Source organism: Cygnus atratus, chromosome 10 (genome assembly GCF_013377495.2).
Source record: "Cygnus atratus isolate AKBS03 ecotype Queensland, Australia chromosome 10, CAtr_DNAZoo_HiC_assembly, whole genome shotgun sequence".
In the NCBI taxonomy this organism is placed as follows: domain Eukaryota; kingdom Metazoa; phylum Chordata; class Aves; order Anseriformes; family Anatidae; genus Cygnus; species Cygnus atratus.
The window spans coordinates 649,315-785,141 of record NC_066371.1 but is presented as its reverse complement, the minus strand read 5'-3'; the positions used below and the strand labels follow the sequence as shown (position 1 = coordinate 785,141).

The 135,827-nt window shown below is 51.6% G+C and overlaps 1 protein-coding gene across 1 annotated transcript; it reads right to left on the bottom strand.

The window, feature by feature from the left end:
* Positions 1-24,059: 24,059 nt before the first annotated feature.
* On the bottom strand, positions 24,060-127,357 carry SRGAP3 (SLIT-ROBO Rho GTPase activating protein 3). Its single transcript, XM_035546670.2, has 22 exons — positions 127,245-127,357; positions 79,302-79,494; positions 73,814-73,976; positions 64,825-64,887; positions 57,287-57,472; positions 56,381-56,509; positions 47,655-47,876; positions 47,068-47,169; positions 46,632-46,829; positions 45,174-45,258; positions 44,061-44,088; positions 40,293-40,395; positions 37,942-38,002; positions 37,440-37,517; positions 35,985-36,119; positions 32,501-32,606; positions 32,004-32,231; positions 31,250-31,329; positions 28,126-28,306; positions 27,598-27,747; positions 26,895-27,222; positions 24,060-24,730 (listed from the first exon to the last, which is right to left on the bottom strand). The coding sequence occupies exons 1-22, from the start codon at positions 127,309-127,311 to the stop codon at positions 24,314-24,316; spliced, it is 3,303 nt and encodes a 1,100-aa protein (XP_035402563.1). The 5' UTR covers positions 127,312-127,357; the 3' UTR covers positions 24,060-24,313.
* Positions 127,358-135,827: the final 8,470 nt, after the last annotated feature.

Sequence of the window (135,827 nt, the reverse complement as noted above, 5' to 3'; positions counted from 1 at the left end):
ACCTCTGAGCACTACTGATGTGCTTTCTGAAGGTGAAATAATTGTCCACGAGTTTGGAAGAACTTAGTACATTGCCAAAGTCACATAAGATAAAATTGCAAAACAAATTGCACTGTCTTGGTGCAATTCAGATCTCTAAGAGCCGCCCTGAGCATGCGGGGATGCTGGCAGCAGAAGTGAGCCGAGGATGCCTACTTGATGACGACAGTAATGGTCCTCCGTGGGAAACCTCCCACTGTTTTATTGGCACTTTAGTGAGCAGAATTAAACTGCTTTATGTTGCTGAACTACCAAGTTACAAGAAATTATTATACTCACAAGACCAAAACAGAGAACACAGAACCTCCTTCCAGCTCCTTGCAATGTTCGCTTGAACTAAAATACCAGTATGTGCCAGCCTGCTTTTCTGTAAGTTTGCAGGCCGAAACGTATAGAAAAAACTTAGGAAGAGGTGGAGTAGCCTGACATTAAGCAAATCTCCAAATGCTACTTAGGTTGATACATACTGTCGAGACAAATATTGGAGTTTTACATAGATCCCAGCTGAACTTACACAGAACTTAAGTATTTTCAAAGTTCTTGTTCCCAAATCATGTTCCCGCATCAAGGCTGCCTGCAGAACTGTTGATTTTCTGTGTCTTCTGATGGACAAACAGCTTGTGTTCAGCTGCCCTTAGCAGATCACTCTTAAAATGAAACACTCCACAAAGATCTGCCTCTCATATGTGTGTGTCACTTCGCGTGCTTTATGATAGTGACACAAATGAACCATGGAGACAAGTCTGGGACACAAGCGTGTAGATTGAATGAAAATCTGAAGAAGAATATGCTGTACTTCAAAAAAAACACCCAAACCATAGAACATTTGCAGCTGACTGTTTTTAAATACTCTCAGAGATTCCTTAACATTTAAAGGAGTGGAAAGTTTCTCATCATGTCATTCCCAACTACAGAGAAGAGCCTGAACACCACGAGTGTGATTGTTCAAAAACATTTAACACTGTCCCAACTCTGCACTTTTGTCAGAGTTGGCAGTAATTTATTGATTTCAACCAGACTGATGTTGAGAATTTTAGAACAAAAAAAATCCCACCATGAAGTACTAACTCTTGAGAGAGCACTATACGATGTCCTCGACAGAGCAATCCTTTCAATAGCAGTCTGAATTAAATATGCACCACACCAAGCAAAATAACAGCATTTCAAATCTATCATCTACCACTGCAGATAGCCTGAACACCTCATCAGACAATGCAAGTTAGCCAAGACAAGGTCTGGCCCAGAAACGTAGCTGAGACCCAGCACTCCTCCGATTTCCCGGACTACACTGAATGCACAGCCTCTATCAAGAGCCCACAGAAACACAGCAAAGACATATAGCCTGTAACAGACCAGTTAGTCATGGGTATATGGGAAGGCTTAGCACCACGGTGTGACCTTAATTTTTAGTCTCAAAAGTGACTTAGGTGATAGCTAGCATGTGAACAAACATCATCTTTTTGTGATAAAAACTTTTAGATAAAAAACAATACAATACCATCTAAACACATCAGTAATTTATATTTGTCCTGTTCTACTCGCAATGTCTTGTAAGCAATTGAGATTATGAGATACAAATCCATGTATATATATTTAATCAATACAAACAACCTTCATCATGTAGCAAGTCACAAACGTTTGAACACAGAAGATTTAAATACAAATGCCATAGTTCAGAAGCACTACTGGAGGTAGAGGGATGTGTTTTCAGTGTCCAACAAGGCATTTCTACCCTACTTTTATGCTTCAAGTAAAACGTAACCTCTCTGTGACATTTATTACATTAGTAACCCATAACACTAAGCATGTTTTTGTCAGGAATCTGCAATCTATTTCCTTCTAAATCAGTCCTTCTAGTACGGGCTCATTTTCCCCTGCTCCATCCATGCTATGTGCAAGCTTTTTAAGCAAAAAAAGAGCACCTACCTACTCACTCTACCATGTCAGAATCAGAAGGAATTAGCAGAGTAACTCCAGTTGTGAGAGCTGCACTTCTGTTTTAGACACCCCCCTTCTGAAGCACAGTACCAGTGCTTCTTAACAGTCTGATGTTTAAAGTTTCATATGGAAAGAAGTGTGTAAAGCTGGGATCCAAAGTCTCTCTGGAGTGTACTCAATTTGGCTGCCTTAATCTTCCACTAATTGTCACTATCACCCAGACCGTCAGTTAAGAACTTCTATTGACTATAAAAAAATGCAGACAGAATTCTCGGGCATGAAGCTGAAGAAAAGAATTTAAGTGAGACACATAAATTACTTTACTAAAAAGTTCATCCTGGAAATATGGTATCATTTTACAAAGCTAAATCTTCATCTATGGTTTTAAATACCACAATAGGGTTCTCAGTGTTAAGACATAAAATTTAGGGCCTGGCCTGTTATGCTTTAAGAACTTAACTCCCACAAAAGCAGAGATGCTGGGCTCTCCATCCACAGTTCTTGGAGGAGTACAAACATCTTTCTGTGACCTCCACAGGATCTGCTCAAGACACAACGTGTTAACATCTGCAAGATTGGGACATAAATATTTGAAGGACTACGTTAATACGATGTGTATATCTTCTTAATATTCCTTAAACAGAGACAGCATTTTCTGTTTTTATAGGCAGGAAATCTGGGACATTCCTATACTCGCTGTCAATATCTAATTCCCAGCAAATGTCTAGTACTTTTGCCAAATTTCTCTTTTTTGAGACAGAATGAGCTATCAGAAGTTGGAAATTTTCTCCTTTGTTGCCTTCTTCCTTCAAGGCGCAGTCTGAAACGGTTCATTAAAAATAAGAGCATTAGTCAAACAAGATTATGCAAAATTGTTTTCTATCATATCCTTTCCAGAGACAGGAGGCACTGAGGAAATTTTAACATTTCTGCTTCAAGGAGTCTTTGCAAGGAGGTGACACTTTTTCAGTACCTGGAGCAGCCTTGGTCAGTCACCCAGCGAAGCCAAGCAGCGCTCAGCGCTTAGCCCCCAGGCAGATCAATGGCAAGAACACGAGTGATGTTGGGCAGCGTGGGCACTGCAGCACCGCCTGGCCTGCCAGCACCGTAAGGACTCGCTGTCCAGCAGGTGTGCCATTTAATTATTGGTATTTTAGCTGAGAACAGCATGTGATGAAGAACAGCATGGAATGAAATGTGTTTCATTCGTTCATTGTTGTAAAAGACCCTGCTCAATCTTTTTAATTTAAGGAAAGCAAAGCCAAAAAAAAAAAAAAAAACATAAATAGCAAAACCCAAGGTTGACGTATCTTACCGTGAACTTGAGATGCTTTGTCCTCAGCACACAGCAAATGAGTTCCCGTAGTGCTTTTCACCCAGGGAAGAATACTGGTTGGTGGCAACACTGGCCGGGTTCAAGGCTGGTGAGAAAGCAGGAGAACGAATTTTGTGGAGGTACAAGCTCATCAGAGAAGAACTCCACACGAAAGAGGCTGGGAACCATTTCTAGTTAACAGCATTAGCAGCAGCAGCAAAGGGCATGAAATGCACGAGCTTAGAAGGGCCTCGAGCTCTGCAGAAAATCCCACACGGGTCATTCCTACGAGAAAAGGGACTTTGCACAATGGCACAGGACGAGCAATTTGCACAGCAGCATGGAGCTGCCACACTAGGGCTTCACTGATGGGGGCTCCCGGGGCAGTCAGCCTTTCTGTCAGCTTCAGGGGTGGCAAAGGGCTCCCAGCCGTCGTGATTTGCCCCCTCACTGGTCGCGCTGCACTCACAGAGGCAGCGGTGCAGGCTGGAAACTGCCACCCTGCCTGCAGCATCCCCGCAGCACACGGGGAAACTCGGGATGCTGCCCCAGGGACGACCTTCCCAGCAGCGATACCGGCTGCCAGACGTCCTGGAAAGGCATCTCCTGCCTGGAGAACAAAGCCTTCAGCTACAGCTGACCGCTGGGGATGCAGCCGGGGAGAGGCGACTGTCCAAAAAGCTGCTCCCGGGCGCACACCCACAGATGAAGCGCAGGCACCTCCACGTGGACCTGCCCTGGCCGCACGCCCATGGGAGGCAGGGATGTGTTCTGGCAGGACACCGCAGGACTTCCGACTTGCCAATGATTTCATTCACTGCTGGCACTCCTTTTTTTCTTTTAACACGGTCATTTCTCAAATGTGGACCTCCTTCATTTAAGCAAGTGCTATATTAAATTCCTTTTGAAATGAATAGAAGGCTTGTAATGAGATAATATATTAGACCAAAAATTACAGGCCTTTTCATGAAATGTTTACAGCCTTTAACCACTGATTAAATAGCTTGATTGTTCCCATATTGCAAGCTTGGCGAAGGGAATATTGACCAAACAAGCTTCCTGGTGTGGCAGAGACAGAGAAGGGGCTGTTCTGCTGGCTAAGCTAATGCTGCAGCCCATTCCTGTGATTGATCCGATGTTGTCTAAATAGTGTAATTAAGCTTTCAATTAATGGGGCAGAATGGAAAGTTAGACTTTGTGAATGCTAATTATTTGCTTCCTTGCAACGCCTGTCAGGGAATAGCGCTGTCCTACACGTTTAGCACTGTTGGGTTGGGTATGGCAGCCTGACCAAAAGTCCCTCTGTTCTGCGGGCTGCGCCCCAGCGATCTGCACAGTGACGCCGGGCAGCCCGGCATCTTTTGGCATTCACAGCAGTGCCGCTCTGCGTCCCGAGCCAGGCAGGGCAGCAGAAGAAAGGTGCTGGCTTGGGCTGCAGCAACCTTTGCCTCGCACCAGGAAGCGAGTAGGACCGCCGGAGGTTAGAGGCGTGATGCTGACACGGGGTGTTCTGCCTCCCCATCATGTCCATGGAGCACTGTGACCTGGGCAGGTTAGAGTACCGCAAGCAAACTGAAGAATCCCAGAAGAGCAGCCATACACAGCCTGGTCTGAAGCACGCAGCGTCAGTGTCGTTTTGCACAATGAGGCACTTTATAAAGGAGATGGCATTGCAAAGCAAGAAGTTTTATGGCTGCTTTTACAAAATCCAATTTAAACTGCAATTCATCTTTCGTGGCAGTTTGCAAATCGATGGGCGACATTTCGAACCGACACTGCATGACACTTATGCACTCCAGCCCCTTTCCCCTTCTCTGCCTTTCCATGCCGCCCTCGCCAGCCAGGAGCCGGAGCTGCAGGCGGTGCGGGCACCTCGGGCATCCCTGCCAGCCCCAGCACCTCCTGCCCCCAACCTGCTGTAATGCCGGATCATTGCTTGGAGAGCAACGGGCAAGTTACACATTTGGGTTATGATCCATACCGCAGGCCGTTCACATCAACCACGAACAAGTGAATCCCTTCTCTGCACGGGACACAAAGGCCTAAACTCTGGGAAAGCTCCTTTTAATCATACCTTGCCTCTTCCTCACAAGAGGAACAAACAAATTAAACCATATGCGATGATGAATTCCCCCTTTCTCAGCCCTTGTTGAGCAGGAACAGCAGCGTGTCCATGCCCAGACCGAGCTAACCGGGTTACCAGGGAGGTGGGGGAGCAGACACCCGGGCAGGGCTCAGGAAAGGTCAGGAGCTGCAGCGATCGATGCGCCTCTCGCAGGGCTCGCTCCTGCACCCAGCGCAGGCTGTCCACGGGCTGCTGTGAGAGAACTCGGGCAGCTTGCTCGGCTGCTGCAGGGACACACAGCGCCCTTCCTTCCCGAGCAACTATGCGGGGACATCCTTTTCACGCGTGGAAGCGAGCATCACGGTAGACCTGTGGGCAGCAGCACACGATGAAGGGGTGAAAGCCGTGTGGCTGGCAGCACGGACACACCGCAGGGGACGCAGACGGGGCCGGAGGCAGGGGCTGTGCTCCCTGCTCGGGTGCCTTTGCTGCTCCCCGAGGGAGAGATCTGGCACAGCTCCACCTCGGCCAGGCTTGATCTTGATTTCACAGTGGGTAGAGTATCAAAGTGTCGTTGAGCAGGGGATGCTTAGTCAGCCTTGAAATGTTTGTTTGCTATTTTTTATGAGCATTTATAAAGCACTTGGCGATTCAAAGACAGTCAAGTCTGATTCAGAGTTGCTATTTTTTTCTTCCTGCTGTTGACTAACAGCCTCGTTTAATGACAATTCCCACCACCATTTCCCTGGCAAGCAAATTGCACCAGCTCGGGTGGAGCAGTGCATAGAGTTTTGGTCAGTGCGTTTCAAGCCCAAAGACATCAGGGGAGCGCCTTTCATTAGTCGCACTGTTCACTGCCCATGTGTCAAAAGATACCTTATCCCCCTCGGCAGAGGTTATACTGGCAGGTAGCACCACGCTGAGCTGCGTTCAGCTCCATTTCACTGCTATTTATCCACGCCACAGGTCCAAGAGTACCTGCTCATTTCACACAGAAATGCCTCGAAAGCATAAACGAAATCCTTTCTTCTTTTATGTAATTGTTCGTCTCCTTCAGTGGGACTGGGCCAATGTAAATCAGTGGAAAAAATGTTACAGCTCTAAAGAGCTGCGTGGAAACTTCCATTGCAAAGCTGTTAGAGTTAGCATCTGGAGCAGCCAGAAATAATATTTAAACTTTCTCTTGAACTGTTAGGAGATAGACACAGTGAGTAAAATCACTCTGGGCATTTCATAATAAACCAGTGCTGATCTAGTTGGATCTGGCCAAAGGGCAGCGTGAAATGCCAGTGACTGTGGAACAGACAGCTCGGGGAGAGAGGCGGCAGCACATTAACCCGTCGCAGCTCTGACCGCAGAGACCGGTGTGAATTCAAATAACAGACCAGCTAGGAACGAGCCCTTGCTGATTTTGGTCTTCGGCCGCAGCAGATGCCTGTTGATGTTAGCGAGCTGTTGTCTGAGCACACACAGTCACCTCCCCTTAGACACTGATTCTGATCCAATAAGTGTTATGAAAATCACAAGTAATCTCACTAGCTCCAAGTTATTGCAGTACAACAACTGTAGAACTGATAAGCTGCGTACAGAGCTAGACCCGTTGGTAGGTCCTTTTTTCATTTTCAGTTGATCATCTCCAGCAGCTCATTGCTTTACCAGCTTTTTGAGAGCATAATTTTGGCTGCTTAGTTCCCAGCCTAGGTGCAAGTCCTTCCCCCCTCCCTCCCCAAAAAAAAAGAGCTGAACAAAATTTAGCTACTTATAGAAAAGCAAGGATTACTGCATGCTTTTGCAAAATAGCACTAGCAGAAAGACCTCACAATTAGCATCCAAACACCAGGAGAGGCAGAGCTAAGACCCTTTGTTTCTCAGCATGAGCTTACTTAACTTTCCGGTACTAAATTTCTTTCAGTGATTTCCTAGGATCTGTTACATGTCTCTGTGTGCGCATAACGCTCAGTGCTCTGTATTCAACCCCAGCAAGAGCTGCAATTAAGGTAACAGACAGTAGCTATCAAACAGGAAAAAACATTTTGCATGCTCATGCAGAGGAAAAATGGGCAAAATAAATAAATAAAATACGAAGATAAAAACATCTATATGTTAATTGAAGTGTTTCTCAGTTGACATTTCAGCTTTCCTGCATAGATTTAGGCTTTTTCAGCTGAAGGACTTGGCATGAGCACAGTTTGGACACAAATTATTCCTTGCCTCTGGTCTCATGCATCTGTTGATTAGCCACTGAAATGCTCACTGGGACTTTCTCCTTTTGCTGAAGACTATGCTTTGTTCATTCTGCCGCTGTCTTTCTTACTGCATCAACACCTTCCTGTTCCTGAATATTAAGCCCTTCTCAGCGTTCGCAGTGCTGGGGCAGCACAGCTCTCTCTGGTCCATCTCCAGTGCCTTGGGGTGAGCACGCCCACCTGGCCATGGGCAAGAACTCCCTGCTCTGGCACCAAGAGCGGGGCCAGACCAGGGAAGCAAAATGTTCAGTGGTGCATTAGGCAGCAACTGGGAGAGGAGAGTGGTGCCAAGGGTCAGGTTTACTGAAATTCATGTAAATTCCTGGGGTAAAATCCATAGAAACCTCTCTCTACCACGCAGCTACATTTTGCCTACTTAGAGCAGACACCAAGCACCCACGCTGCCTTGCAAACGCAGCAGATCTCGTAGCAGAGCAGAGCAGAGGCTCACCTACCTCAGTCTTACGGTAGCCTAAATGCGGTGTTCCAGAGGAAGACAAGAAAATGTCCCAAATGCTGTATCGGATTAACATACCAGAAGGGGAGACCTCCACTTCCAAAATCTTCCCTTCTTGGACAGTTCAAAACTTCTGCAGTTGGGCGTTGATCGTGTCTGAGCAGTGGTTCTACGTACTGAAGGACTTTCTCCAACTTCATTCACATACCTGGAAACAGATGTAGCAGAAGCCAGGAAATTCATTCAAAGCAATTTCAGTGTTTAAAAGAACAATAAAGAAACAGCAGCCACGCACAGCAGCAAGCGGGGGCTGTTGCAGAACAAGCGGCCCAGACACCTTTCCCCTCCCCTGCTCCACAGCAGGGGGAAGCAGGTGGCCATGAGGCCACTTTCCTCGTGAATAAGTCATCATTCCCCAACCTGCTGCTGCTCCATCACACGTTTGATTATTTTCCCACCATTGATTACTAAGAAGTGCAAGACAGTGACTATCTTTTCACTGGGCTCTTACCCCCTGAAGCACTCTCTGACTTTAATTAGGAATACAATTTTCCCCACGAAGAGCACAGCTCATTATGGACTTTCTGCATGGATTTCCCTGAGGACATGAATCCCACGTGCCCCTCCTGACAGCCCACGCTGCCACCAGCAGTGATTTGTCCCCGGCAAGCCCACTAGTTAGTAAAAAGCAGCAGTCCCCAGCGCTTCCAGCATCATCTCGCCAAGATGCTGATGAGTCTCCAGCAGCTACTGAAGATATATTTCCCTGAATCCCAGCTTTGCTTACTGTGCCTCGGCAAAGGCTCTTGCTGCTCCTAATGCAGCTGTATGTGTCATCTACAATGCATTTATCTCTTCATTTTACTGTGTTAACTGCTGCTCATCAAATAAAGGGGTTGTAAAATAGCTAGAACACAAGAACTATGAGCAGGCAATTTTGGCTCCCAGTCAACTTAGCCTTTCTCTGCCCAGATTTATATATTAGCAGTGAAACTGAACACGGAGAAAAAGAGCCATTTATAACCAGAGCACCTGCAGAAAAAACAGCTCAGGCCACTTTGTGGTACTTGCAGTGAACAAGCGAGCTGCTTTCGGGATGACGATAAATCAATGTCAATAACTCAGCCTGCACAGAAAACTTCCTGCACGTGGTAGATCTAAGAGTCCAGGACTGCTTCCAGGTGCCAAGTCAATGGGAATTAAATGTACAATTATGGGGGGAAAGAAAATCTACTATTTGGAGAATTTTTAGAAGGAGTTCAGGCACAAAGAGCAAAGGTGTCCCAGGCACAGGGAGTACAGGAGGAGGAGGAGGAAGAGAAACCCCTCGGCAGGGCTGGGAGCCAAGCGCAGCTGCCAGCACCTGCACAAAGCCTCTCAAACCCTGCACAAGCAGACATCACCTGCATGGATCATTTCTTTTTCCTTCCACCCCCCCTCTTTTCCCCAACCAATGCTGTCTGGGTCATTGAAATGAACTTACAACTACATTTGGGGCTAATAAAAACTGTTTCTGAGTGAATTTATTAGTTGCTAAAAAGAACCAAGCGCAGAAAACCCACATGTATTTTTTTTCAAATACTTCTTCAGTAAGTACCCTAAATGCTGGCTCTAAATTATACCAGGGTCACTGCCAGCGCCAGAGTCCACAGAAACGAGGACAAGATGGGTGGCTTCAACCAGTCCATTAGCTCCAGCTTTGGAGGAGAAGAATTATGACCAACATATGGGAAAATTTCTGCATCGCTTTCTGCGGCAGAGCTCCTCGTGCTGCTGCTGGAGCCTCCACGGGTCCAGCCGAGGCAGCCTGGCGGAGGAGGGCTGCTTGCACCTGGAGAATGCTCAGCTTGATGCACCCCACTGTCAACTCTCACAGCCACAAGCAGGAATTTCCCATTGGAAAAGTAAGACCATCGTCCAGGACAAGTCCCCAGGATATGACACCATTTATATAGTTTCGGCTTTCATATTTGTAATAAAATATAAACAGCTCATGTTTCAGACAGCTTGGTCTTTCACTGTGGCTGATTTGCACATTTTTATTTTGAATGAAATGGTGTCTGGCCATTCTCCTTGGATCAGTAATGAGATTTTCCGCCCATCAGACATCCTGCACTCAGTGGCTGACACATTTTCTAGTTTGCATAATTTGTTGTCATTAATCAGCCTCACCGCTGAAGCTTCTCTTTCCATGGCTCAGCTGACAGCAGTCAGAAACTGAGAAATGCAGGTGAATAACTGCAAAATAGACTAAAAGCCAAACTACTGGAGCCTAGTAAACAATATTGCCTACTGTCCTGCGCTGAAAGAGAAAAGCAATGGGAGTGACTCTAGTTTTTCTACTACTATTTCATTTTGAGTAAAGCACAGTTCTCTGGCAAACATCTAACGGGATAAAAGAAGAGGGATGACAGGTGGTAAGCACTAAAGGAAAATGAAGAAAAGACTAGATTACGTTAACATTGAGGAAATGGGAGAAGACGGAGTCGTTTCACAGGGTGGGTTTACCGCCATGCAGATCTCTGCTGGCAAGAGCTTACATCCCACGGCCCTTCCTTGATGCGGGAGGTCTCTGAGAACTACGCTGCCCATTGTCAGCTGAGGATTTCCAGCTTCCACAAAGGGGCCCTCACTGCTGCCCCAGTCCAGAACCGCCGCCCTCGCCCACTGCCGGTGCCATCCGCCCGCTGGCGTCCGCAAAGGCCTCGCTGAAATCTTTTTTTTTTCTCCTGAAGAAAAATGCTATTTGAGGTAACCAAAGCTCCAAGAACCAGACTCTAAATCTGATCGTGCTTTGTGCAGAGTCTGAACGTTGCAATTTGAAAACATTTTCTCAATTATCTTCAATCTCCTAATCCCCCTGAAAATGTCACTCCCATAAAATTATATTTAGTTTTTATCCAGACAGTTTGGGAATTACTCTACAGCTTTCACTAAAAAATTATAAGACTTAGAACTCTAAAAATGTCAAACCTTCAAGTTTGCCTGTATTTGTCAGCTAATATAGTAAAAACAATTTAAAAGTCTGATTAGGAAGCAACTTGGAAAATATCCCAAGATATAAGGGAGACAAAAAGATCAAAACATCACACAAATCTGTAGAGCAGAAATACATTATAAAGGAAAACGAAGGTTGGATGTAAGATCTGAGGAACTATCTACTGCCAAAGGAGAAAGGCTTTTTAGGGCATTAGCCTAGGATTCTCAAGTTATAACTTTCCACCTCCAGTTTTGCTACAGCTTTGGTAACTCTCTTCAAATGCTGCACTCTTGCTACAGAGAGAGATTGGAGTCGTAAAGAGAACAACACTTGACCAAACCACAGGTGTGCTGCAAAGCCAAACTCTGAGCAGACCTGTCTTAACTTCATGGAGCGATATGAGTCCTCAAGCCTCCGAAATCCAAACTTTTTATGAAGCCACATTGCATAAGAAAAGCTTTACATTAAACTACAGAAGTGCTGCCTTGTTCTGAGGATCAGTATCCCCAGGGATCAATATTCAAGGACATGGAAGAGACAGCTGGAGACAGCTCATGGAAAATAATATTCGGAGACCAAATTGTCAGAAAAAAAAAGTAGGTGTAATTCCATGACATTTATGCAGAAATTTGCCTCCACCCATGCTTTCTCAAAGTCAGCCGCTCCCCAAAACAGACATCCAAGGAGGAGATTCTGCAAAGCCTCCAGCTTCATTCGCTGTGCACAGCTAAACCAGCAGGCGTGTGACCTGGCAGGGGCCAGCCCATCGCAGTGCAGGCACTGGCAGAGTGCTGCCCCGGCACTTCGGGGGCTCTGTGGCACCCCGCTGCCAGCTGTGGCAGCCGGGCACCCTCGGTGCCGTATGGCCTCCTCCCCAGCCTGCGGCGAGCTAGCGATGGACAGAGGAGCAGCTGCAGCTCCCTCGCGCACCGCAGGCCCGGCTGGGTTGCTCTCCATGGGGGGAGAGCAAACCTGACGACAACTAGGATTCTCTGCAACATCTGTTTCTGTTTTTCTCCCTCCATCTGGCCAACAAAACCACGAGGGCCCGTGGCTCGGCTCCGGCGCTGCACGTCCTGTCGAGAACGGGTCGGGGCCATCAGCGGCCTTCGGGCCTGCACCTGCGTGGAAGGCGCTGGGTGGTTCAGACGGCCAGAACCGCACCACGGTGAGCTGTGCCCTGCTGAAGGACAGAACGCTCAGGAGTTAAAGCCCATTCTTCTGAAAGGTCCAGAAGTTGACCCTTCTGCCATCGACACGTGAACTTGCACTAATCTAAACAAAGGTCTGGCCCAGAATGACCATAATTGTGGCATCCGCTCTGGGAAACAAGGAAGAAAGCCCAGCAAGATGCACGCTAACAACCAGCACAGAAGTGATTCGCCCTCCACCCCACGGCACCCAAGAGGGCAGCGGCGGCGCTTGGGCAGGACACGGTGGGGGGCAGGTGGGGCACCAGCACCCAGCACCACAGAGCCCAGCACCCTGCTCCTGGCGCCCTCCTCATCCTCCTCCTGCTCCTCCACCAGCCTGGATGAAATCACGTCTCACGGCCGGTTTAGCAGGCAGTTTTTTAAATTACTTCCTTGCACTTTCCAGAAGGCCAATGAACTGTAGCGGAGCTTTCTGGGCGCTCGCCAGTACACATCCCTGAACTAAAACAACGCAATCCTCAGCTACATCATCTCCCCCCGGCTGGCGGTGCTGGGGCCAGTCCCCACCGCCCTGCACCCCTGAGGCAGCTGGTGAAGGCCCACTGCCTCGGCACCCCGCTCAGAGCACTCAGAGCACAGCCGCAGGGCCCAGAAGCTGCCACTACGGCAGCGAAAGCCCTGCTGGACCTGGTTAACACCAGACTCAGCATCTGCCCCGGGGGTCACAGCAGAGGCGCAGCTCAGCAGGGTGCCCGCACCCCCAGCACAGCACTCCCGTGCCCGCACAGCGCCCGCACAGCGCAGCCCAGCCCTGCCAGCTGCCCGCTGCGTGCCCACAGGCCGTGCTCTGAGAAACGTGTGTTGTCCCAGGTAGGCTGGCTTTGGTGGGAAGAAAAGCAGCCTTGCAGCCGTGCCTGCCCACCTCAGGCAGCAGCAGGGCTTGACTTCGTTCCTTTCACCTCCTGTCAGAAGTGCAGGCTGGGCAGCAGAGTGCATTAATCAGTTCGGTTCAAAGCTATTTGTAAACAATGCAAGCTAATGGACTGTTGAATGTGAGATTTGTCCCCAAAAGACCTATGAACAACGTATAACTTCTTACAGGAAACAGCCATTTATATAATTCCTGTGAACTTGTGTCACCGCGCTGGGGGAGGAGGGGGTGCATTAGTCATGCACTAGCAGATGTTTTGACTTATGTAAGGCTTTAAAAATAAATAAATAAATAAATAATCTTTTACTTAAAAAAAAAAAAAAATAGACTATGTCTCACCCTGGAGGCTCCCTGAGTGACGCCTTGCCCTGGGTTGTTTGTTGTCACAGAGCCTTGGGACTGTGGAGGAAATGGCTGACGTGGGGCTCTGCTCCGTCGCGGCTGCATCACATCACAGCATGCATCGGCCTCGAGACAGCTCGCACCTCGTAAGGTCGCATCTGAAGCCAGCTCACACCCCAGTGCAAAACAATTGGAGAAACCCCGAGACAGCGCATCTCCCTCCTGACAGCCTGCTGCTGTCCCAAAAGCTGAGCACTGTTTGCAAGCCCTGCAGGGTGCCTGTAAGCCACGGAACAAACGCAGGGCTGCTAGCTCCGTTAGCTCCACACGTGCTGTCCTGCTGGCGCTTCCCTCACACCCTTGCCATGCTGCTCCCAAGGCCCCAAGCCTGGTGTCCCCACAAATTTAGCAGTCAGGTGGGTGCCTGGGTCAGAATTAGCAGTCAGGTGGGTACCTGGCCTTTGGGTGCTGACCCAAAGCATTATTAGCTTTAAAGGTCTGGATAAGTTTTGCCCCACTGCTGGTGCTTCAATGCTAGGACACAAACTCCATGGCTTCGGTAGCATCAACGCACTCCGAGCATGGGTCTCAGATTTCTGGGGAGGGAGGAGGTGTCTTTATGGCAGGCAGCAATGCTGTTCTACCTCCAACAGCTACCCTTACCTCGATGTGTGTTTAAATACTTCTGCAAATTCCATATCCTGTGCTTTGCTCCCAGGAAAAACTTAGAGCAGAAAGCTTGGACAGCTGCTGTCTTCCAGCTGGGTAACCAGTGAAGCGATTCCGCGTGCCATCAGCACTGACGAGTCTTTCAGCCCTAGCCGCAATCATAAACACATTTCCAACTCCACAGCTCTGCAGTATTTACAGAAGATGGATAATGCTGCAGTCCCTAAAGCTTGCTAAAATCTGGTTTCCAATGTCTCCACAGATAGTGAGTCTATAGGGGTATATTATTTTTTTGTTTGTTTGTTTTCCTTTTCTCATTTAAACAAAAGTGGGGAAAACTCTTACTTTTCGCTTGCAGTGGGGTGTGCCCTGCAGTGCCCAGCTGAGGAGCAGACAAGTTCCCTGCCGGAGCAGGCAAGCTCCGACCCAACGGCCAGGCAGGCTGGAGGGCAGATGGAAAGGAGGCAGCCTGGGGAGACGCTGTTCTGGTCACGCACCGGAGCGGGAGGGAGACGTTGGAAGAAAAATAAAGCAATTAGAACTCAGAAAAGAACGCGCTGAAACCCAGCACAAACCACAGCAGTGCTAGCTGGTGCCAGGTTTTCCCCACACGGACTAGCTGTCTCCAGGCAAACCCAGGGCAATTTGCCATCTGAAGAGTGCATTACCAGTTTCAAGAGTCGACCTCATCTGTCAGATCCTTTCCCCTCTCCGCAGTGGGGTGAACGTGTGCCCCAGGGAATGTCCCCAGGCCGTGCGGCGCAGAGGACAGCCTCAGCCTCCACCCCGCGATGCCAAGGACTCCGCCGGCTGCCGCTGCTGGGGACCGCAGCACTGCAAGCGAAGCATGCTGCATGTGGAAGGCATCAGGGAGAAACGGGTGAGTCCCCACCACAAGTGATGAGGGTGCAACTAACACGGATCCCTGTCGACACACAGCAAGCCACCTGGCAGCAAAGCCGGGCGGCGTGGGCAGACAGCTCCTGACAGCTCACCACATCCCACCGCCGCGCAGGGGCTGCGCACCCACTGAGCGTGAACACCCCCGGCCACCGCACCACCCTGTGTGCAGTGGCCACCATCAGCAGCACCCACAGAGCTATTTTGGGGCCAACTGGGCTCACGGCTGCATCACCAGCAAGGCCACACAGAGGGCAGGATGCGATGCATGGCCCTGTGCCATGAGATCACTGCAGGCTCTGGACGTGCCACAGCACATTGCTGCATTTTTGCTCTAAACGTAGATGAAAACTTTACATCATTTGCTAAAAGCACTTTGATGTCTTTAAACAGGAGGAAAAAATTAAATATATTACTAATTTGGCTTATTTAATTCAGTCAGCAAGACTGAAAGCACTTGCTGCACTCTGAGTCCAGGTTCAAAGCATTAATCAATCTAATTTCCGCCACCATTTCTTCTCCATTTCACTTCTGTGTCATCTTTTCATTCATTATCTATGAGCATTACAACTGACAGGCTGCCCTTAGGTGCGTCTTTAAAGCACATGCAGTGAATGACCATTGGCTCCACCTAAATATTGAATGATTGGATCCACCTAAATAAAAGGTAAATTACCCTGAGAGCGTTTCTTGGCAATTAATTATCCAAAAGATCATTGGAGGAGGCCAAGATTTCATTCCAGTGCTTCAGAGCGGGCTCATGGTGTATCACAAGCCCTGCAGCGAAGGGAAGTGCGGTGCTGCTGCGGCTCCCCCCCTGCGAGCAGCGGCCGTGTCCGTGCCACAGGGATGTCACAGGGATGTCCCCGCACTGCCTGGTGCTGTCCCGCTGAGACCCCGGCCCCGCAGGGAGCAGCGGCCCTGGCAGCGCGGCTGCTGTTGATGTTTGCTGCTTTGCACTCCGGCAGCCACGGCACCGCCCCGTCCACGCAGACCCCGTTCATCCTCCTGCGCACGACTTGCGTACAGAACCAGAAGAGGCTTCCTCCTCTGCAGCTCCTGCCCCGAGAGCTTTCCTGACCCTGGCTGCTCCAGCTCACCTTTCCTTCACACCTCCATTTCTGCCCCACACTGCCCTTTTTTCTAGATCACTTGTGGCTTGCAAGTCTTGATCACATTAATCCCCGCGGGCCTGAGTCACCACACATGGCCCTGGACAAGCTGCCTCCTGCTGCTTTGGTGCCCGTAGACTCTTTGGGCCCAGATTAATCTCTTGTGTTTGTACAAATGGCAGTAATGGGAGCCACTGAGTGGGTCTACAGTGTGATGCAGATAAAGATGCCCATCTTTCAAAAACAGTTTTAATTCATTTGTGAAGTGCTTTGAAACCTTTATCTAAAGCCTTGCCTCTCTCAGATAAAAGTGTCACCAGCTTCAGTCAAGAGACAGATTGAAGGATTCGTTCCCAAAAATACCATGAGTTCTTCCTCAGTGGTCCCCAGTGATTCAACCAACTTCAAGTCTTGAAATGCCATCTGAAAACGATGCTCTGGTTTCCAGGTGATCACCTCCCACCCATACGAACATCCTTCCCTGTGCCTACAGCACCCTTTCTGTTTTGTGAACTGCCAGGGGGAGAAAAGAAAAAAGGAAAAAAAGAAAAAAGGAAAAAGCTCATCAACAGCATACCTGCAGGAACAGCTTTGCTCCAGGGTCCGCTTTCTCCTGCTCAGCACAGTCAGGAAGCCTGCCAGAAGCTGGCAGATGGAGCCAGGTGGACACAGCGCAGCCCACGCGGGCATTGCTGGCCAGGGACACGGCGATGCTGCGGTACAAGGAGCCAGGCTCCTGCCCCCCGTGGCGGGCACAGCCCCACACAGCCCCTCCGGGAGGCTCAGCTCCTTTCCCCACATGCCCACATCTGCATGTGGCTTTTTTCCAGACAGGACAGGAGCTGCTCTTGCTCGAGACAGAAGGCTATGGGCTTGCACCACGCTCCAGAGGAGAGGGCAAAAATGCACAGGGTGCTGCCTGGCCTGGAGTTACATCCCACTGTTTGGGCGGCCATTCCCACCACCCGAAGCACTGCACAGAGCTGTCCTTTCTTCTGCTTTCGCTTCCCTGTTTTGGCTTCACCTCCCACTGCAGGACTCAAGAGCTCACAGCAGGTGCACTTACACCAATCTAAGCTGCTAAGGCAGAAGGCCCCTTCCCACCCCTCCCTTAATGACTTCCCTTCAAGAGCAGGAACAGATCTCTGCCCAGGTGTGCCGATGGATTTCAGGTGTTTCAGAAGACCAGCACAGGAGACGGCCCTGCCCCGGGGTTTGCTGGAGGCTGTTCTCTGGGAGCGAGGAGCTGTGCTGGCTCCGTGCGTGGGCACTGTCAGTGCTGCCGCAACGCCCAGCCTGTGCCCGCTGCCGCGGCTCCCGGTGCTTCTCTCAGGGAAAGCACGAATCCCGGGGAAGGGAGCTGGGCCGCCACCCACATCCAAATACTGTCCCTGACCTCGGCCACCGATCTTTAATAAATCTTTTCTAGGGCTAACGATCTTCAGCCCAAGGCCGCCGGCCGGCCGCAGCCCGTGGCCGCGCTGCCACCTGCTGGGCGCGGAGCCGCCAGCGCCGGGCCTCGGCGGCCTGCTCGGCCCCGGCCTCGGCCTCGGCGGGGGCTCCGGGCTCGGCGGGGGGCTCCGGGCTCAGCAGGGGGCTCTGGGCTCAACAGGGGGCTCCGGGCTCAACAGGGGGCTCTGGGCTCAACAGGGGGCTCCGGGCTCGGCGGGGGGCTCCGGGCTCAACAGGGGGCTCCGGGCTCAACAGGGGGCTCTGGGCTCAACAGGGGGCTCCGGGCTCGGCGGGGGGCTCCGGGCTCGGCGGGGGGCTCCGGGCTCAGCAGGGGGCTCTGGGCTCAACAGGGGGCTCCGGGCTCGGCGGGGGGCTCCGGGCTCAACAGGGGGCTCCGGCCTCGGCGGGGGGCTCCGGCCTCGGCGGGGGCTCCGGGCTCGGCGGGGGGCTCTGGGCTCAGCAGGGGGCTCTGGGCTCAACGGGGGGCTCCGGGCTCGGCGGGGGGCTCCGGGCTCGGCGGGGGGCTGCACATCGGCACCCGGGGGAGCCAGGCACAGGCAGCGCTGGCACCGGCGGTGCCCGAGCTCACCAAAACAAGGATTTGGGGCACGGAGCGCTGATGAAGTGACCGCCTCGACGGCGGAAACACGGCGGTGGGACGGGCGGCCCGCATGGCCTCAGCTGTACGCGTGCTGAGGGCGGCGGCAGCCCCACGGCCAGCGGCCCACCGACCACCGGCCCCTCACGGAGCTCTGGGTGCCCACCCGGCGCCAGCGAGCCCAGCGGCTGGAGGGGCTCGGGAGCACGTACCGCCGTCCCCCTCTGCCCCTCCGGGGATAATTAGTGCACGCATAATCGGCTTTCAGAAGGAAAGCAAGCCTACTCTGTCAGTGCTTCCCTGCCAAAGCAATTCTCTCCATTTCAAGAGAAATACTAATCTCATACTCCTACACAAGCGAGTGCTAATGCGCTAAACTGCTTAGAGGTGCTTACAGAGTGAAGTGTTTGGGGAAAATGTAGGAGCAGCGACAGGCAATCTAGTCATGATCCCCCCAAAATACATCAGGTGGGAGCAAGGGGAGGCACGGTTGACGCTGAGGATGCAGCAGGGGAGCGCTGCGCGGATGCCGCCATGCACAAAGCCTGCTCACATGGGCAGGGGCAAACGTGTCCCTGACAGGGCTCTGAGCCCAGCACAACAGCACAGCCCTACTCAACTTCATGGTTTGGGACAGGGAACCAGAAAGTGCTCCTTGTGTGTCCCACCTTTGCTTCTCTGCAGCCCGGGTCTCCTCACCCAGGATGCTGTGCCCTGATGGGGACAGTGGCTTGGCCCTGCGCTCCCATGGGACAGGCACAAGGGACATCCCCATCCCCACGTGGGCCGTGCAGGATGCTTTTGAGCATTTACAGGCCACCTAAATATCACCTTCCTCCCCCAAACTTAGAGACTCACCATGTCTTTCAGAATGTATTCAGTGTTTCCATCGGCAGTACAACGGCTTGACTTCAAATCTGGGTTAGGACTGAGGAGGTGACACTCAATGCCGGTGATGAAAACCTCGCCTGGAGGCGAGGAAAGCCCAGCACCAGCAAAACGAGCACTGGCGTTTTTGCCCAGCTGCTCCGGAGCTCATCCCACAGTGCCCACACAAGGGTGGGGAGAAGCCCCCTGCACTGGGGGACGCACCTGGCCCCCAGTCACCCCAGGGGCTGGAGGGGCTTTGGCTGCATTTGAGAGAGAAAAAGCACATCAAAAGCATGACGAGAGCTTGGCCCCTCTGAGAAGCCCTATAGCATCCGCTTGGTTTCAGCCAAGGAGGTCCACGATGGAGCTCAGAGCAAGGTCAGGAGGGGAAGGGGCTGCCCGTGCCTGCCAGCCCCCCCCAAGACACGGCCCTGCGCGTGGGTCTGGCCATGCTGCTACTGGGCGCCCAGAGCTCCGGTGATGGCACGAATGGCTTCGCAGCCCCTGCTCACTGCCCACGGGCACTGACCATCGTGGCGTAACCGCAGCATTTACTGCAGCACACACACGCACACAAACTTAAGAGTTAAGCTGACCTGGCAGGAAGAGATATAAAGATAATATATAAATACACATCTCAGAGGTGCCTTCACCCTGGAAACAGCTACTTTTTTTAGCAGTTTAACTGGCCAGCGCGAGAAGCAGCAGGGGGAATCCCTGCACTCCTTTTGCTGCCAGAACGGCCTCAGCGCTCGGGGAGAAGTCAGCGTCTGGTCCCAGCGCTCAGAGGCTGCTCAGGCCTCAAGCTTGAGCAGGACACGTTCTGCTGCACCATGCTCTGCACATGTTCTTTAGCCTAAACTGCCATAGGTTCAGCGCCTTTTAATTAACAGGTTTATTTCGTTGATCTTTCTCCATTTCTTTCCTTTCCCATCCCAGCCACACGAGCGTGGCAGGTTTCGAGCCAGCCCACACCAGCTCCGGGTCTCAGGGGGCGTGTGGCGGTGCTGGGGGGGGGGGGGGGGGGGCTGGAGGTGCACACCCAGGGCTGAGCTCGGCCTCACGGCATCCCCGGGGCCTCCCCTTCTTTCACCCCAATTCCTGCAGGGAACATCAAGGCAAAGATTGGGTCAAGTAACAGAGGGAGTGTGCCCATTTGGTGGTTTTTGTTTTTTTTTCAGAAATGCACTTTAAATAAAGAAGAAATGAGAGCTCAGGAATGCAGGGTACATCTATAATGGTGTAAATCAGCACAGGTCCTCCCACATCCATGGAAATGTGCGAATTTACACCCACATAGAGTTTGTGGTGTGTTTTTTTTTTTAATTGGCCTACATCTTCTTCACTGTGTATTTTCACCATATGTCCAGAGCTGAAAGGAAAGCGTTCATCTGTGCTCTCAGCGGTTCATCTAAACAAGCACCCCACCGTCAGGTAAGTCACTGTCACCGACAGCGGGCCTGTCTGCAGGACGGGCAGGGGAAGCAGCCGGGAGGCCACGGGGTCCCTGCCCAGCCCCGAGGCCCAGCTCCTGGCACGGGGTCGGGGAGGAGACGCAGAGCTTGGCAGAGCCACCGGCACCAGGCAGGGACACGCCAAGGAGGGACAGGGACACGGCGCCAGCCACACGCGGCTTCTCGGGACGGCAGCGAGGCGGTGAACACTCTGAAACCACAACGGGTGTTTTTGAGAAAAGTTAAGCAGTTTTATTCAACAGGATGAGTCCACATCCGACCAGTGGCTCCATCTACATGGCATCATCAGCATACAGGACAGAGGACCCAATCAGACACTCTAGCTGAACGGCATCTCACCATACGTTACAGAGACAACACCCACGGGGAGGACGACGACCGTTAGGAAGGGCAGCCAACCAGCAGGGTCCTAAGGTTTCCTGGCACAACCAAAAAACCCCTCAGACTACGCAACCCAGCCACTCAGAAGCAGATCAGACTCGGGACACCTAGTGCCGCACCGTGAAAACCACAACACTGCTAGTTAAATAACACAGCCCAGGATTTACAGAAGTGATCTGTCGGGTGTACTTCAGCCTAAGGAAGGAAAGCGCACTGCCGTCACCGCCCGGGGACCGACGTGCTCGCACTCCTCGCCAAAGCCAGCGCAGAGAAGAGAGGGGCCGGGGCACAACGGCCCTGCAGCGGCACTGCCGGGCCCGGGCACCTGGGCCGAGCACGGAGCTGCCTCGGGAGCAGCTCGGCGGGGGCAGCCGCGGTCCCGGGCGACCCGCAGGGACCCCCGGGAGGGTGGCACCGGCTCTGCACAGCAGAGAAACAACCCCGTGGAGCTGCCCTCCTCTTCCTCCTCGGGGCTTGCCCGGCGTCCCCTAACCGCTGCTAGGCTGCAAATTTTCACAGCTTGAGTGAACAGCTCTAGGAACTCTTAAAGCCTACAGTCTTTGAGCCTTTAAAGAGGTATCAAGGATCAGGATAAAGTCACTCATAAAACGTGAGTGGGTTCCAGTTATGATACTCCTACAATGTGTTTAAATTTTGTGCCAAGTTACAGAAAAATACATTTTTCCCCCTTAAATTTACAGTAGTTAAAACTACAATTGGAATACCGTATTAAAAAGGGGTAGTTTATTCTTCAACAAAATGTCTTGGTTTTTCTTTTCTTTAAAAAAAATTTAAAAGGATTTTAAAAGCAATCACCCACAGCACAACGTAACTGTACAAAGGAAATCATGATGTGTACAGCTCCAAGTACATTAATTCCAAGTATTTGTTCTGGTGCTCAAAAAGGCACTTAAAGATAAGAAAACAATTGTATTAAAAACCCACAACAAAACAAAACAAAGGAAAACAAAAGGCAATAATTTAATAGAAAAACACTGGAATTTGTACCGTATCTTTAAAAGAAGGGAAAAAAGAAAAAACAATAAACATGGTTTTGCTGTCAAGTCGTATTTGAAAGTATATAAAAAAAACAGACGACTGGCAAAGTGAATGTTCTCCAAGAACTAAATGGAAAAAAAAAAGAAGTTACTGGCAACGAATACACAACTCTCGTGCCAAGTGGGTTTCTTCCCTCCCCTAAGAGCCCATTTGCTGGTTCATTGCTAGAACAGACTGTGTGAACATCTGCTGCCCATAATGACAGAGGCGTTGACCTCGGGGTTAGTCTAAGTTTAGGAAAGGGGGGGAAAAACTATGAAGAAAAATAAACATCAATATGAACTAATTGTGGTAATTACAAATGTCAACTATGTTAATAGACAAGTACGTAAACACCATTTCCCCTTATAGCATTATACTGAGGAACAATGACAGAACCACTACATACAGTACTTTTTCCCCCACACTGTACACTGAAAGGTTAGGTTTCTGTTTTTTTATTTCTTTAACATTACTTTTTACATTGATCTATCTACTAAGTGCAAAGATTTGGTGAGTGGCATTGGCTTTCATCTAATCTTACCCTATATTTTGTACAGCTTACATTTTAACAGTTACTTTCCAGCATTGAAGCAAGTACAGCGATACATAAACGGACCGGACCAGGCGAGAGACAGCCGGAGAGGCAGGTGTGGCAGGGACACATGCTCGTGCACCGGACACGGAAAGCAGCAGCCCTCCTGCCCGGAGGGGCTGGCGCCGCGCGCCCGCACCGAGGGCGGCCGTGGCTGTGACAGCACAACCCAGCATCGGCCCACCGGCTCGGAGAGAGGAGAGGTTGACGGGAGAAAAAAAGCTGTGGACGGGGGAAGATGACCGCTAGATGAGGCAGGAGGGCTTGCTGAGGGACAGACAGAAGTCAGATACCGAGAGGAGGGGATGGACATGAAGGAGCTGTTAGCGCAGATTTCTGTGCAGCTGAGACTCACGATGGCCTGTTTCACGCTGGGGTTGTGTGTACTCACGTGGAAGGGACCAAATTAAAGCACAGGTCATTGCGTGGAAATCTGTACAAGAAGAAAAAAACTGCAGGAGAAGTACAGAGTGTCTTGATTTCAGCATTACAGAGAGACTTGGTTATCAGACAAAATACCATGCAATCCCCAGCTCTTTCTGCATTTTTTTTTCTCTGGGTTAAATGTTTAGAGGAAAAACAAAATGTAAATTATTTTGCATAAACTCAAACTGTTGTATTATATAGTACAGTACAGAAAGTGCAAAATATCACCCCATCAGATCGGTTACGCATCTGATATGGTCAAATATGGCTCATGCTTTTCATGCAAGAAGACGCAATCTGAATCAAGACCCTCATGTACTGCTGTGCAACTTTAAATAAAGGAACGTTACTGTACCAAAGCCTCCTTGCCTGTTTAGTCCCATTTGTTGAGATATTCATTAGTTTAAAAACAAAACCAAAAACAAAAGTGTATGGGGAAAGTGAAATGAAGCATCTCAGAACTGTATGTTACTCTGTTTATGCTTTACCACAGGTTTGTCACCAGTCCTTGTTCATTTTGAAGTCTTCGAGAACATTGCAGTTCAGAGGACCCCGCTCACCCCCCCAGCGCTGCGCTGTGACTGGGGCAGCAGCGATGCTCCTCGCCCTGCAGAGCATGGGGGGCGCCCGGTCCTGCCGGCCGGGCCGTCACGGTGCGCACAAAGGAGTCTCAGGACTCGGCTTGAGAAGACTCCCAGCCGGCCTGACGAACACTGCTGTCATTTATGTATTTTCAACTCTTCTCCATAGGCCAAGTAGTGAATAAAACCCATTGTATCTTCCTTTTTTTTTCTTTTTAAATGCCAAGAGTTGCAGAATATAACTCTCAGGATCAGCCTTGTATTGCTCGACACACGGTTGCAATGTATTTCCACGCACGCACACGCAAATAGCCTGGGGGGAAAAAAAACAAAGCAACAAAAAAAAAAAAAACACAACCCAGCATCTCTAGCGAGGATGTTTCAGAGCCAGTTTCTGAGGTAAATCTACTTTTTAAAAAAAAAGTCACCAAATTCTGTACACTTTTGTAATATATACTTCTACATATAATGCGTATTCTCCAGTGACAACATGTAGACCTGCCGTCTCCTTCTGCCGCAGGGCTGCAAGCTTGGGAAGAGTTTCCACACGGATGGGGGTGCGCGCGTACACACGTGCGCACACGCACACGTACCTAGGTATGTACCACCAGTCAGGCCGAGGCGATGCACTCGCTCCCCCCCGGGGAGTCTGCTCGGGAGCACGATGCTGACCCGCCCTTCGGCCGAGCGAGGCCGGGCGGAGGCGCCGTCCCCGCTCCCCCCGCCCCGCGGCGCTCCCCGCGCCCAGCCTACATGGTGCCCGATTTATCCGCCGAGCTGCTGGGAAAGAGCTTCTCGGTGGGGGTGACGGCGGGGCTGCCCACCCCCGAGCTGCTGCTGCTGCTGGAGCGGTGCTGCACCACCGGCCGCACCGGCCGCATGGGCGGGGGCCGCAGCTGCGCGCCGGCCAGCCGGGCCAACAGGGCCGGCTTGAACGTGGTCATCATCTCCGTGGTGGAGCTGCTGCTGCGCCGCATGGCGGCATCGGGGTCGCGGATCAGGATGGTGTGGAGGGGGCTGGCGGGCTCCGAGTTGGCGGCGCCCAGCGGGGGGTTCTTCATGGGCTCCAGCGTGTCCAGCACCACGTCGGGAGCCTGCTTGGCCGTGTTCTGCCGCTCCAGCTCCCGCAGCTCGTTCAGCGCTGTGCTCATGGTCTTCTCGATGTCCTGCGAACACCACCGAGAAAGGGAGGTCAGCATCGCGGCCCGCCCCGCAGAGATGCCCCTATCCTAGTGTCTGCGTGTCTGGGGGGTGGCTGGGGGGCTGACCAAAGATGGGGTCCCTCAGGCTGCTGGGCAAAGCAGGAGCTGGTGAAGTAGATACGGAGCCCAAAGTCTGGCAGCACAAAGGCACCCACTGACTCTGAAGTCAATGGCAGTTCGGTCACCAGCTCCAAAAGCGGCAACTCCTGCGTGCCATGACTGATGCTGTGCCACCAGCCCCGATATCCTGCCCACCGGTCCCTGCAGGAACCAGCCCCCCCCGAGTGGCACCTCCCAAACCACCGGGGCCGCGGTCCTGGGGCACAGCATCCCTGGGTTTGGCCAAAGAGATCTGCCAGAAAGGGAGCCCAGTTCAGTGAAAAATGTCAATTTAAAGCAAATTAGGTAAATTGCCTACAACTGTAGTGCTGATCTTTTCATTCAGAAATAAAGAGACCCTAATTTGCCTTCACCTATTTCAGCCTTAACTGAATTAAGGCAACCTTAACTCAGAGAGACCATCTGCAAAGTGATTGAAGTCAACTGAATCGATCATTTAAAAAGTAACTCTAGTTAACTCTGCTCACTGTCCTTGTGTAGACAAGTCCTTCATTTTTCTAACGTATACAGCATACTTGGTAAGCCTCAGGTAATGTTCAGTAGAAGGAAATTAATTATCAAGTTAGCTCCAATTAATTATATTAAACTGTGCAGAAAATGAGTGGAAATAAACTCCCAGAGCTAAGCCTTAGGACTACCAAGTTCAGCAGTCCTACAGGCTTCAAGGTAAATATTTATTTACATCAGCTGAGTGAGAACGCTTCCCGCAGCTCTAAAACAAAAACAAACAAAACCAACAAACAAAACCGAGAAGTGAACAAAACAGGGCATTCGCCCATTCCTCCGGAGGCACCCACCGCCCTGCCCTGCCCCACAGGTGGGAAACGGGGCCCTGGGCAGTCACCAGCACGGGCACCGCTGCAGGGCGGGAGGCCGCTGCCCGTCAGCCGAGCCCCAGGGATCGGTGCACACAGTTACGCTGCCCCAGCCCTGACGTGGTGCCCCCGTTCGAACCCCCCCTTGGGATATGCAATAGGCTACAACCAGAACTTTGTAATTTTGTTCACGCCAAGTGTAAGCTCTTGATGAACAGAGAAGCTGGGTAGCATGCTGCAGAGCAAGCGAACAAGGAGCATGACTGGTGGAAAAGCAGACAGGACAGTAAAAGTTCTTTCTTTCTGCGATTACCATTAATTACCCCACTGAAAACAGCTGATTCTACACATAATAACCTGCCAAACCCCACACAAGCTCCTTCCGTGTGGTGGGCAGTGGTGTCCCCAGCAGCTGCCCTTCTCCACGTGGGCATCACCCCCTGTCCCACCGCCGTCACTCCTGGCTGAGCGCGGCATGAAGCCAACAGCCTGGGAAATGCTGGAACTGGGGACTCTGCACAGCCCCACCCACACTGAGACACTGGAAAATTCGGCAGTCTGCTCCGTGGAGGGACCACACTCCAAAACGTTAATAGGTTTAGTGTAGCCTGGCTGAGGGCCCCCAGCGAGCAGTGAGTAGAGGAGGCCTGCAGGCTATGCTGAGGTAACATGCATGGAACAAGCACTGGGGAACTGATGGCAAATGCTGCTGCTGCTGCTGAATAGCTGGGGGCATCCTGTTGTGATTAGGATAACGTTTTGAGGTCCTAGCTACCAACAGCCAGTAATTAACCTGAAACGTTTTCCTCCATGCACTGAGCACCTACCAAATTCTGATTTGACAGATCCGGTTTTCCCCTTTATGAAGTGCCTGAAGAAGATAATGCACTTCCCTCCCTGGGGGAGCCAGGGGCTGCCAGCGCATTTCAGTGGTGGATCGAACATTGCTGTCTATTGTCTCGAAGCAACAAGGTTTGTGGGAAGAGGCAGTATCTCTTATTAGACACACCAATACAGCTGAAAAAGCAGGAAGGCTGTTGGCTGCTCTTTTTTGTCTTTAAATCATCACAGCTACAACAGCACCATCACTCTGAAGTGCTTTGAGATGAAAGGGGCTCTGCAGTGTTCACCCAGTGACTTTTATTTTACCTCTGGATCCCTGGGCACCGAGAGCTACTTCACAACCCTCTTACCTCAGCAAGCGCTTCTGCTTCTAGAGATTTCTGATCTCCGAGACTACTGTGTCTAGTCGATCCACAGGTCGATCTCAGCGGGTGGCCATCAGACAAGGCCTTCCTGTCTGGGAAATTGATGCTCCCTGCACTGCCGAATGTCGCCATTCTGCGCTTTTCGGGGCTCTCAATCCTGCCTCTGTTTAGAGGTATTTTGTGGGGGCTGCTAGGGCAGGCAGCTGCTCGAGGAGGAGTGTCTATGCCAGGACCCATCCCTCGGGGCGGGCTGTGGGTGTCCCCCCCGCTTCGACGGCGAGGGATAGCTGCGCCGTCAGACCTCAATCTCACTCTGCAAAGAATTCATCACAAGACTAGGTCACCGTCCGTCAGATAGAAGCATCTGGTTGCATGCTGTAAGACAATCTCTCAGCTCTGAAAAGTCAGATCAAACCGAACTCAAGCCCTTCAGCTCCAGAAGACTAAAGCAAGAGGTGAGACAGACATTTTAGCCAGTGCCAAGAAAGAGACAGCATTGACAGCATTGTACCTTTTTTAGTTGTTAAGATCTACATTAGCAATCCACACGAAAACCCCTTCCATGCTCACATTATTCCACAGAACACAGTGGAACTTTCCCTTCTGTCTGGCCCTGCACAACACACTGACTTCTCCCTGCACGTGACCGTGACCGCCTCTGTGTTTGCAGGAAAAAGAGTTTCCCTACCGGCCCATTACTCCGCCGAAGCCGTAGTCCACAATATGATCTGTCGGCGACTGGATGTCGTTCTTTGAGGAGGCTTTGTCATCCAGCAGAGGCCCGCTGCTCGCCTCACTGTCTGCCTTCTGACTCAGGCTGTCGGAGAAAGCATCATCCCTGGGGAAAAAGAGAACCCTCTCAGGCTGGCACGTGCAAAGGACCCTGGAACCTGCCTAGAGGCAGAGCAAGCAGTGAACAATGCCAGGTACATGCACAGGCTAAGACCAATGTTACGTCTGCATCGAGCCGCTTTGAGTAGTCAATGACAGACGGGGTCTAGGCACACGAAGTACAGTATTTAGTCTTTGTCTTTACCAGCCTGAGCTACAAACAATCTACAGCCAATACGTGGAAAGGCATACAGGAACAGATACAGATTTCTCACAGAAGTCATTAAACCTGGGAAAATCTGGCCACCTATTTGGGGAGCTAAAGATGGACCCTGCGTAGGTAGGAGATTTTGACATCCTGAGTCTACACACCGCCTTTACTCACATGTCTTGCACCACAATGTACTGGTGGGGTATGAGACCATCCACACCGTTGTGTCTCCCTTCCCACCAGTCTTCTGAGGCCCGATGGTACAGGAGGAGTGAGGCCCCCTTCTTAAAGGACAGCTCTCGTGGAGATCGTCCAATGTAGTCAAACTTTGCTATGGCTTCAATCTGCTCCACTTCTGCAAAGGAGGGAAGCACAAGCAGAAAAGTTCGGTACAACCATCATGAGGGCACAATAAATCCTAGAAACAGCCACCTCACCTGAACAGCTCTAATCCTGCTGCCCTAGCTTTCCAAAAACATCTTACGTGGAGCACAAACCACCTTATTTTTAGACTGATCAATTCCTTTTGTTCTTCCAGCCTTCTTAGAATTTCTCTCAAACTCACAAACTACCGGCAACCACAAAAAGCTGCAGACCAGATGGGGAGCAGCTGAAATTTCTCTGTGTGCATATGGCATCCTCAACTGCATTCATATTTTCTTCCAACAAAGTAATTTATTTGGTTACAGAATCCCATTATCTTCCGGATTGGGAACTTGTCAAGCTGTGTCAGATACAGCAATCAAAGCCCCATTTACCTTCTCTTCAATTCCCTCCCTTATCCTGGAGACAGTTTGGCCTGAATTATTGATGAATAATGAATCTCCTTTTGGGGATCCCCACAGAAACGATGATACCAGCTCTGGCTGGGCAGCTGCTCAGCACCGCAAACTCATTCACATCTGCAGACCCTTCCCAGCACTCTACCTCACACTTTTTTCTGATTTAAGCTCTACCAAATGCCAAAATTTTACAAATTTGCAGGATTTACAAATTGGGAGCTCAGGGCCTAAATTTCAAGAGGGCTGAGGCAGGAGTTCACTTTAGGAGGTCAGCGAGCACATCGGGAGCTCTGAGCCCCTGGCCCAGGGCGTCACAGCGGGAGCTGCTGGCACACCCCAGCACATGCCTGGTTTGCTTTTAGCTGCCCATGGAGGGGCACAGCTCTTCTGCAGATCTGTTTCCAGCTGGGAGCACTGAACCCTAGAGAAACGGCTGCAGTGACTGACTGCGAGGCAGAAAGCATTTCCCTCTGGATGGGAAGGGAGAGATCTATGCTCACTTCCTTCCAAGACTGAAGTAAAAAAGCAGGCTGCCCCCACCCAGCTAGCTCTAACAGCTAGCATGCAAACAGATAGTCTAACTTCATTGTTTGAGATACCCAATTGGTTTTAACCCTCATGGGGACTTAACGAGACTGGGACACCTGCTAGACAGAGCAAATTAGCCCAGTTCCCTTAGATTTGCCATGCTCTCATTAAAAATAGGGAAAATTGATCTGTTACATCTGCCTCATCGCTGAACCATGGGCTCAGCATCAGGATGCACCCCACCGCTCTGCTCAGCCACAAAATGTGCAGAGGGGGAGCCATTGGAAAAGGACGTGGGAAACACTGGATCTGAACCATACTCCCTTCTCTGTCTGAGGTTGGACAGGTTGCTTCAGCAGACAGGTTTTCCTCAGCTTAAAATATGAGTCTGCACCAATGCAAACCCCACCGTGCTGGGGACTGCCACCGCAGGATCAGTGCAGAATGCTCTCTTGAGGACACACGGTGAAGGGCTTTCAGAGCCCTGATAAGATACTGAGTTTCACAGCAGGGAGGGTGCACGAGGTGAGGAGAAGAAGGAATATGGAAATTCACAAACTAAAGCTCCTCTTCTCCACACTTGCACTACAGTTAATCACCCAGAAACTCCAATCAGAGCTATTAATGTGACCACCCAAGCATAAAATTGGCTAAACAGCAGCTTGCTCTCCCCCCTTCATCTTCTCATCCTCACGGCTCCCGTTTGTTCCTAACATGCAAAAGCGTGGAGGGCGTTTTGTGCCGTGAGCTGTCTGACCCCCTGTGGTAGCTGGCCAGCCAGCCCTCCTGCCACCCCGGCGAGCCTCAGGACAGCGCCAGCGTTTTGTCAAGGGCAGGGGGCGAGGGAACAGCAGCCATCAGGAGAGGCACACAACGAGGTGTCCAGCTCCACAGCACCCTTCCAAGCAGCAAGGCCCCACAACGAAAACGCTGCCATGTGGCTGCACATTTGCCGTCCCTCAGCAGCACCAGCTCAGCTGCTCCCACCCTGCGCCGGAGCTGCAGGTGCCTCCAGGGGCAAGGCAGCCCATCGCTTTCCTCTGCTCCGGGCACCGCGTTTTGTAACGAACACACTTCTTGTCCGACACTGCCAGCGCCCCATTTCCATGCTCACCTTTGTGATCAACATGAGCTTCAAAGCTTACCGAGAGCTATGAAATGGCTCGTTTACACAGAGGTGCGGGCAGACACCAGCTTACAGAAAGCTGGGCAGGAAGCTTCTCCAGAGTGCTGTGAGACACTGATACACCCAGCCGCAGAGGATGCACAGCTGGGTGCAACCAGCCGCATGCTCCCAGCTCGCAACATGTCCTGCTTTGCCCTCCAGAGCCAGCTCCACAGGTCTGACATGAGCAAAAATGAGCACATGGGTGCCAAAGCACCAAAGGAAACAGAATTGACTGGGAACAAAACCAGGGTGCAGCAATCTGAACACAGGTTCTTTTTATTTTTGCCAAGAAGATGGCTGTTTGAAAGGATATGATCCACGGCCTGACAAAGTCAGCAGACTCCCTCTCTTGAACAGACTTTAAATGGGGCTGCTGAGCTGAAGTTCTGTTCCCACAAGGCATCCCAGGGCCTAGAGCAAGCAGAGTTGGTCCCCAGGCACAGGTAACTCCCCTGGCTCCCCCCTGGCTCTCATGAGCCATTTCACACAGCCAGTCCTTACCAGCACACGGCATGTAAGGAAAGATGACAAGGAGAAGGAAAAAAGTCGTATATGGTATTAATGGAATCTCATAGGATAGCTGCATAAAAACAACCCCTGTATCCTCCCACAGAGTCAGACTGCAGGGAAGGTCCATGCACATCCTATGACGAAAACCTGTAAGTAATGTTAGTATGCGTAACCAAACCTACAAGCATCATCCACCACTAACGCTGAGAGACACCAGTCCAGTTTAATGCAATTAAGGGCACGGTGCTTTCCTGCACGCATAGTTTTTCTAACACAGACCCAATTCTCTGCTGCTGATGTCTGTGCTTACCGTCATCACTGGTGTGTGGCTCCGTGCCATTGTCATGGTCAACTTCGTCAATTGTGCCTGGCTCGCTGTGGGGGCTGTCACTGAAATAAAATACACGGTGCTTTAAAAGAAAGAACGAGATTCTGTTCTCAATACAATTAGCAAAATTAAGCTGAGGGAAAATCTGGCCCCAAGAAGTTCTGCTTTTCATTTTTGTAGGACTGAGATACTCATTTTAAATCACAGCAAATCTTTGGACTTGCTTTGAGAACAGCAGACACTTGCACCACAACCTTCAGGCCCAGAACTTCATGTTCTGTTGCTTGTGCATCTTACTCATATTTGGAAAAACAAATCAGCATAAATAAGAAGTAAAATTTTCCACTCACTCATTCACAATGATTTTTAGCATTTTATCCTCAACTTTTGCACATCTAATTCATAATGTTTAACAGAAATAGATGTAAAAAGGCATGCTGCTTCTGCAGAGAGAAAAATTCCTCCCAGTGCTGTGCTCAGCCTGGGCTCAGATGTCCTGAATATCAAGTCTGAACTTCCTCAAAGCCCTCTTCATACACCATCCTCTCAGGGATCCCCAGAACCCTTCTCCTATACTCATGTGAGCTGGAGTGAATTCTCTGTCTACAAGGAATCAAGGCAAAGCCCTGCATTTTGTCACAGCTTCACTCTTAATTTACACTGCAAGATAACCCCAAGGAGGGGAGATGGCTTTGCTAAGTTCTGCAAACAACGAAGTTCTGCCCTCACTCCTTACCAGTACTCCTCCCCTCCAGTCATGCACTTCTCGTAGACAGGTCCCTCCAGCTCTCTGTGGCTGGGGAAGATGCCCTCGTGGTTGATGATGATGGTTTTGATGACCTCATTGACATGGGCTTGGCAGGACACCGGATCCTGCCCATCTGGAATGTGCATCAGAGTGGGCCCAAAGCAGATGGCCAGGTTGTAGGGATCCATCATGTTCTCATCGCTGTACTGTGACAAGCTGCAAGCACAAGTGTTAGGGAAGTGCAGTGCCCACTTTCCCTGTCAGCTCAGAAAAATCTCATGCCAAACTTCCCACCGCCCAAAAATCATCACTGAGTTGCACACCTCCCCTGAACACACTGCCACGGTCAGGCAAGGCTGAGGAAGAAGCAAAATACAATTTTCCATGGCAATACCAAAATGATTCATGCAACAAAGAAAGGGAAGCCCTGAAAAAAGGCAGACATGAACAACTTAGTGAAAGAGAGTAAAAAGAAAGAGACTCACTGGTTGAGGAAAGCAAAAAGATATCTCATGACAACGATGACAGCCCGGGGCAGAGTGATGATGATTTGCTGAATCTGATGCACTCTCTCGGTGGGATTCTCAATTTCTGGAACACACAGATAGAAAGCACTTCTTTAAACCTTCCTAGGACCAGACAGCACAGCACCAGAGGGACTTGTTCCAGATCTAGTAGCCTACTATGCAAGGAAAACAATAGTACTTTTCCCAATTTGATCCACTGGTTTGGCACTAAGAGCAAGTAGAGAATCATACCGCTCTTCCCCAGGTGAATTCATATGTATGTTCAAGATTTAGCTTAAACAGCAAATAAAGACATGTCCACGGTTACATTTTTTAAATGCCTGCTTACATTTAGTTAATTCCTCAACAACTACCCCATCTCTTAAAAGCTTCAGTCAAATATGGCACTGGAAAATGGTGCCCTGTTTGGTGTTCTAGTCCAGATTTTAAAATTAGGTTTTTATTAACTTTACTCCTTCATGGGTTTAACCATCAGGCCCTCCTCAGCTCTTCTGCTTAAGTCTCCCACCGGCTTTAATAGGAATTTAATCTGAGCTGGCACTTTAAGATTCTCTCCTCCCCTCCACAGCAGTGCACAAAGCCCAGAGCTGCTAAAGGAAAACAACTTCCTTCTGCTGGAAGGAGGGTGACGTTAAGCTGTCTTGCTCTCAGTGCCAGATCCCTCGCTCAGAGCCCTCTGCACACACCCCAGCCTCGCACGGAGCACGCCAGCACACGCCGGAGCCGCCACGCAGCAGCCGCCAGCCCCCAGGAGCTGCAAGGGCCCGGCCCCACTTCCCACCACGGGGGGCTCGGCGCTGCTCTTGCAGGTGCTGGCACCACACGGCCCCCAAGGCTACTTTTTTTTGAAGCCCATATCTGCTCAATATGCTATCTAGATACCTAATTCTTTGGCTTCTGTTTTACAAGAAGCAGGCAGAGTACCAAAGCTTTCCTGAGTCCAGCCTCAGATGCGTGGAACAAACCACACCAGTGGAGAGCTGCTTACTGCATCGTGCTGGTTCAAACTCTGACATTTGCTCATCAAAATAAAATTCCCTGACAACATGTAGCTGGGCTGCCATTTCTTTGAAAATTATGAACAAAATTTGGCTTCAGATCAAAAATCTTTATAAGTCCACGCTGGAAATCTTTTCCTTTTGAAGAATGCATTTATCCCCTGTTACTGCTTACTGGGCTCGCTATTTCTTCAGTTTGGTTTTACTTAAGAATACACTTGTTTAAAAAAATCAAATAAACAAACACTGGATAAAAACTACAATAGGTATCTGTTCTGAAACCCAGAGGAACAACTTGTCTTGAAGCACTTGCCTTTTTTCACTCCGCAAAATGTTTCAACTGGCTGTAATTCAGAGGAATTAATGGAGTAACCATCAATCACTTTATAACACAGGCACACCCCTGAGTGAACCTTTGCAAACCAAGTGCCTTTTCTACCCATCTATTTCTCATGTGCATTTGAGGAATGTCTCCATGTAAACTCTCAGTCTCCCATCAAGTGAAAGGAAAAGAACAGTCTTTCATTGTCATCAGCAACGCCGGCTTCCCAGTCCAATAAAACCTCTCAGCTGAGTTTAACCTTTCCCCCAGGAACAGAACAAAAAAGAATATCTTACAGCGTGGAGGGCATTTTACTAAGCAGCAGTTGGGCACCTATCACACAGCCTGTATTTGGGTGACAGAAAACCAGAAGCGGTTAAGCTCAGATGATTAGTGGGAACACAGCACCTTAAAGCATTTTAAAACTATCCTTAATTTAAGGGTAGCAACAGCAGCAGAAAAGGAAAAGAAACATAAGAAAAGTTAAAATAAATTTAAAAAAAGAAAAAAAAAGAAAAAAAAATAAAATGGTAGGAGAAAATACTACCCAGAAAGTAAACTGATTATGTTTGCAATGAAAAGCTTCCAAGAGCTTAGCAAATTGTGCAAATGTTCACTGCCCGGGGATGGCCCCAAAGCACAAGCCTATCTGCGAGCACACAGATAGCCACATCACTGAGGACCGGGCGCACTTCCTGGCTCCGAAGGGGGCCCGTCCTCTCCCGCTGCGGACTGCACCCTCTCAGGCTCCACTCCCTGCTGCTGCAGAGTCCCTCGGGTGGGCAGCCAGAGCCACCTCACCAGCCAGACTGAAACTCCTTGTCTGGGGCTCGCAGCTAGTGCAGAGCGAGCTTCCCTGGCTTGCCGCGTTACAGGTGTGCAGCGCTGTTTTACACATCAAAAGTGAAAGGCAACAGCAAATTTCCTAAAGCTACTATATAAAACAACTGTTCCTGAAAAATAAAAGCACATTCTGCTCCTTCTGGAACAAGCTCATCCTTGCGTCATTCCCCTCCAGATATCATCTGTCTTTTTTGACGTTGCTAAAGTCCCTAGTAATTATGCACATTGACATTAAAAGTGGGAGGGCGCACTGAAAGCCAAACGAAGGACTTAGCACGTGTTCACCAGTCACCTCCCCCCGCAAGCTACCCCCAGAACGACACTCGAACCCCCAAACAGCCCAGCACCTCTCTTGTAACACAGAGTCATCCTGCGGCCAAAGCGCACAACACCCTCTTCCATCATCTCTGAAGCATCGAATTCATTCTGCCTTTTTCCTTTGCCCTAGGGGAGCAATTTCCATGACTTGCCAATAAATAAATGTCATCGCTACAAGGTTCTGAGAGAAATAGAGCCCAGCTGGGATATTTGTTTCTTCAGTTGCAGAGAAATGAGTGGTGCTGGGAGCAGAATTCAGGACAGAACAAGAAGAAACCAGGCTCTCCCCTGAAATCAACCCTAGACATTCCATGATGAAAAAGCTCAACTTCCACCTCTGTTCACATCCCAAAGCAGTTTCTGTTTTTCCTTGGGACAGGAAAACCAAACAGCAAATACTTTGAGAACAGCTGACTGAGCGAGGTTGAAACCAATTTTGCAGACCTCACACCACAGAGAAGCTTTTAGAGTAGCCAATGGCTATTTCACCTCTACTTTGTTTAGCAGAAGACACTGAGCTAAAGCAGCAGAACCCAGCTAGATCCCAGCAAACACAGCTGCATGGCACAGGATGGGAGCACAGGATGGGAGCACAGGATGGGAGCACAGGATGGGAGCACAGCACCAGCTGTTGGACATGCAGAGGGAGCTGTGCAGGAAGCCAGCTGCCCGCTATGTTCAAGCAACTAATGACCCCTCAAGCAACCTAAGCCTGAGAGTGACTCTCGGGTGATCTTCATGGTACGAGGAAGACTTTAGAGGAGCCATAGCAAGATGTTTTACCTCTCGCTCACCTTCACCGCTGCTAGTGCACATCCTTAATGCCTTTTCCTCACAACTTCCATTGAAGTCCTACTGCCCTTCTTACAGCATATGCTGCAAAACACAGTTGTATTTGCCCCCTGTTTCTAGCTTTCCTTGTCCCACCTATTCTTCAAAAAGTCATGTCACGTATACTTACTTATAGTAGATATCAAATCTTGAAACCTTTCCTTAGGAAAGAGGGGGTTTTCCAGTCCTCGGAAATACAGCTTCAAGACTCCAGCCACTGAGTTAATGTCACGTTCATTTTGATCATCAGCAAGGGGATCTTCACCTGCCCAGTAATAAATAAAAACAGTTTTTATTTCCAGCTTTACTGTCAAGCTGGACTAACACAGCAAGGGTTTTTCCTAATTCAGAAGAAAAACAAAATTTCCCACAGCTCAGAAAACCCTCCTGTCCGTAGAATGGTAACTCTGCATTTTCCCAGCAAGAGAAGAGTTTAATAAGGTATTTCATTACACAGCATCATGCTAAGATATGTGATAGCCTTACCTATAAAAAGTCAGGGTATGTAGTTTATTGTGGAGATGTTAAACCTTTCCTGAAGGTGCAGATATTATTCATCAGTTCTATTTCACCACTTCCACCCCAGTGCATTTTTGCACTTAAGACAACAGCTCGGAGAGCTGAATAGATCTAAGTTATGGCAGGTGAGCCTGAGAAGACAGGTTTGCCTAGAGTATGCAGTTGTGCCTCTGGAATAGACCAAAGAGTTCTGGATAGCACTTTATCAACTTAAATCTATAAACGGCTTTCAAAAGTTACGGGATTTGGATACTGATTCCTCTAACTGGATGTGCAAATCCTCTAGTCTTTGGAAATCCCACCACTACCTTTTTCACTGGCCTGGCCACCTTCACTCTGATCCTTCCAAAGCTGCTCAAAGCTCAGCGCCACAGAGGCCATTACCCTCCTCACTCAGACACCCATTTCACAGCTTCAGCTTTCCTCGGTGACAGCAGGATCACTCTGCTCTGACTTGCCAGCCTTACACCTTTGATGCTGTTTTCCCAACAGAATTACTAGGAGTTCTGTAACCAACACTGTCACCAGAGACACGTGGCAATGCTGCTCCTTCTGTGATAAACCACTGCAGGAAGGAGGCAAAATCCACGCAACCCCCATGTGATTACTGTACTCCACCAGCTAGAGCAGTCGATGTCATTATACCACGTGAATATTGTTGGACCATTAAATACACACTCAGAAGCAGAGGAATAATGTTCCTACCTTCTCTGATACTCTTGCTTGAAAATGGATCCTCAACAAACTATTTTACGGCTCTCATCTGAGGCTGCCATGCTTTTAAGTAAAGGCTGGGGAAAGGATTTCTGCACCTCCCTGTTTCTGATGTTCTTTCCCTAGGTGACTCTTTGCTATTGCTGGAGGTACATTGCTAGGGTATCTAGAAGAAGAGACAACCTCCCGGTTTCTCTTCACAGAAAGATCCTTAGCATGGGATTTACAAAACATCCAGTGCTCCAGGTCAGCACACACTGACACCCCCACGACAGTGTCTGCCCCCCAGAGGCACAGGCAGAGGGGTCAGACACGGCCATCCCAGCTGTACCCACACACCCTGCCAACGCACCTCTTTCAAAGGAATTCTTGATGTCGTTGACTTCGACCTGGGAGCCAGGAACTCTAAAAATACCCTGTTGTTGAAGGCCTGGAAAAGAACAATTCGTTTGAAAAGCTTTACCTAACTGCCATACAGTACTTTCTGGTAAAGAACAGCAGAAACTAGAAGTCGATGCTCTCAGAGAGAAAGGCTCCGAGAGCAAGAAGGGGACCGAGCAGGCTACCGAGAGGCATTTCTGCTCGTGTTCTCCAACCAAGGCCACCTGTATCAAAGTGCTGAAGAGCTCCTGTTGGCCTGGGGCCTAAGCAAACAATTTAACCTGAATAAGTACTAACAAGACCTAAATATTTGTCAGTCATCCAATGTTACATCACAGTTAATACCATTGTAATTATAACCTGGGCCCACGTAGCAAGGGCTGAGGGCACCTATTCTGTATTTCACTGCTAACTGCAAGTACCTAATTACCTTTGCAGGACGTTTCTCTGTTGATACTACTGAATTAACTTACCATACAAGTTGATGTAACGAATGCAGCTTTCTACTACAAGTGGAATAGCTTGTCCTGAATCCTTCAGGAAAGAGAAAAAAGTAAAAATTTAAAAATTTACTGGTGGATTGATAACATTGCACTGAAAAAGCATTAAAGATCGCAACAACAGAGATTTGAAAAATCAGTGCCATTGAATTTAGTAAGAGAAAGAGGCAAGAGAAGGAGGCGTTACAAACATCAAGCCATCTAACTGCTGAATACACTTAGTGCGCTCAATTACTCACAACAAAAAGCTTTCACTGAAGTGTATGACAAAGACTTGCTCACTATCTGGTTGAGATAGGGGACTGATGCAACTGGATCACAGCTATTCCATTTCAAAGGCGTAATGCTGAGTCCAAATAAAACTTGCACTGCACCTGTCTGATGAAATACGCTTCCAGTAACAGAGCTCACTATTTCTACCTGAAGAAAGAGCTATTGTCAGCAGATGCTGAAAATAAAAGAAGAAAAAAAAAAACCACCACAGTGTGTGAAATGAACTGCCTGGGTCTGAACCTACAATGGGTTTTGGCTTTTCTTTCAAAGCTGCTTCTCGCAAGGTCCCTCATGGAAGGAGCCAAGGGGAACGTGAGCTGTGCCTGCCTTCATAAGTGCATGTTTATTTTCCTTAGGGCCTTTGTTTGGCTGTTTTTTCCAGTAGAGTACAGTTGCATCTCTCTGGTTAATTTACTCCGTCTCACAGACGGGCCTCCAGTAAATACCTGATTTCTCGTTCGCGCATTCCTCCTTCCTCTGAGAACACAAAAAAGCAGCAGAGCGGGAAGAAAAGAAAAGATTAAGCAAGGATGAGTTCAGTTAGAGGTAAGTATCTGTTCCGGAGGCCATGAACGCTCAAATGCAATGGCAGCTTAGCAAAGTCCAACCCCAGCCTTCGGGCTGCCCGCCCGCCCTCCCTCCCCAGGCCCGTGGGCAACGCGCACTGCACCCAGGCCCGGCGGCGGCCAGGAGCGGCCTCTCGGATTTCCTCCCTGCCTGAGCCGCGCCACGACCAGCGCCGGTGGCACCAGCAGCCGCCCAGCCCCGTGCCGGGACCTGGGGCCGTGCCCCTCGCCGGCGGCTCCCCAGAGCTGGCACAGGGCTTCCTTCCACTGCAGCTAACTCCTCCTCGGTGATACTGAATAGCAGGGACTTTGAGTATGCTTTTTGAGAAATCAGTTCAAATATGGAACCATTGCAAGTGTTAAAGGGATTACTGGCCTGTGTACTACCTGTGACAGGGCACTGCTTATAAATACTGCTTTTAGACTTATGGTTGCACTGAAAGAATAAATCAGAGCCAAGCAATGCCTACGAGTTTACCTAATCCAACATTTTCGTACTGCTGTCTCTTACAGTATTGCTGTTAGAACTTCCCTCACTGCAGGCTTTAAACTGCACACCTGGAATGGCACTGCTTTCTTCAGAAATCCTTCAAGTAACCAGAAAATAGCAAAGTGCAAGAGGACCAATGGTTAGACAACTGGATGCATCCTTTGGGCCAAATCTCTTCATCTTTCTCCCCAAACCTCTCCTTTTGGGTAATTTCCTGGGACAAGCAGGGCCAAAAGCCCCCTTCCCTGGGACCGCGCTGTGATCAGCTGAGTCAGTCTGAGTTCATCCCCACTTAAATACAGAAAACACTCTGGTCAAGAATTACCGGGGCTGCATGGTATCAGAGATGGCTTGGAGGAAGCCACCCGACAGCCATTTTGCTCCAGCACTGGAAGACAACCTTACGCTTCCCTGCCAGCTCTGACCACGCGGGACTGGAGCCAAGCAAGTAATGGGCACATCCCTGGGAAATCCACCTCAAAAAACCTGTTTAATCATCAGTGGTTTCCCAACCTCAGGTCTACGGGATTGTCAGAGGTTAAAAAAGCATTTTTTCTGCACCCTTCCACACTGCCCTCCGTTCCTCAGGTACACAGGCTCGGCAGATCTAAGCGGCGCGGTGCCTTGAGGGCCGGCCGGGTTCCTCTCGCTGTCTGAGCTTCTCCTCCCGCTGCCGACGGTGCCGAGGGGGTGTCGGGCAGAGGCGGCAGCTCTGCTCACCGCCCCCGGGGTCAGACCGCCGCTGCCCCCAGGGGACCCCCTGCCTCCCCGTCCCAGGGTGGGTGTCCGGGACAGGTCGGGTGAGGAGCGTGCCGCGGGCGAGCACGGCTACGGGGAGAAATCGTCACGGAGGCAAAGTGCACGCTGGCCGCGCCGAGTGGGTGCAGGCGGACCGGGAAGCCCCGTCCGAGGAAGGAAGCAGTCAGCAGATAGGACAGGAAAGCCACCATTACATTCACAGCGTTCATAAACTCTTACTGTCAGCCAGCGAGTACCTTAATGAACGTTTCCATATTGCCGTTAAAGAGTTTATGATTATAGACTGAGAGAGGCCTAGGTCTCCTCATTTTCTGTGGCTTAGGGGGAAGACATGGGGGCCTGGGAGAAAATGGAACAAAAGAAATCAACAAAACACCAACATAAATGCAATGAACGGGTGAGATCTCAACGGTTATGACTGAGAACAAAAAATAAACCAAACAGAAAACCCCCGCTGCGAGGACTCGGCACGGGCTCCAGGCACTCTGTGGCCACTCTCCCTTCGGCTGACACCACGAGGAGCTCGGTGTCACCCTGGGGTCGTGCCCTTCGCTTACCCCGAAGCCCTGCCACGGCCCAGGGCAGGCAACTCTGGCACTAACGTTGGACCCACTGCCAGGTGACCTTGCTTTCCAGATCCCGAAGGCCAAGCTGAGCTTGGATGCGGTTGGAAGGTGCCTGAGTGTTCAGTGGAGCTAACGTGTAGGCAGCCCGGAGCAAAGTCAGGGCTGTTCAGTACAAGCTGTGCGTACGTTCAAGTCAAGGTCAGGACTGCATTCAAGAATGCATTCAAATTAATCTCAATAATATAAACAGTTAACAGCAACAAGCCAACCTGCCTGTTACTTTCCATCCCTATAATCTCCTGGTATTTGCCTGTTAGACAGGCACTGACCTCTGTTGCAGTCACACAGCATCTAATTGCCTATTTCTACAGGTGTGCTGAAGGCTCCTAGTTCATGCCACAAAAAAACAATTGTTTCCAGTGACAAAGCAGTAGGCGTACCAGCAACCTCAGCCTGAATGAATGACGAGGGATCAGGAATTTTCTTCGCGCAGAATTGGCTTCATTCAAGCAAGAGAATAACGGAGCTGCTAAACACAGCTGGTCAGCACTGCCCTCGGCACCCACACCCTGCAGGCACAGGTCTCCCTCTCCGAGATGCCAGCTACCACAACTGCTGCTCAGTGTTTGTGCTAGTGCATGGGATGACATTTTAGAAGTAAGATGAAGGCGTTGGTGCTCAGCAGGAATTTTAACACCTGCCTTCTATTTCTACTACTTCAGCGCTCTGTCAGCCTTAAAAAGCACAAAGAGCAGTTACAGTGCTCAACTGCTTCCTTGATATATCCCAAACAAACCACGGTTAGGCCTTGGAAAACCCTGCGACAATCCCACTTATTCCTAAATGGACCTCGTTCTGCTCAGAGATTGTCCAAAAGAGGTCAGCGGGAACACCTCTGTAGCTAACTTGTCTGGGAGACATTCTCAGGAATGTGAATGGTCTTTAGTCCCTCTGGCAGGCGTTCATGAAGTTGCCAGGAATCCAGGACACAAGCAAAACAGTGAGCCCAGACAACACACAACACACAAGAGCAAACCCACCCACACTTGTGTAGGAACAAGAAAGGCAGGCACCCACATGGGGAAGTGGTGTGTCCCCACCCCTACCAGCTAGGGACTACGGGCCTCGGTCTGAGGGAAGAGATCCCGGAGACCCTCCTGACTTCAGCAAGAGTTACGGACACCTACAGCTTCTGGTAACGCAGCCATGGAAATGTGTAACATTTTAGTGCTATGATCAGGAGTCTGGAGGGCTGCTTCCATTAATGATAATTACATTTTGATTTCTTCTTCTGATAACGAAGGACATTAAGACTCAAGTACACAGATCTAGAAGAGGGAGAAAAATAGCATAAATTCTCTAAGCGATTTCTGATCTGTCCTCTATCCCCAGGCTACACGAACATCTGTAGAGGACAGATCATGACTGCAAATGAAAATGAGTGCTAGGAGCCTTCATGCAAAAGTTCTTGCAGAGCTGAATGGACACATACTATTTACACAAAGCTACAATGCAAAGATGGCAATTCCAATCCTCTGGTTCCTTAATCAGATGCCTTTAATTAAAATAAAGGATTTGACTGTACACTCCTATAGCTTATAACCATTCCTTCAACTTTACAACTCTTGATAATTGAGGAGCAGAAATGATGACTGCCCAGTGAAGCGCCCGCATGACTCTCAGCTGAGCAGCCGTGTGCTGCAAACTAAAAGGACCCAGAGCCGTTTGCTGCGGTGTAATCTCCTCTCGCTGGGTGATGCCCTGGAGCCAGGCAGCCAGAGCAGCGCGGCCTTGGGCTGTATGTGGTGGGAAGGTTGTTCTGACCGCGCTTACAGTGCTGCCGCGCACAAGGAGGAGATTGTCTCGTGTTTATTTTCCTTTGTGAAGTAAAAGCAAATACTGAAACAAAAGCAAACAGAAGCAGCAGGGAGTTGTGCCATCATCCCTCATGTAGGAGGCTGTTACTCATTCCTTTGATTGTTTTGGCCTGCTACACACACCACCAGTCCACAGGCACCCGCTCCTGAGAAAGTACTCAAGAGCAAATTCTGTGAGATTTTACCTAGTTGTGTCGGTGTGCTTTCATCTGCCAGCTCTGCAGACAACCCTGCGTGGTGCATCCAGAGGACCAGAGCTCAGCTCACCAGCCAAGCACAGGCAAACACTGGGGCGCTGAAGACGTGAGAGCCCCGCACAGCAGCTCTGCTGGGACCCCCCGGGGAGGCAGCGACAGCAGGGAGGGAGCAGCTGCCGTAACTGCTGATCCGAAGGGGACCTGGGAGCAATGGGCTGGACAAAGCCAGCCGCCCGCCCAGGGCACCCAGCAGTGCCATAGGCAGGCACCTCTCCTAGCACGCTCAAGAGCAGCTCCTTGGAACATATTGCTGCGGCGAGACATGAGGATATCTGGGTTTCTCAGCCTGCGTCCCCACTCTCTTGCCCACTGAAGGCTCGAAAGGCCGCTCTGTCCCAATGGCACCTCCCTACCTTGCGTTGGAGCCCCAGCGGGCTCCAGCTCTGACGCCGCTCCCAGCCTGGCACCGGCAGCACAGCCCCCCTCCAGCCAGAAGGCGGCAGACCAAGGCACCCGCTGGCCTCTGCCCTCTGCCCAGGCAGCCTCTTTCCTGCCTGGAAAGGCAGCCCAGCGATCAAGTCATCACCATCTGCTTCAGCATTTCTCACATGGAATGTCTTTTTTTTTTCTTTCTGGTATTGCAAATTTAATTAAACGCTGAAATAGGATTGTAAAAAGACGACACAAAAAGAGGTTCTGAATGTTCTGGGGAGATTTTTGCAGGCTTTGCTGGCCTATGTCTTACTGTTCGGAAACCAGCACACTCAGAGCAAGCCACTAGAGCTCTGTGGAGATGCTTTATGGACTGGACACAGATCAAAGCCTCCTGCCTGCTGCATTCACCCCTAGCAATATCTCCTGCTGTAGCTGGATGAAAGTCTAAGAATAAAAACACTCTCTGTGCTCCTGGGTAAAGAAGCCAGAGCTGGGAGAGGTTTTCAGGAGACATATCAAAGTCCTTAAGTGAACAGGGATGGCAGGGAGCAGGTGGGCACACTTGTATTGCACTGTCTGAACACAACACAACCTCAGCTGTGCCGAGAAGACACTGCAGCGCACCGCGCTGACAGAGCACTTCCAGGCACTTCCAAGCCAGCCAGCTAGAAATTACACTGCAGCAAAAACAAGGGCCTGTTTGTCATCACCCTAATTACTCCACTTTAGGCCATACAGCTGAGAAGCAGGTCAGCGATCAGGAGAGCCTGGGTTTGCCCGCCCTCCAGCCTGCCAGCACAGGGCAGCTAGAAGATAGCTGACTCTTAACCCCACCAAGCTGTATCAGTAGCAAAGAAAACCACCCTCCTCCTGCCAGCACGAGCTAAAGGTCCTTCCCAAAAGCAGATGAAATAGAAGAAACTTCTCACCTGGTTGTTCCGCATTCTGCTCTTTCACCTACGAAAAAACATAAGTTTCCATCAAGTCTGCACATTAGTCACCAGAAAATCACTGTTAAAACACAGATGCAAAAGCATTCACGCCCCTGCTTCTGGTTCTGTAAGCCCTGAGTTAATTGTTTGTGGCAAAGCTGAATGAGCCTGAAAGCCCTGCAGGTTGCAGGAGATGCCGAGCTGGTTGCCATGCGAACCCTTTCCTCTAAGAGGCACATTGCAAGTCCAAGGCTCAGTCACAAGGGAGGGAAAGCATCTTCTATTCCCACTGACATTAAAGGTTTATTTGCAATATGAAGCTCATCTTTAAAAAAATAACCAAATGCACCACAGGTCCTCTGCAGTAAGTGCTCATTTACACTAGCTGGGGATTGGCCAAATTCAAACAGGAAAGGGGGAGTCTGATAAGGGCTAAAGCCCCCGGGGAGGCTGTGGAGATTATCCAACTGCCTCGTGGAGGACCACTAATAGCATCTGAATACAGCGGAGTAATTCTGCTCCTTGGCTTTTCCTATGAGATAACAGCCCATCTAATCATAATCAGGCAGACGCTCTTCTGGCTGTCAATATTCTCATTCCCTTCGTGTATTTTTAGTGCTTGGATTTCATATAAATGGCAGCATATTACCAGTGATAAGATCTGTTCATTTTTTAAAGTATTTGTCAATCCACCGAAAAAACTAAACTCATTTCACATGCTGTTTATTTCTCCCAAGGCCAAGAAAGCTGATTTATTCTTCCTTTTTATAAGGCACATAAAAGCAAGCATTTGGCTTCACATGCCTCCTTCCTGTTCTCCCTTGGCACCTGCAGAAAGCAAGCTTGCAGCCAATTCCTCGCTGAAAAAGCAAAGAATTCCACACAAGTGTTTTGCAAACCCAGATTTTTTCCTAAGGAGAATCAGCTCATGCTGAAACACAGCATTCTGCATTTCTGGGCTAAGCATTTGCTGAATGTCTACATAGCAGGACAATCCCATGACCTGGAAGAAATTCAGAAAGTTTCCACGTGAAAACGTTCCACAGCTGCTTTTGCACAACTCCCAGAGTTGACGGGACGTTTCTCTCTGAACCTAACTCCACAACTCACCTTCCCCAAGAGTCTGCTTCAGCAAGTCGTGTTTAGCCTGGAGCTTTGTGATAAGATTACTGCCATTCAAATACTCTTTAAATTTCTGGAATTAAGAACAAAACAAACAAGGTGGGTTAAGTCTCTCAGCAAAAATCATCTGTAACTGATGTACACTTTTGCCTGGGGCTTCTGACAGGGACTCCGAGAGGCTGCCAGGCTCTAACAAACGAGGCGTCAGATGCACCGCAGGATGGAGCACACTCTAATCACTTCTCACTGCCCAAGCCCCAGTCCTGATGATCTTATTAGCCCAGTCTCCTTGGTGCTGCACCTCCTGCCTGGGAACGCGAGGAGCTCCAAAGAAAAGAGTTCAAAGCAAGCTTTCTTTTGTCAGGCTTCTGAGAACAGGCTGGAAATTCAAAGAGGTTTTCCCTGCACTGACGGGGGCTTTGCCTTTGTGCACGCAAGCGATGCAGCAGCGAGCACACCCAGTGTGGGAGCCCAGCCCAGCCCAGCCCAGGCAGGCAGACACTGTGAGCTGGGCGACACAAACTGTGCGGCACAGCTTCTCGTGCCATTGTCAGACTGCTGTACGCCCAGTAACACTCCAGAGCAAGTAATTTTATGGACAAGGAGTAAGGGAATCAGACGTAGAAAATGAAAGTCAAAAAAATGGGAAAAATCACAAATTCTTGCAAAATTAATCAAAAACAAGCACAACTCAAAACTGTCAATGATTCCCCCCCACCCCCCCCGTACATTGGAATAACAACACTGTTAGAGAAATTAGAAGCTTTCCTATGCATACATATTTATCACAGGATGCTATTAATGTTAGCCTAGTAACCACATTTAAATGAGGGGTGCTTCTGCTGAGCTGCTGTCTTACTATTTATACTTCAAGTATTATAACAGAGAACCTTAGGACCAGCATGGCTGTGAAGTACTGGACAAGGCTGCAGGGCACACGCAGCACAGCTGCCTCTATGCTGGCACACACACACAGCAGCAAAACAAGGCTATCACAGCTTCCTACAGCACTTGTGTGAGATGCAAACAACTGTTTAGTTCATCCCCAGGGCCAAGGGCAGATTTTAGCTGTGTAGACCAGAAAAGCAAGGTTTGACTAATGGTTCGAAAGAGTGAAGGCCTCCAGGAAAGGCCATCGGCTGGCAACGCACTCTGAGTCTGGCTGGGGGCTGCTGCCCAGTTCTGAGCCACTCCTGCTGACTTCTGTAAGCTTTTGGTCACAACTGGTTGCTCCAGTTGCTCCTTCAAAATCAAGGCAGACACTGAATTGTCATTCCCTATGCATTGCCCTGCCACTGTGAATTGCATTCCAATCCCAAATCAGACAGAAGACAAATACTTGAAGAGACTGAATTGGTTCTTGCTCTTCACTAATGAGCATTTAAAACGGGACTCAGCCCTAGCAATTAATGCTTTGTGTCCTGTATCACATGAGATGAGACTCACTGTAAAATAGAACATCTCAGTTTCCTGTTGGTTGGCTCTCCTCTTGGCGATGTTTATTTTACTCATGTAGGTTTCTGAAGCAGCTGATTTGACCGACTCAGTGGAGCGGCTATGCTGGAAGGCATCTGAAACATCAAAATCTTCCACTGTCAGCATGTCCTGCAAAGTCTGCATTGTGGCATCCAGAGTTTTTCGTACCTATCAGACATAGAAGACAGCATGTTCTTGAAGCAGACTAGAAAACACCACATCTTGAGCCAAAACAACTGGCCAACAAGCAGCTCATACTGGGCTCACTCATGCATGAGCTGCAAAGGGAGCCCTCAGCGCCGCCACCGAAGGATCCCAAACCCGACCCCCACCAGGAAACCCCCTGCATCATGGGCTGAGCAATGCTGCCTGTGAGGCCGCTCACGAGACCCAGACAAGTCCTTACCTCTTCGTTCTCTATCTTGAGGGTGGCCAGTCGTGACTGCAGCTGGTGGTAGCGCATCAGCAACTCGGTCTGCACAGGCTGCTGGGCGCTGACCTGACACACCTGGGGCAGAGCCATGCCAGAGACAGGAGAGGGTTCAGTGGGTCACGCATCCACCAGACGCACACATTTAATACCTAAACGATTCTCTCAGCTCCTCACATCCCCCAGGGCAGCGTGGCCCAGTTTCTAAGCAGCAGTGCCCTGGACCTGGGCCAGCACAAGGCATTTCTACCCAGCAGTTTAAAGCTGTGCTCTAAAGTCTTCCGATTACAGCAGGTAAATCAAAGCCCCACTTTACAAATCTGTTGGGCAGTTCATCTGAGGATCAAGCCACAGGCATTCTAATTGGGAAAGGCAAGAAGCAAGAGGCACACTGAAAGGAGGAGCCCTAATGAGCTAAATGTCTCATTAAGAAAGGAAACATGAATAGCAGCATGAGAAGACAGAACAAAAAGGGAAGGAATAATGTAATGGTGATGGTAGAGAGACCTAGCCCAGGCCAGGCTGCGAGGCAGCCCCACAGCCCTGGGCAGCAAGCACAGTACCTCGTCGCCCATGTGGGGCTGGAACTCGAACTTGAGCGGAGGACAGAAGACCTGGTTGCACATGTCCATGATGGTGTGCTTGTCACTCCGTGCATCCAGGTTGTCCACGGCATTCTCGATGATGTCCAGGCCCTCGTGGCGGGAGGTTTCCAGGTTATACTCTGCAGACAGGTAAGTCCTGAACGTCCGAGCGAGGCTGGCATGGAACCCCAGGTCACAGCACTGAGAAACACCAAGCACAGGTATCACACAAGTACTGCCGTCACTGTTCTGGAGGGTCACGTGCACATTAAACACACAGGAAAGCAGTGTATGGCCCAGGGAAACATCAGCTCTGTTGTACTGGGGTATATTTAATTGCATACTGCGATACTACATGAAAAGGCGAGGAAAAGAAGACTGCAGGAGAACAGGCACCAGGGGCACAAACAGCCAGATGGTGCAACTACCCTGCGTAGGACCTTCGCCGCAGCACTAGGGTTTAATGTCCTTGGCTTTACAGGGAAAGACACGGGTGGTGCTCAGGCAGGAGAGAGTTAAAAATCAGGCGAAAGCACGGTTCTCCTGCGCCCTGCAGAGGTCCCCAGAAAAGAAAGGGCTGGAGGACCCACACCACAAACTGTCCCAGGGCATCCCTTCTCACCTTGGCAACAGCCCTGCAGGTACTTTTTACGCAAAGAAACCATTTCCCAGGTTATCAAACACAGACGGGTGCTCAAGCAAGGTGGCACTGAGAAATGCCCTGCAGTATGTGCAAGCCCTTCCATCCCGGCTAGCCAGCTGCCTTCCTCTCTCACAATGGAGCAGTTTCTCATGCGTAACTGATCACTCTCACGTTCACCTTGGAGAAAATGATAAAACTCTGAGCTAATTGTCTAATGTACAGTATTTTGGCAGCAAAAGCCTGCTTTTAAACTCTCTTCTCAATATAATTGAGTTTGGCATGCTAAGTATAGCAACAGCATGGGGATTTGCTGCTATGAATGCATAATCACAGCTGAGCAAAAACCACCCCTTAGCAGCTCTCCTCCCAGTCCCCAAGGGAGCCATGTGGGAGCCGCGGGGCAGTGAGCCGCCGCGCCGCTGGGTGCGACCACCAGCCCCTGCCCGCCGCACCGCAGCGGGGGCGCGGGCAGGCCCGGCGAAGCGCCCAGGATGTGGATGCCAGCAGCGGCTCTGCAGGGAAAGGAGGGGCAAGGCGAGACAGACAGGAGGGCCGGGAGTAGGAGGAGAGCAACGCATCAGACCGAGCCGTGCGAGAGGGGCTGCAGGGAGACTGCAGCGGAACAACAGGGCTGCGATCCAGAAATGCAGCACATCTATTTCTGGGACGTGAGAGAGGGCTGAAGCTCCTGGGAGAGGACAAAGCTGGACAGTTATGGCTTTATCCATCGCTGGGGGTTTCATAATCAGATATCCCCAGGACGCTTGTTTCTGCCTCCCGGCGCAGCAAGGTCCAGCGGCAGAGCCCAGCGCCGCACTCCCGCGTCAGCGCAGCCAACTGGCAGCTCCCGGCCTGACGTTGTGCACACAGCTGCGAGCTGCAGAGATGCATCCCAATGCAGGAGGGATGCGGGTCACAGACGTCCGCAGGGCCTCGAACCCCACGCTTGCGGGACACTAAATCGCTCTGCTGGCAGGCAAAACATGAGGGTTTTTCAATAAGCGAGGCTGAAGTGGTAGAAAAAATGAAATGCTGTCTAAGTTACCAGTTCACCCATCTCTTTCTCACTGGTTAAAAGATATTTAACCTGCCTGTTGCAAAGCACGAAATCACGTTTTACCAGGATAACATTTGCCCTTGGCCATGATAAGACCGGGTACCACACTAGAGCCTAACCGCACCTGAAAGCATCTTCAGACCCTAGGAGGAGCGTCCAAAGGGAGCACACGCTGCTTCTGTTCTCAGTCACTTCTGTGGAGAACGGTTACTTGTCGGGTATTAAAAATGCAGAGAAGAGAACAGCTGCACCTCTGCAGCCTACAGTCACTGCACTTCCCTCAAAGCAACACAGCACTGAGACGATCTCGGTTACACAGGTATCCTGGTCAAGGCACGACGATAAATGGCTGCACAGAAACACTTGGCCACAGCAAACCGGCTCCGCACGCTGTAAGGTGGATCCGACAGCACTGGAAATTAAACCGCGCCAGGAGAAGGCAGAAAGCAGCGAGACGCACCAGCGGGCACAAATAATTGCTCAGAAGAGATGGGAAGAAGCAAACCCACAGGAGGGCTGCCTGCCTCTGGTGGACGTTTCCCCCACCGTTTGCCGGCCAGCTCGCCGCTGAGCAGAGCCACGTGCCGAGCGCGTCCCCGGGCCCCGCTGCAGCCCTGCGGCACCCGGGCTGCCCGCGGGCGGTGGCCGCCACGGCAAAGCAGCGGCAGGCCTCGAAAGCACCCTGTTCTGAATATAAAGGCAACAGGCCCCAGACTAACCCCATCTTTTAAGCTTTCGCAGTAAGAGGCCTATGCAGCGGGCTGCCTTTCTGCCCCAGCCCACTGACACGTCCTTCTAAAACGCGTCCTGAACTGGGTGATCGTGTCCCCAGTGCGAGCCGTGCCCGGGCTTGCAGTTACCAGCAGTTACTGTAAATCTCTTCCAAAGAACAGTCTTGGTCCATCGAGTGCAGTGCTTTGCCTGAGGCAGCCACGGAGACATGAAACCCCCTGAACACCCCATTCATCCTTAGCCAAATACGAACGGAGTATGTAGAGGGGTGGGGGCAGGGGAAGGACGGGATCCTTCGCGACACACAGTAATCAACTCACACCCTGAAGCGTGAGATTTGATTACTTCTAATCAAAGGTTCCTTAACTACAAATATTACAGAGCCGAACGTTATGTAGTCCTTTTCAAAATTTAGCTATAGTTAATTAACTCTATGCTCCCTGGAGTGGGTTTCTTTCTGAAGGATTTTTAACCTACATTTTATTTTGCTCCTTAATCTCTCTATAGCAACCCCTCTTCTGTGTACATTTTCTTAGGGCTTTTGTGTGTGTGTTGTTTTGTTTCTTTTTCCAAGATGAACTCATCGGTAAATTAATCTTTTACAGGACATTAAAACCTCGAGGCTATTTTTTCAAGCTACTGGGAAAAGCAGCAGCAAAAAGCATTGAGAGGGAATTCTTTTTTCCAAAGGAATGTTGTTACTTTTTTGTACCAAACTGCAAGGTCCATCAGACAAGACTGCTCACTATCTTCAGGCAGTAAAATTGACAGCCTGCATGATACTTCTAAGCCATAAAACAATCAGCACAAGGGCTTAATTAATTTAGCAAGCCAATTTCAATGTCCAGTGTCCACATGAGGAAAAAATTGTTACTAGGTGCAAACGTCTGCAAAAAATGCAGATTTGCCATATTAGTAAAGCCAGGACAGACAAAACGTAGGAGATCTGTATTGGTCGGATTCTGCTAGTTTAATATAGTGCTCTAAGAACAGCTTAGAAAAAAACATTGTTCTTAGAGTACCGCGATTTACGGTTCCCCTAACAAATGGGTAGCTCTGGCAGCTATTATTAATTACCTGCATATAGAATTAGAATGTAAGTTTATTAAAGCAGGGTACTAGTATACAAACAAAAGATGCCAAACTCCTGAAAGAAAATCAAGCAAGCACACCTCTTTCCGCTCCTCTTCATCCACACAAGCCCTGTTTTGAAAGAGATCATACGTACCTAACCATTTATTCTCTTACAATGCATAAAGCCCTTAACAAACCAGTTACTTCCGATTTCATCACCTGCTTCCACTGACAACCTCTGCCCTGGCTGGGCAATCCATGCTCCAGAAATGCTGCCTGGGGCTCTCTGAAAGGCCAGGCATGCTTTGTCACAGCACTAAAGCTCACAGGTTACCTCTGCAACCGCAACAGCTGAGATTTTTGTTCTCGACTCTGACTCACAGCACCACGGGAAATCAGGCACCCCAGAGAGCCCTGCACCCCCGGCACGTGCCCTGGGACGCCCACGTGTGTCACCGAGCGTCACCGCCACTCGCCACAGCCTGCCAGAGCACAGCACTCGCGCTGTGGGGCTGCGTGGCACCCCTACCTCCCCCCAGCCACAGCTCACTGCCACCATACTTAGCGACTGCGCTTCCTAAAAACACGTTTTGTTTCCCATAGCTCCCCCCCTGCAGCAGGGGGAGCTGCCTGGTTCGGGTGCTATGGGCCACCGGCAGCATTCCCAAATGGCCTCCTCTGCAGGGAACCGGGCAGCATGGACACAGCAGTGAAGTGCACCGAGCCTCCTGAGATCGCCAATTCCTCCTGATGACGGCTGTTTATTCTCTTTATTGCTGTGCTGTTGACTATTTCAAAGTGCCCTGAAGCCAGATCTCCCAGCTGCAGGCGTACCGTACATCAAGCTGCAGCACAGGCACTCGCCCCTCGGAGAGGTTTGAGCCACAGAGGCTGCTCCACGCGACGGTGCAGTGGCGGCTGTGCCTCGCGTGGCGCCTGCGTGACAAACCCACCCGGCAGGAGCCCAGCACCTGGCAGAAAGCCTGCTCGAAGGACAGCGTAGGCGGCACTTCTGTACCTCTGTGCAACTGAAAGGCTCTTTATGCTGAAAAAATGGCTTCGAGCACCCCCCCAGAAGAGACCTTCCACTCGTCCAAGCCAGTTGCAGTTGTTAAAGCCAGCGGAGGCGCGTGCAGCCCCCAGGCAGGGGGAGCCGTCCCCGTGCCACCACCTGGGGCGAGCACTGCCCAGCCGAGCTGCTGCCCGCGCTGCGTCTGCAGGCACAGACGTGCCCCAGCAGTTAGCCGATGACGGAAACGACAACAAGGAGAGCTGCAAGAGATGCCTAAAAATAGATCCTAAAGAAATGGCACCCGGCCTCAGCACCCCTGAGCACCCCTTCTCCCCAGGAGGCCAGCCCACGCGCACGAGGGCAGCCGGGTGTCCAGCAGCCCAGCCGTCCTGCCACCCACCCCGTTACTCACGCGGGGACAGCAGCCTTACCCAACCCCTGCAGTCCCCAACAGTAGCTGGAGACAGACAGTCCCCTTCATTTCCTTCTACCCTCTTTCTTTTCAGCACACAGGTATTTTCTGTTCCATTTTCTGGCCTCTACGTTGTTGCACTACCCAAAGCTTTACTGTGATGTAAGTGAACCCAACTGAAGATTCCTGGCGTAACAATTCTGACGGCCGTTTCTGTTTCCTCTCTGGGCTAAACAGCACCTGACCGTAAGAAAAATGGCAACGCCATCACCTAACTTTCCTAGCGTCCAAAAAATTTGGCAGTAATATTAAATTCCTAAGAATTCCTTTCCTTTACTTGCTTGTTTCTCTCAGCTATGGCAAATACACCGATCTACAGGGAGGCAAGCTGCGTTTCAAAGTGATTTAACAGAGCCTGAACTAGCGTGGTGGATTGGCTTGTATTCACACCGATCCTTACGTTGTACCTTCTAAATCCAGCGTTATCTTTTGTGTGAACACTTCAAAATATTTTACAGCTATTTCACACAGAGCCTCAGAGAGATGGGTAACAGCTTTATCTCCACTTTACATACACGACCAAAGAGATTAACTCGGTCATATAGTTAACGGCAGAAATGAGAGAAGAACCCACGTGTTTTGATATAAACGTGCTTCTTCCAAGGGAAGAGGCAAGCAGTGTACTTTAAGTACAAGTCTCATTTGAGCTGTCTCCATATTCTTTTTCTCCTTTCTAAAGGAGGAAACAAAAAGGCCGCTGGAGACAGAAGGAGACAGACACGCCCTGTGCCACTTCACGGTTCCTCTGATCGAGTTTTACATTTCTCATTAAAACCGAAGCCCTGGGAGGACTCTCTGCTCTCCCAGAGCAGCTGGGACCTCGTTTTTCACCAGAGCAGGAGATTAGCAGAAAGGCTTTGTTATAAAAGTCACTATTCTGCGGTGATGTTGAGGGCAGAAGAAATGTCAAGGCTCTGCCTAATAGATGACACCAAGCCATCTGGGATTTGGGGAAAATGCTGCTAAATTAGCTGCTCCACTGTTCTGACGGTTCGGATTTGCGTACAAATCAAAAAACTGCACATGGCAATTTGTGCTTGATGTGAAGGGTGTGCAAGAGCCCCCATCACCCCCCTGTGTCCCAGAACAACAGCCCGTTACATCGTTAATCATCCCTCTTGGCGAGGCAGGCTGGAGGAGCTGGGAGAATTAGCATAACCGCAACGCACCGACCCTGCTAGGATCCCATTAAAGCACGGCCAGCCAGATTGCAATCTGAAACAAAACAATATTCCTACTCTGAAGCACCTTCACAATCACTCTCCTTTTCCAGACTCGCTCCTCCCATCAGGCGAAGCGCCCAGCACCAGGGCTCAGCCCTGCCGAAGCCGCTCTGCTGGCTCCGGGCACGAAGGCCAAGTTCACCTCCCTGCCCTCAGCCCCTCTGCTGCGTCCCACGGAACAACAGGGGGATCCTTCGTGGGGAACATCATCGGGGATCCTTCGTGGGGAACACCACCCCCAAAGGGCGGGTGGCCCACGCCCAGCATACTCCAGTGGTACAGACCTGATGTTTGCAAGCAACACTGGGGTTCCAGAGTGAGAGGCACTATCCTCTTACTGTTAAATGTACTAAGATTAAAATGCTAACTTTAAAATCACAGCTAAAACCACCTCTCTTCTCCACTTCCCTTTACATGCATTACACACCTACAGAAAGCCCAATGTTGCAGGCTCTGACGGCTGTCTTTTCTTTCCATTGCTTTCAGTATTAGTGGAATGCATTAAACGGGATTCCCTTCTTCTGGACCATGCTGAAAACCTTCATGACATGCTCTTGCAAAATATATTGAATTTCTATAAAAGTCTGTTCAAATAAAGCGCTCTCGCTTCGGGGATTTAAAATTAGGACACCCACATACCACTCACACATACAATATTTTGTTTTCATTGGTTACGAGGATATGTAACTGGGGGGAATTTAGTTGCACAGAGTTGAAGATACTTTAGTTAAAGTCCCCTGAAGGGACTGCTGGAGCACGGAAGAAAAGCCATATGCTGACTCCAGTGGAAGTGTCAGCACAAGGAAATAAAGTTGGGAGGAATAATATAAACAGCCAGAACTAAACTGGAACTCATCAACTCTCCAGGAAATATAAGTTTCGAAAACTCCACAAAAATAAAATTAAATAAAACGAAAATGAAGGAGGGAAGGGTGTGTGTGTGGAGGGAGAGAAAATACACAACAAAAACCAGAAACCCCATGAATAAATCAAGGTGTTATCATACCTCGCTGTTCAACTGTTTCCGTGACTGAGTTATTCAGTGTATTTTTTAAGATGGCTGAACACATCTTAAATAAAGCGAATAAGGACATACTAAGAACATATTTTATTGTATCTTAAAATCTTGATATTCCTCAGGGGTTTTGCATCAGACTTATTTTAATTAATGATTGAAAGAATAAATATACATTAATTGGTTAGGAAAAAAAATAAACACTGCAGCACATTTTTAAATTATACATTTAGGTAATGATGAAGCCAGAAGGCTAACCCGGTACTTAAAGATTAGTTATTTATGTGCTCACTGAAGCAACTTCAGAAGGAAGAAGCTGCGTAGTGCAATCTATACCACCATGAAGACACCTATCAAAGGAAGAGATGGAAAACCCTTCTCTTGAATCATTTAAAGGCAGCTTGTAGGAGTCACTGATAAACACACAGGTTCAATTCCTGTCATCACTACAAAACTTGCTTCCAGGAGTCACTGCCTTGAGGCTATGTTGTGCAAGGAACACTTTGGATTCAACTCAGCAAGTGCTGCCCCTAGCTACGAAAGCACTTCCACGTGTGCTTAACTGCCAGCACGTCTTAACTGCCACCAAAGCTAAAGAGTGCTGAGCACCTATTCAAACTGATAAAAACTGCATATATGTGTAACAGAAAGATTATTTTTTTTCAATGTGCTAGGTGGAAACCTCAGGATCACCTGGCTTGCCCCATGGCAAATTCTACTCCAAAGGCTCTGGACTTGGAAAAGCTACAGCTGCAGGAAATCCTTCCCAGTGAAAGCCACAGATATGAAGCTGTCACTTTAATGTAAAGGAAAGCACTGTTTCTACACGGTCCCAAAGCAAGAACCAATACAATATACACTGACAACCAGACCGCAACATGCTTGTGATAATGACATGAAAGATGAAGAAAACATTCAAGCAGTTTCTAGTTTGTAACTGTATATTATAGGTGCCTGAATCACAGAGTTGGACCCAAATCTGGACTCCTTGCTTATGCACTCACAAAGGTGTTGGCATGTATGCCAGTTCATACCATGCAGTTATAACAAAAAAACTCCATCTTTTTTTTTCCAGACACTGATGACAGAAGGTTCTATGTAGCACAAATAAAAATCAATTACTTTGTTGTGTGATCATGTGGCCACCACAAAATTCAGAGAAGGCTGACTCCCATATAATGGCAGCTCCAGTTCTACCCATATATGCCTATATCAGCTGAGGGGGAAGTCAAATGCATGCGTGTAACTGCAAGGGAAAAAAACACAGGGAAAAAAAATCCAAGTTTACAGCACGTTATCAGGCCTCAATTAAGCATATTTTAAAGCCCCGACAAATCCCCCTTCATTACCATCATGTACGTGTGAAAGTGCATTTAAGTGAGAGTGCATTTAAGAACCAAACCACGCCTAAGACTTAGCTGTGCACTTGTCAGGGGAAAAAAACAGTAGGATGCATGCAGAGGGAGGAAGCACTTACATCAATGAGGTCGGAGACATCGTGGATGTAGTATTTACTGACAGCTGCGTTGGTGGCTGCCAGGTTCAGCAGGTAGTCATTCCTGGCTTTTGTACACTTCAGCTTGTTTTCAGAATATTTGGCTTGTCTCTGAAAAAGCAAAACGGAGCATTAGAGCATAAATAGGATGCTCCTTACACAGCTTCTCTTGCTGCAGGGCCCCACAGCATCCCAGAACCTGGGTGCGACACGTTAATTAATAATATTTGGTATCAGGTGTGATAACAGACACCCTTGCCAGGCTGGAGGAGAGCACATCTGAGCATCGCGGATACAATCAGCCAACGCACAAGAAGTGCATCCTGCTCAGACATACCCCGTGCATCCGAAGCACAGCTGTTCTTCCTTATCTGTACGTTCATGGAGGTTTTGGCATCAATCAAAATTAGAGGGCCAAATTTTCCTCCCAGATATGCTGACATGCATCTGGACTTAATCCAGATTTATGCAGCTGTATCAAAGTGGAATCCAGCCCAGAGGCCCAAGCTACAGAATTTAGAACAGGGCCCAGAATTCGAGACTCTGTACAATAGCAGATGCGCTTGGATCTGGGGCGTTCGTTCAGAAAGATCACTAGTCTAAAGGTTTAGCACAGATTAACCCTTCACAGAGGCTTGCTGGGGGACAAAATGCCAGTGCTGGGTCAACACGCATGAGAATGCTTCCCAGCTGAGGAAGCTATTGCTCATTCTCAGAAATTAACACAGGAATTAAACAGTTTTGGAGATTCCAACATCCAGGAGGATTTGCAGAAGCTGGAGTGGTGTTACGTGTAAACGAAATGGGCCGGAGCCAAACTCCCCCCACTGCACAGGGAGCCCCGCAGACAGCCCCCGCCTGGCTCCCCCACCCGTCCCACTCACCCACCTTCTCCTTCATCTTCTCAATCTTCTTGACGGAGCTCCGCCGCTGAGGCCTGTCCTCGTGCCGCAGCAGATTCACACTGATGTCCCCTGACTTGTTGAACTGCTTTTCCTCCTGCTTCTCTGCCTCCTTCAGCTTGCTCTCAGCACTGATGCTTTCTGCATGATACATGTGGTAGGTCTTCATCACCTGAGGAAATGAGACTTTGTGAGTCACCAGTCACCTCCTCCGTGACCAGAAGATGCATCAATGCGCGAGGTGAGGACAACAGCCATGGGCGGCGTGGAGCACAGTCTCTGCTCTGCCAGGGCTGTTTGAGCTCACTTTGGCATTAAGGAACAACAAGGTGAGGAGAAAACTATCACAAAACTACCTCATCGCTATTTTGAAACAGCACAGTGCTGGTGTAAGAACCACCACACCCCGCTCAGTCCCTGCTGCAAGAACAGACTAGGACATGACTCCAGCACACGCCTGCACTCAAAGAGCACTGTTCACCTTCCTGTGGGGAAATGAGAAATCACCTCCAGTGCTTTGCAGCTGGGACAAGAGTCTCCATGACAAGAGACTGTGAAGAGGCAACAATCACCCTGATGCTACTTTTGGCCCAACTCCTCTCTTCCTACACCTGAACTTACTGAGCCAACCCATCAACGTAATAGAGTAAATAAATCCCTGTTCTACCGTTCTGACAACAGACCTCATCTTGAAGGTGGAAGAGCTGCGGTTTTCAAGCAGAAATGGAGTTTGCCTCTTATCATCACTTAATTCCCATCTTACTGCTGCCGGTAAGCACAGTCAGTGCCAGGGTGGATGGCAGCAATGCCTCTTCCCCTAAATTCGAGTTCGCCATCAGTGACCGGATACACGATACTGATCTATTGCCAGGAAAACTCCTGCAAGGCAACTTCTACTACAGAATTTCCTTTCAGATACAGAAGCCCAGAGGGCACATTGTGATCATTTTAATAGAGCTGGCAAGAGGAATGCATCTGCTCTTCTCCACTTATGCCTTTAGTCACATTGTCCCCTTTTATCATCTCCCTTCAGGATCTGGATGTCTTATTTCACACTGCCTTGACAAGGCTCGAGATGCCTGACTTCTCGCTGAAGATCAGTCTCATGCTAAGTGCCTGGGCGCTGACAGCAATGGGCCTGGGGCTGGTCCAGGTGTGGATGCCATGGCTGGACAGGGCAGAGGTGCAGGGCAGCCCACAGCAGCAGCCCCCTGTGCTCCTGCCCTTCCACAAACTCAGCTGTTACTGGTGCTGCTGCTTCCTCGCTGGGGCACGTCATGGCTCTGCCTCCTGCCTTTTGGTGAGCCTCCTGCCCAGCACAGGGGAGCTGTGGCAACAGCCGCGATGAGGGCTCTCCCAGTTATCATGTACAGTCACTGCTGCGGAGAACATGATCACGCACATAAAGGTGTCTTATCCCAGCCCTACTAGCCTGCACAGCAGGGTGTGGGTCATTGCCATCAGGTCTAAAACAGTAATGACGCTGTAATAGGGTTTGATCTACTGAAGACACTCTATCCCCTTCTCCATAGCATCCTATGACTTCATCTTACAAAAGAATTCCCCTGAAATGGCCCAAGATTAAATACAACTTCAGATCAACAAGGTTTATGAACATTTCAGCCCACACGTTAGTCACCGTAGTGAGGAAGGCATCAGAGGGGAGCAAGACCACCAGGCAGTTACCAACTGATGGCGCCCCTCTGAGAGGTTTAAAGAATGGTCCAACGCCTCTCTCAAAGGGACTTAGCCAAACTCAAGCTAGTTAAACAGACCCCCAGACACTGACGGTATTCCAGAGCATGACGTTTACCCCTGCAAACAAGCAGCTAGCAAAGCAAAAATAATTAAAGCCTCCAACTGGGTTTGCTAGAACAGCTTAAGGAAGGTGACTGCAAACGGGACTGAAACCAAAATAACTTCTCTTGCCATGAGGCTTAAGGACAGATTGTAACCCCACAGGCAAACATCCTGATTCCTTCCCCTTTCTGCACCATTACACAAAGGCTTTAAGAACATCAAATTATTCAAACTACTACAGAACTGTATCTTTCATTCTGCCTTTACCGATTACCACGATGCCAACAGGACCCAGACTTTAACACGCTGAAGGCAACCAAGCGCTGCAGGAAGAAGAACCACTGTGGCTGCCGTCAGAGGGGCCGGGACGCTGCCTGTGCCCCCATGGCTGCACGCAGCATCCTTGCACCATGCCCTCTGATGAGCTTTTCCACCTCAACGTTTCTCCTTCTCTGACTGGAATAGGACAACACTGATCCCTTGCAAGAGAAGTGCTGTCACACCGCAAGGAATGCGACTGTGCCTGTCCCGCGGGCAGGGGGCACATCGGCTGGAGGGGAAGAAGGCACGGCGTGGTCACATCACACCCAGCGCCGGCCGGCAGACGGCCGAAGGCAGAGCTGAACTAAAAGGACGCCCTCCTCGCTGAGCAAACGCTCCCCTCAGATGTCGGCTGAGCGTCAGCACCGCAAGGGAAATGTTTCCCTGGGCTCCAGAAAAGCGGCCCAGCACCGAGCCCAGCACTGCACAGCAACGCCACGGGTGCCAGAGCAGCCTTGAAGGGTCAGAGACCCCCGAGTTAAAAAGGAGCACGAACCCACAAATGCAGAGCAACTTCACGCAACCCTGGATGAAGAAAACAGAGTTCTCCTCAGCTGCGGTTGTCAGCATAAACTGCGGTGCTTTCAGCCTGGACAAGCTGAGGCTGAAACATAGGATCGCCTCCCCCGCCAAGCACAGATGTCAGCTACAAATGAGCTCCAAATGCCACACCAAAGACTGCACAAACGTGCCAGCTCTGGGATTTATAATTTTAGGCAACTGCAAGGGATAGCAAGCAAAGGCTTGTGCCTTATTTCTGAGATGGTCAGTTTCAAAATCCTGCAAATGCGAGCCACATATTTCAAACTGCAGTTTTGGCAGTGAACATCAAAGGACACACATCAAACAGGCACTTTCTGGGTTCTTCCTAAGGAGAAGGACTGAAGGGCTTCCCTGAGACCTCCTTATCATCTGCCACCACCTTTTTGTGAAAAACTCGGAGGAAAGCGAAATAGAGAAGCCCCGCACTTCAGCACAGCCTGGCAATAATGAGAAAGGTTTCTCCAGCACCCAGAGAGGCCAGAAAGCAACACAACAGCAAAGCCCAGCGTTTGGGCGACGGACCAATTTGCACAATTTCTGTGAGATCTCAAGGTTACGACCCAGTTACCTAACAAGAAAAGCCTAATTACTTCACCAGCTGCCTGCGCTCACCCCAGGCCACCGCAGCCCCGACCTTCACGCTGTCACAGCCCACTCCTGGCTGCCCCCAACAGGACCGGCTCCCGCACCGGGAGGCAGAGGCCAGGCCGTGCCGCCGGCTCCGAACCCCACAGGACCCCGGCAGCCCCAAGCAGGCCTCTGCGGCTCTGCGATGGCCAGAGGAACTCCACAGAGGCCCTTCCTCCTCCTCCCTGCCTGACCCTGAAGAAGCACCATGGGAGCCACGCTTACAGCTTCCCCGAAGCTCTCTTCAACAAAGTGCGAAGGACGGAACACGGCCGTCGGCTAAACCGCTCTCCTCACACCTCAGAGCTCACATTGCTGCAATGGACACCTTGAACAGCTCGCTGCCAACCGCGCTCCTCGTCTGCTGCCATGTAGCGCAGCTTGTGCTTGGAAATGCAGGGGATATTTTTGATTGTTTTAATATCTGCCTTAATTTTGAATGAGGTCTGCCCACACTGCAGCAATCAGCCCTTTGATCCGCAATTCCCTGATGCCTTCCCAGCGCCTGGAACAAAGTCACGCTGCCCCTGTCCTGTGCTATTGTCTCATAAAGAAAAACTGCCACAGCTGCGTCCCTGGGATCTGTTCTGCAAATAAGTTAATTAGCTGCAGTGGAAGGAGAAAAATAGGTTCCAATATTCATTAGTTATTTAACAACACAAGTTGTTTTCCGATATTAATAACAAGTTCTGAATAAAGGCCGCTGCCAAAATACCAGCCATAAATGGCACTGCTTGCTGTCTGCAGCTGGAAGCGCTTCATCTTTCCCAACAGCTCATCCTTAGGTCCTGACCCACAACTGCAGTCAGACCAGAGGCTGCCTGACCCCTGCTAAGCGCAGGCTTGGGCCCTCCTGAGGTCAAGGGGCCCCAAACGGCAGAGGTGAGCACAGCCGTATGGGAAAGCCAGCCCAAGACCCCTCTCTCCTCTTCTCTGGTCTAAGAAAGGGGCGCATCCACCAGACCAACAGGCGCCGCCTGCCATCCTCCCTGCCCGCGATGCAGCAATTCCACTCTTATGAGAAAGAAAAACAAGGCCTTTTCAGTGGGTTTCTGTGGTGTAACAGAGCACGATGTACCACTGTATTTCTACTGTGTGAGCCAGCCAGTGACTTCTGTAGCACGACCCTTGCAGAAAATATCTGCTCAGCAGGGAGGCATGGCCTGCCACGTCACAGCGCTCGCTGCGGGAAGGGAACACCTCCACCAGCCAGTTCATGCTGGCACACAAAGACTGGTGGCTTATTTTTAACCTGGGTAAGGAATCTGCAGATATTATTCTAATTAATACAATTCATTTCACACTTATTAATCCCCTTCCGTAACACCTTCTGACAAAGAATCACCCCAGTTCGTATCACAGTATGGACATGAACTTGAGTGTGCCGCCTTCAGCTAGAGCCTGTCTGCATTACGGCTAAGTCCCATACATCAAATAGCACGTCGTTACTTCCATACATCAAATTGCACATCATTACACAGAGCTCACAGGAAACACTACTAGAACGTTGCTGTGGGGCCATTTTTTTCTTCTTACCCTAATTTTGGCCTGAATTCTTCAAACGCAAATGCTTCCAATAGGGAAAGCGGCCCCTGAGCAGAGGCATACAAGAACATCAGACCTCTGCAGACTCTAACCTGACAACCTATCTGCAGGAGTCTATAAACAAGAATCAAATTAATGAAACTGGCTTTAATTCAGAGCTTATTTCTGTACAAAACTGCTCACAGGTACTCCTACTTCAGAATGAAAGTCATCTACTTCCTATTTAATTAAAATCAGGGTGGTTTGGGGGGTTTATGTCTTGCCACAGAGAGAGTCGGCAGGGAGACTTGCATCAAAACAGCAACGAGGCTGAACTAAAATGAATTTAGTTATTTTGACTTAAGTTTGAGACAGTGAATGCCTCAGAAGCCTGTAAAAAATTATATTGTTTCCACACACTGCACAGAGTTCTCCTCTCAAAGCCCGAGAAAGTGACCTAACCAGGGCACAAATGTACTATGGATACATGGTTCAGCCATAGGCGAGATAAATGGTTTCCTTGTGCGGCCTACAGATGAATGACATTTTACAAGAATAAGCTTTGCATCTTTGAGCCAGTCGTCCTTATTCTGCACCTGATTTTGTCAGGAGTCACGGTTATTGAACGTGCAGCTCCTGAGTACACAATATGTTGTGATGAACATGCCAGCATCAGTCCAGCCCCAAAGATGTCCCAAAACAACACTACCACAGTGGACCAACCTGCAAGCCAAGTATGCAATTAGGCCTCTTCCACCGGCTATCTCAAGGACAAAAAAACATGGACTAGAGGAAAGCTGGTCTGTACTGAAGAGATTTAAGATGATCTTGGTTGCCTGATAAGGCCTCCTTTCATTCATATTTCACTGTGATTTCTGAAATCAGCTTGTCTCTCCCCACACTCTTTTCCAGCGGGATGACATACACCAGAGGGCTGTGCTGCCATCCAGCACGTGACTGTCCCCCTCTACTCTGCCCTCATGAGGCCCCACCCAGAGTACTGCATCCAGAATATGAGAGGGCACTTCATTACTGGGAGGGTGATAGAGCACTGGGACAGGTGGCCCAGAGAGGCTGTGGAGCCTCCTTCTCTGGAGATGTTCAAAACCCGCCCAGATGCCACCCTGCACAATGTTCTCTAGGTGATCCTGCTTGGCAGGGGGGTTGGACCAGATGATCTTCAGAGGTCCCTTCCAACCTCCGCCGTTCTGTGATTCTGTGACATAACTGCTTTGTTATCTTAGCAGCAAGGTCAGCTCAAAAGAAACACAAAGCTCGTCCACCCATTCCAGTCTGTTTGACCATTCAAACACATTCTGCTCTGCATGCGGGAGCAAAGCAGTAAATGGAGTGAAAATTCAGTTCCTCTGAAGGTGAGTTTTGCCACAGACCCAAGAGGACCAAAATTACACTTTCTGCTTTTCTTTGCAGTTTCCTTTTCCTGCAGTTGAGCCTCCAGTTCACTTCTGATCCTCAGACTGACTGAACTGTGTCCTTCCAGTGATGCTCCTGTCCTACATGCGGGTTACGAGTACACCGGTCCACAGGCACCAAGGTCAGCCCAACCCCTGTTATTCTTTGTTTTGCACCTGCCGTGCTGCTGCTGCAATCAATCTGGATTAGTCACTAGCGCTAACACACCTTGTGACATTCAGCCACCAACGATGCAATCCCAACCTTCCCGCAGGCTTTTTAATCCAACCTGGCTGTCCACCCCCACTGCAGGACTCACAAAAGCCGAGTCCTTCAACAACCAGTGCAGAAAAAAAACTATTAAGAGGAAGATTTGTGGCAGAAATTTCAAGTACGATCACTCATGGTCCATTGTTTAGGCCTATTTTTCAAAACGATGGAATAAAATCATTGTTTAGGAGTAAACCTACTACAATGTAATTTATGTACCAGTAACAGTTACAACTGAAGAAAGCACATGTATCATCTCAGTTTTCCTATATAAGACAGATGTTATATTGCTTCATTAAACCTAAAGTACAAATAAAATAAAACAAAATCCTATGGGGCAAGAGACAGAAGCAACACAAAGATTTTTACTATGAAAACCTACTTGAAGAGCGATGTCCTGAATAACGACATATGATTTCATCTGGAGGCACAGACTGCGTTGCCACCAAAGCGCTCCTCAGAGCAGGGAGATGAAGGGGAGCACATGCTAGTTAGAAGTTCTGTGAATTCATCAGCAGAAGGTATGTTCAGCCAGCATCCACAGGCTACCAGACTCATAAGCGGGTCAAGTTTCAGCCACAAATTAGCACTGACAACTCAGAGCACAACTCAAAAGCCATTAGCACCTGGCAGAAGGCACCAAGCAAGCGAAAATTGAAAGGGGCAACACTGTGTAGAAGGCAGAGCAGGTGAGAACACTGCAGACACCAGGGATCATCCTGGATCATGCCCAAGACATCTCTATTTGTGCTCAAGTGACACAGTTAGATGGCATGATCCACTGCCTGACGAAGACATGGAAGCTCTTCACTGCAGGACAGCTGGGAACTTCTCCTCTGCTTCCATCAAAACCAGCGAAGAGCGAAATGTTTCTAGCAAGCGTGTTGTACTGCATGATGGCACGAGGGTGAGAGAGACTCCTAAAGTACCTGTAATGCTTAACAGACATTTTGTTCTAACAAATTAATTTCCTGGGCTCCCCTCGCTGCACAGGTTAGACGTGAGTAGGATGAGTTCATCCCTTACCGTGTAAAGCTCGTTGGTGACTTTCAAGAGTTCTTCATGCATCTGTAAGCCAATTTCCTTGCTCTGGAAGACAAAAAGAGCAAAGGTTGAGACTCCGTTATGCTCACAACATGCATTTTGGAAAGGAAAACACATTTTGGAGCAGGCAGTAAAACTAGAGGACTTCCAGCCATTCCATGCACCTCTCTCAATCCCGTTCCCCTGGCATGGTTCCCAAGGACCACCCCGCTGTGCCAGCCCGACCCCACCGGCCCACGCCCCGCTCAGGCGCTCGCCAGGCCCCGCGCAGGTCGGGTGCTCTGCGACGGGCTCACGGCCCCAGCACAACGAGGCCTAGGAGGACTTCACTTGAAGGGTGCCACAACAAACTCCGGAGGCAGACGGAAGTCACGTAGAGGAGGAACGGGAACCACACAAGTGTGCGGCTCAGGCTGGGAGGAGGCCAGGTGACAGCCTTTTCTCCTGACGAGCCGAGCAGAGGCGCGCGGGAGGCTCCGAGCACTGGCAGAGCACTGGTTCGGCACATCGTGGCACGCCGCGGCACCGGCAGCGGGCACACAGCCCGCGAACGCTGGCAAGCTGGCCGGGCAGGAGGCGGGGAATTGTTTTCCCCCGACTTTCATAAACCGAGGGCGAAGCCGATCCCTGTGAAGCAAGAAGGGTTTGTTCCAAGCCCAGCCAGCTCCTGCGTCCAAGAGAATCCTGGTAATCCCCAGCCAATGCGTTCACACCCATCCCACAGAGAACAAAAACACAGCAACATATTTATGCCGCCACTATCGAGCTGCATTTTTCACATTGCTTTCATGCCTGTAGGGTTTTTCTTTCCTTCTTTCAGTTTACAATGCAGTGGGTGGACCTTGGCAGCACAACTGGGTTTTGGTAATGCCTGCCTTAAATGCCTTCTGCCCCTCTGAGACCTGCCCTCTCGTGGCTCCCCTGGCAAACACACGACTTCTCTGTTCCTTGTTCTGCACTGGAGTTAACTAAACTATGCACATTTTAATTACAGACTTTTTTTTTTTTTAATGAAACAGCCCCGCAGCATGAGAAATGCCCCAGGGGCCTTATTTACGACACTTCACAAATCCTGTCTAATATCCTTCCTGCTCCAGAAGCTGAAAAGACAGCATCAATAGGGCTGCCAATCCACATCTGGGCTCTGTTTTTTCCATTTCTAAACATTAAAACCAAAATACAGATGGCTTCTTCTTCCAATCTGCCTGTGACAGTGAAGTTTAGAAATAAACCAGCGTTTTGATTTCCTTTAATTTTCTACAAATCCTTTTCAAAATAAAATGCATAATCACAAACACGAATACTGGCAGTACGGCTCGTGCTATTCCCTAAACCCTCGTGCTATTCCAGAATTGCTGCATTTTCACTTGTGGTCTGCGTTTGTCCATGCATCACCCAACCTGGGCTTCCGAGCCCATGATGCAGAACCTCACATACAATTTAATTTATGTATCCTGCAAGCACACAGGGATGAAACTGGAATTACCAGCAATCGTTTTTTTTCCCTTCCATTGGCAAAATTTATTTCCAGTCCACAGTCAGCTCCCCGTGTGGCTCTAGCATGTGTACTCTCCTCCCTTTTGGTGACCTGTTTCACACGAAGACTGGCAGCACGCACGAAAGCAGGGTCTTCTCTACCGCCAGAAGAGTGTGTTACAGCTCGACTTTGCCTATTTCCCAACAAAAACTGCACTACTGAACGTGGTTAAGTGGCTGCTGCATTCTCCTCACAGAGCTGGCTGTGTGTTAGCACTAGATGAACTCTCCTGTATAACTTAAATCGTACCATAAACATCCGTGGGCACATTAATCATCTCTGTTCACAGTCTCCAGCCGTCCAGTATCACCTGTCAATCTATCTTGATTTGATAGGTTTATTAAAGACACCTGCTGCTAGACTTGCAATCTCCCACCAACTTTGGTATTTCAGAATGAAGATTATCAGGGCTTCCTAGCCTGAGTATTTCATTTTACTTTCACCTCGACCATGACCTAACCTCCCTCTTCTATTTGTCTTCAGTAGCTCATTTTCACTAGTCTGACCTGAGCAAACCAAAGCCTCTCTCAGGCAGGACACTATTATGAAATGACCATGCCACGGTTATATAATGAAGCTTCCAACTTCACAACAGCCGAAATTCAGCAAGCTGAGGACAAAGCTCACTGCGAGATTAAAAGCCCATGGCATCCTCCTCCCTCCACCCCCTTTTCTGTCGAAATCCCTTTATCAACCTGCATTTCCACCTTCTCCCAGCAGGATGAAGCAGACCTCGTCGCCTACCTCCTACAGCTCACGGGAGCAACCACAACGGGGGGAGCTGCTGCTCATTTAAGCTTGGCTGCAGATCAAGTCAGCTCCTACTCAGCAATCCAGTGACTGGATGCTGCTGCAGATGTGCATGCACTGCCTTCCCGCCTTCCCTCGTAATTACACCCCAAATCTCTCTGTGGAATTTGCTTGGCAAGGAAACATTAATTGCAACTTGAAGATGTGTTTAAACTAAGTATAGATCCCCACCAAAACACAAAACAAAGTTTAAAAAAAATAGTTTCTTTCAGATTTTTCTCAAATAAGCTCAAACATCTTTGTGCACAGTCAGAAAAGCCAGCCGGCTGGTTTATTGGATGGGTGATGACCCAGAGGTCTGGCCAACCTACACCCATGAAAAGTTTAACCTGAGATTATTAAAAGTTAGAACTTAATGCAAAGAGGGAAGTGAGGAAACCAAAGATCAGAAGCACTCCGCATTCAGCGAATTATGCAGTAATTATAGTTTATCTGTGAATTAGTGTCAGAGTACTTGGAAGAGTCAGATCTTGAGAAGCCAGGACTGATGCATGCTGCTCCCATTCACACTCGCGTGAGGTGCCAAGAAGATGCCAATTAGCAGGAGGTGCTAAGTACCCCCAGCCATCTGGAAACCTCATCTGCTAGGAAACCCCAGCCCCTCTCCCCTCGCACCAAAGCCAGCATTCACTGGCTCATCTCGAGAGTCTCACTTGTGGCTTGCTAATAAGCAACAGCGCTAATGGAAGCATGCATCACCCCCAGATAAAAGGGGACTTCCAGGATACGACTTGTTTAGTTAAGGGTCTGTAGAGCTGGGGCTCTCGGACCCAAAGACCCCACGGCTGTGAGAGATCAGAGCGGTCGCATCTAACCCTTCCACTGACCCCTCTGCACAAACTTAAGCCCCCGGGTCCTGAACCAAGCCCTTCCCCAAGCCGGCGGAGGACAGGCCTGTGGCCAGAGCCAGGGCCCAGAGCCAGCTGCAGCTTTTGCCCCTGCCCCAGGTTTCCTGTGGGGCAGTCCCGTAGGGTTGCGGGGAAGTCCACAAAGCTGTAATTTTCAAACCTAATTTTGGACTCTTAAATAGAGTAACAAAAAATGGCTCTGTTGGCATTCACATGAGTCACATTGCCATTGAGGGACCACAGGTGTGTACTACATTTAAAGACCTGTTTGCTTAGAGACACTGTAAACCAGTCTCTGGAAGCCACTGATGGAGACCACAGCGATCTTCGGCATGGTCAAAAGCCCCCCAGCACCCAGGAGAGCAGCATCCAGCCTCGTAGTGCTGGAGCCTCTCCCGAACTCTGGCAGGTAGAAGCTGAAAGACTCACCTCTCTTCCTAGTTTGCTGTCCACCCTTTTTGTAACAGACAAATTACATTTGTATATTTCTGTGAGACAAAGCCAAAACATCCTGCAGCACATTCAAGCTCCCTGGCACCGTTCACCAAACCCAAACTCTAATTTAGCTGTTTGCTTTATGCCTGCCATTCCCACTAAAAAACATGGCTGCTTAGCGGAGTAGCAATTCCTTCAGTTTAGCAGGTTTATTAAAAGCCCTGCTGCTGCAGACACGGTGACAGGAAGAAGCGACATGACTACGGACAACAAAGAATACTTGTGTTAAAGAAGAAGAAAAGAACTCCCTTCCAGACAGACACCACTTCTTCATTAAATCTCCATCCAGGGCACCGCAGTATGGGACATAATTAAATTCACTGTCATGGCACATAATTAAATCTCACACTGGGGAACGCTGCGGCACAGTTATTTCGGACAGAGCAATGCTCTGCCTCCAATGTGTTTTTTTCTGTCCTGTGCCGGGAAGCAGCAGCCGCAGCAGGAGGCAGGACGGGGGAACGCCTGCCCGGCCCCGCTGCGCGTCCCCTGCCCAGGGCTCGCCAGGAGGACGTGCTGCAAGGCTTCGTGGTGACACGGTGCAGTCCAGCGAGGGATTCAGTCGGATCTCCGCGGTTATGTGCCTTAGCATCTCCACTTATTGCCTGCCTATTGCTACGCTAATGTTTGCCTTAATAATCTTCTCCTGCACCAGAAACGCAACTCGGACTGGAAGCTCCAAGGAAATTTGCCCAAGTGAGCTGCTATTTGCTACGCTTCAGTTTGCAGGGGTTCAGCTGCGTGACATGAGCTCAAAGGACGAGCCAAGCCATACCACGTACCCAGATCACAAAGGACAGGAATTCCTATCCTCCACAACCAGGAGAGGCGGAAGAAAAAAAATCTCTAGATGGGAACAACTGCCTCTTTTGTAACAAAACTAAAGTCCAAATCCAGATCTAAGTCACATTTTGCACATGGTTCCTCTCTTTACCAGTACCAGTTACAGGCATCGCTAAGCTCAGCCCTGAGACCACCTCTGGGTGAATCCCCCAGTTCAGTACATTTTTTCTGCACGTGCACAAGAAGGAGACAAGTTTCCACAGTTAAAAGTAGGATTTCCTCGGATGTGATTCAAAAATACCAGGAAGGCCAATAAAAGGGCTAACGATTGCTCATGTGACATTTATCATTGTGCTTAAACAAAAATGGTGCCAACAGTGCCTATGCAGTCCCTGCAGGCAGGCAGAGTTCTTCCTTGGAGTTCTCCAAGCCTCTGCTCCCAAATCCGCACCTGGGGGGACACAGCACCCCCGCAGACCAAAGTAACCCCAGTGCAGCTCCCGTCCCCAGGGGATGCCTTCTGTGCCCCGACCCAGCTGATGCCAGCCGGACCCCTCACGTACTACCCACGGCGCCGGACTTGCAGGCCTCCGTCCTTGCAAAGCAAACGCGTCGCTGCCGTCTGCCACCACCCAGCCGAGCGTGCCTCACTAAGGACTGGCGCAGGTGTCACATCAATGCCGTGCTCCCTCACTTGATGCCACCGGGCACAGAGCAGAAGGGCAGGGGCTGGGCCTGGGGGACTGCACTCCCACCTCCCCAACAGCAGGGATGAGGAAGAAAGCAGTGCAAACGCATCCTGACAGGGACTGACCCAACACGTCCTCTGCCTCTCGCAATTTACAGTGCAGGTACTGTCTGAATCAAGTGGTGCCTTCATATTTTATCAGCGACTTTTCATGGCGTTCTTCCTTTTTCCCAGTACTCCTTTGTAATACACAAAGACACACAGACACACAAATACATTTATGCACATACCGTACGTGTGCATGTGAAATGAGGGCACTTTTGCACGTATTTTGTACTAGCGCACACTTCTTTTTTAAAAGTTGTTGCTTCTATACTTAACTGTATCTGTCAATTCTAGGAATTCAATCCCCACCTATTTTTCTATTTTCATTAAGCTTTACTTAGCTTTGATGGTTTTCTTTTTGTTTATTTTGTTTTGTTTGTGTGTGTTTGTGTGACTTAGGGCCAGCAGTTTCATTTTTTATTTTCAACTTCAAAAAAATATTTAAATAATAATAAAATTAAAATTAAAATTAAAATTAAAATTAAAATAATAATAATAATAATAATAATAATAATAATAAAAGCTATTTCCACATATCAGGATCACCTTACTAACAACTTTAAAACATAAATGCTTTAAAGCCACAACACTGGATATATATTGCCTGCAGTGCCCATGGACAAAGTGGGTCCATTGATTTCAGTGATGTACACTGATTTACCAACATGACATCTGGTTTTATAATTTCTCTTTGACTCTGTATAAAAATGCTCAGGGAGGAGCAGTTTCAAATTCTGGCTGCAGGAAAACACTCATGTTCCACCCCACCAAACCTCATCAAAACCCTAAACCTCGTCACTGTCCTGAAAAACCAGCCCTTGCTGAGTCCTCCGCGGACTTCTACAACTTGCAGTCTAACTTGATTCCCCAAGGGCTGTAGTCTTTTTTTTTCCCCTCTATTTCACAATGCTCTGTGATATTAAAAAGAAACGAACAATGAGAGGAGGGGTTGCGTTTTTCCCTACAAGGCTTCCTCCTTACTTTCAAAGCTAACAAAGTTGTCACTTATTAAGCCAAGAAGGAAGTGGAAAATATGGAAGGGACGCAGCAGGCAAACTCCCTGATGCCAAGGTCACCAGCCCGAGCTGAACCTCCGCAGAAGAAACCCGCAGCCTTCAGTTCAGAAGGGAAGCTGTGTTCTCTCCAACGCTGAGAGGAGCTCGCAGCTTCCCTTCAGGGCAAAGCCACTGTTGCTGCAACTCGGAGGTGCACCTGCAGCCACACGACCTGCACGGCTGGCCAGACACAGCCACCGCCCGCAAGAAGGGATTTAGCAGTGATCCGAGCACTGTAAGCCATCACCTTCTCCTCTGGCGTTTGATAATCACCTTACACCTTCTGCAGGGCCAGCGGCGGCCGGCACAACCATCACACGGACCGCAGCTGAAGCGAGGTCAGGCCTGTAGACACTCGACTGAGCCAGCCGCAGCTCACACGCTGGAAACCTAACCCCACGAGCTCATACTTCTTCCTCTCTTGGATTTGGGTCATTCCAGAAGGCTTTCTGGCCGCTCACCACAAAACGCGCGTCCAGCCGATGAATGGTGAACGCCAGGATGAGGGGAAGGGAAGGGACCGTACGCTGCAGGTCACTGGGAGGGCACAACACTCGAGTGGAGCTGAACAAAACACGAAGGCCCAATTTACTAATGAACAGCCCACAGCAGCACTGAGCAGACCGGGGGAAATCACAGGGAGAAGCATCTCAGCACTCAGCACCTTTGTTGGCAAATTACCACTACGATGATCGATTGCTTCTCAGTTATGCCCATCCTCAAACCCCAGATATTACGTAGCTGCTGCTTTGCTGCGATTGTTTACATTTACATAATGGAAGCACAATGCACAAAACCTTCCAGTTCCTCCACGTACCCGCAGCATGTCACAACCCATTAATAAATTCTAGATGGGAGGAATTAAGAGTGACATCTCTGGAAAAAAATGTTACCCTAATTTACCATCAAAAAGCAATCTGCAACAAAACCAAACAGCTGAACCACAATGCGGATGCCTTTAACCCTTCTGGTGTTGCTTTATTTGCCTATCAGCCCTGTGCGGCACAGTCTCCCCAGGAGGAGCGCTTGATGAGCTTTAGTCATTATACTCAAAGCCAGACTGGATAAAATACTGAAAGACGCCTGCTCCGAGCAATCTAACACCAGCTGCAAGGCTGGACTGCATACCTAAAACAACCTTTTATCAGGATGCTCTTATTCCCACACGTTTCTCACCAAGCACTGCTGCAAAGTGCTGCCTGATTCCACTTTGGGCGCAGTATGCAATAGGTTAAAAAAATAACCTTCATATCGCCAAAAATGTCAACCTTCCTACCCACATTAAGGGCAAACGATGACACAAAATAAGCCTTTTCAATGATTTAGCTGATCATTATTCCTGGGGACATGTGAGTCCCGCTACAGTTTAAGCCTCAAGGGACAAATGCAAGTGAAATCAGAGATCCCCACTACCCGATTGCAAAGCCTCCCTTTGATTAAAAGCAGGGGCTGGCTTTTGCAGGCTGCAGATGAAGTCGGTTCTACTTCACCTCACTTGGCAGAGGATGGGGGAGGGATGAAAAAGGAGCAACAACTTCCACACGATGTAAGTGTTGTGTCTTAAAATTTAAAATCAAAAAAGAGGAAGAAGGGAGAGGACTGAGGAAAAACAAAGAAATAATCCTGCTGACTGGACAAAATACGTTCATCGTGACATGGGAGAAGACTGTCTTACCACAGTCAAAATACTTCATTTTATGCCCTTGTATTAGCGATGACTGGATTTGTCCTACAGTTTAAAACAATATGTACTATCACAGTCTTATGAAGCGGAAGGATAGTCTTAATATACGTCGCGAAACTGGGTTCAGAGTAAAATGCAAATGGCAGGGAGACTGAGACCAGCTTAGAACTAACCAGGACGGGAAAAGGGATGACATCCCGTATCAGAAGACGAAGTCCAAACCTGCCCTTGCAGTTTAATTGCTAGGTCAGATACATAAACTAGAGGAAACTAGCCACAAAAACATCACATTAAATTTAGTGTCCAGCTGGGCTAAAATTTCAAGATAACCAGTGACTTCAGAGCTCCTCTCCTGTGCAGAGTCAGACATCCCGCAGGGCTCGCCCTGCTCCATCTCTTCAGCAAGTTGCCTCTGAGAATTTTACTTGGCCTGCCTTACTGTGGTTTTCCATTTTCATGTTACAGAGTTCAAACTCCTATCTCAGTGAGAAAACCGGAGGTGACGTACACTTCTTAAAAAGTCTCATTACCCTTCTCTGCTTTTTAACAACGCTGGCTTTCTTACACCCATTTACACCATCGCTGGGCAGAGGGGACAGGCTGTGCCCAGACACCAACACTGCTGGCTGCAGCTTTGGGTGCAACTTTGACTCCATCTCTGTTGACAAATCCCCACTGCCTTGCTGGACCACGATCGAAAAACAGCAATTCTCCAACTGATCTCAAGTCTGGCTTTTCTCTAGGACTTCTCCGAGTGTTTTATAATGTTAAACACTCCCATGCCAAAAATATAGGAAAACGCAGTCTCAAAAATTCAAATGCCCAGTAAGTAAATTCATTTTCCATCTTCAAAAAAAAGTCTCCAACTTGTGTAGAAGTTCACAAAAGACTTCTTTTTTAAAAAAACACTTAAAACATAAGGACATATTCTCCCTGTGCAGGGCTCTCCAACACAGCTGGGGTTACCTTTTTAAAGAGCCTGATGACATCCTCACTGATCTGCGACAGCCGGACGATGACATTGTTCATGAAGATGTCATTCAGGGTGGCATGATCTCTGCTCTCTCGACGGGTCTGTGTCAGAACCAGGTACCAGCAGTTCACAGGGGAAAGCAGGTGCTGATCTTTCCTAGGGAAATTTGAAAAGAAGCAAAAATGTCAAGCAGACAAGTCAAGAAGGCACACGATTTTCAAATGAACGCTGTCAGCATATTAACGTTGCCTTCTTCAACAGCACAGAGCTGCTAGAATTCACCATGCCCCCAGAGAAGAGCGTGAGCTCCTCTCGTCTCCCCACACAGAAACCACTGCAGCAGACGGCCAAGCACTTGACCCTGCAGCAGACACAATGCCAGCCTGCTCCTCCAGCTCTTCTGCATCAGATGCTGATAGTTTGGATCTCTGAGCTCACTACTAGTTATTTTTGTGGTATCGGTATGAGGTCTTCAGCAGCGTGCAGGGGTTTATTGTAACAGCCACAATGTAAATATGTACCGGGGGGAAAAAAGTGGTAACTCTCGTCTCATTGTGTTTATTCAGATTTGCTCAGATCAGAAACGATCCATCCCCACCACCACCACACTGCTGCGTGATAACCCACAGCGTGCTGCCAGCCATCAGTCCTCCTGCAAGTCCCAGGACATCTGGCTTTTCTGCAAGCTCCATCTCCCAGACACAAACGTTGCAGAGAAGCAGTTTTCATTAAAAAACGGCACCACAAGCCTCATGTTCGTCACTGCAGAGAAAGAAACCACGCGGCAAAGCGGAGGCGACACCGGCTGCAAGGCGCAGCCCTGCGCCTCCATCCGAGCCCCCGCGTCCTGGCTGCCACCCCTCGGCTCCCTGCGGCGCAGGCTGCACGGCGCAGCTCCCAGCCACAAAGCCCAACTCAGGGCCTCGCCTCGCAGGCACCAGCTCTCTGCCAGCACCCACCTCGCAGTACTGCAGGACCAAAGCTCCCGAGCAGCCTCCCCAGCTCAGGCGGGACACGGCCCCAGGGACGCGTGCAGGCATTGCCCCACTCTCAGTACAACACGCAAGGGCTTCGATCAAGCCAAGGAATGCACACCTGCTGCCCTAGGCTTCCCTCTCCCACGGCTTCATCCTGACCTACTAGCTTCCCTTGGCTTCCAGGGCAGGACAGAGGCTTTTGTGCAGAGGAGATGGATGCTCTGATGCTCACCATGGGCACAGCCCTGCACTTCACCCCACTCAACAGAAGAAATATGTGCATCTTTGTATGCAATCTGCCCTACCTCAGCAAAGGGGATCCCGCTCACCTGCTGAGCTTTCTGTTCCGCAGCTCCAGAACCGTGCTTTAAAAAGGCACGGTCTGCAAAAGGCTGGCCGGCAACATTACAGCAACACGGTGCGGGTGCTCTGGGCAACAGGTCTGAAGACCTAAAAACCGTGCGAGTCAGCCCCAAATCACACACGCACCGGTCACCCACTCCTCTCGGGCTGGGAGCCAGGACGTGGCACCCTGCTGCGAGAACACCACCGCCGGTCCTGGACCGGAGCGCGGGGCTGGAGCCGACGCTGCCCCTTGCAGGCAGCGCCCCGCGCCCCAGGCAGCCACACCAGCACCCTGCCACCGGCAGCCGCGCAGGGCAGAGGGGCAGCCAGCGCCGGGGCACCCAACCACGCGGATCCTGCGTTCGGGTCTCTTCCCTCTCCCGGTACGTGCACGCAGCCAGCAGCATCTGTTTGCCAGGGAGGCACAACAGCGATGTGTGAACCCTTCCTGAGCTTCACGCTTCACTTGGTTAGTAACAACAAATCCTGAATGAGGCAACTTGAACTGCAGGCTTACGCTGAGAGCGGAAGGGGAAAGGTCTGGTAATATATTAGACAGTACGTTGCATCCTGACTAACTAAACGCATACAGTAAGCTGTGCATTATCCCAGAAGTAAACAGCCTTGAAGTTAAACACACAAGACAATGTGATCATTGTCACTAAACCAGGTGCCTAGATCTTGCCCTAATTGTTTGGGAGAAAGCAAAGTCTTAGAGCAGTTCCACAATTTCCCCAACCTTTGGAATCTCAGACAAGTAAGACTACAGCCACCCGTTTATCTGTAATACTTTGACAAGTTTTATTTTGAACACTGGACTTGTCCCAACCACAATACTGATATGGCACCAGCCACAGGTGAATTAATTACCCTGGCGTGACGACTTGCAGCCTATCAGCTGAACCCCGTAACTGCCTCCAGCCAACCCACCCCTGCCCCAGCGCCAGTGACTCTCGCTGGCCCTCGCTGAAGGGCAATACCTGCTTAAACTCACGTCTCTCGATCACTGCTGCATCTGACTGGGTGAACTCTGACCTGTAGCAATGCACCCACCTTGTAACTCGGCTGCTGAGGCGGGTGTACCTGGAACCGCTCCCAGTTTTGGTACAGGTCCAGAAGAAATGGCCTGGGACGCGCTCTCTGTGTCAGCCCGTGAGCTGCCCTGCACGGCCGACAGCCCCGGAGCTCAGTGCCCAGGGAGAACACGCGTGTGGCCACGCAGCTCCGCGGCCCCGAGCAGCACCCGCTGCGGAGCCTGGCCCCGGGCGTGCCTCTGGCAGGGGCCCGCTCGCAGCAGCTGGGGCAGAGCAGCGAGCCATTTGGTGGCCACTAGGAGAGGGAGGGCTCTTGGAAGGCAACCAAAGCCTGGCAGAGCCAGTTGGTAATTCAGGAGCGCGCCTTTCCTCACCATCCGTTGGTCTGGACGAGATGGGAAACCTTCCTCTTCCCTAAGATAAACCAGTGAAGTCAGGGAGAGAGAGTAATCCCTTCAGCGCTCTGCCAGGGAGGGGAGTTTTGCTGCTTCTTTCCGCTTCGTGCTATTAATACAGCCGTCACTTTCCGGTCAGAACAGAGCCCGTTTGCCACGCAATCTGTTACATCGCATTTAGTCCGCTAAACAGTGCTGGAGAAAATGTTTTAAATCCAATGCTAACATGAAGCGTCTGTGCACAACATGAAAATATTCATGTATGCTGAATATTTACCGCCGCGTTAATCCAGCCCACGCTGCAGACAACAAAGACTTCCATGAACTGCAGCACATGTCGGGTTGGGAAACCCAGAAGTGCCCCGGAGCCAGAGCGCCATGAGAGCGAGCACGTCCACGCCTGGCTCTGCCGGGAGAGAGCATCCGAGGGGCATCCGAGACCCCTACCTGCCTGGAAGCCAGAGGTGGTCAGAAAAACTCTCCTCTGAGGGAAATTTCTGTGAGCGTTTCACGCATAATGAGAGCAAGTAATCTTGACACATTCCATTTCAACAACACTAAAACAAGCCTGCGCTGCTTTCCCACGCATTTTATTTAGTATTAAAGCAAATCAAAATTTCCAAAAATGATACAACCAAAGCAGAACACCCCTGTGCGACAGGGACACGCTGAGACCCTCTAAACAAGGCAGCTGAAACGATTCATTGCCAACACTTCACCTACACCGCTTCCCTCGGTCACACCAACGTGTTGCTACGGGGTGTGCTGTGCTCGGGCTCTGCTCCGAGACAAGTGGGCGCGTGCCGCGGCAGAGCAGTGCCTTCCTCTGCGATGACCACAGCGCGGATGAACCTACTAACAGGTAGATACAAAGAGGTTTGGAAAGAAAATGTTGCTGTCCCTCTCTTGAAACGGAGCGAGGCATCCGAGGACTGGGCAGAAGCGTGCACAAATCCAGCTGACCCTATTAACGCTACCAATACCACTGCAAAGCACTGGGCCCTGGGGCCTGCGTGTTTTATAGAAGTGGAGAATCGCTGTCACCTGCAGATGCTGCACGGTACAGAGCACCTTTCTAGCATCTTACCTAAAATAAGCAACTCCCCCAGCTCTCTCAGAAGTGCCCTGATACGGCTCTCAGCTGTCAGGAGGCACACACACAGGTGGCCTTCGCAGGTGCCCATCTTTCGAAGAACAACTTTGTGAGCCCCAAACCAACAGCTCCTTCCCCAGGATTGTTATCCCTGACATACCAGACAGCAGCACACAGCTGGCAGGCAGCAGGCAGCTGCAAAAAGGACAGACAGAACCTGAACGGCAATTCGTTTTGAGCAGACTTATGCGTAAGACAACAGTAAATCCTTGCTCACTAGAGAGACCGAGTAAACAGATTAAATGGGATTTAGTAATATGGAATAAATAGGATTCGGTAATGTAACAGCAGAAATTGCTGCTGTTGTGGCTGAAATGGGAAAAAATAATCACAGGAGGTTAGAGAGATTGTAAAGTGCCAGGGGCTAGCAAGCTAAGTGCATCCAACAGGCAAAAATCTGTTTTCTAGGAAAGTGGCTGTAGTTGTTGGCCAATGGGTTGAATTACACCAGTTTCATCTTCAGCAAAGGACACACTCCCTGTTGAAAGAATATTTTACAGATGCAGCTGTCAGTGGGGAGACAAAGGCAGGGAATTTCAAAGTGCTGCAGGGGAACCAGCCACAGGGAGCACCAGCCTCCGTGCTGCAGGCGCTGCTGCGTGGTGCTGGCACCCAGACCCCAACAGCCAGGGCACGGGGGCACCGCTCACGCTGCCAGCAGGAGCCCCGTGCCCGCAGAAGAGCCAGGGAAGGCTGGTCCTCGCGAGGAAGGCGGCCAGCTGCTCCGACAAAGAGCTTGGCGGCTGCTAAACTGCACGTGTGTTCACAGAGCCTTGTCCTGCAGACCCCAGCCTGCCGTCCCCGACAGGCCCCGGGGAGCACACCCGTGGGGGAGCAGGAGACCAGGGAGCAGCTCCTCCGAGAGGACCGCGGTGTGGCCGGGAGCCTGGGAGTCCCAGCCACCAGCAGCACAGACTCCAGATCCTCACTGCAAAACCCGCTCACCTCCAGGCTCAGATCCTGCCTCAAGTTTCCTTTTTTTGGATCTCTCGTTTTAGCCAAGCTTTAAAGTGTGGTTACACTGGAGAGAGGCTGCTTTTGAAAACTTGCACACGTTCACACATTCATGGACTTTATAATTTTCATCATCAGTTTGAGTTTCACACTATTCCAGATCCAACTCATACGTCCTATTTCAAAGCTTTGTTTTAAAATATTTACATGGAAAGCATACATATTTCATTTTCAAAAAAACTGTAATAAATTAGATTTCCAGAAGCTGCTTCCAAGTCTGAGCCTGTAAGCAGATCTATGTGCAATGTGAAGCGTTCTGACACTGAAAGATTGGACTGCGCACAGAAACCAGGGTTTATGAAATGGGCCTCCCATTATTCACGCAATCAAATCAGCGACCGAATTCAAGCCTTTAAAAAAAAATACAAGGCCGTGACTCCTTCCAAGCCCCTAATTCATATTTTTTATTCTACTGCTCAAAGAAGTACCTAGCAAGTCCAACTCAAGCAGCACAGGACAGTATTGCTGCAGCGAAAGTCCTGGAAAAACTATCAGACCTAGTGCTTGAACCAGTTCCTGGCCCATCATTTTGCACCCCCCTGCTCCTGCAAACGCCTCCTTACTTGAACTGGTGCTCTCTGGAGCTGCGTATCTTGGAGGAGAACCGCTCAGCCAGCTTCTCCAGGCTCCTGGAGTACTCCAGCTCTATCTCAGCCTTCCTGCGGAAGAACTCCTGCAGGTCCTGCAGCAGCTGCAGGCGCGACTCCGACTGCTGCTCCAGGCATTTGAACTGCTCCACCAGCTGAGTGCGGATTTCTGAATGCACACAAGAGGAAAAGAAAATACAGCGTAAGCAACAAACACCCACAGGAGGATTGTCTGTCTTGTCTTAGAGGAAATCTCACTGGCATTGCTAGAGCAGGCTCCCTCACGCGCCTCAGATTTAATTCAAGGCTTATTAAAGTCAACAGATTTTTTTTCCAAGTGAGAGCTGAAGAATTTCATTCACCAATCTCATATTAAAAACTTGTTCTTTGTCAAAATAAACAGCTGCATAAGTACACAGACCCTCAGAGCTGTTCAACTACCTTTTTGAAACTAGACAATGATGCTTCAATTTATCTATTACTACTTGAAATTCTGAATTCTTCACTTACAAACCAACACACTGTTTGCTGACCGGTCACCTGAACACCTCCAGAGGACCTGACAAGGAACTGCAGAAAGCCGGTGCTATAAAGGCACTCCTCCTCACCCCCTGCCCTGCAGAGCTGGTGGCTGCAGTGGCACATCAGCAATTATTGTTCCATGCTGGATGCTGAATTGACAAAGTTTTACGTAATAACCGTGCAGAGCACTGACTGAAATCATAAACAATTTATGGACAATTCCGAGCTCTTTAAATTTGCAAGGATCCCACGTGGAGGAGGTTAAAACTGCTGTGGTAAGAATGTGTTCTTTTTCAACATCCCTTCACATACCGAACACCAAACCACTCAGAGCCTGGCAGGTGAGCTCAGAGAGCTGCAGGAACAAGGACACCTGCAGCAACCTCATTACTGGTTCATTTAGCAATGGCAGGAACGGGACCGGAGGCTGCAGGCTGCATGAAGGTCACCTAAAAGCAAAAGCTCCTTGGAAATAATGAGTGTGCTGAAAACAGAAAGGTAACTCCAAATTTAATCAGTCACCTGCCGTGGGATCCCCTTGGGCTTCCACACAGAGCCAGTGCTGAGGACACGCCGACCTCTTTGGGATTTGCCCCACGGCCTGGCCCACACGCAGCTTGTGGTGCTGCAGGGTTCCTCTGCAGGAGCAGCACAGGGGCACCCGGAGCGCTTCACTGCTGCTTCTGCTACGTGGGGGGCAAGGGCGCTTTAACACCACGGGGCAATATTAACCCTGGTTTTGCTACAGAGATGGACCGCGACGCCTGGGGAAGCTGGGCTCCACAACGCAGAAGTCAGTCATCACACCTGAAGGCTGGTCCTGTCCTTGGTAGCTGGGACTGCAATTGCTGCTGAAAAACAGCCCAGGCTTTACAGAAAGGTCTCATGTACACAGCACTGCAGCTTTGCTGTCATCAGAAAGCCTGCTCTGAGCTGTGACACCTCACGGCCACCTACGCAGCCATGGCTTCCTACAGCCCCCAGCTTTCCAGCCGAGCAGGGACAGGATGCGAGATGGCAAGCTGGTGCTGTCATCCGCAGAGCTCCTCGGAAATGGCTTCCCTGGATAAGCACGCCTGGTTACACATCGCTGCTCCACGCGCACCTGCCCGCAGCCAAGCCCTGGGCAGCGAGCGGTGCCATTCACTGGAGCTCAGGAGGCAAAGGGTAACTGCCTGTGGATTAAGCCTCCTAAAAATCTCTGCTACGTTCCTCCAGGATACTAAGGTACCAGTTTCGTAACAAAACATTTTTAAAACCTTCACATTCCCCTGCTGACAAGAGTTTCCTTCCCACACAAGGTCAGTGAAAATTTCATTACATCCCATATGGATTTTACATTCCCACTCCTGCTGGTGCCAACGCAGGACTTGCTTTACAGCTCTCTGCTTTGCTGAGCAAGTTTGATATAGATTTTTTTTTTTTAACACAAATTTGGTCTCTAGTTCTCTTGTCATAGAGGATTACAGCCTGAGGTGGTTTCTAGAACAGCTCTTAACAATTGTGGCAATGCACAGAAATACAAAGAATATCAATAACGCTTCTCCACTCTTTTTAGTTCCCTGCCTCTCCCTATTTTTTTTCCCAGATCTGAGCTTCTGCTGCCCATTTGATCTTCGTGTCTGACATGACAATGTCTCCTCGTCTCTGGCAGCGGTCATTCAAGGCAGTTCAGATGACAGCGACAAGCAGCACCTCAGCAAGGCTGCAGCGAGGGTGCTCTTGGTCATCCGGGCATCAGAGAGGCACATTTTGACTGTCTTCAACAGAGTTTTTGCTGTTTCCCCACTCCTGTAAGGCACCGCTGTGACATTTTCAAGCTCCCCTGCACAAGTTCACCCAGGCCAGCGCCATCTCAGGACACAGTGGCAGAGAGCGGCCCCTCCAGACACAGAGAGCCCATTAACTGTGACCCCGCAGCCACTCAGCTCTGAGCTGTCACACAGACAGGTGGAGACGGCCACTGACCCTTAGGACTTGTGGTGCATTTTAAACGGAAAAGGTTTGCAGTAGAAAACAAAATTAAGGGTTACTGGCATCATTAATGCAGAAGACAGCAGCAAAAACACAGAAAACGACATTCTTCAGAGCTCCAGAGGTCTCCATGAGTCAGTCGTTCACGAGCACAGCACCTGACAGAGCCTTCATTGTTGCTCCCCGGCTTCCATAGTTACTTTTCTGCTGCATGCATGAGGCACCCTCGTTTCAATTAAAATGCACTTGCTCTTAAGTAGCCTTTTCAGATAATAATGAAAAATCCAGGCCGGCAGAAACGCCTTTTTCCACCCTTCATGCCTGCTGCCTAGGGAACACGGCACACTTGGAGGACACCCGTTTCCTCCTGCCTCGAGGTGGAGCTGGGGCCCAGCCTCGCCGATGGCGCCCGATGCCCTCCGGCCTCCCTCGGGGCCAGGAGCCGGGCAGGAGGACGAGAGGAGGGCAAAACCCAGCGCCCCGGGTGCGCCGTGACGGGCGCCAGCTGAGCGTGCAGGCCTCAAACCGCCCCGGCTCTACCAGCGCTGCTCGCAAGCGTTTTCTGACCAATACCGCAAGCTGCATCAGTCCCGTCTGCCACAGGGGGATTAATAGCCCTTTAATTATAATTTTCAACCGAGGACCAATTGTATTTTCAGCATCAGACAAATGTCTCTTCGGTGCCTGACCCCAAAGCCTTGAACTCTGGGGGACAGGGCTAGGGAGACAGGGACGCCCCCGGGAAGAGGTGGCTAACTGCGTTCCTGTCACTGGGCAGCAGGCAGCCCTCTTCAGGCACTCGGCTGACTTGCCTCACGGAAGAAATGTTTCTTAGAAGAGATCTGAGCGAGACAAGCCCAAAGGACAGGCAACTGGGAACAGGACAGCTCACGTTCTCTGGAGGCACAGCGAAGGCCACAAACCAGGAGCCGAGCTGCTGGAAGCCCGTCAGGTGCCCACTGCCACTCAGGGACCGTCCCCTCCACCCCGCAGCTCGCCGCGACAGCACCCCTCCTGCCAGTACCCGGGCTGGCCCTCTAAGCATTGCTAAACGTTTCTCAAAGACACAGCCTAAGCTTGGCTTGGACCCTGTCTTGGTTCCAAAAAAATGCATTTATTTATTTAATTTTAAACCCCACGCTTATGGCTTTCACTGCTAGAATGAAAAAAGGCTCCTTGCCATGACGACCAAACCTCACTACAAACACTCTCCAACTCTGGCTTTTATCCAGCACCATTAGGACGTAAACACAAACACCACAAGTCTCCACCAGGAGTATAGCTACCTCACAATTTGTGTTTCTGAACATGAAATTTACAGGAACTTTTGCTTTAGGAAGAGCTAAAAGCGTTTGCCAAAAAGCAGAAAGCAAAGCATTAAGAAAGTCGTGTGGCTGGTCACATTTCCACACCAGTTTGTCTAAAATAATCCCACAATTTGATACATAATATATGAAATCACAAACAGTGCCAAATAAGAAGGCCAAAATGAGCTGTTCTACCAACAAGTGTGCTAGAAAGCCCCCGGAGTTCCCCTGAACTCTGCTGAACAACCAGCTTTCCACGTCTGCTGCTTCTTCTCCCCAGTTTGTTCGGTTCTGGTCATAAGAAAGCAGTTTGCAGTGTGAGCAGTCCTGCTATTTAAAATGCAGAATCAGAGGCAGAAAAAGCAAGACAAATTATTTCCTCAGCTCTTCTGAAATACAATGGCAGGGATATTGGAGAAAACAAAATTCCTTGGCAAACGAAGGCACAGCAACAATGCTTAAGACGAACGGCAGGACTGCTAATCCAGCCGAGACACGGAACATCTGTACTCAGAAGTCCTGGTGATTTGGCTTTGGTAACTATTTTCAAATTAATTACCCCACTCCGCACCCGCTGACTGCTCGTTACTGTTAGGCCACGCACCCGGCCACGGGAGATGCCAGCAGGGATGGGGTTTTCAGAGGAGACGCAGGGCAGCCCCGCAGCCCTCCCCGAGGACAGGCTGCTGCGGGCGCAAAGGGCAGCCAGCAGGAAGGGATGGGATGGGGCAGGACAGGACACCCCACCAGGCAGCACGGAGCACTGGTGTCTTCACACCCAATTTTAGCCTGGCAAAACCTCAGCCTCCAAGACTTTTGAATCTCCCCAGGCAGGAGACTATGGCCCTTGCAGAGCCTGGATGACAGATCGCATGGTCAATCCAAGATTACCGGAAAATCTTATTACAAGAAAAACCTCGGACATCTAAGCTTCAGCGGGTTTATAAATTAATGGCAACAGTAAAAATTGCAACCCAAAAAAAATCTACAACCCAAAAACTTGGAGTTATTCAAAACCTTTCAGAAAACTGACAGCTGAGTGGGTATACAGTTGTAGGGTACAAATATAGCAAGGGGAGTGGAAACAGCCCCAAGAAGGCAGTGATTTAAATCAGAGTACTAGCATGAGATGAACAGACTGGCCATGAAGAAAGTCAGGTTAGAAATCAAAAAATCTTAGTGTCCTGGGTCAGGCAGCTGGAGACGTGGGACACGATGTCGCTGTTCTGAGGATGGCAGCCGATGACACTGTGGTGGGGATGTGAAGCTGCTCGTAGCCAGCAGCTGGGTTGGATGTCTGGGCAGCATGTCCTCGGCGCTCCTACACACGGATGGAAGGAGGCCGGGGGCTCAGGGGAGCTGTATTTTGACATTGTGATTATTATAACCCAGTTACAAAACTGAACCTGGCTGAAATCTTGCGCATGACTTGCAACAAAACACTGTGCTAACACAGACAACTGCAAAGAGCTACACAGAGGAAGCAATCCTTTCTGATACGGCCTTTGTAACATTAGGCGCTGCTCCCACGCTGCCATACAAGGATTTACAGCTGCTCAGACACCTTCTACCAGACATCAGCCTCCGCAATGCCAGCGCGCAGAGGCAGAGCTCAACCAATGTCAACAGAGAGGTCCGTTGCACAAAGTGGGAGAAAGATCTCTGGGGAAAAGTGTTTTTGTCATTGTTTTCCTGACACAGCCCGTCTCAAGAGCGCTCTCTCTGGCTACCAGCGGCCCCAGGCACTGTGGCTCTCTCCACGCCAGCTGCAGACAGCGATGCTCTGCCCAGCCCTGGTGGCTGCGGCTGCTCCCTGTCCCCACGGCGCAGGGGGCCGGCAGCACGACGATGGCTGAGCCCCACTCTTACTGCGGCAGCCCTCGGTGAGGGCAGCTCGCACCAGCAATGCAACAAACTGAACCTGAGGTACTGGTGTTTGACTTCTGACACGGACCTTCAGAAATCCTGGAGCCAGTGTGACTACATCACAGTAAGACCAACCCTCCCATCTTGAGAAAGCTCTGCATTTGGGCTGGAAACTGGTATTCCCAGGCGTGCCAATGAAAAAAGGCACTTTCTCTAGCTTTTTCAAGGCTTCAGAACAGTGCTGCTTGGGTTGATGCTGACATGCTGGCCAGTAGATCAGGTTAAATCTCATTTTTTCCTATCCTAGACTGCTCATCTCATCCCTTCCCCAGTGAGGACAATATTGGCAGGATTTACAGAGCCAGAGTGTGATTACACGCATTCAAATAACATACCTCTGACAACACCGATGATGCAGTGCTTTACAAAGAACAAAATTCTTTGGGACTAACTGTGGCCAATTTGAGCATTCAAATTAGAAGTAGCATGCTTGTGTGGAAAGGTCAAGATGAACACAGTACGCTCAGTTCCAGTTCATTATTAACGTGTTGCTACTTCCACCGGTTCCACCCTCAGTTTACTGAAGGTTATTTTCCTTTTTATTTTTTTTTAATCTAACAATGAAACCCCCAGATGAGTGCTGCTAGTTTAATGCAACTTTTACCAGTGGTATCTGTTATTATTCACTTACTGTGTCCTCATATATTTCATATATTCTCCTGGGCAAGAGAACTCTGAGTTTCAGAAATTCATAAACATGATGTTGAAATCCTGGCCATGGCCGAAACTGTGGCAAAACTCCCACAAACTTCAATGGAGCTAGGATTTCATCCTAGCAAATGCAGTAAACGAGACAACCAAACACATTCTCCAGAAGTTATTCTGCAAGTCTCTCCCTCTTCCAGTAACCCCTGGCTCCAATACTTCTTACCTCAAATGCTGATAAAGGCCAGGCTCCTTAATTGGCATCAACCACAATGGAAACAAACACACATCCACAAAATCCAGGGTGGACTTGATGATGTTATGGGTCTTTTCCAACCTAAATGATGCTATGGTTGTAAGCTGATCAGCACCCTACTTTTCCATGTACATCTACTCTAAAAATTACTTTCTTCATAAACAGTAAAATCTTGGACAAAAAAAATGAAATAAGTTTGAGTGAAACAACTGTAAGCTAAACAGCAGAATTACTGTTGGTAATTGCACTTTTCCTCATCTCACCTTAGGGCAAACAACCAGATAACACGAATAGCAGTGCTTTCTGTTGCTGTACCTTCAACACGAAGCTCGCAACCTGACAACACACCTTTACAACGATCTATGCATTTACCCCAGTGTGACAAATTCAGCCAGATCCCGACAGAGCCTGCTGCCCAAAGAGAGCAGCACGGGCACTGGAGCAGGACCAGCCCCACCAGACAGTGCCCCCTGGAGCTGTCCCTGGCAGGGGCACTCGAGATTGTTCTGACCCATATGAGCTCTCTGTTGTCTAGTAAGGAGTGAGCTCATGGGGGAGATATTCCTGGTGCTGGTTTGTGGAGGAAGTTGAGACATTTTTTTCCTCCCCAGCCATATCTTCTCATGAATATCCCATACATTAGACAGATACAAGAACCCTGGTTTTGGCCACCAAAGCTACTGGCGGGCGTTGCACATGAATGCAGAGAAACGGCCTGTGCTTGGCTTCTTTAGGAATCCAGGGTTAAAAAAAATGGTCTCACGGGGAGATGAGGTAATAAGAAACACAGAAGGAAACACCCCTGAGCAAGGCTTAGAGCATTTGCAAAGGGCAGAACGAGGGAAATTCCAACCAAGGCAACCTTGGTGATGGACTCACCAAGCAGAGAAACACAGCTCCCTCCTCCACAGCGGCTGAGCAACTTTCATCTGCAGAAAAGTGAACTGAAAAAAAAAAAAAAGCAATAATCCCCCCAGACGTGAACTGCTACCGGCATGTGCTGGCAGGTCACCTCACCTTCCAGAAATGCTTTATGTTCTGCAGGAGTTATCATACCTGAATAGTTCTGTCTGTTCTAGAGACCGCTCACTGGCTCAGAAATGTGATAAGAAGGCATTTCTCACAAAGTTTATCTAAGCAAAATTTCTAATGAGGAATTTGACTAAGGTAGTAATTCAGAATTTATCTGAAATAAAACAGACCTGTTACAAAGTCCACAAATGAGCAACATATCACAAGTTTTGGACAGGCTTATTAAGCAAAACCAATCATACACAGGGAAAAGCAGGTAAAAAAATTACAGTGGAAGAAGCCTGAAAGTTAAACCTCCTGAGGGTCGATAGCCTGAACTGAAACTGAGAGGCCACAACAGTTCAGCACAAGCCAGGAGGGAAGCCTGAGGCCAGCGGCCCGGTCCCCGCCATGCAGCGATGCTGCAGCCGACGCGACCTGCCTGTCCTTTGGGGGTTGGACCCGATTGTCTCTTGAGGTCCCTTCCAAGCCCTACAATTCTGTGATTCTGCCTCGCCCTGCGGGGCCTCCCAGCAGAGTCAGCCTCGCCAGCCGGGAGGCCAAGCACGCTCCTTCCCCAGGAGGTCCCATTGTCGGCAGGCCCCCACGGCAGGGCCCCGCCAGCGCCAGGCTCGGCGTCAGGCAGCTGCTCAGATGCCAGAGGACAAAAGCGGGGTTTCTCTAGCAACGGGGTGTGATGAAGGCTGCCAGGCACCTCCTCCTCCTCTGGCGGCAGGACCAAGCTGACGGCACTCAGCGCCGATGGGTTTTCAGGAGCAGGCCTGGGCCTGGCTGCTGGCCCTGTCCCCTGGGCAGGAGCAGAGCAGCGGCAGCACCGGGCCTCTTCTGGCCTGCACCACACCGTCCTCCGCAGCCCAGAGCTGAGACAGCCAGGTTGCTTGCAAAAAAGCTCAGAAATGTATTAAAAAAAGAGATACCTACAATATTATTTTTAAACTCTGTAAAAAGAGAATCGCCTCTAAGGCTCAGAGATCTCCAAGAGCTGCGGCATTTACAATAATGAACAATAAACACAAAGAACATAGGTGATTTTGAAGGAAATTTAGTGCTTGAGAAGATGCTGAACTCTGTCCAGGAGAACAATGTCTTCAGCTGATCTTCAAAATGGACAGTCTAGGAGAGTCGTTCCTGTAACATATGTTTCACCCCACTGATTCGAGACAAGTGAGAAAATATGCTTGGCAACAAAAACCATTATTTTCCTCACAACTGGGATTAGACCCAATAGTTTATTGCAAATATAATATGGCAAGTTGGACTCAAAGGAGAATCCAGTTCTTCTACAAATATGGAATACACTGCAAGGGCTACTTGACTCCAAGCTTCTTTCATTTTCTCCTCCAGATTGCACATGTTTTTCTTTCACTAAACACCCAACCCTCTTCCACACAGAATTGCCTCTTACGTACTACCTAGCGCTTTGCCATCCTGTTTTTCAACCGTATGCACCATTTCCCCCCGCAGAGCCCTTGCATGCACAATCCAACACATCACTAGGCCTGGTTCGGAATTAAAATGCCAGTGGGGCCACTGGAGCTACACAGACAGGAACACCTGGACCAAACCCCTGCCTGCTGCACCTCCTCCTGCAGTGCCCCAGAGCCGGCCGGGAGCACCCCTGGTAGTGAAGGCGCTTGAGAGACTCAGGGAAAGAGCAGAGCAAATGGCTCAAGGCGAGTAAACGTGCCTCCCTCCTCACACGTGCTGCTATTAGCAATCCTGTCTAGAAGCAGACGAGATATTTGGCTCTCAGCAACAGAAAGAGACAAGTCTTTAAAACAAAGCTAGAAGTTTCAGATTTTAAAAAATAATTTAAAAATAGGGAAGAAAAACACTGCTCAAGTCCAAAACCAGCTCCTATAGTATTGACCTTCTTTCGTTCAACTTTTTTCATGCATTTCTTTAATCCCCAGTTTAGGCGGGTGCGGCAGGAGACAGGCCTGCTGGCAGGCGCATCTCCGACGGAGGGCGGCTCCATCACACATCACACAGCCGGTTTGTGCCTTCTTGCCCACGGGGGGCTCTTAGGGCACCATGTGCTGGGCTCTGAGGTAACCTCCTCGCTTGTTACTGCTGAAAAAGGAAGTGAAAACGTGTGAAATTAGATCTTAAATCGAGTAGTTTCCTCCTCAGAAGAAACTCTCTGCCCTCCAGGCCCCGCAGGGCGTGGGGAGGCCGGGGGCAGCGTGTCCCCAGACGAGGCTGCAGCCACGAGAAGCGTGCCTCCCGCGTGGTGCCGCAAGCCTCCGCACCACCGCCGTGCCCTGGGACACGGCTTCCCCGCAGAAGCAATGCGGCTGCGGTTCTCCAGCTACTGCTCATGGCTCGTTTTCCCCCCTGCTCTCCACAGTTACCTACCGGGTTTGTTTCTAATGAGACTCCCCTGCACAGCTAACGCCTCCGCAGAAAAACCAGCCGGTAAATAAACCAGCTCAGCTCTTTTCCACCAGCCACACTTCCTGGAGCAGCAGCCCTGCTGACAGATGCACACAGACATCAGTGTACACGCGTGCATAGCAGGGCCTGCTATTCAGAGTTTCACTGTCCATCGTTAGGCTTTTTCTGTTAACAGCTAACACAGCAGTCAGACGGTCATACCAGTGGCTACACGAACTCCCGCTGCCTGCATCACCTTTGCGAGGTCCAAGCGGAGCATGGGTAAAAGTCGGCATAAAATGGCTTTCCGGCACTTTCCACAGGTGTCGTTCTGTCTGTCGCACTGCACTCCCGAAACGGAGCCCTGGCATAACCCCTGCGGGCCTGGCGTCTCCTGAGGGCATGGCAGGGGCAGGCACTGCTACCATTTTCATGAGATGTTTGCTCCTCCATCCCTGTACAAACAGATTCTGCACACCCACAAGCTGGTCAGAAGGGTGCAGGGAGACGTCCGTGCCTTCCCTGACCGAGATGCCGATGCCTCTACACTGGGGCAGCACGCAGCAGCTTTCTGCGAAGCAACGCAAGCCAAAGGTCTGCCTGTGCAACCCTCCAGCTCCCAGGCAGCGGCACCATAACAGGGAACGCCACGTGCGGAGAAAGCCCTGCCAGCCACGCAGCCTCCTCTTCCTATCCCTTCCCCTCCAGCCTACAGAAACCAGACCAGGCACCCTGAGAGACCAGAGCTGCGATCAGCACGGCGATCTGGAGAAACATCCAGAGCCGAGGAAGCTCCAGAGCAGTTGCCTGCAGCCACCTCGCTTCCCACTCCCCTCCAGGCCACGGGCTCTGCGCCTAACAGCATGCGAGCCCAGGCCATCTGCAGGCACACAGGAAGCCAGACAGGAGTGCTCTACGCCAAAGAAAAGTTGGTGGGAACAGATCTGGGGCAAAAAGTGATTTATTTTGTAAAAGCCACCTGTGATTGTCACTGTTCCTACAGACAAAGCGGCATCATGCTGCTTTGGCAGATCCAGCTTCCAGGAAACTGTGTTCGTTTCTTTCTGGTTAAAAGAAGCTTCACGTTCGCCTTATCTTACTAAAAATATCTCTTTCTCATCATTGTTTCTTCCTTCAAAGAATTTCAGAGCATTTTGCACTAGCACGTCTAACAGCCTTCCTTATAGGCCAGAAAGGAAATAAGCACTACAACAAACGATGAACAAAGAGGAACTTTATTTTTTTATATACAAGCTCAAATGACAAGGGAACGGTAGTGAACCGCAGGGCTGTACTTCTGGCCTCCTGCTCAGAAGCATATTTAAGACCGCCTTGCCTGTAACACCTTCTTGCAACTACCACCAGTGCCCCAGTACAACTGTGTCCTTCCTGCTTCAGAGATGCACTTCGTTAGTCAGCCTCCTAACGAACACTCCCCCGCACACAGCAGATGCGTTGCAGCGTCTGTGTTCTGCAACGTTAGTGTTAGAAAGACAAATGCCAGCCCCGTTTTATGGCATTACTTCAGGAAGGAGAGGTTTGACTGAGCTTGCTGCAAAGGCTGTCAGTGAGAGAAGATCCTGGAGGAAAAATAATCATCCTTTTCCTGCTCTGTACGTGCCAAAAAGCATCACATTTGGTCTGTGGCCACTGGCTGCCTCAAACCAAAGCACTCTTACCAGAGCACAAGAAAACTGCTGGCTTGAAGAAAGCTTTGTAAAATAATTTTTTAAAAAGGGGGCACGGGGTCAGGGCTGGGCAAGTCCTCGTCACTCCAGATGTCTCTGACAAGGCAGAGCTGAAATGAGAGTTGAAGCTCTACACTTTCCCTTCCATAAAGCCCCTGTCAGGACCTAAATACAGTTATGATTTTATGAATTAAAGTACTGATAGAAGACAACTGACAGCAGAACATGCCCAGTTCATGTATCGGAACACTATCACCTGGGATGTAGGAACAGTCCTAAAAAAACATGGTTTTGCTCAAAACAATGTGCTGGGACAGTCACAGCACCCCCAGGGTCGCACTGTTCTGATGAGCCTTTAAACGCCGAGCGGACTTGTCTGAGCCTCTGGAGATGCTCCAGCACACCTCTCCCCCACTCCAGGTAGTAGGGTGAAAGAAATCCTCACGTACAACAGGATTACTCCCAGCAGCCTCCCCTCCCCACCAGGCAGGGCTCTCTACCCCTAACAAGAGCGGTGCTTTGCTGCAGGCCTGCTGAAACAGGCTGGCGGCGTTCAGCCCTTCCGCAGCTGGGGAGATGCTCCCCACAGCACCACCCGTTTCATGTATGGAACAAAGGCAGAGCGGGGCAGCTTCCAGACAGCTCCCGGGGAACACAGATCAAAGCTGAGGTGGCGACAATGGAGGCTTGAAGTAATTAAGCCGGTCAAGCACTTAAACGAGTCAAAACTCTCCCACGGAGAAGGACCACGGCCGAGGATCTCGCAGGCTGCTGCTCACGGCCTGCTCTGCTTGCGAACCACGTACGCGGCAGCGCTTGCTCGGCCGGCGGGGAGGTGGCGTTCGGCAGGGGCTTTGCAGAGCTGCAGAAGTCACCGACAGCATGCTTTCCTCGCACACCGACTGTCAGCTGGAACCAGACTTGCTCGTGCTGGAACGGCACCGTGCAGCAGAAACGCAGGACAAGTTTTGAGCGAAGCAAAGCACCCGGTTTTCTTCCATCAGCATGCAGCATGCCCTAATGCACGCAACTTCACCCTGCTTGGAAAGCCTGCTTTCCTTGGACAGCAACTGGGAAAAAATAGTATTTTATTCTTAACTCCAGCCTAGCCTCAAGACCAAAACTTTCCACGGATCAGGACTGTCTGACAACAAATGTAATGGTGTGTTGCAATTATGTTTGATTTAAAAACAGAAACAGAATTTCAAATTTCAAAACGAATCCAAGCATAGACAAAAAAACACCCAGATAAATCTGTAAGCAAAACTGGTCCTCAAGTGAACGTACTGCAAATTTTTCCACGGGGCGTCAGCAGCTCTCACATACTGAGCGTCTAAATGCCAACCCCTAATGAATTCAATGCGCTGATGACTACACTGTTTTCTAAAGAACTTGGCAAGATGTTCAGCATTATTAGAGAAGAGAGGAAAAACATAAAGTGGAATTTAGTCATTTTATACCCTTTCTTCCAATAACTGAAGAAACATCCATGCTCTGTCAAGGTAACTGCAGACATTTCCATCAGCAGATGAGGCAAGGAGGGCCTGACGCGAAGAGGAGCCAACTCCACAAACCTGACTCCAAACTTCCCACCAGAAGCATTCAGGGATCAGAGCTGTTTTGAGAGACATAGGCAGCATCCCGCAGTTTTCAGAAGTCCCTCAAGAGAGGCTTTTTCTGTCCTCCCCCAGCAGGGAGTCACTCCTCAGTGCTCCATCCCAGCGAGCTCGGTCCCACCTACAAACTGGGGCAGACCAGCAAAACCCCTGCTTCGCGGCCCAGCTGCCCATCAGCTCTCAGAAGCCCAGTTTTCAGTCTGTACAATATCGAGTTTACCTTCGCCATAAAGAAGTTTTCTTTGATTTCAGTCTCCAACAAGGCTTGGCCAAAACTGTGAGCTGTCCAGAAAAGCCAACCGTATGATACCCTCCTTCTTGTAGTCAGTAATTCTTTCTGGAGAGTAATTTTCCTTCTTTCTTAACAATAATTGCCATGTCAGTCAGAAATGACTCAGGATTTTGCAACAGCTTTCTGGCACAGAAAGCACACCTCCAAACCGGGCGGTAATGCAGTAAGCAGGAGAGGAGTCGGTGCACGTGCACGTGTGCATACACACACGGGTGCGCACGTCCTTCTGCTGGCAGCAGCGAGAAGCCCAGACGCCCGATCCCTACAGGGCACGCGGAGCAGAACTCAACGCAAGCACGGAATCGGTAGGCCAGGACAGGGCTCCCGCCAGGAGCACGCCCGGCAGCACACTGGGCACACGGTGGGGAAGGGCGAAGGGAGGGACACGGCGAAGGACGAGGACAGCAGGGAGCACCCAACGACCAGGCCCCCTCCTCCAGAGCAGGAGGGATGCCGGCGGTGCTTTGGGTTCAAAACACACAACCCCCACAGCAGCGGATGAAGCTGGCAATGTATATTTAAAGCCACGAATCTTTACTCTTGCAGGGGAAGGTGCCACCTCGGTGCATCACATCAGCTGCCCGTCCCCGTAGCACCTCCGTGCCCAGGGGGATCGATGCCCTGCCGTCATTCCCTGCACAACCTGGGCACTGCAACCCCTGCTGCTGGCAGGGGCCGAGCCTGTGGGCACCACCAGCGATACTCCAGGAGTACCCCAGGATTGCTGCAGGTGGGGTCTGGCCCAAAAGAACTACAGCAAGAAGGCATTTAAACAGTGCCTCAAAATACAGCTACTTTTTATAGCGGTCCCTGGGCAATATGGGATATACTTCAGTGGCAATGCAACCGTTTAAATGGAAAGGGACAAAAGCGCAAAGGAACCCCCCGAGAAGCCAGCCAGCAGTGACACGCAGCAGCTCCAGGAACCGCCTGGCCTGCGGCCGGACCCCAGCCCCGCCGAGCAGGACGCGCGGGCTGCGCACGCGGCGAGATGGCCGGGAGGCACCGGGCCAGCCCTGGTTTGTGCTCGGAGGGGACCCAGGGCTGGGGAGGCTGCACCGGCCAAAAATAACATCTGCAGCAACAGAGGAGAACCTGTGTGCACTGCGATTTTTCACCAGAGCATTACCCTTTTCACGCTATTAGCATGGCACCGGAGCCAGCTTTCTCAGACCCAGCCTGGGGTAACTCCTGAGACCGCCTGGCATTCAGAGTAGGGTCTGGTTTATTTCACTGCATACCACAGAAAACTAAAAAATTAACCTGAATTGGTTCTTTTCCCTTCCTCTCTGCAGGAAGAGAAATGCGTGCTCAGCCAGAGCCCCTTCAGCAGGTAGTCATCCACGTCCTCGTCGGAGATTCTCAAGGTGTGGCTGACCCTCACTTTCAAGCTGCGGTTTACCACGAGCTGCTTCCGAGACCAGACAAGCTTTAGGGGCTAAATTTAGGCAGCAAAAGCACATATTTTCAAGTTTTCTCCTGCTTTGTAAGGAGACCAGCCAGAAGGATTAGTCTGGTACCTCACAGAGCACAGCCAAAGCTCACGTAAATGTATTGTAAAATGTAAAAATGAGCACAAGGACCTCAGACCCTGACACCAAGCCTAGGAGATGAATGTGGGAGCTCAGTAAAGAACAGGACTTGCAGATTATGTTTTTAAATTATTATTTTTTAAAGAAAGCAGGAGCAAGAACATACGTCTCCCTGAACGTAGAGACAAGCAGTGTTTAGGAAACAGGTCTGCTGTTACACAGCCAGAAGAGTTTAGGTGAGCACGGTTACTGAGGATGAACTCCATCGTTTTCCTTGAAAATGCCATCCCACTCCCACAGCCGATGGTTTCTCCCTTTCGGAGCGTCCCCGGAGGGCAGAGCGGGCCCACTCACACACACACTGCCGGCTGTCTGCCCTCCCCACGCCTGTGGGGCGCCGGGGTCCCAGCAACTGCCCCCACGGCACCCGGCCATGTCCCTGGAAAGGAACACGCCAAGCGGGACCGTGGGGAGGAAACGGAGAACACCTCTGCCCTCCTTTTTCCATTTTCAACCCAAAATTCAAATCTGAACTTAAAATAAGGAAACTCTTTCAGGAAGCAGCCCCCAGCGTGCGAGGGGCCGTGCTCCCCACCAAGCTCTCGTGCCACCCGCCTTGCAGCGGACGGTTACTGCAGGAGGAGGATGGAAACGGTGCGATCGCACGGCAGGAGCCGTGCCGGGAGGAGCCCGAGGGGAAGGACAGTCGGCCGCTCTCACAACAGAGCACCAGCCAAAGCCCAAGCGCCCCAGGACTTCCTTACGGCCACGAGCAGCACCTCACTCCAGGGCAGCCGAGACTCCCACCCTACATCACGCCGAAGCCTTTACAAATCACTCATGTGCTGTGCACGCTCTGCTTGCACGCCCCTGAGCAGACCAGCTGGCCACGAACCAGAAGGCGATTTGTGAGCACGGACAGCAAAGACCAAGCCCCGCTGACACACGGGTACAGGCTTCCACAGCTATGTCACACTTTGAGCACACCAGCACGGTAAGCAAGCGCCCTACTGCTGCCAGCTAGGAGATTGCTGGTGCCCCGTTCCAAACACACCTCTCATCATCCTGCTCGACTCAGACACGTCTTTCCTTTATTTAACCATCCCTGTGACCACCCATTGTCTCCATCTTTCCTTTCCTTCTCCTTCCTAGAGACAGCAGTGAGGACACAGCACAAGAACTTCCTGCGTGAAGGAGAAAAGCGTTCCCTGACAACAAGGGACACTGCGCTGAGAACACAGCTGCACGGCACACATTTGTCCGTGGGCAGCCCAAGTACCCCCGTGAATTACAGCGAAGTTACCCACGGACTGAACTGGCTACAGCTGTCTCCACTTTTGTCTGACCATGAGCAACACGGAGGACGTAAATCTCATTTACTCCCTGGTGCACTTTGTTGTCTGGGCTACGCTGCCCTGCACTGATTACACTGAAATACCGGGAGCTGCAGTTCATGGGACTGGGGATGGAACGAGCCCCAGGAAACACTTAGCAATGCAAGCCATGGCTACTGTTCTGGTTTGTCTTGTTCTCAAACAAGCCGAACTCCTACCAGCCCACGGACACCAGCCCTGGGGAGAGCAGTCACCTCCGAGCCCCCGGCCTGCAGACACTCCTGAGCATCCTCTGTGCTTTCCTCAGAGGACCCCGCCTGCACCAGCACCCTGCGCACCGCAGCGAGTTCGGTCCGAGCGCACCAGCCTGCTTCCTAGGCGGGTTTTATTCTGGGAGCCCAGCTGCAGCTCAACCTTTCGGGGGGGAAAAAGCAGTCCCCGAAGTTTTTAAGTGTGTTGATGTAGCACCAACAACAGCGCCTTAACAGAACGCAAATCTGCACAAACAAAACGAAATAAACACAGCAAAGAAGGCGAGGCAAACACTTCCCAGACTAGGTTAGGCTGATCCCTTACTAAACACAGCCAGAAGACGACAGATCCAGCAGCAGGAATGCTTGAGACATTGATTCAGATCTGGCCTAAGCTACAGGAAAACATTCCTCTGGCCACCTTGGAAAAACTGGTGGAGTTTACAAAGGGGCAGAGGACGAGTCAGAACAGGTCCGGCTGAAAGGTTTTGAACAGATTTGCAAAGATCTTTGCGAAGAACAATCCCCAATCTGTGCTGGGGTCGGTGCATCTAGCATCCAGCCACAGCTTTTCAGCGCACACGTTCCTGTGCTGCTGTGCGAGTCTGACAAAAGAAAGAGAGACAATCACGAGACCCGTCAGTTTTCGGAGGACACGAACAGCTCAGTCTGTTGGACAGGAGCAAGGCCACGTTACAAAGTCAGGCGCTTTCCTGCGTGAGGGATGCGGGAACAGGAACACGAAGGGGAGGTGGAAAGCCGAACAGCCGAGCAGCTGGCTTCTCCACCTCTACTTTTTCTTGGTAGGAATACAAGAAAGAAGCAAGACATCCATAAGAGCCGGTTAAAGCATTAAAAAGAAGGAGCCAAACAGCCTGGTTGTCGTGTTTGTTCAAGATTTAAGAAGAACAAAAGGAAGTGCCACAAAACCAGATGGCGTGCCTTTCCCTGGAGAGAAGGGGCATTCTGGCCGCAAACCTCGCGGGGTGCAGCAGCTCTGAGGCTTCACAGCCCCTTCTTCCCCGCTGAAAAACCAGCGCATTCAGTCCAGGGGCATTGTCCCTGCCAGCTCAGATGGAGGAAGCCTTTCACGGGCTGAATGCCCCCGCTGCCGTCACCAGAACTCTGTGTTTTGGGCTATTAAAATGCAAAAGAGGGTGTATTTAAACTCTGAGAAAGAAAGGGAGCTGCACAGGAACGTGAATCACGCCCTGAGCCACCGAAACGGAATAAAGAAGAAGATCATTAAATGGTTCGTTCGAGCGCCTCGCGCTCCGTAGTCCAGGCAGGGGAAACTTCACAGCCGAGCGCAGCCGCAGGGGCAGGCTGCTGGTGCCAGCCGCGGGCACCCGCGGGCAGGGCGCTGCGAGGCGTCCAGAACAGCCCCAGGTCTGCGCCGGTCACCTGCAGCGCCTGCGGCGGCCGAGAAGTCTGAGCGGCCGCGAATCCACCGAACGATTCTCGTCGAGGCAAGTGCCTTGCCCCTCTGCACCTATACATGAGTAACGTATAATAATTCCTCGGAGAACTTTTCGTCCAGCATCGCAAAGCAACCTGCAAACTGCAGCGATACAAACCTCGCACAGCCTCTGAGGAGGAGGAAGGGGTTACTGCACCAATTTCACAGATCGGTAAAAAATTGTTTCCTCGCACTTTGCCACTGTTCCTGCCCCCAGCTGTGCCATTCTGCCGCGCAAACACGCTCCTGCTTTGCACCAAGGCCAAACGGCTCACAATCTGGGAAGGCCGCAGAAAATGACAAGTAAAAACCAACTGCAGAACAGCAGTCTCCAATTCAGGAGCACGAAGAACTTGGCGCGTCTGACAACAGCCGCTGCCCAAGGCCGCACGGGGAAGCTGCCGACGGGGGGACGGCCGGGCCATCGAGCAGCAAGCGCGGCGGGGCTGCCGCCCGTGCGCCCTACGTGGGAAACGCGATTAAAGCATCCTCCCTGTGAAACCTCCGAGTGAAATGCTGAGTAGGAAGGTTTGTAAGGCAGACTCCTAGGAAATTCAAGAAATGGGCGTATCTTCCAGGAAGAGCATTAAACCAAATCACCAGGAAGCGTAACTGCTGAGCACAGACCCACACGGAGGGGAAGCCAGGCGGCACGGAGTGACCCCTGCAAGATGATCGTGCCCCTGCTCCAAAACATCCTGTGCACCGCCGGGGCTGAGGGTACTTCACTTGAAGCATGTCCTCATCACCTAGAAATGCTCTTCTTTCACGTCCTCTTGGTGAACTATCCCCACTGTGTGATTCTAGCAAAAAACACATCGGACGCTGCCTGTTGCCTGGATCAGCACGCGCCCTTCAGACCTCCCTACGGCACACGCGACCACACGCAGTCATCCGCTGCCGGGGAACCGACGGTGCCTCCTCCTCCTCCTCCTCCTCCTCCTCCTGCTGCCGCCTCAGCCAGACGTCAGGCCGAGGCTGACACTCCTCTGCACTCCTGCTCCTTTCAGGAAAATAGATAACATTGGAATAAGTAAGAGAAAACCATGCCGTGACCAATAAAATAACATTGTCCTCAGGCCCAGCCAGCTTGGAAACTGCAGAAAGGAACCACAAAGATAAGGAGGAATTTCATCCTCGGTGCCTTTCTGTGAGAGGAGAGAACCGGCACAGCCCTTCCCTAGCACCTGCACGTTCAGCTTCAGCCTGTGAGTGCAGACACTGGTCAGGAAAGAATGAGGAGTGAACAGACTTTACTTGCGGCTTTGTAAAACCAAATGAAGCACAGGTTTGGCCTGGGGCCCCCATCTCTTCCAGTCTTCACCTAGGGGTGCCCAGCACAGGCAGCGTGTCCCAGCACACCGCCCAGGGCTTTCCATGCCGGACAGGATCCCAAACACACACTTCACCTTTTCATGATGACTCCATCATCTACCACAGACCTTGAGTACGTTTCAGGCTGCAGACAGCTCAACTGCAGGCTAATCATATGCTCTGCGTTGGGATCGTTGGCTTGCGCAGCTGCCACCCACGAAGCAGAGGGATAATCACCCTCAGCACTTCAGTTCTGTACAAGTCATCAGCTCCCGTGGCACAAAGCGATCGCGTTACTTCCTTCCAACAGGAAGATCAGTGTAAAGCACATTGTCTCCTCTCACCATCTTCCCCAGCATCCCAGGCTTTACTTATTAGTGGGCACAGAACCAGCCGGTGATAGATAAACAATACAAATGAAAACACAGAAATATCCTGTCAGTACAGAGCTCTTCCTCCCCCCAGACAATGCATCCTCGAGAGCAAGAGGAGGAGGGGCCGGCGGAGAGTAGACACCAGCAGGACAGACGCCTCCCCACCCAGGTCAGTTCAGCTCCAGCTGGCCAACGCGCCCCAGCGCTGCAGCGGCCAGGTCAGCCTCGTGCCTGTTTTGTCTGCGCCAGTGAGATGGCACGGATGCACACCGTACTTTCGTCCCCACCACCACGCTGGTTCTTCTGTACTTACTCTTCACCGTTTCCTTTTCCTGGCACCGCCTCGCCGTGCAGAGACCCCCGAGCTACTGCAGGGCACGGGCACGCTCCCGCAGACCCCTCCCCAGGCCAGCAGCGAAAGCAAAGTGTTGAATTCCCACCCAGAAAATAACAAAGGGCATTAAAGCTACAAAGGTAGTAGGGCAGCTCACATGAGGCAGCGAGTCAGCAGGCAAATGCAACCGATGTGCACCAACACGCGCGGGTTTCCCTGAAGAACCATGGAAGCGGGTGTGCTCCCAGCAGCTACAGCTCTGGCTCAAGTCAGCTGGCTCTGCAGGTGTCTGACACTTCTAGAAAATAATCCCTCAAATATTTTACTGTATCCACTTGGTATGCACATAGCCCGAATGTCTGCAGTGCTATCTCTGGAGGGCTCTCCTGCCATGCTGTCCTTTTATCGCACTTGCAGGGAAGACAAGATTTGGATGTAAGCATTCCTTCTGTTGAAGCGCTGTTGAAAAAAAGAAAATACCTTCCTTCTTTTCCGCTCACACTCGGATGTGCAGAATTCTTAGATTCTTTGAATTCATATCCCTTCATGCAAAGCAAAAAAATATGGGGCTTTCAGGTTGACCGAGGTACAAATCAAATAACATCGCCTTTAAAGAGAAAAAAAAAAGAACGTGCCATCCTAGCAGGGTGAAGCAAATAAAGATTTTAATTTGTTTCTTTGAAGCCTTTGTTTCTAACCACCTAGAAGCAGATATAGCCTTCATTCAAACACCCTACACAGTGTCAACCCGAACTTCCACTGCCTGACTCCCCCCGTGAGCTGGCGCCCACCCGAGCTCTGTGCCAGGCAGCGCGGGGGACAAGCACCCCAGCGGCGCCTGAAGCAGCCCGCGCCCTTCAGCTGTTTCTGCAGCCCTGTTTGAACCCCAGGCTGCACACACCTGAGCAGCACTGCTGCCAGAACTCCCTTCTTGTACCTCAGACTGCGAAACTGCACCTTGCAGCTAAAACACACGAGAAAAAAAGCAAGCCCAGGAACTCCCATATCAGTTATTTGCAATTGCTTTGTTTCAGCTGCCGGCTGTCAGCAGAGCCGATAGCAGGTAGATGCCCTTCTGACTTTGGGGGATATGCTGCCTGAAAGTTAGCGAAGAGCCCCGCGCTCTGCATGCGACACAGCTGGCGTCTGCTTTTTATAAATTCCTCCCGAAGCAGATTGCTAATTGCTCCTGATTTCTGCTCTTCTAAAATAAGCTCAGGCTGCAATCTGCATCGATGCTGCGGAAGGACTAATGAATTGCCCGCCCACCTGGAATTCAAGCTTCAGCAAGCCGCAGCGGCAGGCGGGCACGGCTCCCTCCGCCTGCGACCCTCGCAGTCCCGCTGCCACCCGGGGCCAGCCCCGCGCGGACACCACGCAGCGCCACGGTGCAACCACGTTCGGAGGAACCTCGAGGACCCTGCGACGGTCAGGGAGCACAGGGAGTAACCCCACGCCGATGCCGAATCGGCTGCGCCCTGCGTGCGGCAGAACACCCCTGGCTTGTATCAGCCGGTGCCGGGGGGCTCTGAGCACCCGCGGCACTGCCCGCGGCCCTGCTGCCGCCCCGAGCAGCGCCCCCGGTCCCCGTGACGCGCTGGCAGGCTGCAGGGGCACGCGGGCACCGCCCTCTGTAAAGCCACGGGTTTTACCTAGGGTGAAACAGTGCTGGAAATGAAGACTAAAAGGAAGCGCAGGAACCCACATCACTGAAACGAGGTTGGGGAAGCACAGGGAGGCACGTCGGTGGCACAGCCCCGCAGGGAAACCGACCTGCCGGCCGCGGGGCTGCGCCACGCACTCAGGTTACAGCTGCAGACGGCCGCTCCACGCAGCAGAAGCGGCTATGTAAACAAACCTCGCTGCAAACAAACATCTCACACAGCACGTTGTGTGACCGTATCGCCAGATAATCTTCAATAGCCAAAGCACATCAAAACACTGTTTTCCCTTTATCTTCCTGAACTGTCAGCTGCGACTGTGACAACTTCAACGCACACCCACCACTTAGCACGAAGGCACACTGCTCCAAAATCGCTGCCAGCCAGCTCCGCTTCCCAACACAGGAACACCACCGATTCCTCCACGTACCGCCCTGCAGGAGGACCAAAATGTCTTCCAGCCATTAAACGCGACAACCTCCCATCCAGCAGAGAGCTGCCACCGTGTCGAGGCAGGAGAAACTCACGCGTGAAGTCGGGAAGCCCTTCGTTGTCAAATTATCTGCCTCACACAAAACATGCGCGGTCATACCTGCACGCCGCTCCTTCAGCGAGAGCAACTGTGCATGTAAAGCACCCAAACGCCTTCCTGACTGCACACACGGCAAGCACGCGGCGCGTGCGCAGGCGGGCACACGGGTGCCCGTACGCGTGGCTGGGAGGTGACCGACACTCAGGCTGAACTCGGGCCACCGGCGCTCAGCAGGGCAGCGCCACGGCCGGGAGGTGCCGGCCCACCTGAGCTGCGTGCCCTGCCCGTGTGCCTCGCCCCCGCCCGCCCGGGCACCGCGACACCGCGGCACCGCGACACGGCAGCCCTGCTTTCAGCGCTTACATAGGCCAGCGAAAGCACAACGAGGAAAGAATAAGTGATGCAGATGCTTTCACCATAAAGAAAAGCCCTAAAGTAAAGCAGGGGTAACAGAAAAGCAAGTGCTTCCTCTGGACAAGTTCTTAGAAATTCCAACATCCAGCACACAAGGGAGAAAAACGCTCTCTAGGCACGCATTAGCCGCGCCCGCCGCGCCGCTGCCCTCCCCAGCACCGATCTCCCCGGCAGACCGCTTAACGTTTAAAACCACTGCTGCCGCGATCTTGGCAAGTATTGGCACGTCTATAGCCGTTCGGACCCTACGCACTACTGGTTTTAAGACCAGGCAACGCTTTCAAAAAACAAGCCCACATTTCAGCGTTCACGTGCCTCCCCGGCCAGCTACGGCAGGAAATCTGAGCTGTCCCCAAAGGCAGCGCTCCAACCTCCGAGACAGCTGCAAAACACAGCACAGCAGCACCATGCCTTATCCCCAGCCTCCAGCTTCCCTGATGAGTTTTTTCAGGAGAGCAGACAGCTCTCTTCCTTTCTCCCCCGCTCCTTCTTGGTGCGAGCACAAATTCCAAGCCTTGAGGATTAGTCAAAATATTCCCATTTATCTAACGTTCGCTGTACTTCCTTGTTTTGCTCTGTGCTGTACTTTGACGATTGCTTTCAGGGATCTCCCAATCCTCTCCCCAACTTCAGGACTCTTTTTATTATTTAATTTTTTAAGGCTTCTGCTCCCTTTCCATGTGCACGTTTCCCACCCCTGCTGCCCTGGCTGTAGGGCACCGCACAGGCCACGTGCCAGGGGACCACAGGCGGGCACCGAAATGCGGTTCTCACGGGAACCTTGCAGCAATGAGGCAAACGATGGCAACACTCGATCCTGCAACCTTTGCTCGCATGGGCAGCCTCGGGGGCGCTCTCAGTGCAGTGCAACACAAAGGGTCAGTACCAAACCCGTCTGTTCCCCGGTTCTTCCCCGCTGAGCCCACGGGAGGACGGTCAGCCCTCCCAGCTCCCTCCTCAGCACCCCCGTTTGGCATTCCCTCCTGCGTTCTCCTCGGTTTCCCAACGTCCAGCTCTTCTGTTGCAAGCACTGCTGCTCCAGCACACGGGTCAAGCTGAGCACACAGCATTTGCTGGAATTCAGCACAGGCTGCTCTGACATCTATCCCACTTACCTCATCTATTTGTCAGAAATAATTAAAAGATTCCAAATTCCATTTTATTTATTCAGATTAGACTTTCAGTTCCAAACACGTTATCTTTCCTGCGCTAGCTGGTTGTTGTTTTGAAGGCATCAGCCACAACTTTACCCATCCTAAAACTGCACAATTCGGCGCAAGAGCTTCTTTGTGAGCACCCCTCTCCAGGCAGCAAGCAGCTGCTCGCCGGCAGGCTCCATCTCATCTTCCTTCTCCTTCCCGGAGCCCGAGTTCTCTGTGCACATCACTTCATCACCTTTTATTCCGGCGAGCAGCATCACAGCGGGCTTCACCCCGCTTCTCGCAGCAGGCACACCTGCTCGCTCCATAGCACCGTGCCCCTCTGCCCTTGAGAGCCCGATCGCTCCCACCCTGGACCAGCTCTCAGGAGACGGGCATCCTCCAGCTCCCCGCTGGGCCAGCACCTCCTTACTTTGCTCCGCACGTAATTCCGGCTCTTCCATGCATCGACTAGCCCAAACCCGTGTGACTGAGATTTGTGTGGAGCCAGCTCTTCCCCTGACAGCTAGGCCTGCCCGAAGGGCTAAGCCCCGGGCCCACCGCGCGGTTGCTGTGCAGACCCCTCTGCAGCAGCGGGGAGCTGGCCCCAAAGCAGCGCAGTGCCGCCGGGATCGGGCGCGGACCAGGCTCGGTGCCGGCAGGATCGGGACGCAGAGCAGGCTCGCCATCGCAGCGAGTTATTTTAGCACGCGAGCTGGGGACGCTTCCTCCCCGCCCCTGCACCATCTGCTCTCCGTCCCCGCAGCTCCCAGCGCAGGAGCGTGCCCTCCTTCCTCCACCGCAGCGCTCTGCCCGCCGCTCGTGGCACCTTCTGGCACACGCGGCGCAGAGCCCCGCGGCCCCGGCCCCGCGGCCCCTCGGGTGCTGCAGCCCCTCGCGTCCGCTCCCGGGCAGGCAGCCCCGAGCAGCTCGGCGTGACCGGCGAGCCGCCGGCCTGCACGCTGCTGCCGCAGCGGTGAAGAGCTGGGAAGGTGAAGTCTGGAAGGTTCAGGAGACCACTACGGAAACTGAAGAGAAAGCCTTTATGTCAAGGTCACCCAAGGTCCCTCGTATCCTTACGCTGTATACAGATATTTGTTTTTTTTAATGTAAAATTTTGTACCTAGATGAAAACATGCTCTGAGCGCTCCTCACACGAATTCCTAATTTTATGATTACATCCTGCCATCGAGGCTGGGAATAAACAGAAGACTGTAATCGCACAATAACTGTGATTTTCTCTTAACACCAGCCTCTGTGGTGGAACGATCAGCACATCTCCGGATATAGCACACCGTTCCAGACAGCATCCTGATTTGCATGTGACAGCACAAAGATGAGGCAGTGAACCAATACCCCGACGGCACTTACTTAGAGACCAATAATGAACGTGGGACGTGCTACCGCCTGCTAATGAATTGCAGCAGCATGCACTAACCCGGTGCGAGCACAGCCGGCCCCGTCCCGCTGCCACACCACGTTATCTGAGACAAATCAGGCTGACACTCCGCGGCTTCCCAGCACGGCAGGCGTGTAACCGGCGCGCTGACAGAGGCTCCCGGACGGAGATTTCTCCGGAGTTACTACAACTTTGTTAATGTCAGCAAACCAATCCAGGAACCCTCCGCGATACAACTCGCTGGTAGTTGTTTTCTGCACAAGAGCCGTTCCTCTTCCCAGACACTCATAATCAAAGGCAATTTGTGCAGCTACAAACAGCCGATACTGACCAACATCACGGGAAGCTGCCCGGGCGCTCCTGCAGAGCGGCGCCAGCCCATCAAACGCTGACAGCAGCCGTTCACTGGGACAGCGTCAAGCTCTTTGGAGAAACAGGAGGGATTTATCTCACGGAACTGAGAAAAGCTTTTAACTGCTGAAGCGTACTGAGCGCTAAACCAGGACCAGGCCATTATTCTTCGTTTCCAGTACGCATACGAGCACTGAAGCCTCCACCCGTACGCCATTGCTCACTCTGTCCTTTGACCTAGACGTAATCCTGCTGTTTCTGCCCTTCTCTAAGGATTATTCACTCACTTCCTCTGCCTACCACGGCCCTCTTTGCCTCGGTAGTTCATCACATCACATCACGTGTGACTTTCAGAACAGCATCTACCCACTGCAGCTCCGAGCAAAAAGCTTTGTGTTTATTTTCAGGCCACACGTTTCACGTGACACCAGGTTTTTCACGTTCATTGCCCAGTTCAAAGCCAGGAAAGACCAATGACCTAGAGAGGGTACCATCGAACAGCCCCCTAGTGAGGTCTGACCACCCAAAACAAAACGCCCCGATCTGCCTGTCACGCCAAAACCTGCTCATTGTTTGCACCACTACAGACAAACGTACTGATGTGGCAGCGAAGAGGAGACTTCAGCGCCCACCCCTGTGGCCTAAGGCAGGCAAGACCCTGTTGCAGTCCCAAGTTTCAGATGCTCCTGACAACAAAAGCAACCCAGAATTCAAACCTACCTGTTCGGGGACAGGCAAGCAGTGTTTGAATGGCAGAATGACCTATCACATCTTTGTCCGTTTCCATACTGTGGCCCCGTAAGATAACATTTTTCCTTATTGAAGACACACGTGAGATGAAGAGCATGGATGGACTTTTGGAACGGGGAATGCCTTTGACTGGTGGCCTTCAGCACCAACCATCAAACTGAGCTCAAATAATTACAGTTTGAAGGAAAAGGCTAACAGTGACTTGACATGGTCTCTTACATTAAAATGCACCATATTTCCTTTGTGCCATATTCACTTTGATGTATTATCATTCCCTGCTCCTCTTGATTGCTTTTCAGAAGCGCTCTAAATTAATGTGAACTGGTAAAGGGTAATTATCTCTATGAATAATTAGTGCATGCTAATAAATGCAAAATAGGACAAAATGCTAAGTTTTACTGCCACTAACAGCTCCTCCTCATGACACCCTCTCTGCTAAAAGAGCATCTACTGAACACTGGCAAAGGAACGCAGAGGACAGCTGTGTCCTTATTGCAAGCGTGAAGGATTCCTCCAGACGGCAGAGAATGACAGAAGCACAGTCCCTGCTTCCTCGTCTGAAGCATGATCTTACAGTGGCCACAGAAATACTGTTTTTCTCTTAGCAAAATGCTGCAAGAACATGTATTATTAAAAATACATAGCATTACCAAAAAAGAGGAAGAAGGTGTCACCGAGAAAATGAAGCAGACATCCCCAAGAAAAAGAGGATATTTCCAAGCAGAGGACGAAAAGGGAAGGTTGCACTCGTAGACATCCGTCAGTAACTCTCCGTGACCCAAGTGCCACTGGATGCTGTTCAACACAAGGTTGGTGTAACCAAGCGCCACTCGCGGAGCAGAACCACGCGCCCCCCGCAGCATGCCCTCCACCCGAGGAGCGCAGACCAGCCCTGCGGAGCACAGCCACCAACACTTTCTCCCAAATAACCCCACCGGCCCCCATGCCACCCAGCTGCCTCGGTGGCAGCGCACGCCTGCGCCTCCGCCAGCCTTTGCTGGGGACCCCAGTGGCGAAGCGGGCTGCACTTTCCAATCCCTCCGGTTTTACACGGGGTTACTGCTTTGGAGCGCAAACAGCACAGCAGCAAGACAAGACAAGCTCCCGCTGCTGCCGCAGGCCGGGATTTCTGGCCCAGGCCTGCCTTTCCTAAGAGCCAGCCGTAAGCTGCACGAAGCGAGAGGGGGGCCCTGCACCAGCTGGGGGAGAAGGTCTCCGGAGAGCTTCCCTTGTCCAGCCCACGAAGCGCAGCGTGCGGTGTCCGACGGGAGCTGCCTGAAGGAGCTCGAGCCGCAGGCGGAGCCCCGCGCACACACCGGCACGGCACGGCACGGCACGGCACGGCACCGCCACAAGCGAGCGCTGAACGTTTGCAACCTCCGTCCAATTTTGTTACACTGGATAGCTTCACACAGCACTGTTTTAGAGGGACCTGCAGCACACTGGTTGGATTTAATGGCATAAAAGAACAAGAAGAAACATTTCAGCGCCTTCTTAGCAATGGTAGGAAGCTCCACCAGTAAAGATCTCATGCAACCCACAAATGTGGGAATCTTGCTTGGAACTCCCTCCAGACTGCACTTGCTACCTCCCCAAAGTCGTGACACGTGTTCTGGCATCACGACAGGACAAACACTAGTGAATTCTGTAAAGTATTTTAAATCCAGATGGAACCCAGCCCATCACCAGTCTATTAGTGCACATGTTAAAAAGTTTAACGTATAAAGGTATAATGAATCTAAAAGGACTGTTGCCTCTGTCTTTTGAAAAAGGAAAAAAAAAACAAAGCCACACACAACCTTCATATTTGTGCTGCCTAGGCACATCTCCTTGCCAAAGAGAATTATAAATATGGTACAGTAAGTCAACTTGTCAGGAAGCAGGATGGAGAAAGAGACTCAAGTCTGTCTATGCATTTTTATCAGACACTATTCACTAAATTTATTAGAGGCTGAAACACCCTCAGATCATGCTCCCTGCCGTTCTTTCTGTCTGTTACTAAGCATGTAAAACCACCCCCGTTCCCCACACATTGCCCCCACACCTAAAAACCAAGAGCCAGAGCCCACCTCACTCTCTCTAAGCCTAAGGTCTCAGAAGCTGCCTGGAATAGGCACTCACCTACGAAGGTCCAATTCCAAAATCATCTCTTAAAAACACATCCTCGGCTACAAAGCTGCAAGTGACCACGTTACAGTCTGGATCTGAGCAGACTGCTTTGAACTGACAATTTCAATCACGCTTTAAATAAGCAAGCAGGAAACCAATTTCAGTATTGTTTACATTTGTAATCTGTAGTTATTTTTGTAAGGAAAGAACAACTGATTATCAGCGGCAGGCATAAATATAGCTTCCTGCTACACTGGGAGATCCACCTCTAACCATCCGTGCATATTGAACCAATTTTGTGGAGCACACTCACTCTGAGATTTAACGCTTCTGTCTGTGTTATGTTAAAAGGTGCTCTTGGCACATGGCTTCTTTTCAAGCATGAGTTCTCCAAGCTGCATTAAAGTGCTTCAAAACTATTTAGCAACATAATTTTGCCCTATCTCCCCTAGAACAGCGAGGCGGGCCCGAAGCTGCCGACAGCCGCCCAGCGCAGCGCATGCTGGGGGAGAAGGCAAAGGGGCGCGGGGGGGAGGCAGCCAGCAGCGTGCCACGGCTCCTCCACCACGAAGCTTGGTGGTTTTCTGTTTCCAGACGACGATCCGACACTGAAGCGGGCTGCCCAGAGCGAGCCGAGGCTGCCGCTGTGCGAGCTGCACAACACGCGGAGGGAAGGGCCGCGGCGGCCCCCAGCAGCTGATCCCGCGCGCCCTGGCAGCGGCTCAGCGCGGGGAGGCACAGCGCCGGCCCCGCAGGAAACGTGCTCCACATCCGCAGAAGACTGCAGGTGCAGGGGCAGCCGAGCAGCCGCTCAGACCTGTGTCCTCCTGGCTACGTGCAGCCTGACGAGTTCTCGTCTCAGCCAGGAGCACCCACAGACCTCCGGAGTCACCAGAGGGTCCCTGCAGACCCTCCGGGGCAGTCCCCACGGATGGGGACCTGACAACCCCTCTGGGCAGCCACCTTCCTGTTCAGTCATCACCTAAAACCGTGCTGAGCAGGGGGAAAGGACCGCAGCCCCCTCCCTCAGCCTGCCCGACAAGCCCTTCCTAACGCAGCCCAGGGTGAGCCGGCCTGCCAAGTGGCCAAGGCAGACTGCTGGCTCGTGGTCAGCCTCCTGTCTGCCACGACCCCAGGGTCCTTCTCTCGAGAGCTGTTTTCCAGCTGGTCTTCCCCAGCCTGCGCTGATGCCTGGGCTTGTTCCTCCCCACACGCACGACACGGGGCTTCCCTTCGCTCAGCACCACGGGACTCCTGCTGGCCCATTTCTCCAGCGGGTGAGCTCCCTCCGACCGGCAGCACCGGCTGGTCTATCAGCTGCTCCTGCTCGAGAACATAAAGCCTTCAAAGTGTCAGTCAAACATTTCGGGCAGAGGATCACCGTGACTATTTGCTTGCTTCACCTAGGCTATAGCTGGACTCGAATAACAGTTTAATGGCCTCTCTGAAGCGATTTTTGCCTTGGGGCACAGTGCTCCCCTGTGCTGCCCTTTCTCTCCAAGTGCAGGCTTACTCCAAAAGCTGCTCGTGTTTTATTATCATGTAATTTCCAGCCACAGAGGCCAGGCCACATTTCACTTCTTACCAAGTCACCAGAGCACACAGCGCACAACAGCCAATGCAACTAATGATGCTGCTTTAAAGGAGATGATGAATGCACATGCTGATGAATCAAGGCACTCCTGGGTCTCCATTTGTGCACCTCCATGAATGATGAGTTGTGAAAGCATCGCCCATCATCCATCACAGCGAAACCTACTCATCTGGTCCACCAAAATGATTCAAATTTCCCCCTCTCGGCCACAGAATAGTAACGAGTATAAAAGGAGATTTATACCACCTTTTAATTCTTTGAATATCAAAGTAGTAACATTTTAACCCACGTAGCTACCTGCTTTTGTGTGTGTGTGTTGTGTTTCTTTTCCCAAAGGATGTCTGTTCTGTTCAGCACACATCAATCTGAATTACAGGAGAAATAAAACATGCTCGGCTTAGATCCATGTCGTACCTAGCTGGTAAAAGTAGTGTGTGCTAAAAACACAGCTCCGGTGTTCACGGCTTCCTTTCAAGAGGGAAGTTGTGCTCGCCTGGGAAAGGCAGGACAGCAGTAAGGCGCAGCGAAGTGCTGCTGTACAAGGATGGCCAACCAACTGCTCTTCACAAGCACACAGGGAAACGCATGAAGCCAGCTTTTATTTTCAGAAAATACGTTTTAGTTTAAACACTGGGAAAAAAGTGGTCTAATCAGAAAGAGTTAAGAGACTAACCGAGGAGGATGTTAGTTAGATCTCCCATCACGGAAGGTTTTTAATTGATAGATTAGATGAACATCTGACAAAGACGTCTGAGCTGCTGGGAAATTCTGAAGGCAGAGCAGAGAGAGAGTTGCTTGGGGAAACGAGGCACGGTCTGTTAACCGACGGGCAAATACCGGCTGGGACAGTGGAGCTGGGTGGGGAGAAATCTCTGGGCCAAGCACCACCTGCCCCGGAGCTCGGGGCTCCCCAGGCCTGCCTCAGCCCCGCACCCCGGAGCCCCTGCGAGCCGGGGCATAACGCCCGGCACCGGCCGGGCACACGGCCACCAAGGGAGCTTCGCCCCGAGCCGCGGGCTGCTCCCGCACCGGGAATAAAGGCAGGGAGGCAGGAGCCAGGGAGCGCGCATATGTTAATGCAAAACAACAGCCAGAGCAGCCTCAAGGTCTTTATCATTTTGACGGCCTTGTGCTCATTCCCTTTTGGGGAGACATAGCACATAACGGCCTTCGGGGAACTAATTAAGTCGAATATGCTGAAGCCGGGGAAGGCAGCAGGGTAGGGACAGATAAACTCGGGGAGGCAAAGAGCATGAAGGAAAACATCTGAGACCTCTGCAACCAACCGTGTTCTTCTAACACTGGTCAGGTAATTTCGAGATCAAAACAGAGATTTAGACTTTCCTCAAGACTTTTTAAAATTTAAGTTATAAATAAGAATGCTGTCACGTTAGTGAAAAGGAGGAAGGTCCTGCATTAATGTTTCCCTGGAATAACAGAAGTATAAATGTTATGCATCCGTCTTTTTAGGGACTGATTCCAAACCCTTGAATTCAGTCAAAAATCTCCCTTTAACTTCAGAAGCCTTTGACTTGAGTCTTATGACTCAAACACAAGCTGAATATAAACGAGGTAGGGAAACTGTCCAGCCAAGTCATAAGCAAATACAAAAGTAAATTTAGCCATAGATTGTATTAATAGCTATAAGCAAAGTAACTTTTTTCTTAATATCTGGATTTTACCCTAACAATTTTACTGTAAGTGTTAATAGATTATTTTCTCTCCCACCAAAAAATGTCACAAGATCCCTTTACACATAAATTAGTGTCCAAAAAGCTGCCTCCAGCTAGGATATTTAAATAACTACTGGATGAAGAACAGCTGTATTATACAGAGATATAATTATGTTTCAAAGAAAATGGTTTTCTATGTAGATTTAAAACTAGTGAACAAAACTAACCCCCAGTGCTAAAGTGTAGAATCTCTTATTCCGAGTACCTCCACGCTTCTGGCCTGCTTGGAGAAGTTCAAGCAGACACACTCGTCTGCAGGGCTGCAGTGATTCAGCCAAAGCTAACGCATGGTGATCCACTGCAGAGAAACAGGAGGTTAGCCAAAATTTTCATGACCACCTTGTGGTGTCACCCACCCCGTGGGACACAGCCACCTCAGACGGGCAGCTTCCCACGAAGAGAAGGAACAGAAAATGCGGTATTATTCAGCCACAAGAGCTGAGCCCTGGCGCATGCTGAAAGCCGGCCTTGTGAGAGATGCCGGCAAGTTCCCCTTCCCCACCGCTATCCTGCGTCCTCCTCTGCATTTCCCCCCTGCCTTTAGCTGTCTGCCCAGCGGTACGTCCTTATCCGATATAAATTTCCAAAGGATCCGAGAGAGGCCGGGGGCTGCAGCCCACACCCCTGCCAAGAGGCGAGCAGCAAAGCGTCACCCCAAGCAGCGACCCCGGGCAGTGACACGCCCCAGAGCTGACGGTGTCAGGCGGGCACCCGGAGCACCCCGTACCCCCCGAGCACCCCGTACCCCCGAGCACCCCGTACCCCCGGAGCACCCCATACCCCCCGAGCACCCCGTACCCCCCGAGCACCCCGTACCCCCCGAGCACCCCGCCTCAGGCCACCGCCACGGCCCTGCCCTGCGAGGAGGGGCTGCTGCAGAGCTCGCTGGGTTGCTATGGTGATGGAGAAAAACCCAGCTCGTGGAGACCGGGTTCCCAAATGCCGATTTAGCACTGTGTATTGCAGTCCGCACTGGTTTACCAATCTGCAGTTACTCAGCCAGCCGGCAAAAAGGGGGTTATAAGTACGAGCATTAGAGTTCATCCCCAGATGCATCACAAACGAAAATAGGCCCGAGGTTGTCATATCTACGTTGCTCGCAATAACTAACCTCCAACCTCATCACGTTGATTTTCATTACTTAATTTAGGGGGCAACTCTTCCCTCTTTCCCTCCTGCTACATCTGTTTACACACCAGTCTGCCTTCTAGCCCCTGTGGGCAGCGCACAGCAAACAAGGGATAGCCGCTTAGGGATCGCCTCTGAGCTTCGCCGTGTCCAGCCGCGGGCTGCTGGCCCGAGGGTGAGACCCGGGCTGGTTCGCAGCGCCTCGCGTCTCTCTTTAGCTGTAACCGAACGTTCACGGAAAAACTAAAATAGCCTGAAACTGTCTTGGCTACCAGTTGTGATGGTTTTTAAGTTCCAACATCCTGACACCCGCCATCCATTTCTGTCCTTTTTTTGAGCCTTTGCAAAACTGATTTCCAGGAACATGGAGACACACACACAGAGACACACACAGAGACACACATGGAGACACACACACAGAGACACACACGGAGAGACACACAAGGAGAGACACACAAGGAGAGACACACAGACACACACACAGAGACACACACAGAGACACACACAGAGACACACACAGAGACACACACAGAGACACACAAGGAGAGACACAAGGAGAGACACAAGGAGAGACACACACACACAGACACACACGGAGACACACAGACACACACACAGACACACACACAGACACAGAGACACACAGAGACACACAGAGAGACACACACACAGAGACACACACAGAGACACACATGGAGACACACACACAGAGACACACACGGAGAAACACACAAGGAGACACACACACACAGAGACACACACGGAGAGACACACACGGAGACACACAGAGAGACACACACACACAGAGACACACACACACAGAGACACACACACACAGAGACACACAGAGACACACACACAGAGACACACACACAGAGACACACACAGACACACACACACAGACACACACACACAGAGACACACAGAGACACACACACAGAGACACACACACAGACACACACACAGACACACACACACAGACACACACACACAGAGACACACAGAGACACACACACAGACACACACACAGACACACACACACAGACACACACACACAGAGACACACACAGGAGTCTCACTCCTCACACTTCTGCCTGCTTCCCTTGCCCATGTTCTGCTCGAAGCCCGTCAGGAGGCTGCAGCCCGCAAGCAGGATTGCGGCCCTACGTCAATCACCGAGCAGGTTTCTGGAAAACGAGGACCGAACCGAATGTGTCCCACGCAGGCGGCCTGGCTCCAGCAGCAGCCCTCAGCACGGAGCGAAGCCCCGGCCAGCCCGCAGCACACGCTGCTCCGGGGCCAGCAGCCGCCGCCGGCCCCGAGGCGCCGCGCAGGGGACCCACGCCCGGTACCGGCACCCGGAGGAGCCAGGAGCCGCCTTCAGCATCAGCGGCCCCGGCCATAACGCACACACCAGCTGACGATGAGCTCCAGCACTCTAAGTTCTCTCTACTTTCATTTCACACAGAATTTATTATCCATTTAGAAATTAGTTCCCTCTATCCCACAAACCCCACGCACACAAGCCACGGTGCGGCTCTGGGCGGTGCCAGCACCCTCTCCAGCAGCTCAGCAGCGGCCCTGTGTTATCCTGCGCTGTCCTGGCAGCGATAGCAGGCGGTCCACGACCAGATGGATGTATTTGTAAATAAGGCAGATCAGTTTTGTCAGGTTGTAATTGGTTTTAGAACAAGCAATTCCCACGACGACAAACAATGATTAAAGAGCGCCGAGCTCTCCCAACGAGCGTCTGAACGAGTTTTACGGCAAGGCCAGGAGCCGAGGAGGGCACCGGGAGCGGCACTGCCGGCACACGAGCGGTTCCACCCCGGGCGGCCCGGACAGAGCCGTCAGGAGAGAGGGAAGAGCCGGCCGTGCCGTCAGCACGCCCGCGGAGCAGAGTGCGGCCTCTGCCCCCTCGCAGATGCCTCGCGCCCACCCAGGTCGCCACGGGAGCCACAGCAAAGGCGTTGGGCATTCAGAGCCTGCCAAGCGGCTGTCCCTCCGCGGGCAGGTACCGAGTCACCTGGGGGCAGGCTTACGGGGGGCGGTTAGACACTGGGAAGTCTGAGAGGCTGCACACAAGGATGGGGCTGGGGACGAGGAGCTGAGCTCCTTCCCGCGAGTCCTGGGCACGTGCAGTCTGGTAAAGCCCGAAAAAAGCTGAGGAAGTGTTCACTGGAGATTTTCCTTTCTTTCAAAGGCGTATTGCTATCACGAATTTCTGCAGGCTTAGGAGTTAGGTTGGGGGCCATAAATGCCTTTTGTTTTTTTTAATTGTCATCACGAGCTACACCATGCAGAAGGACGCTGCAGCAACCGCTCTCACCAGTGCCGTGACCAGCCTCCAGATAAATCCCTGGCACGCTGGCGAGGCTCAGCGCTCCGGGAACCAACTGGGTGACCAGGCTGGTGCCCTGCTCTCACATGGCGGCAGGACCCGGGGGAAGTCCCATGGCTATTGCCCCGACCAACAGCTGCCCTCGCACGGAGCTCATCTCCGCTGCTTTGTGCAAAGCAGCTGTCAGAGCAACTGGACTACCTCCACAAGAGCTTGCTGTGGCTGAGAAAAGAGCCCTATTTCACCAGCTTTCACCCAAGGAACCAGTTCTGCTGGCGTGCCTCATTGCTAATACGACGCCTTAAGCCCTCAAAGCACTACCTACCCCCTTCGTGAAACCTCTCTTCCGAAGAGACGGCATCACTAACCTCGTCCTCCAGGTGCTCCAGAACAGCACACAAGCGCTCCTATCTAGGAATTTGTGTGAAGTAATCTCCAAGAAGGCCTCTTGAACATTTTTTTTAAATTCCCAATAAAAGTTTATTCCTAAAGACATTATTCTCTGCCTTTGCGACCTGCAAAATTATCTCCTGCCCCCGGTCCTCGGGAGAGACAAGCCGTCTGCGTACGGTCCTCTCCTGCCTGACCCGGAGTCAGCTCACTGCGTTGGAAAGCACCTACAAGGCAGTAACACATATGCCCCTTTCCGCAGCAGCTGTAGGGAACCACATCAACAGCACAGCCCCGAGATGGACGAGAACTTGCCGTGTGATAGCAGAGGCACAGAAGGCGTGTGTGTTTTTCTTCTCCTCGCCCTTAGTTTTGATCTGACCTCTTGTATGAAGCAGAGTACCTCCAACTGCCATCCCACAAGAACAATGGCTATGTAAATACTTTTTTTGTTATGGTTTCACTTTCAGGGGTTTATAAATATGACATTTTCACTTACAGTATGTTTGCTTATTGTCTCTTTAGGGATTTTAGCAAGAGTAGGTCAAGAGCAGAGAAGCGCTGCACAGGAAAAACTGCTTTTATAACATGAATCACTTGGAATGCCATCATGTAAAGAGTGTTAGAAGAAACAAAAAGGCTTTGTAAGAACCTGCTGCTGAGACCGTGATTCCTGATTCACTTGGCGTGCTCTACGTTAAAAATGCTTCAACACTGCTATTTTATTTTTCTTCAGCTTTTACCATACCTCCTCAGGTTTCTCCTTAACTACCCAAAAATACACTTAGAATCTCTGTTGTAATTCCCAGTTTCATTTATTACAGCAGTAGAAGTTCCATTCACTTCAGTAGTAAAACGAACGGGCAATATGAAAGTCCCAACAAAACATGGGCTGTATTCAGTGGAAAGTAAAATAAAGAGTGGTTTAAGGAAAATCTAGCGGAGTAAAAGGTTGCAAGCAAAAACTTGCAGAGTTTCTACATATGACTGCTACAGCCATTTCGAAGAGTTCCCACACACAGAGACGTGAGACTGGGACGACAACAGCCCGAGCTTCTCTGGGCACACTGGAGGTGCTGACACCTGCACAGCACGCTTGGGAGCCACGTGCTGCAGAAAACCGACACGAGCACCCTCTTCTCCGTGTCTCTGGCGGATGTACACAGGCAGCCCCAGCCACAAAACACCCTTCAGTTCCCCCGAGGTGTGAAACGCTCTAGCTTCCAGCAGAGCGAGGCTGGCTGTCCTGAGTTATCGGGGTGTCGGTACGACACCTACAGAACTCACGCCTCCCCGCCCGCGATGGGTCTAAGCCCAGGCTGCAGCTGCGGCAAAGCCGGAGCACAGGCTGACACGTCCCTGGCGCGGCGGGGCTGAGGACCCGTCCCTGCCGCTCGCCCCGGCCCGCACCCTCGCTCGACAACAGGAAGCGGTGGCTGGGAGCGCTCCCCTCGCCGGCGAGGGCAGCGGGGCCGCCGGGAGCCCCATCACCGCCGTCAGCCCGGGCGCTGAGAGACCTCACCAACAGCCGGGCCCCGGCAGCAGGCTGAAGGCAAATCACACAGCGCACACAGCACCCGGCCGCCGGGGCACTACAGAGGACACACCCGATGGAAGCAAACCGCTGGCACCCGAGCAGCCTCCGTCGCTCAGACGCGAGGCAGAGCTCAAGGAGCCGGCTCCTGCTCCTGCCGCCCGGCGCTGCCCTCCTGCCCCAGCCCGCGCCGCCGCCTCGCCCCAGAGCTCAGCGCGGCGCTCCCGCCTGCCTCTCGAAGCAGGGGAACCAAATCTTCGGTGCTCTCGCGTATTTTGAATCAATTACATGGGTATGTACAGAAACGCCGGTGTTATTTAATCCGGCGGCCTCTCTCGGAGCATCACCCTGATGCTGCAGGGGAAGCTATAACGTACCCAGCCAATTGCGTAATGCTCTACACGGGAGCAGAAATTGTTTTCTGATCTCTCCAGCAATGACATTCAACCCTGGAGCACGATGTTTGATTGTGCTGACTTCAGCATGCTTAACTGTACATAATATCGACTGCAAAAGTACTCAGCCCTTTAAAAATGTGCCCGTCTCCAAAAAGAAACAATCATTAGGCTGCACTGCAAGATCACAACACATCACAATACTCCAGCCTACTCTCAGCAGATTTTAACCCCACTGAGCAGCAACGTACAAACAATTTCCCAGCAAGAGATCAGCACTCCTGTACACGGCGCTGTCCCTGGAGCACTGCTCTCCGTGGCAGCCAGCGAGGCCTTCCACCGCAGGAAGAGGAGCGCCCGAGGAGGGGACCCTTGCCAGACTCCCCGCTTTCGCTTTACGGAGGCCGAGGCCGACATTTCAGTGGCCGCGGTACAAGCAGCAGGGCGAAGGATTCATTGTGACTGCTTTCGAATCTCGCAGTTACACTGCGTGACTCCTCCTGCCGGCAAGGATTTTGGCACACGATCAAGGGCACGGAGCACCACGTGCCAGCACTGACGGGAGGCATCTCACCCCTTCGGGGGGACTTGCCTCAAGCCCTCCGGGAGGAGCTGTGCTCAGCAGCAGCCGAGTCATTTCCAAACAGCACTTAGCAAGAGCGGGACTTGCCCACCCTCACGCTGTCACGTCGGGCACGCTGTCCCCCAGAGGAGTTACCACATCCTCCCAAGGGCACAGAGGCAGAAACGGCTGCCTGCAGCAATGCTTTCTTGGGAGGCCTGATGTGTCTCCATCAGCTGTCAGCGTATCCTCCTCCCCCGAGGCCTCCGCCGAGCGGTCCGAGCACCCTGGGGACAGGGCAGAACAGACGTCCCCACCCGGCCCCCGCGCCCCCAGAGCCGGCTCCGCAGCCACCGCGCGTCCACGCTGCAACACCGGCGTGAACCCGCAGCACCACCAGCTTCACCCTTGGTTCTCACTCTTTTACACGTTGTTCTCTAACGTCAGTGATTAAATTATAGCACCAGAGCTAAGTGTCCTTGAAGAAAGAAAAGCAGAAAGCGGGGACTCCAGCGTATTTGTGTTCCGCTTTCTTTTCAAGCATTTTATCCTACCAGACAGTAAAACAACACTGACTCTCACCTAATCAGCCAGCTTTGCTGTCTAGATAATAACCAAACCAAGTGCTTCCCAGATAAAATCCTTGCCCTAAAGAACTGCAGCCCTGAGCAGTCCCAAACAGCTGCATCCCCTCTTCGCCATTTGTTTTGTACACAGGCCCCCGATGCTCAGAGGCTGGGGCACTGGAACAAACCTAAAAATCAGAGAGATTCTCCTAAGGAGCAACCCCCTCTCCTCTGTGCCTGTCCAATGAAGACACAAGCAAGGAATTGTAGCAATGGTGAGTGCACAGAAACTCCATCTTTTTCTGTTAGAACGTCTGCAAAGTTGAACTGCCTACAAGGCAGAGCAATGTTTTACAGAGCTTCTTTAAGCAGTAAGATGGATGAGTGACTGCAATCCCTGCACGCATGACAGATCCTCCCAAAGGCCTAGGTGATAAAGTAAAACCTTTTTTTCTTCCCTCCCTCTTCAAAGCAATTCTTTAGCTCCAAAGGAAAGAAGAGTAATAGACACTAATGCAAATTCTTTCCCGGGGCTGTTGGCTGTGCAATTTTCCTAAACTTTCAGCGCCCAGACCAAGAGCCTGCAGCACTAGGTGTTGTCATGGAGCACCTCCCCTGCACGTCAGCACAGCTTCAGCACTCAGAGGAGGACATCAGTAAAGTTAACAGAAACTGTTTTGTCATTAGTGTCCACCATTTAGGGTGTCACATTGTTTTAAGGCAGCCCCGCAGCACAAGATGCATAAGCAAAAGAATCTCGCAGCCGTACCCTTCTCCCAGTTCCCAGATCCCTGAGCCTCCTGACCTCTCCCATAGCAGGGGCTCCCAAACCGTGGAAGTCACGTCAGTACGGACGGACAGACACCACTCCACACATCCGAACAAACCCGCCAGCACCAGCGCCTGCATGCACAGGCAAAGCTGCCCTGCAGCTGCTGCTCCCCTCCGACAAGGCTGTGCCTGCAGAGCTAAACCTGGGGACCAGCTTTCCAGAAAGCATGACCACAGAAGCATCAATTTCCACATTGGAATTGTAACACTACACCTCTTTGCATATCTTTGTTTTTAAAAAAAGGCTACGACTTAAAATAAAAAGGATGATTTAACAGAAAGTGCATGATTTAAAACAAAGAGGATGATTTAAAGCCTCTCCCTCCCTGCCATGGACGGGATCCTAACAGCTGCCTCCTCATTGATGAGTAACGACAATGCTGGGATAAATAACAAGGCTGTATATCCCCCGGCCTGGCACATGAGGGATGCTGTGCTGTTGATGGTGCCATTTTTCACATGAACTCTAAAACCAAGGTGCTGAGCGCTCGCCATCACTAACAACCTCACAGCACTGTGGCACTCGGAAGCACACTACTCCTATCACACCAACTCCATCCCAGACTGGGGAATAATGCTACAACCCTGTAATTTCCCCAGCAATTTCATTTTGATACTGCGCTTCCTCTCCTAAAACTGTGTGTTGCAATATGCTGCTCAGAGCTGCCTCTCCCCAAACCACTGCAGCTGCCTTCCAGAGGTGAGAAAAGGGACATCAAAATAAGTCAGCTCGGGCCAGTTTTCCAGAGAACAGCTTACGAGCCAGGCTCTTGGAGACGTGAACAGCTTAAAGTGCATCCAACAACTGCAGGCACAAAGCAGGCGCACTGGGAGAAGACTGGAAACCCGAAGGAGGTCATCAATGATAGGCATAAACTATTATTACCACTGTCATTGCGTGGGCTCATACTGTTTATTCGTTTCTATGTCCTCCCTTGCTGCTATGATACATACTAATAAAATACACAGAGGTGGGGCAAACAGCACAATGCTTATTAGTAAGAAACACTCATCTTTTTTAAAGAGGAAGGTTTGCTGGCAGCATAGCAAAAGCCTTCTGGGATTAAATGAACATTCAGGATTAAATTGCCATGCAGGCTGTAAGAAGGGGGAGATCACTTCACACTATCTGCTGGAGGAGAGCAGTGACCAACACCCCGTCGCTGCTCCGCTCAGCCTGCAGCCACGCGTTTCTCGCCTGAGCCGCGCGGCCACTGACCACACGTCGGGTCCATGAATGCCTCTGAAGTCGGAAAATGCATTTCAGAGAGTGATTGATGTTGCTGCTGTGGGTGGTAGGCTGGAAAACAGCTACTGACACAAGGCCAAATTCAGGCAACAAAAATTTAAGAGCTCAAAGGGTTGGGTTTTTTCCCCCACTTTCAACGGGCCAGCAGAATGGGAGTAAATCCTGCTCTCAACAGATGCTGAAACCGTGCACGCAGAAATTCAAATATACCCCTGGCAGAGGCTTATAAATGCCTGGTAACTGCCCGAAGCACACTTGGTGCTGCACTGTTACAGCCCTTAAAACTCTTCGCCTGGAACCAGGACTAGCTGCAGGCCACGAGGAAGGGCTGCAAGAGGTTTCCATTATCGTCACAAGAAGGGCAGGCCGGTAAGTAACACCTACTACACCCGGACACCCATCAGTTACTAAAACAGAAAGTGACTGGGTTTACAAGCTCAGAACACCCTTGCTTTCTGTCAGAGCACGGCACTGAGCAGAGGTGCAGCAGGACCACAGCGCTTGTGCTCCGCCGGGGCGGAGGCTCGCGGCGCGGACGCCTTCCCGAGGACACACACACCTCGCAGGAGCTGCCGAGGGTGCTCCAGGCGTGTGTGCGCCCACCCCTGGCTCCACACGAGGGCTTGAGCCCGAGGCAGGGGCTCAAGGGCATAAAGCAGGCCTCCTAAACAGGATAAAGCCCAAGGGAGCCCTCTTCACCACAGCATGGCTCCAAGCACGACTGGATTTCACTTTTCCCATGCTTCAGAAGAAAGTCAGTGACATCAAGGCTGAACGGACCCCAGTCGGCAGGGCTCTGACGGCAGCACCCAGTCTCACCCCCACAGCCCCATCTGCCCCCAGACCTCCTCGGAGGCCACCCCAGCCCGAGCGAGGGCTCAGGGACACGAAGGCCTCACACCACGCCGTGGCAGCAGGAGCCTGGTGGGCTCCCTCCAAACCTCGGCCTCGCCGTGTGCCCCTGGCCAGCGGGGGAAGGGGGGACATGCAGCTTCCCCCTCCACAGCCCGGGGAGAGGAGGGCAGCGAAAGCAATGAAAGCATGAAAGCTCTCCTGGGGAGGCCGTGCTGGTCTCCCTGTCTCTGCCAGGGATCATTTTCACCACCTCAGCCAGAACACGGGTAATTCCTCTCAGACCCCCAGGAACAAAGACCAGGCCAGGCGGGACCTTCGCAGCAGTAAGCGCTGATCCTGGAGCTCACAGCCACCACCACGGGGACGGGCTGCTCCCCATGGGCAAAGGTCTGAAGGACAGAAGAATCCATATCGTACAAGAGATTTCTTTTTAACCCAAAGGAAAAAGAAAATCCAGAAGCCAACAGAGCCACGCACCACCATGCCCAAGCATGGCGGAAAGCCCTCGTCCAGCCAGCGAGGGCCCACAGCTTCCTGCATCCATTTTAGACAGGATCCCCCACGCACAGAGAGGCTTCAGTCCCGCTGCTAAATGCCACTCCTGCCCTGCTGCGATGGGTCAGACCACACTACAGAGCTTTAATCCAGTGCTTCAGTTTCCCCCTCCAGCTCAGGACGTGGCGAGGAGAAGCCCAGCCTCCGCTCCCTGCGCACATAACCTGGCTGCGGGCACGAGTGACGAGGTGCGTGCAGAGGAAGCACGGCCCCGCAGCACGCCTGAGGACCCGGACTCATCGCCCGTCCCCTCCCCAGCTCCTCCATCTTCAAAACAAAAGCAACACTTCCCTGTTTCACCCTGCCAGGGGCACTCTGCAGCATTTGCTTAAAGAGCTTCAAAAACTGCTAGTGCTGAAGAGCTGTGTACTAGAAGGAAAAAACACTTTAGTGATGTCAATCTTTTCCTTTAAAACCAATTAACCCAGTCCGTCCCCACACTCTGAGCTGGCAGTGAGAGCACCTGGCCACATGCAGACAGGTACACAGACACAAGGCACACACACACGTCTAACCAGGCCCCGTGAGCCGCTGGCTCTTTCTCCCCTCTGACTGCGGAACAGGCCCAACCCCACAGCCTTTCAGCAAGGCAGATGTGCACCGCTGTCGGCTTCAGTCTCCTGCAGGAGCCTGATTGTTCAGCTGCACTGTCCCAGCTTCTGCCGATGCACGCTGGACGTTAGCATAGCAGGAAACATCTCTGATAGATTCAATCTGTTCCCATTAGAGACCACCAATTAATCTTTATTACGAATTGCATACATGTTCGCCTCTGCTCTTCTCCAGACGTGGCCTTCCCAGCCCTGGCGGGTGGGGGTCCCGTGTAAAATCCATCTGTCAGCACCACACTATCAGACCCCAGTGAGGAAACACCAAGGATAAATGGCAGGTAACAAGCAAACCTATACTGCAATCGGCTGAACAAGGAGCAACGCCGAGTGCTTATTCTGAACTCCAGTGGCTGATTCTAATGAATCAGATCTCGTTTCTGTCTGTTGCAGATGGCTCCACAAGTAAGGCTCCACAAATGTTTAGCAGTTACATACAGGACAGTCCAGAGGGTGGAACTCACCTCTCTTTTGCACAGAACTGTCAGGTTATCTGCGCTGTCGAGTTTCAAGCCTCGATGCCTCCTCCAAGCGCAACCAAGCTTTCCACCTAAGCAAGCCATAACCCCAGAAAATAGGCTGGTATGGAAGTTTTCCCAAAATTCTCTGAGCAAAATGGAAAGAGGCCATTAGGTAGGAAATGAGAATAGACATAAAAGAAAGGATGCAGCTGCTGCAATAGAAAAATACAATGAAGCTAACAAGCAATGATAAATTAACCTAACCTGCAGTTCTCCTGTGAAAATGGGGAAGAAAACCACTTTGGTTCTCTTTGGCCCCAGGTTTGTAAACCTTTTTAATATTTTTGCATGCTAAATCCATCAAAACGCTAGATCTACTCCCAACTCAAACAACAGCTAAGAGTCCTTAACGTACGAGAAACTCTCTTTACCACTGCAGCCAGACGCACCATTTGAAGCCTGCAGTCTTGAGGATCGCCGTGGATGCTTTGCACCTGCCAGCCGTACAACAGAACGAGATGCTACTGAATCACAGCAGCCTCCCTGCCGACAACAACCAAACAGATCACACAATGACCCGAATTTTGCTGGGGTTAAAAAAATACCTTCAGGAGGCAGTATGAAAGTTAAGAGACAATCAACAGGATGCCCTGTTTTCTGCAAGATTTATTATGCTCTACCATAGCTGGTTCCATCTACGTAATTAAAACTGGTTAGTTTTGCTGTATTTAGAGCAACAAATCATGCATTTGACAGTAATGAGGAAGAAAAGACATTTGTTTATCACTCTGCCCAGATAGACCAATTAATATGTCTGAAAGCACGCGTCTACGCATCTCCTGTACTCACTATTCCACAAGCAGCTTCACCGTGGTAGCTGTAAATATGTGGCCACATCTTTATTAGTATTTATTTTTAATGCAACCATTCCTGTCCACGAATCTAAGACAGACAAATAAGAAAACCTGCCTCCTAAAAAGTCCACTGAATACCGTCTTTCTTGTATCGTCACACAAGCATCTGCTGCCAGCCTTCTCACCTCCTGAGAGCTGAAGCAGGATGCGGAGCAGCAGCAGAAGGGAAAGCAGGGACCCAGCTGACAGGAGGGAGCGCGCCGCGGGAACGTGCCTGTCGGCAGCGAGCGGAGTCAGGAGGGGTGGAGGAGAGAGGTCCCCATCCGCAGACAGATGGCACACGCTGCAGAGAGCCAACAGGACAGGCAGCCTGCAGCAGCCACCCAGGCAGCAATGATGAGGTATTTCCACTCCTAAAAACGAAGAGGCAGCGGCCCAAAGCCTCGGGCGCCTTGCCTCGCTCCGTGCCACGCGCAGCCGTGCCCGCGCTATCAGCCCCCAGCAGCGGTGTGCCCAGCAGGCAGCACTCCCCACCAGCGCCCCGACCCCTGTGCACGTGTAGGCGCACGCGCACACACACCCCGCGCACCCTTTATCTGCTCAAAGCACTTTCAGGATGACTCCTTCCCGCCATGAGAAAAGCAGATACGATTCTCCAGAGAGGGAAAGAAGATACAGAGTCATCATGGCTGATAAATCACCCCTGTGCACGATGATTATTCACCAGTTAAATTCCACTTACGCCAATCGCGCTCCCCACACAAACTGTGGACTCATCGATTTTTACCGGCACCGCAGCGCCCTGGAGCGCAGGAGGTCGGGGCAGGGCTCAGCTCCGCGCTCTTATCGACACGCTCTGCATGCCCCGCTCGGGGCCTTTGCTCTGCTCTTCAACAGCCCAAGCAGGAAGGTTTTCAGCAGAACTTCCCGAAAAATCAGTCTAAGCAATATATATATATATATTTATTTATCTTTTGCCATGTTATGCCTAGTTGCCTGTCAGGTCTTTAGCTGCGGAGCCCAGTTTTTCTGCACTTCGGCACTGCTAGGTGGTTACTGCCCTGCGAGACCACCCCGCACGCCACTGGACACCTTGCAGAGTGCCCTGCAGACCGTGCTGGCCAGGACCCAGCCATTTCTATCTCCGACACCTTTTAAAGGCAGCCACTGTGTACCGCTTTCACCTCCACCCACACAGACGCGCTCCCCGCAGCTCACATGTGGGGTTTTCCAGCTTTCCCCCTGCTTTTCGCCCAGCCGCGCCATGGGGAGCGCCGCCGTGCTGGGATTTCAGCCCCGTCCCCCATTACAAGACACCACTTCCTCAAGTTTTCATCTTTTATCATCTTCATCTGTCAGTTGTTCTGTGCCAACATCTCGTTTCCGCTGGCCTCCTTCACTCTCAGTCCTCCCCCTCCCCCATTTCTTTTCCTTTTCAGTCGTTCTCAGGAGATTCGGGTGTCCGTAACTCTTCAGCAGGGCACTACGGGCTTAGGTAAGACCAGAACAGGGACTAAACCCCCGGGCAACCAAACGGGGCAGCCGGGACGGCGGGGCGACCCGCAGGGAATCCCCAGGCGGAGCCAGGCGAAGGGCAGCGACCCGGGGCACCGGGAGGCTGGAGGCCGAGCAGCCCTGCGCCAGCCCCGCCGACACCGCCGGCAGCCGCCCACAGCGCACGGCCCCGCAAGGAACCCCGCTCCTCAGGCCCTGCAGCGGCCCGACAGAGGTGTTTCGCTCTGCGTTTCTGCCCAGCTCTGTTTGCCTCCTCGAGGAGGAAACGCAGCCTACGGCAGAGCTGCGGCGGGCCTGGAGCGCGGCGTTTACCCCAGCGTGACAGCCGGGTGAGGGGGAAGGCGGGGGCTCCCTCGGGCTCCGGAGCCCCCTCGCCGCCCCGCCATGAGCCGACGGGGCGCAGAGCTGCTCCTGCCTCACCGGAAAACCCTGTCCACACCTCAGTCAACTGTTACTCAGATGAAAATGCAGAGCGGGTGCCCTCAGACGTGGATGTTTCTGGAGATGCAATTAGTCACAGAATAGCATCAAGACAATTATTACGATCCCACCAGCAAACTCTGCCTGTGTTACTGCTGCCCAGAGAAGTGGCCCAAAATGCGACGGCCGCGGTGCAACAAACCACGCTTACCCATAACCCCGGCATTAATGACCTAGCATATGGAAACCATGAGGCCACGACAGATGTCAGGCCAAGAACGACCACGGCAAATGAGTATTCCAGTTATAAGCAAGACAAAAACCATCAGCGACGTCTGCAGCAAAACTTTTTGGAACAGACCAGGCGCAGTCCCGCCTGCAGCCGAGAAGCACACCTGGCCCGGACGGCGCGGCGACGCGGGGCCGCGTGGTGCGAGAAGGCGACTTCCCTCCCCTCCCACAGAACGGAGCAGCACTGCAGCCTAAAAGAATATTTCATCTGCTTAACTGCAGGGTGCAATAACATCAATTTGCCCAAATTATACACAAGCAGAAAGGTAATTGGCACTGAGCAGAGCGTGTTGTGACTGTTACATCATTCCTCAAAGCCAACTACAAAAGACTGAAACGCAAGGAAGTAAACAATGGCACGAAACCAACAGCCAGCCCCTTCCCCAAAACCCTTCCATCTGGCATCGCACTGCAGGATTTACGCAGCTGCTCCCCCAAAGCAGGGTCCGTGAAGACAAGGCATCACCGAATGGAGCTCGAGGTCCAACGCGCTAAGTGACCTCTAGAGCAAATGAAGTTGAGTTTACACACGCACAGATTAACGTTCAGAAAAGCTATTTTACAGCTGTCATTAATTTGGTCTTAAGCGGAGACTTAACAGAGTAGTGCCCACATACCTTTGTGGAGCAACCACCCCAAAGGACACGGGAGGCCCTTCCATGTAGCAGCGGGGGGAGCCGAAGGGGACAAGGTAACGGAACGGCACTGAGCAGGCACTCAGGTGTGGTCACGCTGGACACGGAGGTGGACGGCCACCGGCTGCCACAATTACTGACTGTTACCGACGACGGCTACAGATCGAAGCTCTCCATGAAATCGCAGGGAAGCCAACGACACCAGTTTGCTGCTGCTATGACCCCTGCATCCGTCACGCAGGGAGCGCGAGGCTCGCTGCTCCGCCTGGCCGCACACCCCGGCGTACCCTGCTGGACCGTGCGCGGCGAGACCCCGCCGGGGGCACGGGCTGGCCCTGCCGGCTCCGGCTGCGGTACGGATGGGTTCGGGGCCCGGCACCGGGCGCGAGGGGCCTCTGCAGCCGTGACCTCGGTGCGCAGCGCCCCGCGCTCCGACACAAAGCGCCCCGCTGCCAGCGTCCCCCCGCGGGCGGGACCCGCGCGGCGTGGCCCCGGGAGCCCCGCAGCGGGCCCGCAGGGAGCAGGCCCCGCGGGCGGGCGGAGCGGGGCGGGGGGCGGCGGCAAGGCCCGAGGAGCCGCACCCGGGGGCCCCGAGCCGCGGCCCCGCCGCCCCCGCCGGGCACCTGCCGGCCCCGCGGCACGGCTCGGCACGGCTCGGCACGGCCCCCGCTGCCCGGCCGGGAGCGCGCCGCCGGCTGCCCGCGGCCAGACCCGAGCGGCCCCCGGCTGCAGCCCCCGGCCCCCGGCCCCCGGCCCCCGGCCCCGGCCCCGGCCCCGGCCCCGCACACAAAGGCCGGCCCGGCGGCGGCGCTCACCCTTGACTTGCGCCTCGTACTCGGCGATGATCTCCTTGTCCTTCTTGAACCTGCCCTGCGAGGACATCTTGCGGGAGGCCCAGCGGCCCCGCCGCGCCGCGCCGCCGCCACCGGCCGCGGCCCCGCCGCCACCGGCCCAGCCCCGGCCCCGGCCCCGGTCCCGGCCCCGGCCCCAGCCCCAGCCCCTGCCCGCAGCGGCGCCGCCGGCCCCGGGAGCGGCGCGGGGCGGGGCGGGGCGGGGAGGGGCGGGGCGGGGGGCGGGGCCTGGCGGCGCTCAGGTTGCGCGCGGGGCGGAGCGGGGCGGGGCGGGGCGGCCGCGCCCCTCCTCCGGCTGCCGGCCCCGCCCTCACCGAGAGGGGCGGGGCGGGGGCGCGAGAGGGGGCGGGGCCAGTCGCTTCGCCCCGCCCCGCCCGCACCTGCGGCCCCGCCCCCCCGCGGGGGACGCTCCCGTCACGGGCGGGCAGCGCGCGGCGGGGCCCGGTGGCGGCTGCCGCAGGGCGCGGGGCGGGGCGGGGCGGGGCGGGGCAGGGCAGGGCGGGGCGGGGCGGGGCCGGGCGGGGCGGGGCGGGGCAGGGCAGGGCGGGGCGGGGCGGGGCAGGGCGGGGCGGGGCGGGGCGGGGCCGGGCAGGGCGGGGCGGGGCGGGGCCGCTCGGGGCGGGGCGGGGCGGGGCCGGGCGGGGCGGGGCGGGGCGGGGCCGGGCGGGGCCGGGCCGGGCGGGGCCGGGCGGGGCCGGGCGGGGCGGGGCCGGGCGGGGCGGGGCGGGGCGGGGCGGGGCCGGGCGGGGCGGGGCCGGGCCGGGCGGGGCGGGGCGGGGCCGGGCGGGGCGGGGCCGGGCGGGGCGGGGCGGGGCGGGGCCGGGCGGGGCCGGGCGGAGCGGGGCGGGGCGGGGCGGGGCTGGGCGCCGGCCGTTCTGTGGCGGCTGGCGGGGAGCAGCCGCTGGCCCCTGCCCAGCCCCAGCTCGCCCAGCGCTGCCCCGCGCGAGGGACCCTTCTGTTGGCGGCTGGCGCGCGGCGAACGCGCGGGGCTGGGCGCCTGCCGGCGAGCCGCGGGCTCACGAAACCCGGAGCGGCCCCGCACAAGCCGCGCACCCAGCCCCGGCCGGCGGCGCAGCCCGGCGCTCGGCGCTCTGCGGCAGCCCGAGGAGGCCCCGCGGCGGGAGCAGGCCGCCGGGAGCAGGGCGCTGGGGCGCCGCAGGGCCGAGCAGCCGCACCCGGCCGAGGGCCGCAGCGGCTGCGGCACAGGGGGCAAGAGCGCTCGCCTCGCTCCCCGACAGCCGTAACGTTTGGTGTCGGAACGCCTCGGGCACTGCACCTTGCTCTGAGCAGTTTGGCAGCGCTGGGAACCGTGGGACGGGACGGAAGCCCGCTGGCGGCGCGGCGCGTTACCGTCTAACGGGACGGGCGCGCAGCTCACGGTCCCAGACGATGCAGGAGCCGGACAAGAAGGAGCCGAAGCGCTTCGTGCTGGGAGCTGCCTGGGAGATGAACCCATCTCCAGCTTACCTCACGTGGCTCACATGAAGAATTTTGGTATGACGAAACACGACAGCTGACATGGGAGAAATGGAAGAGAGATCAGATCTACCAAGCTTCTAGTGGTTGTGATACAGGAAACAGAAAAGCAACGCTATTTTGTACAAAATGGGAACACCGCAAGGTTTTCTGTGTAGCGGGTTCTGTCCACGGTCAGATGTGTGAGGGACCTCGGGAGCAGAGCCCGGGCAGGGATTTGAGCTGGTTCTAGGGCGTTTGGGTGCAGACACAAAAAGGAGAAAGTGTTAAGACACTGCAGCTGAAGAAAGGAGAAAATTGGAGTGTCTCCGGCGTTTTACTGGCCATAATAAATCACGTACCAAGCCAAAGGTTCAGGAGATAAACCAGAGAACCTGCACGGTCCCCTCCGTTAATGCGCTGCTCCTTGGCACCGCTCAGACGGAGCATCTATCTGCTGCTCCAAAAGCACGAGTTAGGCGGTAAATCCTGCTCCACACAAAAACACGGGGTTTGGCAGCACGACTCCAGTGAGAAAGAGGAATAACCGGAAGCATTTTGCAAGCGGGGCACAGCCCTGTGGCGGTGGGGCTTGGCGGGACCGGCGGCGGTCCTGGGGCGCTGAGCAGGCTCCCAGCGCCCGGGCCCAGGGGGCTCGCGGGGCGGAGCCCGGCCCTCGCCCCACACCGACGGCTGCCTCCGGCATGCGTCCCGGGCAGGCAGAAACCTGAGTGAGCAGCAAACATCTGCTGCGTTACCCGCCGGGAAGCCTGGCGGAGGGCTGGGCTGCCTCGCCAGAGCCTGAGCCCAAGCCTGGCGTTAGCCTGAAAAGAGGGCGCCCAGGGCGCTGCTTGGCACGGGGCCGGGCAGGGGACGCCCAAGGACACCGAGAGGTGTGAGAGCACCCTCCTGCAGCAGCACCGAGCCGCCGGGGGGAGTGCACGTGGGAAGTGAAACGAGGGTCTGCCGTGTGAAATAATGCTATATAATTTCCCAAAGCAAGGAAAGCCAAGTAACGTAATAATGACGTGCTTCTCTAGTACAAAGATTGCCATTTTGTATTCCTTTGCAGCAAAGGCTGGTATGGTCGGGACCTTGAAGTTCGGAGCTCTGCCTCCTCCCCCCCCTCCAAAAAACAAACAACCACGCAGGAAAAGAGAAGTATGGGCCATTTTCTAAATACTCATCCCTGTGTCAGTTACTTTTCCCTGCAACATTCACAGTTGCTAGGAGAGTAAGTAGCAAAATTTTCTACTGCCGAGCTATGTCACTGGACAGATTTTGATTTTCTTGCCAGATTAGTTCAAGTTTGTGGTCTTAAACATCTTTTATCTAAATAACCTGCAATACAAAGGTGTAAGGAAAAAAGCAAACGTGAAATTAGGTTAGTCAGGATTTTCTCTTATTCAAATATCACTAAAAATAAAAAAGCACCAACGCCTGAAGACAAATAATCCAGCCAGAAGTTAATGATCTTTGCTACGTATCAGTCTGAGATTGTTTATGGAAATTTTACTTAAAACAGCCTTCTAAACGGACGGATTAGATTGTAATTCACTTCGTGACACCTTCAGCACAGAATTTTTACGCGAAGAATGGGATGGGATTTAATCACAGTAAATACTTCAAGCTCGAGGTATAGAGAAACCACCAGTAACTATGGCAACGTGGTCACTCCAGTAAGGCTAATGCAGATTATTTCCAGGGCAGTAGCCTTGTGTGTGCTCAGGAAGCGGAGGTAATGTTCGCTTAAAGCAATTCCTAAATGAAGGAAAATTCTTGAGGCAGAAGCTGCCCTGCAGTCTTTGTTTCCAGCTCTGGACCGTAAGTGTTTCGCGAGACGCTCCCCGCGTGCACGGCTGCCTTAGACCAGCAGGCGACCGCTGCTCCCGGGGGACGCCGTCCTGCCGCGCGCGGGCCGAGCCCTGGCCACGCCAGCCCTGGCCGTAGCGAGGCTGGGGCGGGCAGGGCACGCCGAGCCTGAGCTGACCCAGACGATAACAGGTCTGTGAGAACCCTCTGCGTATTTCGCACACACCAACAGCTGCTCATTGCCGCCAGCTGTCTGTCCCAGAGCGTGGCCGCCGCACCACGTGGCCGCACAGCTTCCTTGCTCTCCCTGCTTCTGAGGTCTCCGGGAGGCGGAACGCGCTGTTACGTCCTCATGCTCGGTGTGAGGGGGCTTGGGCAGGGCGCGGCTCTCACCTCCGATGTGCTGCCGGACCCTTCGAGACCCGTCCGGAAAGCCGCCGTGGGCCCCGGCTCGGCAGCCGCAGCTCTTCCAGTTCAGGAGATGGGGCTCGTCCTTGGGCTCGCGTGACCGGCACCAGCCTGCTGAGAGCAGCCCAGCCTGTCGTCACGGCTCATGCAGGGACACCCCCGATGTCAGCGGGATCATCTGCGGAATAAAATCTACAAAATGTCAAGTAGGGAACCAGAACCCAGCTCTGGTGGTTGTCTCCTCTGCATGTATCTGTAGGGCGATACCACTGGAAAAAATTCCGTATAAACATTTCCCAGCGTAAAAATAAACCAGTTGGAGGCAGGCAGTATGGAAGCTGTTCGCACCACACTACATCACCTTTGGTTTTGAGAATCTTACGTACTCTTTTCTGCCAGCAAAGTTCTGTTATCTTGTCATGTTAACAAGTAAGAGAACCAGTCCTCTCTCCGTGCCCTTTTTTATCTGTGTAGTAAAGTGCCATCGTAGCTTGGCACTGACGTAGCTGTATGGATGTATCCTGCCTTTGCACCCAAAATAGCTGCGTACAAAAGAAAAAAAGCAGACAAATCCTGATTCCTGCAGGCCTTAGGTTCTCCACGTGAAAGCTCCGGGAGGCTGCAAGGCTATAAACATTCTTCAGTCATTTGAGATGCTCAGATGAGGGAGGAACAAAACAAAACAAAAAAGGAACCAGAAGCCAATTGCTATCATTTCCATCTATGGCCTTTCTTACAGCTTTTCCAGCACAGACCTACGAGCTGTCCTGAGAGCAATGCTCGGCGCGAGCCGCGCTGACACGGCTGGCGGTCCCGTCAGAGGCCGGCCTGTGCTGGAGTTCTGTGCCCTGCGACGACGGCCGCGAGCCTACACGTCGGCAGCGCTGGGAATCCTTCTGTGGACAGCACCGAGCAAGACTTCGTGCAGCAACGTGTTATAAGCAGCTAGCACCATCTATTCTCCAGATGATTTGCATTTTACCTTCACTAATGTCCATTGGTAACAAGCCTATTTATACTAGGGACTCTAAGCAGGGCTTCTTTGCCTTCCAAACAGCTTGTGTAGGAGGATGTAAGCTGGGAGCCAATATGTTCTTCTTCAGGTAAAGCATCCCAGATGTTTAGTTTTGGTTTTGGTTTTGGTTTTCCTTTGCACTTCCAACAGTTCAATCAGAAGTAGAAGGATATCTTCAAATATATGAGTGTAGCATCTTCAAAAGCATTAATATCCAGAGAAGCAAAACAGAGCTCCAAAAATGAGCCCGTCTGTGTACCTGTGTTTTTCACTGGTACCATTTTTAAGCCTTTGTAGTAACAGTAGAATTTAGCATTGCTCTGGTCAATAATTCAAATCACTAAGAAATGGAGAATATTTATTTGTGACCAAAAGCATGAGGTGTTATGATAAACAACTTGCCAACAGCAATTCTTTCCAGTAGCTACAATTCTCCTGTAAAAGGCGTTTGAGTCATAATGTACGCAGAATTTGGCGTAACTATACAAGGCCAAAGTTGCCTTGCACGTTGCTTAAGCCATTGTGAAAGGTCTCTTGCTAACAGTTTCCTGCAAAAGATCTGTTACCTCGCATTTCCTCAGGGAGATTACAGAGACCATGCGGTCGAAGCTGCACTTCCGTTTCTCTGCTGCGATCTGCAGATTCTGTTGGCGATGCAGAGTTTATTCCTCAGGGAAGCGGGTGCACGGAGCGCAGAGGAGGCAGGCGGCAGTGAGAGGTGGCTGAAGATCTGCTCCCTTCGCGTGGGAGCGTTCAGAACAACCCCATCATCCCTCCCTGGGCAGGATGTTCAGAGGCGTCCCGGCGAAAGATGAGAGCATTGCTTGTCTCAGCCTCTCTAGGAGGGGCATCGTCCGTACAACACTGTCGTTTGCAAATTAATATCCAAGGTGTGCACTTGAAATCCGCATAGCTGTTTAAGTCCTGCACATAGGACAGGTGGGAGTCCTTGTCCCTGTACTGTTTAACCCTACAAATAAGTGCTTTTGCACAACAACTTTCAAGGGAAGGACAGAGGAACCTTGTTTCTAGTTCATCCTATTGCTCTACTTCCTTAGATTTAATCTCGTACCAAACCCACCTGTTTCAGGGGCACAGACCTCTGCCTGGGCTAGTCGCTCCTCTGCACAGCGTGATGGATCTGAGGATGCCAGAGCTCTATTGTTACTAATAATTTATCTAATTAATAGTTACGTAAATATGTTACATTTGATGTGCTAAGGTCAACCCCTTTCTCCTTATGTCGTTGTTCTTCCTTTCCCCCCCATTCTCTCCCTCTCCTTGCGGTGAGGAATCCCACAGCCGCGTTCCCGGGAGAAACGCCTGCACGGCAAGGACAGCTTCCACACGCACGTGGCACGGGTACGCCACACGCAGGCCTGGCTGCCCCGGGCTTCGAGGCTTTGGTACAAACCTAAGCAATTTGATTGAGTTTGTTGTTTTGATGGAATTTGACTATGCTTTGCCAACACCGCATGCTGCTGCTATTCTCGGCCAGATACTTGTGCCCGGGAGTCCATCAGAGTTTTAGTAGCAGTGCAAGTTTTGTGTCACCGAAGGCAAGCTTCAGCAAGCTCTCTTCACTTTGCATCCATGTGCCACGGCAACGAGCACACAGGGAGTCCTGCCCAGAGAAGTGCCCTTCGCGGGTTGCACCGTAGCTGACAGGAACTCAAATGCAGGGCGACAGGGCATTTGCTCCAGTGGTTCAAGCTTCCCGCTCTTCCTGCAGAGGTTCCCGGCCTCAGACAGCTGAGGGCCGGGACGCCGAAGATGGCAGTTCCGCTGCAGACCGTGTGGGCCGGTAGTCATACTGCATCGCACCAGGATTTGGTGAGTTCGCACATGCAGAAGTGAACCCAGAAACACAGAGAATGACCTTCTCATGGTCTGCCCTAAAAGAAACTGAGATTGTGGGGTAGGGAAAACGGAACAAAAAGGCGCTACTCCTTTAAAGGCGATTTTAGCACTCACAAAGTCAGATGACCTCTGTTACAGAGATTTTGAAGATACGTTTGTGATCTATGCCATTGGCGTGAATTGTACTTTGACAAAAACAGACTTGCCAAGAACTGCTTGTTTCTCTGTAAAGAACATTGAGGCTTTGGAGGTTTTGGTAAAGAATATGAGTTGTGGCTTAAAATGCGTGATGTCCACATGTGAAGGAAATAAACCCAAGAAATCTAGCGTTTATAATCACCCACTGGATTTAAGTAAGTTAATTCAATTTAATTGGTTTCTAAGGGGAAGGAAGAAAAGGCAACACAGGAATTCTTGCCACAGGAAGGCATGATTTCTATCTGCAATCTAACACAATTAGTAGAGTAGGATTCAGTTACTGAAGGCAAAAAAGAAGGCAAATCAAGAGTCAATTGAGTTGCTGCAAAATTTAATATCTTGCTGTCATCTTTGTTCTTAGTACAGAGTTGCTGTAGCAACAGACCAAAAAAAGAACTTGCAGTAGAGGAGGAGCTTGCTGCTCTTTTAACAATGTCTTTTTATCATCCCTGAATTACTGTTTATGAACAATCAATCACATTTAGCAGTACCAATGACTACAGATACAAGGCCGGATCCCGCAGACATGAAGCCTATCAGAGCTATGTTTTCAGCTGCTTTCTGCAGGTTGTATGATAGCAATTTTCTTTTGTAGGATTGAGCTCGTTTTTAGCACATGCAAGATGCAGCTATTCCTTGATCCATTTACATCACCACTGGCTCTGCACCTTGCAGATTAGGACTGCTTGTGACTATGCATCCTATAAATAAGAAACAGCTTTTCCTACCACTTTCTTTCTGGATGATACAGACAGCATGGTAGCTCATGAAAGCAAGGCATGGGAAAGCAGACGACAGCAGTTCCTGGGCTCATTCTACCAAGCAGACCTTTCAAAATGGTTTGCCTCAGGGTCAGCTGCAGCCAAAGAAACGCTCTCACATGTCAGTGGCTGCTGGGCACTGACTTGCCTTCTGACATCTGGGTTGCTGCTGTTTATTGTCTGCAATTAATTTAGTCCCACATCATCCCTGCTTCTCCATCTGGAATGCAAACTTACTAATTGTATTTTTAAGCGCTTTGGGATCCATAACGTATAACCACAGCCTCCTGCAGCCGTGTGCCCACCGCAGCCACTGGGAGCTCTGCGCGGGGACGGGGTGAAGCTGCCCCTCAGCGCCCCTCCCGCCGCCAGCGGGACCAGACCCCTCGCAGCCCGTGGGACCCGCAGGGTGACAGGCTCCTGCTCGCTGCGCCTGAATCCACTCCGAGCACAGCGCGTTTCGCTCGGCAGTATTTGCCAGCAGTGCACGGAAACAGGGGCTGCCAAGGACCCCGCGCCGCACCACGGCCGGGCTTGTCCAGCAGCAGCGAGGGGCCTGGGGCAGGAGGGTGGCTGGGCACGGGGCCACCGGGATGGAAGTGGCTCTGCTCCGGGCCACCGAGCCCCTGGGCACACCCCACGTCCTCCTTGGCAAATGGCGCTGGAATTCCTGCCCCGCCGCGGCACGCTCACGCCCGTCGGCGCAAAGCTTCGCGCTGCTGCCGGGCCAGCGTGACCTGAGAGAGCTCCCGCTCCCGCATTCGTGGCACCGCTACACAGCAGAGCACAGCACCGGCGACTTTTTCAGAGATTCGCCCTACATTTGTCTTCTTTTTCTAACTTCACCCCGTCACCCCTCGCTCCAGCTCCGCCAGCAGCCCTGAGCAGCGCTGCGGGGCAGCGGCACGGTGCCGGCAGCGCGGGGATGGCCGCGGCCGGAGGCCTGGCAGGCAGCAGCCCCGCGGCCCCGCTCCGCTGCCCCACAGCAGCGCCCCGCGGGCACCCACGGCCGGGCCCGGCGCTCAGGGACGCCCAAGG

Coding starts and splice junctions, on each gene's coding strand:
- SRGAP3 (XM_035546670.2), bottom strand. CDS start 127,311: ATGTCCTCGCAGGGCAGGTTCAAGAAGGACAAGGAGATCATCGCCGAG. Junction 64,888..73,813: donor TCATCAGGCTCTTTAAAAAG/GTAACCCCAGCT, acceptor TTTGTCTTCCAG/AGCAAGGAAATTGGCTTACA. Junction 24,731..26,894: donor AAGCAGAAGCGCTTGCTGAG/GTAAGAGGGTTG, acceptor TGGTGTTCGCAG/GACATCGAGAAGACCATGAG.